General features: G+C 43.1%; 1 protein-coding gene and 1 long non-coding RNA gene across 10 annotated transcripts; one reads left to right on the top strand and one right to left on the bottom strand.

The window, feature by feature from the left end:
• Nucleotides 1–24,905: 24,905 nt before the first annotated feature.
• SCML4 (Scm polycomb group protein like 4) lies at nt 24,906–135,146 on the top strand. 9 transcript variants are annotated; one of them, XM_037894582.2, is made up of 9 exons: nt 24,907–25,138; nt 57,210–57,277; nt 71,064–71,275; nt 84,816–84,945; nt 88,498–88,698; nt 91,002–91,196; nt 112,065–112,331; nt 123,514–123,659; nt 127,133–135,146. In XM_037894582.2, the coding sequence occupies exons 3-9, from the start codon at nt 71,075–71,077 to the stop codon at nt 127,256–127,258; spliced, it is 1,266 nt and encodes a 421-aa protein (XP_037750510.1). In that variant the 5' UTR covers nt 24,907–25,138; nt 57,210–57,277; nt 71,064–71,074; the 3' UTR covers nt 127,259–135,146. The 9 variants fall into 9 exon arrangements, with proteins under 9 accessions (XP_043398688.1, XP_043398689.1, XP_037750510.1 ...); XM_037894580.2 differs by having other exon boundaries at nt 24,907–26,035; XM_037894581.2 differs by lacking the exon at nt 24,907–25,138 and adding an exon at nt 45,225–47,616.
• Nucleotides 26,010–46,512, bottom strand: LOC122465020. The gene is made up of 3 exons (XR_006289532.1): nt 46,415–46,512; nt 44,439–44,610; nt 26,010–26,726 (listed from the first exon to the last, which is right to left on the bottom strand). It is a non-coding gene; the product is annotated as an uncharacterized LOC122465020 (long non-coding RNA).
• Nucleotides 135,147–144,179: the final 9,033 nt, after the last annotated feature.

Genomic DNA, 144,179 nt, shown 5'->3' with positions numbered 1-144,179 from the left:
ATTTACTTACATCCAAAGCTCCAGTCATTACTGCACGTAAATCAAGTTAGATGAGATTAGGTTAAAAAGGATGAAAAATATGCACTGTCCATGGCAGGGTGGTGGCATGACATGAGATTTTAGGGCAAGCTATTGATCACTCGAGACATGCAACATGTTTCAAAATGAAAATCTGAAATTTGCCACTTTCTGCTTTTTGTTTTGCTTTGTCATTTTGGGTTGATTTGAAACTCAGATGCACGTGTGTGCACACAAATTCAAACAAAGCCCTAGAGATGAAATCCCCAGAGTTTTGCATTGCTCTGCTCGCGGTTTCCTAGAATGAAGTGATGGACTCTGCCTATGAGCAGGTTCCTGCCTACTATTTAAGTTGAGGGATCTTTTTTTACCCAATTACTTTCTCTTGAAACTCCATGTGGCTACTATATATATATTCCTGCTGCCCCCCAAGTTATAAAGGTTTACTTTTTGCAGTTAACTTTTACATAAGGTTTTCTCTTAGTTGTATGTTTTTATAGCTCCCTACAGAAGTTGATTTATTAGACATTCAATCTCTACTTTTTTTTTCTTTAGCAGGCTCAATAATGTCCAGATTGGGTTCACTAAAATGCTAGGAAGCTGCCCCCTGTATGTATATGTACACAGGCTCTGGATTCCCTGCCAATAACTACATTTAAAATCTGAAAATATCACCTAGCTTCCTAATACATTAAGGAGCATTAACATGGCAGCCAACAGATGATAAATACACCAGCAGCATATACCCATTCGATTCCACTTAAAATCCCTTTCCCTCTGCCCTCCGCAGAACTCCTACCATACAGGTGGGATTTACAGTGGGTCCTGGGTGTTAGAGCTCTGGCTATTTCAGAATCAGGTAGGGAGCTAAATCCAGAGCCCCTCCCAGAGAATGCTTTTGCTGCTGCCCCTTCTTTTTTATGACAGGTAGGGGTCAAGCTCAAGTCTCCCCGGCCTTAACTAGAGTAACGTGGCATGAGGAAAGGGGTGACCCCGCATGTGCCTGGTCTCTTAGAACAGCACTATTTCTATTACAGTAGCACCTAGAGGCTCCCAAGTAGGGATCAGGACCCTATTGTGCTAGGCCCTGCGTGCGTAAGTACACGCTCTCTCTCTTCCCCCTCTAAAAACACCGGTCTGACACCAAAGAGTTTACAATCAAGACATTGGATGAGACAACAGGTGGATAAAAGCAAATGAGCTGGAAAGGACAAATTAAACAATGAAACAATCCTGATTAGCATCTTAATAAGTGGAAGTGTCCGCACACTGACTGCCTAGCCACTGCTTATAGGTTAAAGCCTACACCCTAAAGCTCTATCCGGAGACCACTCAGCAGCATAAGCAACTTGGGCACTTACTGTTAAACGCTAATTGTAAAAAAATTAGAACCATATTATTCAAACCCTAGCACCTTTTAAGAGAGAAGCCTGGTCATCTGGTCGAGCATAGGACTGGGAGACTTGCAGGAATGATGGCAATTGATCTTTGTACTGCACTTTGAAGTGTTAGGTAAGTGCTAAGAATTAAATATTGCAATAGCTCCCAGCCTGAGTGTAACACCAGCCTTTGTAATACAGGTTTCAATGGGTTTAAGGTTATAGGCCAGGCAGTATTAAGATAATTCATAGACATGGGCAAAGCTCTTTAGGGTGCACTTCATGACAATTTACAAATGATGGAAATATAACAGCAGAGGGACATTGATACATGTCTATATTTAGGAAAAACCCTAAAATCGCTTGGCAAGAAATCACTCCCAGAGCTATAACAAAATTAAGCTAACTATAATATGAAATTTAAAATTCATTTTTGGGTGTTAGTCAACTAACTCAGATATTATAACAAAAGAAAAATTTCCTCTCTCTGTTACCAAGCATAGTTCACTTCTGGAGTTTGCAAAGTTTGAGAGTCTTGTTTTATAAGAGAATTTGACAAGCCGTTGCAGAGCTATACCTGGGTGAAGAACATGGGTAGTTTGTTGTATTCTTAATTGGATGCAACTTTGAAGTCCTTTGTTTTCAAGCCTGTGGGATTTAAAGCCCTGTTTTTATCCCAGATGTGAAGATAACCTCACAAGCTATTTGAAGGGTGAATTAGGGGGCTTTGCTGCATCTCCCTTTACTAATCTTTATTCTTTTGAAGGGAACACTGTCTAGTTGGAATCTAAGCAACTTTAAAATATGATTTTATAGTGGTTTCAGGCACTACACGGGCTCAGGAATACTCAGTCAATATTTGACAGGTTTCAGAGTAGCACCTGTGTTAGTCTGTAGTCGCAAAAAGAACAGGAGTACTTGTGGCACCTTAGAGACTAACAAATTTATTTGAGCATAAGCTTTCGTGAGCTACAGCTCACTTCATCGGATGCAACGTACTCCTTTTCTTTCAGTCAATATTTGTGGTTTTGTGCTCCCACTTTAGTTCCAGTTCTGACGCTGATGACTCCTGTGTCCATATACAAGTCTTTGGCGAGCTGAGTCAGTGGTTAATCTGTAAAATGAAATAATACATCCAAGGACCATTGCAATGATTATAAACTTTTGGAAAGTGCCTTGGGAAAGTGTTCTATAAATTCTAACTTATTGCTGCTTTCCTTAGAATAGCCATGAAAAGCTCTATGCGTGCAATAAACTTTAACATTAATATCTTATTTAAGATTTTTAAATAAGGAAAAACTAGGGCCACGGTTTAAAAACTAGAGCCTGTAGTTAGGTGCCTAAATCCCTCTAAATAAGTGACCTGATTTTCAAAAGTTGCTGCGTGCTGAGCAGCACCCACTAAAGTCAAGAGGTTGGGTACTCAGTGACTTCTGAAAATCAGGCAGCTTATTTAGGTGCTGACCTCCATATTAGACACCTAACGTTAGCCACTCATGGGCAAAATATTGAAAACCCAATTTAACGATTGTGTTGTATATGGGGGAAAAAACATTGAGTGCACTGCAGAAAAACAAAATGCCAACGCTAGCAATATACTGAAAGGGTAATAGTCTGATATTAAGCAAAGAAGATTATGGATCATGACTGGATTTGCTTCTAGACATATATGAAAAATAAAGACCACTTGTCCAATCAATTTTTCATTAGGTGTTGAAAAAGTGTCATTCTCAAAATCCATGTTTGTCTGGGTTTTCACTTTGCTGTGTGTATGAGTTCCAGCCCTCTTTATGCTACAGAGAGTTATTAATGGTCTTTTTCTTGATACTCCTAACCCAAGAAGCTTTAAAAGGAGAGTTGCCTCTGTTGATCTTCCTAAAGCTCCTGATCCAAATAAAAGGTCAAACACTGTTATAAATATTAAAGTTTTTGCACACGTGTGTCACTCTGGTACAGACCAGTTAATGTATCCTCTCTTTATACGATCAACTAGAAATAGAAACTATGACACCTGAAGTAGATCCTCTCCAGCAGCCAAGTCAGATTTGGTGGTACACACTTTGGCTGCTGGAGTTGTGTTTCAAATATTGTAACTGGATTTATTTCACTGTCCAGCTAATGGACAACAGACAACAGACACAAACATTGATATATTGGTTTAAATACAAATGATGCTACTAAAATATTTTCTTAAATAAAGGATGGCCAGACAATTTTCGTTTGCAGTGCTGTTATAACTGTGGTGATCCCAGGGCATGAGAGAGGCAAGAGCGATGAGGGAATATTTTTTTATTGGGCCAACTTCTGTTGGTGAAAGAGACAAGCTTTTGAGCTCCTCAGACCTGAAGAAAAGCTCTGTAGAGCTCCACGTGTCTCTTTCGCCAACCAGAGTTGGTCCAATAAAAAGTATTACCTCACAGACAATTTTTGTCTTTGTCTGTTGACTACAAAAATTTCCTATGATTGTACGTGAAAAAAAGCTAATGTTGTTTGGCCCAGGTTCTAAATAGTATTCTGTTTCACCGCTTTTTGAAATTAGTGAGATGGTGACTGAGAGAACTCAGATTTTGTAAATTACATGTAGCAATTTTTAGTTTGTCTAAAATCTAATGTTCACAAACACATCTGGTCTCTCGTTTAAGCAGCATTCAGCAGCTTGTGCTACACAGTCAGAAGCAGCTCTTAGATTTCAGCACAAAGTGGATTCATCCAGGTTTGACCATGCTGCTGTGGTTTATTTAAATGAGTCTTAGACCAGCTCTACTAGACATTGATTTTAATATATCCTGCAGATGTGCACTCAATTGCGATTCCACATTGGACAGCAAGCATTTTGTTAGTAATGTTTCTCATACTGCAAGGAGCGTCTCCCGTAGATGGGCAGAGATTTGCTAATGGAAAATGATGCAAAATATTAAGAGATGTTCTGCATCGTGCTGGTTTCCGTGGGACAGTCCCGGAAACTGAACGTTGGTGCTAAAAGACTTGGGGGTGAAATCCTAACTCCCCCTGAAGTCAATGACACAACTCTCACTGACTTCAGTGGACCCAGACTTTCACTCTTTGTGAGGAATAGAAAAAGGCTAGGGTGTGATCTGATGTAATTTTCACAAAGCATCTGAACCTGCGAGGATCTGAGCCCCAGCAACTCTTACTGATTTCACTGGGACTGTTGAGAGCTCAGTGCTTCTGAGTATCTGTCTATAAATGTTCAGGAGGGTTCGCGTAGGAGACCACACCAGTATAGTATGTTCATTCCAACCATACAATTGACTTTAAGACTTCTGGTCTTAAAAATCCATAAATCTGAGTGAAAGTGCCATTTTAATTGTTCTCTTAGGTCGTGACTATTATTCAAAAATCCCCTGTCCAGAGAGAGGGAGATAATTATAGTGAGTTTGGATAGCAACCGGCTTTTCTTTTTTTTTTATTGAGGGAAATACAGCAGGGAAATGATATGAAAACCCATTTGTATATATAATATTTTACTGCTGCAGTAACAACTGGGAAAAATCAAATCCCACTGGACTTGTACATCTTCAAATAGTTTTGTTTCAATAGTTTTCTCTGCTTGGGTATTGCTTGTTAGTGTTAGCTGGGCATGCTCCAAATGACTATATATAATATTCTTATTGCAGGATTTAGCAGATGGTGCTATTGCACACAGTTGTTCAAGGATTTTGTTTGTTTGTCTTAGTGTGTGAGCAAATGTTCAGTTTTTGGAAGATATGCTCTGTTTTGTTATGCAGTGGTTGCTGGAGAAAAGTGGTGGTAGATAGCAGTTTGCTCTCTGGTTTATTCTCTGTTTGGAGGCAATTCTTGGGACAGAGTAGCTTCATGAAAACCAGGCATTGGTGGATGGGATTTCTGGAAGATCAGTTTGTCTGCATGCTGTTTGACTGTTTGTGTTCCAGGACTAGTGCAAATAAAGCAAGTTGCATGTAGAAATTACCCAGACTTTGTTATTTCTCCTCCACTGGGAAGCTGATTTACAAATCCCTGGACATCTACTACCCCTTGACAGGGAGCCAAGAAATGGAACACCGGTGTCAGAAGAAGGGGCAACAGTATTAATGCCAAATATCCAAAACCAATATTTGTCCAAAGGCCATTTGGTCCTTCTCTCTGTGCTGCACTAACACAGCTAAGCTCAGCACAAGGTACTCAAGCTTTTGAACCCTCCCGCTAATGAACTGTCTTGTTTGGGCTGTGCTTTGTCTGTGAGGTGTGTTCTCAGAGCAACGTTTCAGGCTTTGCTATTCTGAAAGATGGTCCAGGAGTTAGGGCAATCTCCTGGGACTGAGGAGACCCAGCTCCAATTCCCTACTCCATTACATACTCTCTCTGTGTGACCTTGGGCAAGTCACTTAGTCTCCCTGTGCATCAGTTTCTTGCCTGTATGACAGGGATATTAGGTTAGTTCCCTACCTCAGAGGAGTGCTATAAGGATGAATACATTAAAGATTGTGAGGTGCCATATGCATACACAGACAGACACTGCTTTTCAATGACCTGGAGTTGGGCTCTGAGCATGGGGCTTTGAGTCCCCTGATTCCTTCTCTCCCACTATGGCATCTCTGCTACCCATACCCTAGCATGAATTACTGAAGCTCAAGGCTTTCTGGTGTGGGTCCTTGTTCCTGCAGCTTGCAAAAGCATGGAATTACACATCCCAAAATGCCTTGCAAGACATATCTTGAAAGAAGACATTTTGAGATGATATCCCAGACTCTCACAAGCTGCGGCTATTACTGGCAATTAACTTTGAATAGGTATTTGAAATGACTTCCCTGAAGCTGGTGTATGAGCTTCAGATGTCTCGCCAAAAAGGTCAGGAAGGATTATATTAAAACTTTTTTTAATTAAAAAGGAAAATAAATAATCAAAATATCAAACTCAGATGACTTAGATTAGTCAGGCATGACTTGCCCTTAGTGAATCCATGCTGACTGTTCCTGATCACTTTCCTCTCCTCTAAGTGCTTCAGAATTGATTCCTTGAGGACCTGCTTCATGATTTTTCCAGGGACTGAGGTGAGGCTAACTGGCCTGTAGTTCCCCGGATCCTCTTCCTTCCTTTTTTTAAAGATGGGGACTACCTTAGCCTTTTTCCAGTCGTCCGGGACCTCCCCCGATCGCCATGCGTTTTCAAAGATAATAGCCAATGGCTCTGCAATCACATCCGCCTACTCCTTTAGCACTCTCGGATGCAGCGCATCCGGCCCCATGGACTTGTGCTCGTCCAGCTTTTCTAAATAGTCCCGAACCACTTCTTTCTTCACAGAGGGCTGGTCTCCTCCTCCCCATGCTGTGCTGCCCAGTGCAGCAGTCTGGAAGCTGACCTTGTTCGTGAAGACAGAGGCAAAAAAAGCATTGAGTACATTAGCTTTTTCCACATCCTCTGTCATTAGGTTGCCTCCCTCATTCAGTAAGGGGCCCACACTTTCCTTGACTTTCTTCTTGTTGCTAACATACCTGAAGAAACCCTTCTTGTTACTCTTAACATCTCTTGCTAGCTGCAGCTCCAGGTGTGATTTGGCCTTCCTGATTTCACTCCTGCATGCCCGAGCAATATTTTTATACTCTTCCCTTGTCATATGTCCAACCTTCCACTTCTTGTAAGCCTCTTTTTTGTGTTCAAGATCAGCAAGGATTTCACTGTTAAGCCAAGCTGGTCACCTGCCATATTTACTATTCTTTCTACACATTGGGATGGTTTGTCCCTGTAACCTCAATAAGGATTCTTTAAAATACAGCCAGCTCTCCTGGACTCCTTTCCCCCTCATGTTATTCTCCCAAGGGATCCTGCCCATCAGTTCCCTGAGGTTGTCATAATCTGCTTTTCTGAAGTTCAGGGTCCGTATTCTGCTGCTCTCCTTTCTTCCCTGTGTCAGGATCCTGAACTCGACCATCTCATGGTCACTGCCTCCCAGGTTCCCATCCACTTTTGCTTCCCCTACTAATTCTTCCCGGTTTGTGAGCAGCAGGTCAAGAAGAGCTCTGCCCCTAGTTGGTTCCTCCAGTACTTGCACCAGGAAATTGTCCCCTACGCTTTCCAAAAACTTCCTGGATTGTCTGTGCACTGCTATATTGCTCTCCCAGCAGATATCAGGGTGATTGAAGTCTCCCATGAGAACCAGGGCCTGCGATCTAGTAACTTCCATTAGTTGCCAGAAGAAAGCCTCATCCCCCTGATCCGATGGTCTATAGCAGACTCCCACCACGACATCACCCTTGTTGCTCACACTTCTAAACTTAATCCAGAGACACTCAGGTTTTTCTGCGGTTTCATACCGGAGCTCTGAGCAGTCATACTGTTCTCTTACATACAATGCAACTCCCCCACCTTTTCTGCCATGCCTGTCCTCCCTGAACAGTTTATATCCATCCATGACAGTACTCCAGTCATGTGAGTTATCCCACCAAGTCTCTGTTATTCCAATCACACCATAATTCCTTGCCTGTGCCAGGACTTCCAGTTCTCCCTTGTTTCCCAGTCTTCTTGCATTTGTGTATAGGCACCTGAGATAACTTGCTGTTTGTCCTGCTTTCTTAGTATGAGGCAGGAGCCCTCCCCTTTCACGATCTCCTGCTCTTGCTTCCTCCCGGTATCCCACGTCCCCACTTACCTCAGGGCTTTGGTCTCCTTCCCCTGGTGAACCTAGTTTAAAGCCCTCCTCACTAGGTTAGCCAGCCTGCTTGCGAAGATGCTCTTCCCTCTCTTTGTTAGGTGGAGCCCATCTCTGCCTAGCACTCCTCCTTCTTGGAACACCGTCCTATGGTCAAAGAATCCAAAGCCTTCTCTCCGACACCACCTGCGTAGCCATTCGTTGACTTCCACGACTCGATGGTCTCTACCCAGGCCTTTTCCTTCCACGGGGAGGATGGATGAAAACACCACTTGCGCCTCAAACTCCTTTATCCTTCTTCCCAGAGCTACGTATTCCACAGTGATCCGCTCAAGGTCATTCTTGGCAGTATCATTGATGCCCACATGGAGAAACAGGAAGGGGTAGCAATCCGAGGGCTTGATGAGTCTCGGCAGTCTCTCCATCACATCGCGAATCCTAGCTCCTGGCAAGCAGCAGACTTCTTGGTTTTCCCGGTCGGGGCTGCAGATAGATGACTCAATCTGACCCAAGTCAGACAGTACCCTGGAAGGTCCAATCCCTGTCACTTTGCAGTATGGATGCAGGTCAATCCACAGACCTGAATCAGAAGGTCTGTGAAGTGCAGTACGGAAGTGTTAGCCTCGCTGAGACACCCAGGTCCGGGAATTGTAAGCCCAGGTTTACAATGCAGTGTGGACTCTCAAGCATGGGATTGGAAACACTGAGCCCCCAAACCCTGATCCCACAGACCAGGCTTAGCGTTCAATGCAAACATATCCAAAGTGACTAGGAGTCTGATCTCCTGCATTCTATTCCCATCTGACTTGTTGTCACCTTAGGTAAATCATTTAACTCCTGTGGCTGTTTTCCTATCTGTAAAACAGGGATAAACATGTTCCTTAGAAGTGTGTTGTAAGAATTAATCAGTGGTTTTGTATAGCACTGTGTTGTCTGAGTACTGAACATTAGTAGATTGAAACATCCTATGTTACTTTTCAAAATAGGGTTGGTGGACAAATCTCTACGCCTCAAAAATTTAGCCCTCAATTCAGGAGAGCACTTTAAGCACATGCTTATAGTTAAGACACTATTGAAGTGCCCTTCCTAAATAGGGATGCTTTCCTGAATCAGGGCCATCGTTTATTAAATGGTCCCTCCTGACAGACAATATACAGAAACTGCTCCAGGTCTTTCAAAATAAGTGATAACCCACAATTGAGAGGGAACAGGAAAACAAAATACCCACAGAAAGAAAGGGGAAAAAAAGGTGGTTTTCAGCTTGTCACCTGCAAGGAGCATATAAGTTACAACAAAAACAAAATGCTTGCTGCCAGTTTTTGTTTTGTCTGTGCTTTATATAAGTTTATTTAAAATATAAGAACATAATGTGTTGCTTGGTAGTTAAAATGTCAATATCTAGGATACTGAAAGAACTGTGCCTAAAGCACTTTTTTGGCTTTAGTTCAACAAAACACTTCAGCATGTGCTCAAGTGCTTTGATGATCTAGGATTCTAGGGCCTAAAGTCTTAGGGCACCATACTGCAAACACATAGGCAAGTGCTTAGCTTTATGCACCTAGTGCTACTGCTTCAGTGTTTGCAGGATCAGTGCCTTTGAGTAGTAAATAGCTAAAACACCGTGATGGTTTTTAACCACGCATTCTGAGTTTAAAACACCTGAGGGCTGGTCTACACTCCAAAGTTAGGTGGATGTAAGTGTGGCACTTCAAAGCAGCACCCTGGAACCCCCATATTCACCCACTCATATAATTGATATATTTCATACAAAGCATGCCACGTAAGATATCGTGTGAAAGGTCATGATCTGCTGAAACCCATTGTTCTGTCAAAATATGTATATCGTTAGTGTGTATGAAGTTATAAGATTTTGCTGTATGGTTGTTACTGAAATATGTAAGTTTGGAGAACTGGCAGTGGAGACTCTCAATGACAAAGAAGGAGACCCATTCCCAGGACTGTTTTAAATGATCAGTAATCAGCAGGGGAGTTGTAATCAAAGAATTTACAATGCTGTAAGAGGGCTGTGCAAGCATCACATACTGGGAATTGCTTAACTCTGACTCAGCAAAGCCCCTTAGGACGTGTCTGGGCTAGTGTTTTCCAGGCACATGGAGTGAAGATATAAAATAGAAGGATATAATAGAGGATATAAAATAAAAGGCATCATGCTTTTGCCTTTCTCCTCCCCTACCTACACTGGAAGCAACAAGAATGCTGGAAAGAGAAAGACCTGAACTGAGGTGACTGGTCCCAGGCTTGAAGGGAAAGCCTATGTATTAAGAACTATAACCTATCTGCAACATCCAGTGGGGTGAGAAAAACTGCTTGGTTTGATCCAAATATTGCCTAGTCTAGTAAGATTTAAGATTTAAACTGTGCACCTATCTCTGACCTTTTGTCCCTACCACTTATAATCACTTAAAATCTATCTTTCTGTAGTTAATAAATCTGTTTTATATTTCACCTAAAACGTGTGTGTTGGTTGAATTGCTTGAGAAATCTCAGCTCAGTTTACAAAGGCTAGTGTGTGTCCTTTCCACATCAAGGGAGGGGCAGACTGGGCAATAAACTTACACTAGTCAGGCTTCTGACCAGGACAACACTCTATATTTCGTGGGTTCAAGGCTGGGACTTGGGAGATTTGCTGGTGCCTTTCTCTGGGTGATTCGTTAGTGTCTCAGGGAACATTCATGCAAGTTAGCTAGGTGTGCTGCTCCACATGCTGAGTGATGACAGTGCCTCGAAGGGTTTGCTGCTTGTCAGTAGTAAAGCATTGTAAGAGACAGCCCAGGCTGGAGAGTTAAGGGGGCAAAGCGGTACCCCACTTCCAGGTTGTACCCCAGGGATCTCATCACAGTAAAGTTGAACTATTTGTGTACTTATGTTTGTCTCCAGCCTATGCAACATCTTGTTACAGTGGCACAGTAAAACCACCTCCCTGAATGGTGTTGAGCCCTCATCGACCTACTGAGGTTGACGCAGTGTGAGTGTAGACAGGGTTGACACAGGTGATGCAGTAACAGTTCTCCAGCAGCTGTACCACTATGCCCCATTCCCTGCAACAGTTACTGATCTGGTCACAATTATGAACTCCACTGCTCAAGGATCATAGAGACCAGAAGCCACCTCCTCCCCTATTAAAAACACCCCACACATTTTTTGAAATGCCTCTTTCTAATTGTCTACCTTGGCGAGTACACCTAGCAGCTCACCTTGTTGCACGCAACTGCTCAACCGCTCGTGCTGGCCTCATGTGCTTGACATACTCCTGCCTGGAGTAGACAGAAAGTATTGGATCTCCTGAGCCTGTGGGAAGAAGGGGCCATGCAGGCACTTCTCGCAACCATCCATAGAAATGTGGACTTCTACTAAAAGATTGCACAAGGGATGCAGGCGAAGGAAGACGATGGAATCAGTAGCAGTGCTGAATGACAGCAAAGAAACTGTGTCAGGCATGCCACAAGGCCAGCGATGTCCCCAATCTGGTGGTGAGTCACATCTGCATGCCATACTTGGCAGAGTCCTCCTCCAGCACCCCACAGACCACTGGGGATAGCTCACAGGAACCTGCAAAAGAAACCCTGGCCATGAACAGCAGGTGAGAGATGTAGCAAGGATGGTCCAGCCATGCCACAAGCCAGGACCTGTTTGAGACTGCACCACTGTCTAATCAATCCTTCCAACTGAGCATAGACAAACCTGATGAAGGGGAAGGGACCTGGGGTAAGGGTATGCATGCACTTTCCCCTGCAGTGTTTAAATTTGAAGATGGCGCCACTCCCATTGCCAAATTAACAAGACACAAGTATTGACTTTTCATTTTTTTATTTATACAAGAAGAGGTAGCGGTACAACAAACAGAGGTGGAGTTGGTATCTGCTTTTCATTCCCCTACAGGGCAGGTGGGGTTGGGGGAGAGATATGTGAAGCGGTTTATGCACTTCTGAATGTTCTTTGTATCCTCCGGAGATATCTTGATTAAACTTCCATGAAGATACTCTGTAGTCCTCTCCCTTCTCTCCTTTTTTACGGATGATTGCCTTATATCTTCCTCCCTTGTAGGACACTTTCCCACAACACTCTGCAATTTGACTGGCACCATTGCAGGAAACGGGCTAGGGACATATGGGTCTGCACTCCAACCTGTACCCCAGCCTGGTGAAAGTGAGCGAGGATGGGGGAGAGTGAGGGAGGGAGGGGGGATGGAGTGGGTGGGAGGTGGAGCCTCAGAAAAGGGGTGGGGCAGAAGGTGGGGCAAAGGTGTTCGGTTTTGTTCTATTAGAAAGCTGGCAACCCTAGTACAGCTTCCTAAACAAGGGCGGGGTCCCCCCAGAATGACTGTCATCATTTCCATAGGCACCGACTTCCCCTCTTTCCCATGGACGCTCGACACCACCTCTGTCCCCGGCCCTGCCCCCATCCACTTCTTTCATGAAGCCCCACCCTGCCCTGCCTCTCCCCCCCTGCCCCACCCCCATTCCAACCCCTTCCCCAAAGTCCCTGCCCCTATGCCAACTCCTTCCCCAAATCCCTGCCCCGGCCCTGTCTCTTCCCCACCTCCTCCCCTGAGCATGCCACGTTCCCACTCCCTCCCAGAGCATGCTAATGCTGCCAAACAGCTGTTTGGTGGTGGCCGGGCAGGAAGCGCTGGGAGATAGGTGGAGGAGGGGCATGTGGTGCATTCAGGGGAGGGGGTGGAGGGTGAGGGGAGCTTGGCTGCCGGGGGGTGCAGAGCACCCACAAATTTTTCCCTGTGAGTGCTCCAGCCCTGGAGCCCCCATGGAGTCAGAGTCTATTGTCATTTCTGTATTGCCAGTGCTAATCCACCGCGTGGGAAAGAATGTCCCTGCTTGCAGCATTCTGAACAGTCCTGTGTTCTTATAGATGTGAGCATCATGCATCCCCTGACCAGCCCATACTTATAACGGTGACCCATCAACACTTGCATAACTATAGAAAACCAGCCTTTCATATGGGTGCACTCTGCGGCAAGGTGGGCTGGCACTAAAATAGGGATGTGCGTGCCATCTATTGCTCCACTGCAGTTCAGGAATCCCATTGCCAGCAAGTTAAAGAAGTGTTGGCTGGATGAATGGACTATAAGGTGGATAGAAAGCTGGCTAGATCAACAGGTAGTGATCAATGGCTCCATATCTAGTTAGCAGCCGGTATCAAGCGGAGTGCCCCAAGGGTCAGTCTGGGGCCGGTTTTGTTCAATATCTTCATTAATGATCTGGAGGATGGCGTGGATTGCACCCTCAGCAAGTTTGCAGATGACACTAAACTGGGAGGAGTGATAGATACGCTGGAGGGTAGGGATAGGATACAGAGGGACCTAGACAAATAAGAGGATTGGGCCAAACGAAATTTGATGAGGTTCAACAAGGACAAGTGCAGAGTCCTGCACTTAGGAAGGAAGAATCCCATGCACTGCTACAGACTAGGGACCGAGCGGCTAGGCAGCAGTTCTGCAGAAAAGGACCTAGGGGTTCCAGTGGACAAGAAGCTAGATATGAGTCAACAGTGTGCCCTTGTTGCCAAGAAGGCTAACGGCATTTTGGGCTGTATAAGTAGGGGCATTGCCAGCAGATTGAGGGATGTGATCATTCCCCTCTATTTGACATTGGTGAGGCCTCATCTGGAGTACTGTGTCCAGTTTTGGGTCCCACACTACAAGAAGGATGTGGAAAAATTGGAAAGAGTCCAGCGGAGGGCAAGAAAAATGATTAGGGGGCTGGAGCACATGACTTATGAGGAGAGGCTGAGGGAACTGGGATTATTTAGTCTACAGAAGAGAAGACTGGCGGGGAGAGGGGGAGGCGGTTGATAGCTGTTTTCAACTACCTGAAAGGGGGTTCCAAAGAGGATGGATCTAGGCTGTTCTCAGTGGTAGCAGATGACAGAACAAGGAGCAGTGGTCTCAAGTTGCAGTGGGGGAGGTTTAGGTTGGATATTAGGAAAAACTTTTTCACTAGGAGGTGTGATGGGGCAAGGCCAGATGGCTATAGAAAAGTAGTGGGAGATAGATATATTAACTCCAGGCTAAACAAATCCCTGGTGCCAGGATAAGTGAAATGGCAGCTGCTCCAGGATAATTAAGACATCTGGGGCCAATTAAGAACTTTCCAGAAGGCAGGGAGAATGCTAGGTTGATTGGGACACCTGAAGCCAATCAGGGGCTGGCTGAAACTAGTTAAAAGCCTCCCAGTCAGTCAGGTGGGGGTGCATGTCAGGAGCTGTAAGAGGAAGTTGTGCTGTGGGAGAGACTGAGTAGTACACACCATATCAGGCACAAGGAAGGAGGCCCTGAGGTAAGGGTGAAGTGGAGCTTGAGGAAGTGAGGGCTGCTGTGAGGGAAGTAGCCCAGGGAATTGTACATGTCATGTTTCTAAAAGGACAGCTACCATAGCTGATACTGTTAGGGTCCCTGGGCTGGAGCCTGGAGTAGAGGGTGGGCCCGGGCTCCCCCCCCACTTTGCCCCCTGATTAATCACTGAGACTGGGAGACAACTGAGACTGTGCAAGGAAGGATAACTTCTCCTCACCTCCCTCACTGGCTTATGATTAAAATGGCTCAGTAGACTGTGACCCTTGTCTCTAGAGAGAAGGGTTACGTGGAGGGTCACAGTGAGCCGCTGAGGCTAGCGAAATCTGCCAGGAAACGCGGGACCCATGGAGGCAAGGACAGAGCTTTGTCACAGAAGGTGGTGAAGCACTGGAATGGGTTACCTAGGGAGGTGGTGGAATCTCCTTCCTTAGAGGTTTTTAAGGTCAGGCTTGACAAAGCCCTGACTGGGATGATTTAGTTGGGGATTGGTCCTGCTTTGAGCAGGGGGTTGGACTAGATAACCTCCTGAGGTCCCTTCCATCCCTGAGATTCTATGATTGCTGCAAATCAATCCACTGTGTCCTGCATGTTGCTGAGAGTCACAGTTCATCAGACAATTCATGGCCCTACTCATTTGCATGACAATAGCCCTCACAGTGGATTTTCTAACGCCAAAATGATTTCTCACTGACCAGTAGCAATCCGGCATTGCAGCCTTTCAGTTTACGATTGCCATTCCCTTTTCCACTGCCAGTGCAGCTCTCATTTGTGTGTCCCCCACACTGGAGGGCTGGGCTGAGCTTGGCACTCAGGCCCAGAGATGTGGCCTTTCACATTTGAAAGTTCTACAGCCATGGCTCATTGTCCCAAACCTGCATTTTGGTGCGATCCCACAAGCCAGGGCTTCTATCTTGAGCCCCAAAGCAGCATTCCACCATCTGCAGCTGCTCAGTGAATGCCACCACCAAGCTGGAATTGTTGTTTGCTATATCCCCTAGCAATCTGTCCTCAGCAGAATCGTCATGTCTCCCGTTGTTGAAGTACTTCCTGCGAATCTGCAAATATAGGAGGAGGCACATGCATCCTGTATTTGCAATGTTCATGAGAACCGCGCAGAGCTCCGAGGACTCCATGCTTCTACTCAAAGATGGCAGACACTGAAAAGTGCCATGTGGGTTTGTGGGATTTTTAAAAAAAAAGACACAAAAATTATGGGATATTGATGGCATTAGGGGACGGAGAAAGTTGCATGCTGAGAACTAGACCCCTAGCTCCCAGAGATTGCTGGGCGGCTAATTTCTACCCCACAACACATTGTGAAAATTTCCCCAAATGCTTTGCACCAGATGACAGCGGGTGATATCCTGGGATACCTACCGATGGCGCAGAGCATTTTGCATTGGTGCAAGCAATCCTGGTGTGTAAGTGCAGCACCAAGCATGCATGTGCAAGTGCGATATACTAAGTAACTATTCTAAAGTTTGTCGTGTAGACATGGCCTCAGCAAAAAGGATCCCAAAACTCTTTCTGCTGCATTCTACTGCTGGCAACTGTATTATATGTAATTAAATCCACTGCAAAGCCTGTCAGCAAAATGGATCCGCTAGTGTTCAAACCAATTTGATTTTCATAATGATAAAAACAATGTTTAACTATCAGAGATTCAGTGAGGAAATTTACATGAGCGTCTATAAAATACACACACAAAACTATGTAGAGGCGATCACCATCCTACGCAGCAAAAGAACTGAACACATGCACAGCCCTTTCCGTTTTGCAGAGTAGCCTATCGTATTGCCCCTTTCGGCTTCTGTAATTTTCAGAACCAGGACCTCCAGAACATTAATTTATTTCTAGTATTATTTGTATTCCAGCAGCCTCGAGAGGCCCCAGACAAAACACAGGGCCCCATTTTGCTAGGCACTAAAACAACATAGATGAAGAAACAGCCTCCACACCAATGAAAATATATGGTAGTTTTTAAACTCTTCTTCTTTCCAGGCAAAGAATGATGGGAGGGCCTGTGGGGGAGGAGGGGTGTCTTTCAGCCCAACCTTAGAAAATGCTGCTCTGGTCATTCAGTCATTCCATTCTGCATTTGATATTACTTCTGTGCTTTATTGTGCCCTTTTTGCCCTTATGTTAGCTTTATCTTTAATTTCTTTAGTGCCTGGGTACCTTGGGGCATGTGTACTAGAAATGCCTGGATGCATTGAACACCAGCCATTTGGGAACCATTGCTCAGATGGTGAATCTTTGTCATTACACTCTTGTCTGTATTTTTCCTTTTTAGATTCTAAGCTCTTCAAGGAAGGGACTATCTTCACCTATATATTCATATAGCTTCTAGGAGATTTTGGGCGCTACCCCATATAAATTACTACCAATACATATAGCATCATATATATTACTGTGTAGATAATGTTCAGGTTATCTTAAATTTGGGAGGTCGAGGCAAAGAAAACACTTCAGTGGAAATTGACTTGATGCCATTCTCATAATGTCATGATTCTACCACAGGCAGTCAGCAAGGTTTAAATGTAGGAATGTTATTTAGCACCAAAACACACAGACCTCTACTGCTTGAGTTAATGCAATAACTCCTCTAGCTGGCAGCAGTAGTGGGCTGTTTTCCTCTAGCCACTAGAAGGCTCACAGTACACACTTTACAAACACGCTGTACCTACACACTGCTTTGAAAATGTACAGGGTTAATTTGCTCATTTGCAAGCTATTACCCAGAAAGCTTTTTCCAGTTCCCAAGCTTCTTTTTTTAAACACCATTGATGTCTCTGCTCTGAGAAGGAGCCCTCAAAGTTTTGGACGTTTGTATGTGTACTGAGCTCGGTTTTGAATGATCTGTAGAACTGCCAGTGGTATATAATCACTTCTGTAAAAATCTTGAATAATCCCTGATTTGTTCCGTATGGCCCTAAATCCTGGACTGCAGGCCATATCATTTCCACTGCAGTATTCAATTGAACTGACCCACCCAACAAGCCTAGAAGGAGTTCTGGCTAAAGGAATGTGGTGGTAGCCATTACTGAAAGTGTTCACAATATGTGATAAAACCTGGAAGTATCAAAACCTCAGTCTGTATATACTGTCATTCTTACAAGGAGAAAGCTAATTTTTCAGCATGTTGCCTCACAAATAATTATTCTGGTGAGCGCTCAGTGGAGAGTTTCTGATTCAGCCTTTCAATACCTTATCCTTCTCATGCGGTTGTAATGTAGTTAGCAACAGAAAGTCATGCAAAAAATAATTCTGCCTGTTCCTTGATCTTTACGTGGAATGAAATGCAGTAATTGCCATTCGTTCTATAATTTCTGGAGCAATACTCTCTTCCCAATGTCTGCTGAATCTGTGCCAAACGCAAGCTAATGGAATATGCAATAATTTATTGTTGTGTATCCATCCTCCCGGGACAATTTCCAGGAATGCTAATTTGGGAGCCAGCATAATCTTGTTCAGTCATATTGAGAATATTATAGTGAAGGTTTCCAAATACTGAAGCCTAATAGCAGAGCAACTTCCAAGTTGCTCTATTTCTGCAGTATCTATTTCCATTGCTATTCTTTTTAAAAACTGCTTTCACTGGGGTAAAAATTAACTTTCAGCAAGACTTAGGTTCCCAAGTGCCTAAATCATGTTTGAAAATGGGTCTTAAGCTCCAAGTCAGGGTAAAAATGTCAAAATACCCGAAGTCTATAATACTGGGCAGTGAATGAGGCACAACGAAGAACTTGTATATTTATATTTAACGTAAATAGTTTGTTGGTTTGGTCATGGATTAGACATCCAGCTATTTCTGGGGTGGGGCTGGGGGGAGGGAAGGAAGGGAAAGAGCAGAGCTCAGTTTCCTTTTGCCACTAGGAACTTTTAGATACCATAATGCCTCTCCTAGAAACCTTGATACCACATCAGGCCAACATGAGTCCAGTATCTCAGCCTGCTTTTTGCAGGGGCTCTTGTTGATACGCCTCTCCCCATCCAACCTTGCCATAAGGAGACAGCATTGTGCAGGCATGTGCTGAAGTTCCTCCCTATTCAGGCCAATACATAAGTATGTGCTGAACTCCCATCAATTTCAGTTGTTAAGTATGTGCTGAAGTGCTGTCCTGACCAGGAAGCTTTCCTGACTCTCAGGCACTGCGGGCCTGGTCTAGACAAGGATTTAAAGTGGTTTGTTAGGATGTGTGTTCAAACACATTCCTTAGCCTGCACTATCTAACTCTAGTGTAGACAAGGGAGTGTATGTATTAACACATGCTACAGTGATCAAGTTAAGGGTCCCCTTTAAGTTTTAACTCAACCAGTTTGGCATGTGTTAACAGCCACGTGACTTGTATACTCTAGACTTTTCAAAGATGTGTGTTAGCGAATGCTTTCTAATAATAAATCCCAGCAGAGACAAGGTCAGACTCACTGTATGACTTTTGGCAACATCTCTATGTCCAAATTTCCTTTGCTGTAAAATCGATATAATGAAAATTATCTACCTGGCGTCAAGTGCTTTGAGATCTGCAGATGAGCTTCTCGGGGAAGGTAAAGGGGCTCCAGGTTCATCAGATCACTTAGGATTCAGGAAGAAAAAGGAGTTTGATCTGATGAGATGGAGGTTGGGCAACTGGGAGTTAAGACTGCTGGGTTCTGTTCCTGGCACTGCCACTGACTTACTGTGACAGGTTAGGTAAATCTCGTACCCTCAGTTTGCCCACCTGTAAAATTACCTACCTCCTTCCCTGGGGACCCAATTCAGCAAAACATTTATGCATGTGCTTACATTTAAACATGGGCTTAAGTCCATCCCTATTCAGCAAACCACTGAAGCACATCCGTAAGTCCCATTGATGTCAATCAGTTTTAAGAATGGGCCTCAAGTTACATATGAGTGTAAGTGATTTGCTGAAGAGGGACTGACTGAATTTGGGCCTGCATGTTGGAAGCCTTAATTAACTATCATCTGTAACATGCTTTGAAATCTTTGATTCAACCGCTATATATGTACAAAGTATGAGTTTGGGGGTTTATGGCTCTCCGTGATGTCTGGAGCTGGGTTCCCTCCTAGCCACTGCTGTTAAAGCCTCACAAACCTCTATGACTTAGCCAAAGATGCTCTCCCTAGGGAAATTGCTTTCTTGAAAGATGATATTGCTGTTGTAATTAAGGTAATTGTTTAAATTCATTCTCGTAAGCCAGATCTCTCCCCAGCCTAACCAATTATATCTATATCAACATAGGCGTCACATGACCATTTCAGTATCTGAATAGATTTACGGATACAAACCTAGTTAAACTGAAAAGTCTAATAATAAAAGACTCGGAGAAAATCAGATCAGCAGGACAGAATGGACTTATGGCCTCTCTTAAGTCCTGTTATCAATGCTGTGTCCACTGGCTACTTACTGAGCTAATGTAGGAATTGGAGTCCAACATTGTTCTATTCAAAAAGACAATTGAACAAATACCCCTACCCTGTAACACTAAACTTTCCAACTTGCTGGCCATATCTTAAGATCAAATAGGACACAGGACGTAGGCTGCTTTGGGATATTAATTTCCTTTTGACTTATCGCAGATGCTTTATAATTCCATTGAAATCTTAAGATAATTGAATGTAATTGTTTAAAGAATTATTTAAATCACAGTGTAATGTCTGAAATAAAATGACAATCTGCAGGAGTTCATTCATTTTGTTGCCTGGAATAGATACAAGTAAAGAACTTCATCTAATCAAAGTCCTATGCATGTTGTGTATATATAGTACATATGTGCAAGTAGTGTGCATGTAAGGTCCAATTCAACAAGGTGCAGCAGGCTTCTGCGGTTCTGCAGACAAATACAGGTAGGTGGCAAACATAGTGATAATCCTGTTTAATGTTACTGGTAAAAAATAATTGGCTTGGTGCAGGTGGGAGGTGGGAAGAAGAGGATTATTAGTGGTGGTGGAAATTTAAGATGCGGCAACGCAAGGGTTTGTAAGGTTTGATTCTAGTGCATGGAAAAAATACCCAAATGCTTTGAAGGGAGATAAACAAAACCATCCCAATCCATCTAGTCAGATGGTTTATGCCTCTTCCTAGCCCAGTGGTTTGGCTGTCGCTTGGAGGCAGGTGTGGTCTGGGATCTAGCCTGTGATCCAAGAACTCTTGAAGTCTAATCCTGGCTGTAGTACTAACCCCCTCTGCATCCTGGGGCAATTCACTTAGCCGTCCTTTGCCTCCATTTCCCCATCATTTGCTTTAAAAGTTCAGTTCACAAGTTCTTGGGTTCATTTCTGCTTGGAAGAGATTGTGAAGGAGAGCAGCAGCGGGGAGGCAGAAAAAAAATCAATACAAAATAATTGGTGCAAAGCAAATACAGAGGGACTGTGATAAATGGAATACCAGGGGGAGGGGGGCGGTGAGAGAAGGATCAATGCATCTGGTATATTTACTGCACAGAGTGACCATATGTGCCAGGCTTGGGTTTAGTTGGCTCACCGACCCTTGTGCTAATTCACTTGGGAAGAAGCTGGATTTTTAAAAGCTGAATTGCCCTGAGATGGAGAAGGTTTACATTTTAGGTAATAAAGCCCTTTGCCAATACAGGGTGTGATCTAAAGCTCACTGGAGTCAATAGAAAGCCTCCTGCCGAGTCGAATGGGCTGTGGATCAGGCCCATAGGGCGAGATTCACACAGCGACATAGGCTTGGTGCCACGTGGTGTCACCACGCCTCACTTCTAGGCACCTAGAAAATCCCTGGGGTTCTCAAAGCCCAAGTTAGGTGCCAAGGCTCCATGCGCCTCAGAATGGGAGTCACAGAAGCCAGCACACAAGGTGGCTCGTCACCTAAGTTAGCCGATGGGAGATGCCAAGCCAAAGGGTGTGTGCTGAACCCCACCCCCTCCGAGATGGCACCTAAATCCAGGCTGGAGGGAGATGCCCCCCCTCTATTTGGGATTCTCAACTGCAAACCTTCTCTTGGTGTTAGGTGCCTATGTCTGGAAGATGTGCCGGGGCGGTGGGGGAGACACCCATTACTTTAAGCCCAGTGGTTATGGTATGCACCTGGAATGTGGGAGACCTCCGATTCAAGTCCTCTCTCCACCTGAAGGAGAGAAGGGATTTGAACAGAGATCCACCACTTGTCTAGTGAGTGTCCTAACCAGTGGGCTATGGGATCTTCCCCCATGGGGGTCCCTCAGTCTCTCCTGGTGAAGCAGTTCCACTGTGCCTAAATAAAAAATGCTTTGGCACGGGGGGATTGGATCCTCCCAGGTGAGTGCTCTAACAGACTAACAAGCTCTTGAGTCCTTCCATGTGTGCTTTCTCTCCCCACCCCCATGCTGAAGCTGTTCTCCACTGTAGTTACATAATGAAAGCCTCATGAGGCATATGTGCGTGAGCCATGCATGCACAGGTCTGTGTATGTGCAAACATGTAACCAAATGTGTGTTCACATAAACACGTGAGAGCAAGCTGAACCTGACACTTTAAATGGCTGTAGGGCAACCTCTTTGAAAACATACTAGCCACACAGCACAGAACGGGAGGCAATGTGACCAGAGGTGATGTGGTAAAACAAAATGAGCAAAGAACACCCAGTTATTTAATGGACAGAACAGGCCTCTTTCCACTGTGAATAGAAGCTGACCATAAAAGACAGGATTGCAAAACTACAGTATCCTTCCCTTATGGAAAATCCTATGGAATGTCCTAGAACACGCTCTTTTGTACAGTGTTGCACGGACATTCGCTGCATTCATGCAGCTCCTAGTGCGTGCATTCAGCCCCAATACATTTGTGCAGAATAGAAATGTAACTACTTAACTAATGAAAATTAATGATGTGCCAGATTCTTAAACAAACCTGCTTTTTTTTTTAAAATGCATTCTCTCTGTAGGGAGGTTTGTTTACCTACTACTCACAAAAGTTCGGTTGTAAATTAGATTTGGCTCGAAACCAGAATGCTGGGTACAAACCCCCTCATCTTTGAAGGTGCATTAGGTTGAAATTCAAGTCTGAACTCTACAAATAGTCAATATCTTAATAATGGACCAACCCAGAACCCCACACCTGAATCAGGCCCCCATTTCAGTTCTGTGATGATCAAAATCTGGCCCTGCAAGTGAGTTCATCTATTTTTAACGCTTTGGCCATTTTCCCACAATATCTTACCCTCCTTTTTGTTTATAACTTATGTTGCCTTTCCTAATACCTATATGTTTTAAATTCCTAGGGCCACAGCCTCTCACTGGACCCTGAAGACATTAGCTGAGCAAATTCTGGGATCCTTCATCAAGCAAACCTTTCTCTGAAATCAATGAGAATTTTGCTCTATTTAAAGACTGCAACATTTGGCCCTAAATTAAAAAAATGAACAAACTTTTTTAGTGTTGGAAAATAGCAATTAAAAACAAACAAACAGTCCAGGCTGATGTCTTGGTTCTGAGCTGCTATGTCACCCGCTCATGTTAGATGGCATTGGTAACCTCATATGACAGGATTGACATAACTGGACATGATAAACCACAACAACATATTTGCTGAGGAAAATGTAAAAAGAGAGGGATGCCTGAGAATCATGCTCCAAAATTTTAACAGATTAGAAGAGAAGGAAGAGTCTTTAAAAAGACCCTGTCAAGATATTTTTTGATCACTAATAATTGTTATTGTTGAAACTATTGGAAACTTGAAATTGAAATCTGCATAGGTTATCAGTTTTCCTTGTTTTGTTTGTTTGTTTTTTAACTGTAGGGTTCCTCATGCGTGCTGGCCTGGTGGTACTGCTTTTGCTTTTGCTCTTTTTCAAATAGCAAAGAGAAAAAAGTAAATTTAGGACCTGATCCGCAGCCGCCATAAACCCTTAGCTGAGAGGCGCTTGCCTTTACTCTTGTTAAACACATATATACACACACACATGCCAATCACATGGGTTTCATAAACAAATATACGGGAGGGAGAAAGGTCGGTCAGATTTGTCTGATGATTTTCCTTACACGCGGAACTCCTGTTGACATCAGCAACATGGCCAAGACATGCGGCATTGCGCCGGTTGGGCTTAACAGCTTTGTCAATCCACAATCTCTTCCCCGCACCCTCACCCCTCACTTTTTTTTTTTTTTTTTTTTAGATACCAAGGTTTCTGGAAGTATATTTTTTAACAAATAAGGAAAAAATACCATAGTAATCACATTAATACTAATATCACACACATTCTTCATTAAGGGAATTAGTGGTGTGGATTGAAATGTGTCATCTTACCTGCAGATCGTTGATTAATAGCTGTATGTCAGATGAATGCAGTTCTAGCCAACTCTTTTTAAAAAGAGCCCTGTTTCGCTAACATGTCATGCCTGAACATCAAGCGTCAAGACTTAGAAACAAGAAAAATTCCACTCATACGAGTAAAAGCAGGAGGCCTTTTTCTCTTTCCATCTGCTGCTTCGTAAATATACTGGGTTCAGTTCTGATTTCAGTGTACGCAATTGTAAATCAGAAGTGACTTCACCGAAATCAGTGAAGTTACCCCAGAGTGAAACCAGTATAAGTGAGACCACAATCAAGCCCATCACAGGAACCCACAAAAGCATTCACGTGAATAGCCCGAATATTGGTAAGCAGTACATTTTGGCTTGTAATAAATACTTAGTAGCAATGTATGCAAGTATGTAAAGTGGACAGTAGGGAGCTTTGCAACACTTTTAAACAGCCCCTTTCCTAGTATAATGTTATCTAGACCAGACAAGGCAATGGAGCGTGATGGGATTATCATAATTATTTATTGTATTTATTATAGGGTTGTTTTTTTAGCATCACTGTGCTCAGCGCCATGCAAAATAAATGAGGACGCAGTTTCTTCTTGAAAGTGTTTACAATCCCAATGTCAGGAAAAGCAACTTCCTTAGCCTGACAAAGTACAATGTTATGCTGATCATAACCCAATATTTTCATGTACTGTGAATACAGTTTTCTGTGCATCTCTATAGTACTGTACAGCTATACTCCACACTCTAGATCTGAGTGAGTGAGTGTGTGTGTGTGTGTGTGTATGTGTGTGTGTGTATAAAGCTATTCCCATGCACGTAGCATCATTAACTGAAATATCTGCAGCAACAAATCATTGATCTCTATTTTAATTACCAAAAGTCAAACAACTCATCCTTCAGGTTTGTGGAATCGTGTAAGCTCAATATTGGGCCACATTGCCGCATGATCGGGACAAAGAGATGATGATACAGTCTGGTTTCTATGGCAACAGAGGAGGGGTAGTTAAAACAGAAATGTTGCAAACACCCGTTCTAATCATTATAATATCATTAATGTTATTGCCAGAGACATTACTCTTAAAAAAGTGAATGTGCCATTGCCTTTCGGTTTGTATGGATTTTAAATAAATAAATTAATTAAATGGCAATTTTTTTTCCCTTAGTTTAGCTGCTAAGCGAAAGGAAACAACACACAGGCCTCCTTTTCTGCGTGTAAAGTGTGTGTGTTCTTTAAAAGGCAGTGGTTGGCTGGTTTTCCGGACATGATGTGGTTGAAGCTGTCATCGTAATGGAAATTCATTGCTGTAGCTATGGTAAATCGAGTTTTCTGCCTGTGCTGAATGCATTAGTCTAATGAGCTGTTTGCAGCTGGAGAGCTGAGCTGCTGGAGACTTACAGTGTGCTAACAGACAGGGAGAAGATGGCTTTTGCAATAGTCTGTGTGCATGTGCTGAAAGTCATATGCCCGTTAGGTCGAAATACCTGGTCTCTGTAAGACACTGATCAGTGTTTTAACATAAGCAATAGGTAAGGGGAATGCATGCTTCTTCTGTGCCTTGTTTTTGTTGTTGAGCCCTGTTTTAAGCAGCTGTCATTCTGTTGTATGCACTGCTGTATGATAACTTTAGCAATCCTAAATTGCACACTGTATGTATGTGATACATGCATACAGTGACCGTGCTGTACAATTACTATGTACACTGAACCACACCTTAACTTAGTCATGCTACTAATATTGTGTTTTCAGGAACAGTTTAATAAAGAAAGGTGCAGGGTATCAGTGTATTCAGCAGGTTTTGTCTGTGTCTGCGTCTCTGCTAGTCCATGAGTGTAACTGCTTCTCTATTTAAACTATTTCTTTGAATACGTAGAGTGTCTTCATGCTTTTTTCAAATGTAAATCAAAGTGGTTTTCTTTCTTTTCCTTGCCAGGTGCATGTCTCTTCCATTTTTAAAAGCTCCTTACCTTGAAACGTGAATAGCGGGCAGCAGTATTTACAGCATGGATTTTGTTTTTTAATGTAGATCCTCGGGCAGTCAATCTAAAAAATGATCTTTTTAATTCCCCCAAATCATGTATTAAATTGGATTTAATCCTTAGGATCCTTAACTGACAATTGCCGGAGGCAGTATTTTTTTGTGCTGGTTTTACCTTTAAGGACAGGAGGCATCTAACTTACAAAGGACGCAGAGGAGGGCACTTTAGCTTAGTTGATTTGTCTTTTCAGATGTTTTAAAGATAGGCTTGATTATTGATACAACAGGCACAAATAATTTCTTGATTAAGAAGACACACATCACCTGGGTGGTGGGTGTGTGCAACTCCTGTTAGCCCTTCAAATGTGTCCCTTAACTTCACACGCCATCACACCGTCCAGTCTACAAAGAGCGAATCTTTTACAGAGGGTGCAGTCCCACCGGCTCAGTGAGTAATTTAACAATTGACATAGCTGGAAGTTGTTTCTCTCTCCAGAGCTCAAATGAAAGAGGCTATGAATGCCATTTGCTTTGCTTGGGGTTTATCTAAACCTGCTAATTTGTTAGAACGAAATAGCATTGGGATTTTCAGTATGGATGAGGCAAGTTCCAGGAATCCAAAGCCAGTGTAGAAAGCTGCAGAAGGAACACTTGCTAACTCGTCTGTTTGTGGGGGGGGGGACTTTGATTTTAATTCTGTATTTTATTTTAAGAATACTTTGGAGACATTTTGACCAAGTATAGACCATGGGTGTTTAAGGTTGCATAAAACAGAGAGTAATGAAAAATAGATTTAAAAAGGGGTTAGGTAGCAATATCTGGAAGATGCAGAATTGTTTGTGTCCACAGGACTGTACCCTAAAACTTTTACCTTTGTGTTCTGATAATACGTACAGCTTCTTCAGAAATGCTGTGCAGACACTCTTCAGTTCAGATGAAACATTTAGAGCCGGTCAACAGCTTGTGTAAATTGTCATAGCTCCATTGACTTCAAAAAACCTGTCTCCGTTTACACCAGCTGAGGATCTGCCTTTTAGTTCTGAATGCCCAGTTTTAGAGATCTTGTTTAGACTCAGGATCTTCCAGTCCTATCTAGCCACAGGTGACTTTTTGAAACTAAGATCTCATATTGATTTTTCCTGTACAATAAAAGACAGAAACACAGTTATTTAGTCAATGCAAGCCACACTTTGTGCCAGAAAGAATTCCACTGCTGGGTGCTGTTTAATTTATGCTTCTGGGGAACAATAACAAAACCCCTCACTTCCTGGGCTCGATCAAAAACTCTTGAGACAAACCCATTGTTAAAGTCTGTGGTGATGCAGTCTTGTCCAAAGGGGACTGCTGGATAGATTTGCTATTTTTTTCATAGACCTATTTGAAATGGTGTAACCAGAGCACTCTTAATACAATGGTGGACACTATGCAGAAAAGAATTAGTATAAATCGTTGATTTTTTAAGTTTGGCCACATCCTGAAATCCAACAGCAGCTGATAACGTATGAATGAATGAGGGACTACATTGCCTATAAAGAAGACACTGCAGAGCGATATTTTTCTCAGGCATCCCCTGAGCTCTGTGCTTGCCACAAAATGTACTTGTTTCTACTAAAAATGGACAATGCAGGGTTATAAAGTTACGGTATATTTCAGATGTGTCATCCCTAGAACTTTAAGAATATTCAATTTAATTTTGCCATGTATTTTTTTCTTTCTATAACGTAATGTAACGTACTATTCACCACCCCCCTCCCTGACTGATTCGAGTCCGTCTGAGGTGAAGTTAGAAAGTGGGGTGTTGAGTGGGGTGTGCCACGAACAACTTGTGTACACGGCATCTGAAAGCTCTGCTTACTGAAGCGCCCCTGCCACTCAGTGTGAAGAGGCGGTTCCTTGGTTCGCAGCTCTGGGACACTGAGAGCCTGCACTGTCCATCAGGCAGACTGACAGCTGTGTACGGGGCAGCGGTCGGGGGCTACCCTCGCAAGAGACTGCAGCTTAGCTCTCAAAAGAGCGTATTCACGACAAAATGAAACGAAGCATCTTCAAAGCACAACGGCTCGCGACTTATTCTGTAATCAAGGGCAAGATTTATTTTTTAACTTCATGTTCCGTAGTGGAGTCTTTGCTGCTGCAGTACAGCTTTGTTCTCCTCCGAGCTCACACCCTGACTCTGTGCCCCTGTCTCTTCGCTGCGCGTTTCAACAGGGAGACAGCAGGAGGACCGATGCGAGGGCAAGAGTATACTAGTGACAAGACTTCCAGCTGTTACAGTGTCTTGTTCTGTCACAGGCAATAATATCACAGTCTCGAGGCAGTGAAGAAAAGCAGGATGCCCCGATCTCATTCCGATCCTCTGTGCATTTGGGTCTTTTTGCAAACCTGAACCTGCGAACCTTTCCTTACCCCAGCCATCTCTTTGGGCTCAATGGTATCTTTAAGGTGCAGTCCTGTGTTGAGTTGCACCCCTCCAGGTGCCTCTCTGAGCCCCACAGCATGCCGCTTGAGTGCAGCTGCACTTGCATCCCTGCAGGGGGCACTGCAATATACACTTGCTCTGTGGACCACTGCAAATGGCGGAAATAGCCATGGTGCTGCCCTCCTGCCCTCCCCACATGCTTTGGGATGCGGTGTGCCTCTAGGAGACCATGGAGGGAGCAGTGCCTGTGTTCTCCTTGGCCTTTGTAGGCCGTACAAATGGGAGGGAAAGTTCCTTGGGACCTCCCCTGAAACGGCACTCTCACAGGCTGGCCTTTGGGCTCAGTGCTATTGTTCATATGTCTAAGGTACACCTACACTGCGGTTAGACACCTACAGTTGGTCTGGGCCAGCTGACGCGGGCTCGCAGGGCTGTTTCATTGCAGTGTAGCTGTTCTGGCTTGGGCTGGAGCCCGAGCTCTGGGACAACTCCCCCTCACAGGATCCTAGAGCCTGGGCTCCAGTTTGAGCCTGAACGTCTGCACCTCAATTAAACAGCCCCTTAGCCCAAGCCCCGCGAGTCTGAGTTAGCTGGCACGGGCCAGCTGCAGGTGTCTAACTGCAGTGTAGACATCTTCTAAGTCTCAATGTAGCATGGGGCCGCTGAAGGGAGAGGACTCAAGACTCCAACAGTAGAAAGAGAGAGAAATGCCCGATTACTTTACGTGATTATTTCTATTGTTTGTTCTTGTCCTTGCACAGAAGGCCAATGTCCGCCCAGTAAGGACTAAGCTGGAATTCTTCCCTGTTAAGGAAGGCCCTTACGCCGCTCCAGCTCACTAGCAGAGTTATTTTGTTATTCCCTATACATACAAAACATGTACATGGCATGTACAAACCAGAGAGGGAGACACATTCTCTGCCCCAAACTACTGGCAACGGAGATAAACGAGGCAAATAAAAACAAGCCCTACAGACACAGGCCAGGTCAGGCAGGAGGCTGGCGAGGTGTGTCAGGAAACTGTTTGGTGAGAACGAGAAAGTTTGGAAGAACCGGGTTACAAGGCAAAATTTGAAGAAGCAAAATCCTTAGGCTCGGTGGGCCTGATCCAAAGCCCACTGAAGTCAGTGAAGGTCTTTCCATTGGTTTCCATTAGACTAGGTGCTGTCCATACTGGTATTTTCAGCAGTATCACATCTTCAGAGTGTAACATTGTAAAAGGGAGGTGTTAGTAAGAAGAAATAGAGTTTTTCCCCTAGGGTCCTCTTCCGCCCCGCCCCAGCTGTATAGTGGGTGGAGGAAAGGGTTAGTACTAATCCCAATGTGAAGGAACTCTCAGATGGCTGGAAATCATCTTGCTGGCCATTAGAACTAGTGACCATATTTAGCAGGTGACTGCTACCATGGGTTTCACTGGACAGTGAAGGAACAATAATTAATAGTGTCTATTTGTACAATGGGAGACATGCCAATCTCACTTTGAATGAAAACGTATTTCTGGAATATATTATTTGTTTTAAGGTGTTGCCATATGAAGAACTGGCTTCCTGAAGAAGGGAAACAAAATTCTCTTTCCTTTTTGCTATGTTCTTAAAAGCTCATTCACGTCTGTGTCAGGGAGATTACACATTGTTCTATGCACACGTGCAAGAGAATTACAGTTGATGTGTGTTAAAGAGGCTAATTAATTTGTTATTGACATATATATATATATTTAAATACAGTCTAAACTAGCCTCTTTGCACCAAGTTTTTCGACTGACGAGGGTGAAGGATTTGGCAGAAGAGGTGAGGGTGTGGTTAAATTTTCCTAACTAATCATTTAAATGCCTAATGTTGTGAGGGGTGGGGGGTTAATTGCCTTAAAACATCATGAAAACTAGAGGTTGTTGACTAAGATTGCGTGCTACCTGAAGGAAATAGTGTAAAATTGGACAGAACAAACACTGGATGGGTAGTTACGTTACACGGAAGGATGGATAATTCTTCTTGTACTGGACGGTTTGCTCTTGTTCTGAGTCCACCTTTCCGCACTCCCACTGATTTTCATCACACAGGATACTCTGAACTACAGTCCAAGCCTTTTGCTCTCCACATGTTTTCACTTGTTGTTCTTTTTGCTGGTGGGAAGGAAAAAGTTTCCTATTCAGCCATCCCTTTCCCGACCCCAACCTCTTTGTGATGCACCAGAGCACCCCAAAGCCCTATCTCTACTGAGCAACAGTTTTCTTCTGAAAACCCTTCCTGCTCCTTTATGCAGATGTCTGTCTGTGTAGCTCTCCGTCAAAAGGTAGCTGGCGAAAAGGAGCCATTAGCACTTTACCAAATAAATATCTGGATCATAATGAATATTAATTAGTAACTGGAAAATATATGGCAGCCATAAGAATTCCAGGTAACTAGGCAATCCCTTCTGAAAACTTCTTAATTGCAATTAGGTGGTCTTGTCTGCAATTTGCAAGGCTGGAACCCAACAGGAGCTGAAGGAAACTCTGAAAGAAGCCTGGTATTCTTTATATTAGAGATTGCCTAAACATCAGAGGCCAGAGCCTCAGCTGTGCTGACGGTGAATTTGGCCCAGCTCAGGGGAGTTTGGACTAGGGAGGGGAAAGTGCCTCTAAGCCACTTTTCCATGCCAGTGATCCTGGGCTGGTGTAACTTAGAGCATCTGAAATTAGGGCTGCTTGAAATGACATCAGCTGCCATGGTTCTAGGGGGACTGCGATGCTGACTGAGGATCAAATGGAGTAACATGTTTTTCACCTTGTCCCATTCCCACACAACCCTATGTGGAGGGTGTAGGAGCAGATTATTTCCTTCTCTCAGGGGAAATCCTCCCCTCACCTGCTTGGGCAACTTTTCAACCACTTCAAGGTGCTGGGGCAGAACAACACTGCCAGGGCTGGGGCCAAGAACCTTGTCTCTCCAGCATTTTAGATGACCCATGGAACATTAGTCTGTCTGCTTAATGAATGATTTAGGGAGATCCACATTTTGGTTCTGATCCTGCAAACACATACACACATCCTTACCTCTACTCACACAAGTACTCCCAGTGGTGTTTCATTGATTTCAGTGGGACTACTCACATGAATAAAATGAAGCCTACAGGGTCAGAACTTGAAATGATTTTAAATCCTAGTGTTGAATTTATCCTCTGCAGAGGTTACACACATACCCACATATGTACATTTACATATGTTGTATGTGTGCTGGTCAACAGGCTCTTCTCAACCTGTTGCATCATGTGCACGCTTTCTCGGCGTATCCTTCTTGGTATTGATGCTATACTGAAGGTTGAGCAGGTGTCTATGTAAAACAAGTACGTCTGAGCATGATCTACACAGATGGCTAAGGCAACTGTGACAGAAGTGTTGATTTCTTAAACACAAGGGGTTAATTTAAGATACACTGAGATGCAGCACAAGAAGTAGCATGTCACCTTAGTGTGACATAACACTAGTATGACCTCATTTGTGATCTCAAGCAAGACAAGTTGTTTGTAAAAATCAGCTACTTTCCTCTTTGAATTGCTCCTCAGGTGTGAAGTGTGTGTTGGGGGGGGGGGGGGGGGGGTGGTACTTTCTGCTGAGGGAAAGCCTGTAACTCTAAGTGATAGAGATGCTCTATTTGTGCATTGTGCGCACACATTTTCCTGGCACTTGCCTGATTCTCTGCGTTTTGGCCTGTACATCAGTGCACTGAGCAGAGCAGCGCAGAATGTAACCGGTGAGGTGAGGGCAGTGTACAATAAACTTCCCACTTTTTTCCACAATAGATATTTCTGTTCAACTCCCTCTGTTTTTAATAGATTAGCTTGTCATTAACATATTTATTTTCACAATTGCACTGGGTAAGATGTCCAAAGGTGGTTTGATAATTAACTGAGAGCTGAACCTCTGCACCAGAGATGAAGGAAGGTCTTGGGCAAGCTCAGGCCGTAACCAGGGCTTTTAATTCTGCATATTAAGGTTTCATTCTAGCAATGCAATTTGTTAATGAGGACATTGTCCTGATACTTCAGGTGTGGTGCAGTTGATAAAAGAGAGAGAAAAACACAGGCTTTGCCAGAGCACGTGACTGTTCCATCAGAATCCCACTTGCAGCAGTGGCTGGTACCTGATGCCGCAGGGAGAGGCAAGTCTCTAACAATGCATCCCAGAGAGCATTCTACAGTGTTTCCAAATAGCTCCAGGAAAGACTAGACTGATTGAACCTCCCCTGCAGAGATAGGCGAGGAAGAGCTCCCTTGTGCTGTAGCATATATTTCTTTTAGCTTTTGAAAAGAGGAAGTGTTTTAGCAAGACAGGTCCCTGGATAGAAATGCCTCTCTCATATGTCCATTTAAAAGATCAGGTTGGCTTGGCAACAACAGTTTTCAAGAGGGGCTTTATGCTGCACTCCCACTCCCCCCGCCTTCCCCCTTCATCCCACTCTACGTAATGAGAGAGACAACTTCCAACAATGAGGGGGAAATCCCTGGGGATATGAAGTCCTTGAAAGACCATCCCACCTCAAATAACCCCATTATATCATTCTTCAAACAGGGCAAGCAACTCCCCTAAGATATGTGAGATTCCAGGCCACGGACCCTGTGTAATTCCACAGTTGGATTTATTATTAATAGTTATTAATAGATGTCTGGAGGCTCCCACCAAGATTAGGGACCCATTTTGCTAGGCCATAGTTTGAATGAGGAACTCTCTCCAATAACTTACAGCATAAAGAGACAAGAAACCATGTGCTGTTGTTCCCATTTTATAGCTGGGGAGGGAGACAGATTGTGACTTGCCCAAGCTCCCTCAGGATGGCTGTAGCAGAGCTGGGAATGAAGCCGAGCTGGGAATGAAGCCAAGCTGTCCTTAGTGGTGCCTTAACCTCAAGACAGACCCCCTGGCCTCCTTGATATGAAATCTCCCTTTCCTCTCTGAAATTACCTCAGTAATTAGATATGGGATGTAATTCAATTGCAGTCTCACCAGAGTCTGTCACAGCCTGAGTTTTGAGAGGCTAAGAGGATAGGGCAGAACATTGTAGAAATTTCTATATACACTGGCATTTTTCTGAAAGAGTTTTGGTTTGATTCATATACCTGTATAAACGTAAAGCTGGGCTAACCACTGAGAAATCCACATGTTCACAGGCAGCATCCATACCCACTTTTCCTGACCTACCTGTGCCACTGATGGAACCACTGAGTCTGTGTTCCACTCCCAGAGAGGCCACCTCCCAACCAACCTGCTAGTGTCCTCAGAAGCACATTTTCTCCACTCTGACTAATGTATTCATACTGCACCCAACGCCTTAGTAGCTAAGCATCTTTCAGGAGGGGAAGAAAGAAGCCAAAGGATGACAGAAATGTTATAAAGCAACTGGGGTTTTTTGGATGTTTTGTATAAAATGGCTTCATTTATGAAATGTAAACATAAGTTTACAAATGCTGGTGCACTTAGGAGAGGCACTGGGAACATATGTGTAGAAATAAAAAAGATAGAAACAGGAGAGAGAGAGAGAGAGAGAAAGAAATCCTGGATGAGGGTTCCTCCAATTTCACCAGAAATAATACTTGGGCCTAATAATAAAGTGGATTTTTTTTTGTTTTTTGTTTTAAATGGGAAGCAGTGGTCAAAGGAGGGAAAGGGGGCCTGGGACTGATAACTAGGAAGAAATTGCAGGGGCATGTAGCATGATGGAATTATAGTTTGGAGACTGAGCATATTTTCTTCTTTGCTGATGATCTCCATTTGTATCTGAGCAAATTAGGACTGAATTGTTGAATATTAAGTCTTCATTCCTGAGTATGCTGGACTGGGTTTCTGGTTTAGTTAAGCACCAAACAAAAAAAGCATGTGTCGCCTGTAAAGTTCTTGGAGAACCGCCACTGAAAAAAGGCTTGAGCAGGTGGAAAGTGTGATTATTTAGTTCTTCTCCTAGGCCCTCTCTCCCCTGTTTATACATGCAGACTGAGCTCGAACATCCCTGGAAGGAGTTCAGAGTCTCCCCACAAGTTTGAGAATTTAACAGGGATGAAAGCAGTGGGGTTCTAGAGAATGTAATAAATAATGAGATCCTTGTTATAGATTTCTTTGAACCATCCTACTGAATTTGGTAGCAGGGATATCATTCTCTTTTGAAATTCCTAGGGTGGGTTAAAAAACCCTGACCCTAAACCTGTGGAAAAGTTGTTATTTAGGACTTTTCCTTAACAGAGAGGAACATAGCAAAGAGTAAACCAACAAACTAAGTACAAATGTAATGGGACATGTTGGTGTGAAAGGGAAATAAAGAACAGCTCAGTGCCCTTTGGAGGATACACCTCAGTGCAAGGCATCTTTCAGTCACACCTATTGCCTGAGTGACTTGAGGGGTTTAAGGAGATGGGTTAATACACTGTCCAATACATTTGAAAAGTTTCCTCGGTGCAAAAATTGGTTTTCTTCTGCTATGCAGCACCATTGACTTTGTTCTGACATCTCCCATTTGTGCCCTGTCAAACAATCCTGGGAGAAAAATGTAAGAGTGAGTTAGTTTTTTTATTGTCTTTTCCCTCCCTTTCTCCAAAGGCCATTATCGAATACACTTGGCTTTTGGTGTCGGGAAACCAAAAGGTTAAAGAGGGGTGACCCATCTTTCCAAGGCAGGTCCACTTCGTTCATGCAAGTTGGGAAGCTGCCAAGTTACCAATGAGACCCTGAATGAGTAACCTGTTAAAATTACAGAGCATTAGTCTACTGCCCAGGGGGTGAGTGGGAGGGAGCCCAGTTTAACCAAGACAGAATGGCAATGCAAGAAACAAGGATTTGGAGGTGGGTGCCCAGCACACAAAAAATGAACTAAACAGAAGACAGAGCATCTGAGAGAAGCTCTGTTTATTATCATTATTTATGTACACGCAGAGACTCTATGTCCTTTCCCCCACTGCAACAGAAAAAATATATTCATAACATTTATCTCCTGATTTCATCTGTCAGCCTCCATCTATTTCCCTATAAACGATGAATGAGAGATGTGCCTGGTAACTATCTCTTATGGCTCAGAAAATATTTGAATGTATTTGCATATTAAGTTAGCCACATTTACACTGCGCTTGCTAAATGCAGCAACACGAAATCCTACACAAAGGGGGCTCGTCGGCCATTAATGTGTCTGGGATTTATGTGAACAGCTTCCCTTAATGGTAATGGGAGTTACCTGCACAAATTGCCTGTGCTCCAAGAGGGGCTAGTGCATGTAAATACGTATCACTCGGTATGGTTTATTTAAAAAAACCAGCACCCTGGCACACTAAGATATTGCCACGTTCCTGATATTTGCCTAGTTTTTCTCTTCCACGGTGGCGTGATGCCTGGTTATTGACTATGTGGCACTCTTCTCTTTTAGGGCCCAGTCCTGCAAACACTTACATGCATGTGCAGTCCCACTGATGTCAGTGGGGCCTACTTGCAGGAGTAAAAGGTTGCCAGGAGCAAGACCTTACTGAACCAAAGTCTCAATATGGTGTTAGGGCAGCAAGAGGGAGGGTGTTAATTCCAGCCTGCTTGTCTGCTGGCCAAACTTACACTGTTTCTACCTACTGTAAATTCCCCCTCCTTTTTCAGCTGGGTAAGGGATTCTTCACCTCTGGTCCTAAACTGGCATGTAGTCTTGCTGTGCACTGTTCAGCACCTGCCACTTTCCGCCCCTGGCATGTCTGCATTTCGGTGTCCGTGCTGTGACTCTTTTGCTTATACAGGGCCTGATTCTCCTGTCATTTACTCTGATGTCAGTGAGGAGTAAATCCAGTGCATTCAATGGAGTACCATGGTTGTGTCACCCAGCAGCAAATTCTCAATGACCAGTCCGTGGACCTGCACCAGTCCCTGAGATCTCCTTGGCACAGTTTAGGAAGGCAGCAAGCCCGTCCCTGGTATCAAAACGGTTGAGAAACATGGCTCTAGCCTTTGTAAAAACAAGAGGACACCCCTATAATGAGCTATCCCTGAGAGGAGAATACAGGGCTGCCTTGTGACAATCCATTTCCCTCTGGCTGTTGCCAGACTCTTCCCTACGTTGCCCCACTTTCCATTAGTACCCTATGTACTCTATTTATGCAGTGCTCTCTTTGAATACAGCCCTATTCAAAGCACTTCACAAGACAAGGCCCCTGCCCCTTGTCTGGCTCAGGTGAATAGTATACGTAATAACTGCTCAACGGCAAGAAGGCAGAGAGCCCATGGACCTTATTCCCTTTTATACTAATGCCTCTCTATGCTGGCTGAGTGGTGTAAAGAGGCCTTAGTGTATAAGGCACCATGTCTCTGCAGAGCTTAGAAAGACTCCAGGCCTGACTACTGTAAAACACAGTGTAAATCCGACCCTTTTGCAAAAGCCTTCCCTAAATACCAAGAGAAAGAATTGGAAGGAAGTAAAGAAGAAAAAGCACCTGCAGCTGGGAGTAGCCAAGGGCAAGGGCCACAAAGGACAAACCAATGTAAGTCTGAATGGTCTTGGTGTCTGTTGGCCTCTTTGTGAAAAACCTACACTAGGTAGATTGTAATAGAAGATCATCATGAAAGGTGATTTTGGGGGAGGGTTATGGGGCCTGGGAAGTGGGAAGCGGGTCTAAGGGTAATAGCGGTGTGGTGAGAACTTGTGTGTGTCAGAGAAGCCAGGAGATATGTGGATCCCAGCCTATCCAGACAAGGAGGATTTGCTAAGTATATTCAAGTGGTTCAGCACATCTTTCCTGCAGATCACCTGGGTTTTCACTGCCTGCCATCCCCTCTTGAGCGTCTCCTGCTTTTCCAATCACAATCAAAGCCACGGGTTTGGTTTCACAGAGCCTCAATGCACCTCAGGCCCATGAATACTTTTCAGTACTGAAGCTGGGTGTGTGTTTCCTTTTAGAGAGGGCACACAGGGAAGGCCTGTTCCCAAGTTTCCTGTTAGCCTAGTACTTCGTGCTGTAGTGAAACAATGCATTGTATATGCAAATGATATTGATGGCCTGCAAGATTTGGCCAGGCCACAGGAAATCTTTTATGGTTCCTCCATGATGGAATTGCTCCATTAATCATTTCATTCAGAGGTGTGCACAGATTTGCACCAGATTCTCTGCTGAAGGCTGCCCTTGTATTGGTTTTGGTTAGAACATGCCAGTTGGGAGTGTGTTTCTTGTAGGGGAGCAGTTGTTGAGAGAGGATTCTCGTGCTTGCCAGAATTTGTCATGCTTTTGATCAGAGTGGTTTTTACTTGTCAGTCTTGTTTGTGTCTTCCCTCTGGCTGAATTAATCCTGTGTCTTGTGGTGTTGGCAACGTTTTCATTATTTGGGGTATTTTTGCTAGCTGCCAGATCGTGTGTTTTATCCTCATGTTAGTGAGATACACTCTATCACCAGGGATGCAGTGTCATTTAGTGCAGGGGTTCTCAAACTTTTGTACTGGTGACCCCTTTCACACAGAAAGCCACTCAGTGCGACCCCTCCTTATCAATTAAAAACACGTTTTTATATGTTTAACTCCATTATAAATGCTGGAGGCGACGTGGGGTTTGGGGTGGAGGCTGACAGCTCATGACCCCCCCATGTAATAGCCTCACGGCTCCCTGTTTGATAACCCCTGATTTAGTGGATAGAGCACTGGACTGGGACTCCGCAGACCTGGCTTCCATTCCCAGCTCTGTCACTGACCTGCTGGGTGACCTTGAGCTAGTCACTTCACTACTGTGCCTCATTTTCTCCTCCAACCCTCTGTCTGTCTTGTCTACTTTGAGGGTGAGCTCTTCAGGGCAAGGACTGACTTACTCCATGTTTGCACAGAGTCTGGCACAATGGGCCCTGATCTCAGTTAAGGCCCAAGGTGCTAACTGTTATAATGATTAGTTATTATAGTAAGTAGCTGGACACATTATGCTATGGCTGACACAGTCAGGTGCAGGTTTAGTTTAGGAGTTTGAAGGGGATTGTGCAGAGATTTTTACTCTTATGGCAAAAAGTTTGGGTTCCCCCTCCCCCCCCACAGTCCTTTTGGATGGGTTAAGATTTGCACTTATATACATCATAGACCATGCTTATAGCTGCAATTCTGTGGCTTTTTTTTTTTTTTTGCATTACTTGTGTGTTTGTGGGGAGTCTAGATTTAATTTTGTGGTGATAATTTGCCCAGACATTACAGTGCAGGTTATTCCTTGTCTTACCTACACTCAGCCCAGCCCAGCCCATTTAATTTGGAGGCCACTTCCTTCTCTGTGGGGATATCCATCTGCAGTCTTGCTACTTCAAGCATCAGCTGGCAAGCAGCGCTCACGCAGCAAGCAGCTTTCAACCTTCCTCCAAGCCAGCCTTAGCAAAGTGCTTCAACAACTCAGCTGAGCTGCCCCAGCCAGGGGAATGAGGAAGACACAGAAGCCAAGATTTTTCAAACAAGGCTAAGAGAGTTAGGCACCCACTTCCCACTCAGTTGGATTTGAGTGCCTAAATCCCGTAAGCACCTTTGAAAACCACAGCCAGAGAGACACCTTCCGTACTGCGGAATGCAGTGCTGCTACTGAGCCAGTCCGTGTTGTTTTTCAAGCGAAATGCTGAACACTTTTCATTAGAGCTATGCAATGAAAGCTGAAGCTGCGTGCAATCTGTCTGGCTTGAGGAGGGATTCTGATGAACCTCTAGCTCAGACCATCCAACTGTTTGCTAAACTTTAATCTAAAATTGCCCTTTCTGCGTATCTCTGGGGCCTGGTCCCACTCCCAGCGAGTTCCGTGGTGAAACTCCCATGGACATAGATGGAAACTGGGCCCAAGCTCATTGTTTGTTGTCATGGGTGTTTGAAATTGGTACCCACGCTGGCTGATCTATCTATTTGGTATCTATATGGCTCGCATTATCTTAGCATCCGAGCACCCACAGTCATTAATGTATTTATCCTCCCAACACTGGTAGGAGGTAGGGAAATACTGTTATCCCTATTTTACAGAGACAGAGTCACCAAACCTGGGTGATTTGCCCAAGATCACCCAGGATATTCTGTTCTCCAGAAACCTGAGTTTCTCCAAGTCCCAGGCTCATGATCTAACCACCAGGCCACCCTTCTTCTCCATCCAGTGTCCCCTGCCACAATATATTCATGTGTTTTTAAGAAGACTATGTCCTTCTAATAATATATAACATGATTACTAATCAAGGAAGACCAGTTTTGGTAGGGATCTATTAATAAAAGGCCTTATGACTAGAGAAACCCACCATAAGAAATACAGCTCCGAGGGAACGGAAAGCTAAACGGTGTGGCATACATGGTGTACCCTACACCCAGGTGTGTTGTCAGCAGCTGCTACACATTCCAGGATGTTATTTGTTGCCTGTCTTTTTATTGGATCGAATTTGCCCACTGCAGAGTAAAAAACCCCAAGAGCATGCAAAGCTCCTTCTTTGTGGCACTTCCTGGGGCTCTAAGCAGCACTCTGGCATGAGCCTGCGCCAAACGCTGTTCTCTTGTGGGAATTACGGAAAGAGAAGAAATAATTTTTTCAAATAGACTAGCTGAAGATAACTCTGTGTTAAACTGAAAATCAAGTCATTAGGCTAATGGGGTTGATCACAATGTTATTGTTTCGGTCTGTCTTAAGAACTCAGATGGCAATTAATTAGTGAAAGGACCACAAGTTGCTGAATTTCAGCACCCTGAGAAAGGAGCAGTTCCTGGCAATAGCAGGAGCAGCATTAGCAGCAATCTAGTCATTTTACAGTAACTGCAGTGGAAGATAATGGCAGTGTTTTTGTTAACCTAATTCACACGTCTATGAATCATATCAAGGTAAGAACCCAGTTGGAACAGAGGCTTTTAAGGGGAGTTCTCGTCCCTCGTTAGGTCTGCACATGAGTGGCTGTGCTTTGTTTCACCCTGTGTTTTCCAAATAGCCATGGTGATCACTTTAAATCACTTTCTAATTCTAAAATGAGCTTATTACACGGAATTATGTTAATGAACACGGTGACATTGACATTATAATGGAGCACGCGCTGGCTGACACAGCAGTCTGTCGGTTCATGTGGGGAAGCTTGAAATACTAGCACAAACCATGTGGAATAACAACCCCATCATTTTTAGTGACGGCCTTGACCCGTCTTCTTTAACGGGAGATACTATACAATAGTTATGCCTGGCCTGTTGCTTCTCTGCAGAGCTGGCCTCTTGCTCACCGTGCCTGGTGGGCTTGTGGTTTGCGTGCTGTGCCCTGCTTTTCTGCTCACCTCTGCAGATCTGAAAGTGACGTCCATGACCTGGGTGTGTTTCTGCATGAAAAGACCAGGATTAAAGAGAGAATGTGGGGCAAGTGAGAGGAAACGAGTGTACAATTAATTTGAGATGGAGTATGTATCTTAATGTCCACGATCCACCCCCAATCCTGGTTTTAAACAAGTAGTGACAAAGATTGTGCAAAGAAATGGTCTGAGCAGTAGCCTGAGAGCCAGGAACTCCAGAGTCTCAATTCAGCATTAATTCTGATTCTCTCCAAGGCCTTGGGAAAGTCACTTATGCCTAAATTTTGAACACTCAATATAAGATATCTGAGGCCAGATTTTCAAACATGCTGATCACCCACATCTCCTGCTGAAAGCAATGAACGCTGCTGATACCCAGGCCTTGTCGACACAAGAAAATTGTAACAATTTAAGTCCTTTTTGAAATTGACCTAGTTAAATCAGCCTTTGGACTGTGTATGGACACTCTCTTGTTTCAGTTTGAGCATTGATATCGATTTTAGCTTAATCTTGTTCCTTAATGATATAACAATTTGTCAGTGGAAAGATTCAAAATGAAAATGGTCATTTCAAATCAAATCAATTTTGAGGGGGAAGGAAGGGGTTTGTTCTTGCCCTTCCTTTCCCTTTTTTCCTTTTCTCTTCCCACTTTTTTTCACCAGAAAAGGAGGGGAGGGAAAGGAGCAAAAGGGAAGAAAAAACCTGAAGCCCCCAAATTTGGTTTTGTTTCAAATCATTTTTGTCAAAAAACCTGGAAAACATCCAAACAAACATTTTCATCTTGTTTAATTTTGTTTTTTGTTTTTCAGAAAAAAATTCCCATTTTTAACCTGCCCTAATGAAAGCTCTATCTAAATGCCAGTTATTACTATTACATGCAGTGTTTTAGTCGTATCGGTCCCACGATATTAGAGAGACAAGGTGGGTGAGGTAATAGCTTTTATTGGACCGACTTCTGTTGGTGAGATATGGAAACATTTCTGGAAAACATTTAAAATATTCATTTGATCATTTCTGACCTTCTGTATTGTAATTTGGTTTGAATACAAATTATGACCACATGTGCTCCTGACATTTATGGGAATTACATACAAAAAGGAAAGGAATGTCTCCCCTTATAATTTACTAATCCGTATAGATGCATTTCACTTACAGTTTAACCTGTTTTAAGCCTGTCAGCAAAAATGGTTTGCATAAAAGAAGTGGTTATTTAATAAGGCTTGGGCAGAGCTGCACTAGGATTGTATAGAATAACTTTTGGGGGTGAGGTATAGTCTGCCAGGATAGGAAATCACCCAAGGAAGGTGATTTCTTGTACAAGCTTCACTATATTCTCCATTCCCTCAATTCCCAATCTCTATGTGGGGGAAATAGTCTTGTAGTTAATGCTTTGCGCTGGGATGTGAGTTCAATTCCTGGCTCAGCCACAAAATTCCTCTGTGATGTTGGGCAAGTCACTTGAGCTAGGTCTACACAAAAGCTTTTTGCCAGCATAGCTGTGTCCATCAGGGGTGTGATGAGCCATGATCCCTAACCAACAGCTGGGCTGGTAAAAGACTCTCTGGTGTAGACACAGTGAAATCAGCAAAATTGTAGTTTTGTAGTGTAGACCTGGCCTCAGTTCCCAATATGATAAATCTTCCCTCCCTCACAAGGATGCTATGAGGATAACATTAACGTTTGTCAGCATTCAGATACTACCGTGACATAGATAAGTAAGTAGCATTAACTGGTGTCCATGCATTTATCCCTCCCAAGATAGACATAGGAGAAAATGGCACTGACCAAACGTGTATATTTATATATGATTTACATATTTATGTAAACACTTAGGTCCCAGTAATCAGACACAAGCACAACTAGACTGACTTCCACGAAGTCTGGTCTGCTTATGCGAGCTGTGAATTTGGCCCTTTGAATGGGTTACTTTCTTACTGAACAGATCCCCAAGCTGTCTGTGCTGAGTTGTCCTCACAGTGGTGGCCACTGACTCAGTGTTACAAGTCTTTAACAGGTGTCTTAATAGACATTTTTATTAACAGGAGTATTAGAGGCAGTAACATTAGTGTGATGTCAGGTGTTTCAGGTAATGCTACGTTTACCTGCCGCATTTCCACATTAACTGATTTCTAATTAACTGAGGTTATTAAATTGGGAGAAAATATTGCAACGAACAATTGATCTCTTAGCCTTAACCATAATTTTCACACAATTAGCAGTGGCAGTCTCCGTTGATGAGACACCAGTACAGAGCTAGCAAGACAACTAAATTACTTGCGATTGTTAAAAAGAAGATCCATTCGGCTGTGGTTCCATTTGTCCTAAGATAGCAGGCCTTTGACCCTTGAAACATTTTAGAATCCCAACGTCCTTCAGAAAAGGAATTCCGTTTTTTTCTTTTGTTTATTTATATCGGTATGTTGGAGAGCCTTTACTGTGGTTAGTCAGAAAAGTGACTGTGAAAATGTCCCATCAGGGTTCTTTATTTTTTCTCTTTCCACCTGCATAAAACTTGCTCACTTTTCAAGTCAAAAAGATTTTCATGTGTCTGTCAGCATTGCAAACTCAGCCTGAAATCTGAAAATCAAACTATCTCCTTTCTGCCTCGTACATGATTCATCACCAGTAATAAAGATTGCGGAGTCAGAACTCGGCCAACAGTTTTGTTGATGGGTGAGCTAGAAGAGAATCTGGCTCACTCTCTCATAGCTGTGTTGGATGTGTGGGGCTGTAACTTTTTATGTCGCAAACAAACAGAGGGCAAGAATGTTATGTTGGGTGGGAAGGTACCATTTTCATAGAGGGGCTGATCCACACCTCACTGGAGTTAGTGGAAAAACTCCCATTGATTTCCTTGGACTTTGGATCATTCTTTACTGATAGGTCTATAGTTATGTTTTAGACAAAAGAACATTCACTTTTGCAGACCCTCGAGGCATACACTGCGTATGCTTGTGCCAATAGGGCCCCCATCATGAGGGAGGGCACAGGCAGTGAAATTGCCACCCTGCCTTGGGTCTTTCAGTGCATCCTCCAGCATCCCTGGCCATCCCCTCCTGTCAGTCAGCTTTGCCCACTTTTAGACAAAGAGGATCCACTCTGCTCAGCCACAGTCTCCCCCCAGTCAGGGTCTCCATTTATGGGGGACTGTGCCAAGATCTACTCTGGCTTCTCCCAGGATCCACTCCAGGCTGCACCTTGCCCAAGGACTTTTGCCAAACTTCTTTGGCTTTTTCTGCTGTGCTGTAGAAAAGTCCCAACTCACTTTATATGCTTTGTTCAGTATCCTCTGCGGGCCCAGGCCTGACATCAGACAAGCCGGTGCCTATTGCTACAGCACATCTTTTAAAATGATGTGCTGCGTTCGTGCCGGTTTGCACAGTAGTGGATTTGACAAGCTGCTGAGCAATGTGCTCCCACCTATCTGAGATCACAGTCAGGCACGGTGTCTTTATGATGGGAATAAACTGATTTCTCTCCACAATGAACCAGTTGGCGGTGTAATAAATGCAATGTCGCATAGATGTTTCATCAAGGGCTCTGTAGATTACATCTCCTGAATATATCCTCATCACATCTGTTCCTGGGCAACCTTGCAAAATAAGCAAGGAGCCATTCTAGTAACCCATCTAGCAGCCATTGTTTTCATTAGCTCCTTTCCCCCCTGGTGGCTATGACAGTGCTTAACTTCCACATTTTATTCAGAAAGCTGATTTCACTTTGTTTATAATTAAAAGATGGCAAGTTGTAGTAAGAGTTACTGTCATCTACCACCATAATCCAAATGCCTGGTGGAGCATGAAACATTACACATTTCAAGGAGGATTGGAGATTAAGAGGGTCTTGGTGAGGAGTAAGTCCTCCAGGAGGCAGAGAAAGGCCATATTGCCTGTACTTATGAGATGCAGTTTGCTGGGACACACTTCCTGAAGGGTAGAAACAAAGCAGCCCAGGACAGGGCTGTCACAGGCTGCAGCTGCACCAAGCAGTAAGAAGAATTGTTACCTCATTTCTGTACATAGTTCTGTTCATTATAAAGGGTTTATCTTGGCACTGGTCTCTGCACACCAGTGAGATACTACCTGGTACCAGGAGCGGGAGGGGGTAGAGCATGCTGGGAGACCTAGAGAGAGGGTAACATTGCAATGGCTGCCAGAGCAGAGCCTGTGCAACTGAAAGTAACTCCAACTCCCTTACCTGAATCAGAGGAAATGCTGAATACATCTGGAAAGAAGTTCAAACAGCAATGTGAGCTGGATATAAAAGCCACAGCAGCAAATAAACTGGAGGATGAGCAAAAGATTGTTCTGCTGTTAACAGTGGGGGGTACAGAAGCCCTGGATGTACACAATCCACTCCATACAGATGGCTGTTGAGAGGGAGAGAGGAAAGTTTTGCAGAAATAATCAAAATGTTTCAGGATCATTATGTTCCTTAAAAAAAGTGTTCTTTCTGAGAAAGATGTTCAGGATAAGAACACAGGATGAAGGGGAAACAATAGAGGAGTTTGTCACAGACATACAACTAAGAAGTGAGTCCTGTGAATATGGAACATTAAAAGACTCTCTCATTAAACATCAGATTGTCCTGGGATGCAACAATGAGAAAATATGTGACTGGTTCCTAAGGAAGATGGATCTAATACTAGAAAGGGCGATAGGTATAGATGAAGCAGCAGAATAAACAGAAACACAAATGAAAATCCTAGAGAAAGGAAGAAAGCTCATGACTTCAAGTGCTACAGCTCAACCAGCAAGTGAAAAGTTCACAGAAATTAAATTAACCAATTACAGAAACATAGAAAACAGGAACCAATGCCAATAATGTAGCAACCAGGAAACAATGCCAGCATGAGTACAAGAAATGCCCAGCACCCAGGCAAATATGTAGGAACATTAATAAATGCAACAATTAAGCTAAAATGTGCAGCAAAAACAGGAAAGTGCATATATTAAGGGCAGACAGGAATTCCTTCAATGAAGAGGAAGAGCTATTTTAAGGCCAATGATAGAAGAGGCTGAAAACTCAAAATATTGGCTAATTAAAATGTGCACAAATGGCACATATGTGATAATGCAAGATAGACAATGGGGTTCAAGTAAATGTAATAATGGAAACTGAAACAGAGAGATATAAGGAGTCCTTAAAAGTGGAAGAGTCAAAAGTGTCTGTGAAAGACTATAATGGAGGAACAATTCCAGTGTTGGGAGAATACACACTGACACTTAACTACAAAGGGAAAATAACAAAACAAGAGTTTGTGGTCGCATACAGATGCAATCAACCAGGCTTGGACCTACATGCATGTGAGTGCTTGGTCTCTTTAAGAGGTTGTATAGCATAAAGAAGACAGGAAGACGATCAGCTATGAAAATATTAATAGCATCACAGGAAGATATATTCACAGGAAACGGATGCCTCCCAGCAAGATACAGTTAAGAGAAGATGTAGACCCTGTGGTACATGCTACATGAAAAGAAAGAGGCAAGAACTGCAAAACATGACAGCAAATGGTACTAGAAGAACCAACAAATGGAGTTCATATCTTCGTAACGGTAGAGAAAAAATAAGAAGGATTCTGGGTTGTGTATGGACCCTAAGGAGCTGAACAAAAATATAAAACACCCACTTCCACTTGCTCACAAGAAGTGAACTGTTGTCTGAGATGGCAGGAGCCATATTTTTCAGCACCATAGCTGCATCAGCAGGATTTTGGCAGATCCCCATGGACAGCGAGGTCTCCAAGATCTGCACATTCAACACACCATATGGCAGATACTGCTTCCTCAGACTGCCTTTCAGAGTATGTTTGACTCCGGAAGCATTTCACTGTACAATGAGCCAGATGCTAGAGGGTCTAGCAGGCATGAAAGTGGACATTGATGACTTAATATTTTGGGGCAGCACTGCCATTGAACATCAGGAATGACTGAGGAGAGTACTGGAAATTGCAAGAGCTCATAACCTTAAAGTGAGTAAAATCAAACGTCAATTTCAAACAACACACTTGGGAGAGAGATTGACCTCCAAAGGAATCTTGCCTGACAAATCAGAAAGATTCAAGCAATACTGAACATACTGAGATATGAAAATAAAAGGGCATTCAAAGGCTGCCAAGCATGTTGAATTATGTCAGCAAGTTCATACTCAACTACAGAGCTCTCACAACTCACCTAATACGTCTCCTCCTGAAGGTCACGGAATGGGCATGGATGCCAGAGCATGAAAGGGAGTTCAATAATGTAAAACACATTCTGTCAATCAGTTCCAGTGCTTCAATTTTTTGACTCATCAAACTCTCCACAAATGCCTCAAAAGGAGGGCTGGGAGCAGAGTTATCGCATCATGGATCTGATTGGTTGCCAGTCTCATATGCATCTAGGGCTATGCAGTCGCAGAGATGACACACACACACACACATTGAAAAAGAGTCACTAGGTCTGACATACAGATATACAAGATTTTATCGCTTTTTCTCAACAGTTTCAAAGCAGAAACTGATCACAAACCTCTGATTGCAATACACCAAAAGGGGCTTGGAGAAGCACCACCAAGGACACAGTGACTACTTTGGTTAATACAGAAGTATGATGTGACTTGGTGTTCCAACCTGGATACTGCTTAATAATGGCAGACACACTCTCAGGATTGTCTCCATCTGACAATACACAGGCTGATGATCTGGAGCAAGCCTTAAACATACAGCATGTGATGCTTTTTATCATGTTCACAGGTATCTCCAGGCATATTGGATGAACTGGAGACAGAAACAACTAAAGATTAAATGCTGCAAGAAGTGATATGAACTATAAGTAAAGGAGGGGAAAAAACCAACACTTCCTTACCTGCATATTCCCACTATAAAAATAAGCTTCCAGTGCGCTCAGGAGTGGTTTTCAAGAGATGATGAGAAGGAAAATATTGGGATGAATACATGACGGGCACCTGGGAATGACCAAATCAAAAAGGGCAGCTAGAGAAGGTGTATTCTGGACATAGGTGTATAGTGACATCAAAGAAATGGTGGCAGTTGTGTTAAAGACTCGGTGAGAATTTGGCAAGATGGGCACTGGCCAGTCAGAACTACAGTGATCAAAGGGGAATCACCTCGCCGTATTCAGTGAACACAAGCTTCACAGCTGAAGGCAAAAATCTTACCAAGAAATCATAAGCAACTGCTCAAGATACTTGACAACTTGGCTGAGACAAGCAAAGTAAGAGCAGACACACAAGTTGAAAACAATTCACAAGTTGACCCTGTTACTGACCATGAGACTAAACAATCTGTGACAGACAAGGATTCGACTAAAGAGGGTTTGCAATACAGCAGATCAGGAAGATTGCTGAAACAGCCTACGAGACCGATCAAGACATGGTAGGGTTGTGTTTAAGTAACGCGAAGAGTTGTTAGTTATTGTATTGGCAATAATATGATAGTTTAATAAAGTTTTAGTTAAGGCAGGACATTTTTAAAAAGGGAAGAAGTGCTATAGCATAAGTCCTCCAGGAAATGGAGGAATGCCACAATTCCTGTTCACACTGGATGCAGTCATTAGTTTCCTGGGACACACTTCCTACTAGGGCAGAAACAAAGAAGCCCAGGATAGGGCAGTCACAAGCTTCAGCTAGACAAAGTAGTAGGACATTTTTGTTACCCTATTTCTGTAAATAGCTCCTGTTCATAGTAATAGCTAGTTCATAGTAATAGTTCATAGTAATAGCTCCTGTTCATATCTTGAAATCGAGCTGCTCATCAGTAAGTTACTGCAGGTGTGAAACACTAAAGACCATTAGCAATTCTTTACGGCTGAGTTATATTGAGCCACACAAATGGTGTACAAAATACAGGCCTCATGTGCCATTTTGTTACTTCAGTTTTCTGTCAGTGTTATGCCATTGGTTTTACTGGAGTGAAGCAATGGTGGATTATGCCCCACATATGCATGTTTCATTACTCAGTGCCGTTGGAGAAAATAAATGCTTTCCTAAAGGTGTGTAACATAGCCCAGTATTCTCAAACCATTTGTTATAGAATTGTACCTGCTGAAATGCCCAGGCACAAGTGAGAATTTGCTGAGTCTCTTGGGTTTATTTATGAAGACAAATAAAACCCAACAACCTTTAAAAAGCCAGTACACTTTTCTTTGGGCTGTGGGCAAAGACACCTCATGCTGTGGTCTAGGGAAGTAGTAATCCATCTCTATAGAGCACTGGTATTGGTGATACTTTACCCCTGTGTGGAGGGGCCTAGGCACCACTTAAGTGCCATTTTTGCCTCTGTCCAGGGGCGAATATTACTCTTGGACTCTATTTATGATCGTTTTGTGTTAATTTTCTACAAACATCCAGCTGAGGAGAGCTGTGCGTATAACCAATATTTCAGTTCAGTGGATGAATCCAAAAAAAAAAAAAAAATCAAATTTTTCAGCAAAATGAAAAAGTTAAAAAAAAAAGTTGTAGGCTGCATGAAACATTTTGTTTCATTTGACTTTTTAAGCCTTTTTTAAGTAAAATAAAATTGAGGTAAAATTTTAAAATGAAGTGAATAAAAAAAATGAAAAATTTCATTTAGAAAATGCCAAAACAAAATATTTTTGATTTTTTGGTTTGTTTAGGGTTTTTTTTGTTTGTTTTTTACAAAAAAAAACCCTGACAAATTTGCAAATGTTTCAGTTAACCTGAATCTGCATTTTTCTGGCAAAAAAAGGTTTCAACTGAAAAATTTTGCCCACCTCTAGGGCTTTTTCTGTTCACAAGAACCTTCCTGGGAAGAGGTTTCAGAGTAGTAGCCGTGTTAGTCTGTATCAGCAAAAAGAACGAGGAGGATTTGTGGCACCTTAGAGACTAACACATTTATTTGAGCATAAGCTTTCATGGGCTAAAATGATGAAGCGGGTTTTAGCCCACGAAAGCTTATGCTCAGATAAATTTGTTAGTCTCTAAAATGCCACACGTACTCCTCGTTCTTTTTGAGGAAGAAAAATTCTCAGATATTTGTGAATTTTTTTTTACAGTACGCAGCTCTTCTAAAGCTTCCATATTGTAGCACCAATCACCTCAACCATCCTGTCCACCTCAGCGTGCACACGGGGCCAGATTCCACCTAGTGTAAATCATCATAGCTTCATTCACATCAGTAGAGCTCCACTGATTCACCTGCTCTGAGGATCAGGTCCATTGTATTTCTTTAGGAGGATAAGAACTAATGTAGAAGTGCAGTAGATCCTCTTTCAGTTTCCAGACTAAAAAAAGTATAGTCGATGTACAATCTGCAAGAAGGCAAGAGCAGAATAATCCCCCCCATTCCTGAAGAAGGAAAACACCTGCAAAATGAGAGGAGAAGGGCTAAGGGTTGTGGTTGCTGATTTATTGTAATTAATTTGGAATTGTTCTTAAACTCATTAATATTCCTCTCTGCAGGAACAGAGATTTTATATTTAGCAATACACACTAGGGAGTCAGTGACACACAGGAACCATTTGTCCTTCTTGGGCAAAATCTATAGACAGTGTGAGCAGCCAGGGAAGGAAGGCTGTGAGACACCAATTTCTTCTCTCTTCTCTGTCTGCGCTGGCCATAAGACTCAGCTTTTAACAAAAGGGAGGTAGCTCCGAGGTCAGCTGCCACATCATCCATCTCAGCTCAGCCTCGTTGTCCCTCAGAGTTTCAGCAAAGACTTCATAGGAGAGTGTTCCCCGAGGAGACTGAAATGTAAGGGCTAGCTTGGAATACCCTCGCTCACGCTGGACAGTTCTTTCATGGACTTCAATGAGGCCGCTCGTGGAGTACCGTGCTGATATTGCAGAGCCCTCACTCACAAGGGTGAGCAGTTTCTGATGTGAGCAGTCCCTCTGTATAGATGCACAGCTTTTCAGCCCAGATTAACCTCTAAAATGATGAAGCAGAAACACATCTCGTGCCAGAGATTAATTGAAGCTAAGCGGAGAGAGCTTTATTTGTGTTTTCAGGCTGCATAGTCCACAATGTGATGTATACATCAGAATCTATGCCCATAAAGTAATCTCCTAGGTAGATCCTGAGGGAAAGTGGCCCTTTGGGTTGAACTGTTAAACCAACCACCCTGTTGGTGAGGAAAGCCAGCAGGCCAAACAAAGAGTGATCAGTTTGAAGGGTACAGAACATGCACTGTAGACCTAACAAATCTATATGCTTTATGAGGTTTCAAACTAACAGTTTTTTTCCTGAACTTCATGGGAGATTAAAGAAACATTTGATATTTCAGTCCAAAGGCAGAATAAAAGTGTGTTCCTCTTGAGTTATTTCTATCAACTGGGCCAGCATGTGGCCAAGCTGATTACCATAAAGGTGGAACGTTATGTCTGGCAAAGAATAAAGAAGCAGCTGTCCTCTGGGTTACTATATTATCAAAGGTTGATTTAAGTGCCTCAGTTCCAGCCCTGTTTCTTCAGAGTATTGTGCTTGCAGATTAAATTAAACACTTAATCTTGTTTTCAAGGTCAAGCAGGGTTTGATTAAGTTTCCTGGCACAGGTCTATGAGATTAAAGCCCCCGCACCCAGGAAAGCATTAGCTATTTCCCCAAACAGGATGGGGTTACCCTGGTGGACAGTATTCCTCTCAATGAAAAGCTTCCCTTGGGCTTTCAAATATTCCTTTAAAAAAAAAAGAAAGGAAAAAAAAGACACTGCAGTGATTTTTTGTTCTTGGACATATTTAAAATCCCAGTTTTTGTTTTTTTACACTCCTCTTTTCAAGATCTATTTGGGTTTGTCATTTTTGATCTTCTTTCTTTAACCAAATTTCTCTCTCTTCATTTACGCACCTGGTTAGTTCATCATTGATTGCTCCGAGGCTGACGGGTGTTTGTATTTTACCAGCTAAATGAAAATCCTAAGGAATAAGGTCTGTTGGAAGTGACTGATCATGTTGTATGCTCACCCCTGCATCTCCAGCTGCGAACAGAGCTTTATTTATTGCTAGGTGAAGAAGTGCAGTAGAACGGTAGTTCAGGGGTATTTTGTGTTTATTATTATTAAATCTGGAATGGCGTAAGTGATTTTTTTTTCTATCATAACCTCCTTCCCCCAACTGAAGAGTGACATTTGCTTACAGTGATCATCACTATCAGGTTGTGTGTGTTAATTTGGGGGCAGTAAAAAGCTTGACATGGTTATCTTTCTAGCTGGTGCCTGTTAGAAAAGGCAGAGCTCCCTGGTATGTGTGTGGAGGTTACAGAATCAGGGGGAAAAGTGGTGCAACCTGAGAGGACAGCAAGGAACGCTAAGTCAGGGCAATCTATGAGGGAGTTCAAAATAAAGGAAAGTTACAGGAATCAATTCTGGAAAATGAAATTAGTAAAGTATGAAATCAGTCCAGATATTCCCGAGGCTCCATTCATTATGTACTGTAGATGGCACCGAGCCACGGACCCTTGCAGACTCTCTGCAATCATGGAGGATATGTCCGAATGAGGTATGAGAATCTGATTACAAACTTCTCTTCTTGGGGGATGAAAAAGGAGCCAAGAAATCTTGAGAAAAGTGATAAACTGTGTGGGGGAAAAAAATAGCTTGAGCCAAGCAATTTGGGGCATAAAGATGACATTGATTGCATTGGTCCCCATATGAAATACAGTGCAGTACAGTAAATATTCCTTTGGGATTCAAGATGATACAAGAAGTGCATATAGCAGGGAACCTCTTTTGTCTGATTATGGGCATCCTGAATGTGTCCTATCCAATCCCATTTCAATATAGCTTAGGCTTTTGTAGAGCATTTTTAAATCTCCTATAGAAACATAATGGCTATTTCAATCTATGATCATTGTTGTTTTTCTTCTGGTAGCACACGGAGGCCTCTATTGGGGATTAAGACCCAGTTGTGCCAGGCACTATACACAAGTCCCTGCCCCAAAGATCTTATAATATAGCCATGTGATGAGTCAGTGAGAGACCAATAAATGAGGGGGGAGGACAAGGTAAACTGTGAAATTATCCTGAATAGCTGAATAAGTAGAAACATCATTACCACCTACTGCCTAGCTGCTATTGAGTGAATTGTAGGCATCAGAGCTAAGGTGATACGTAGAAATATTTTATCTGTGTAATAATCATCTTCCTTTTCATTGGTGGGGGAACAATGTTAATATTGAAACATTCCATTAAATACTTTTTGAAATTATTCAGGAGAGGATAGGAATATGACTTGAAACCAAAGAAGTTTCTGGACACTTTCAAGTATAAAATTGGAAGGTTTAGCACATTTAGAGCAGAACACACCACACTCATCACCTGGGCGTAGCAGGGCATAAAAAGAGGTGTTAAATGTTTTAGGCTGAGCAAATGCAGAGTTTGGCAGGGGAAAGAAGCCTAAAAGAGAGCTCTTTTCCAGAGAAGATTCACACTCCATTTGTCCTCTCTGAGAGCTCATATACCAGTAAACCCTCAAAAGTCAATAGGGGATTCAAGCTATAGGTCAATGAACATTCCTTGATGTAGTGGATGAGAAGCTTAATCTGACAATCGTGTTAATCAGTGGAATCATAATAGGATGTTGTGCTAAGTAAAACAACGTAGCTGGTGACTTAATGATTTTGGCTTTTGAGGTCTCTCCCTTTGCATTGCTGTGTTCTCTCTTCTCCAGATGCATTTTCTTTGTGCCTTTCATTTTCGTCTTACCCTTCTTCTGCTGATTTAGCTGATGGAATGTCTGTACCCATGCAGTTTACAAAGGTGTCCCTAAGTGGAAGACATTCCAAGTATGTTTGCTGTAGGAGGGAATGTGTATTGTCAGCTTGGATCTAGACACAGGAAAAATGAAAATGCTGAAGATCTCAAGCAGCAATTGGTTACCAGCTCTGTGCATCATGGAAAAAATTCACTCCTTTCAGAGGGCCAGCATGAGATCCTAATCACCACTTAAGTCCCACGTAAGCTTGTTTTGAAGGGTTAAGTTGGATTTAACTATTCTATAGGCCATTTGCTAGCTCTCCATACACAGGGTTACCGTACATCCTGGTTTTTCCAGACACTGCCTCTTTTTGGGCCTCTGTCCTGGCGAATTTTTCAAACAGGAAATGTCCTGGATTTTTGCAGAGCAGATGCTGTAGCTCAGAAAGAGTCCCAGTTGGTCCTTTCCCCTGCAGCCAGAGCTGCTGGATCCCGCCCACCCAGGCCCAACTCCCAGCCCTGAGGAGGGTCTCACAGGGTGGTGCTGACTGATGGTTGTTGCTGCGTCCCGGGGTTGTGTCAGCCACCCTGCCCCAGTGACAGGGAGCGATACTGTCCCCAACCTCCAGTGAGTACCCTCACCACAGGTACCCCTCCAGTGCCCCCCAACTGTACCCTCCCTCCAGCTTCCCATCCCCCAGCTCTGCCCCACCAACACCCACAGGATCCTCTTTTTGGGAACCTGAAATAGGATAACCCTATCCATAGAGGAGTGAAATTCACCCCAGGGGAGCACTGTTGCAGTTATACTGGGCTGAGCTTTGTGACTACTAGCTAGTCTCCATATAGAGTCTGAAAGCTCTCAGCTACCTGGTTCTTGTGAATTCTAACTAGTCTATGAGATTACTGAGAAGTGGTTTTTCTACTAGCTGCCAATTGGAAAGGTAAAAAATACACCATTCAGCAATAATTTTGATGTATGGTTTTTAAAAGAAGGTCAAAACTGTGAAAGCCGATATTTAATAAGCAAAATCCTATAAAATATATTGCTCAGGATGTATATGCTGTAGTGTACAAGCCAACCGGGCGTGGGTTTGGTGGTGGTTATTTTTTTAGTGTAGGGTTTCTAGATGAACAAAACGGTTGTCATCAAGCTACCTGTAAAGTAAAAATGCCTTACAAAACAGGAAATAGTGGTTGGCGGTGGTGGTTGGGAGGGAAAGTATCATAACAGTTCTGAAAAGTGAAAGTAGTATATCTGCTTAGAAAATTAATTCAAGCTACAACTGGATTGTCTGACTGTAGTAAACATGAGCATCAGGTGACCTGTAGTATATTGTATGGCGTTTGTTTGACTAACTATTCATAGTATGTATCCACTGTTTTGTGTTAGCCTTAATATGTTTCTCAGTTTGTTAATGCAATGGGTGGTTTTCCTGTGCTTAAGTTGTAGTAGTTTGAGCAGGGTCCTGAAAATCAATATTCCAAGGTTCTAATCCCTTTCTTTGCTCGCTGGTTTACTGAATGAGTGTGAGCAAATCACTTCGCTTCTCTTTGCCCAGGTTTACCCAACTGGAAAATGCTTCACAACAGGCCTGCGGGGTAGTTGCATTTAGTTAATATTTGTAAAAAGTTTTGAGATCTTCTAATGAAAGGCTCTAAACACTCTGAATGAAATCCTGGTCTACATGAAGTCAATGGGAGTGTTGTCATTGACTTCAATGGAGCCAGGATTTCATCTTCTTACTGCAGAGGTGGGCAAACTACAGTCCGTGGGACCGTCCTCCCCAGCCCTTGAGCTCCCGGCCAGGGAGGCTCGCCCCCCAGCCCTTCCCCAACTGTCCCCCCTCCCCCATAGCCACGCTGCCAGCACTCTGGGTGGCAGGGCTGCGCTCTCCTGCAGGGCAGCGCAGCTCCAGACATAGAATCATAGAATATCAGGGTTGGAAGGGACCTCAGGAGGTCATCTAGTCCAACCCTCTGCTCAAAGCAGGACCAATCCCCAATTTTTGCCCCAGATCCCTAAATGGCCCCCTCAAGGATTGAACTCACAACCCTGGGTTTAGCAGGCCAATGCTCAAACCACTGAGCTATCCCTCCCCCCCATGCTGCTCTGAGCGGCATGGTAAGGGGGCTGGGGTTGGGGTGAGGGGTCCTGGGGGGCAGTCAGGGGACAGGGAGTGGGGGGGGGGGGTTGGATAGGTATGGGAGTCCTGGGGGGCCTGTCAGGGGGTGGTTGGATGGGGCGGAGGTTCGGGGGGGGGGTCAGGGGATGGGGAAGTTTGGGATTAGATAGGCTTGCGAGTCCCAGGGGACCTGTCAGGGGGTGGGGGTGTGGATTGGGGTAGGGGCAGTGAGGGGACGGGGGGTTCAATAGGGGGTGGGGTTCCGGGGGCGGTGGTTAGGGGCAGGGGGTCCCAGGAGGGGGCACTCAGCGGACAAGGAGCATGGGGGGTTGGATGGGTGAGGGGTTCTGAGGGGGGCAGTCAGGGGGTGGGAGGGGGCGGATAGGGGGCGGGAACCAGGCTTTTGGGGCTTTTTCCCTACCCGGCCCTCCATACAGTTTTGCAACCCCAATGTGGCCCTCGGGCCAAAAAGTTTGCCCACCCCCGTCTTACTGCAACATAGCAGTGGTATTATGGTCTGTTATGGTACCATGTAATCCTTTATAGCAAAATGTACTTTAGCAATATATAAAGGACATATATTTTTCTTGTTTTAGGATTTAATTAATAAATTATCTTTCTATTGGTTATATCACTGTTTTAATTATAAAACATGATTTTAAATATGATTTAAATCATGGTTATAATAACTAATATATATATAGCCTGAACATGAAGATAAAATCTCCATGTATCTTCAGTATATCTGAAGTAGAGTACCTGTTTTCTGTAAATGTAGAAATACAACAATCTACACCAGCTCAGAATCTCTTCCTTAGTAATTCTTACTTTTCCAAAATGTAAAAGTACTGCTGGTTCCTAACAGGAATGCTATTTATTAATTAATTAATCCTTTACTATTTTCTCTTTGAATCCAACACAATAAGCCCCCAATTTAAAGCTGTATTATAAGACGTTATAGTGAAATAGCAGGCATGGGATTGCCAGCTGTAGGCAGCTGTCATTCCATGTTTCTAAGATTAATGGTAAGAAACAGAGAGGCTGATCTCATCTCAGGTTGTAAATTGGGAGGAACTCCTCTGAAATCATTGGAGTTACACTAGTGTAAAACCAGCATACTGGCAGAATTAGGCCAACAGTGTATGTGCATGTATAGTCTATGGGGGAAGTGCCCAATCCTCTTCCCACTACAGTCAATGGAAGTATTGCACTCTGTTATTACTATTTATTACATGTATAGTGCTAAAACTGTGCTAGGTGCATAGACTTTAACATGATAGGATTGGGCCCCAAATATACATACCCATTAACCATTGCCATTTGTTTGAGTAGACCTACATTTCAGAGGGCAAGGGTCACTGGAGTTGTATTCCATTTCGTGGGCTCATGTAACGCAGGGTCAAGTGGGAGTTGTACATCGAACTAGGGCAGGCTGGTGTTAAGAATTTATTGACTCAGTAAAGTAGTTTCACATTATATTATGTAAGCAATCAGGGAATGCTTAGAATAGTACACAAGGCAGTAAATGTTGTCTGAAATGACAGCACAAGAACATCCTGGCTGCAGTGTGCTGAGCAGCACAAAAATTGTTCTTCTCTGCTCTCTTTAGGATGCTGTGCTCTCTTATTCCCTATCAAACCAGAGGGAAAACTGCTGAAACAGGGCTGGGAAAAATTATTCAGCATTGCTCCAGTGTTTTGTTTTCTTTCTTGCTTTCTTTTAATGACTCTCTTGCTGCTAATTGCAAATCAACTGGACTATCGATTGGTTGGTGTTTTATTGGCTGATAGTTTGCCATGCTTCATGAAAGAAATATTACAATCCCTTAAATGAAGTTAGATAGCCAGAACCACTTTTTAAATATCTAAGGGCCAAAGTGGAATCCGTTGCTCACAATGGGGAGCAGTTACAGGAGTATTCTCACTAACTTCAATTAGCCTGCTCCTTTGAGCAACTGTTTATCAGTGTGAGCAAGGCGTTCCCAATCTGCCCCTTAGTGAATCCGAGAATGGGGGGGAGGGGTGCGCGCACACACACAAAAAGCTATGTTAAAGGAATGTCTAGGTTGCAAAGTGAAGTGCTCAAAAGTTAGGAAATGCCAGAATTAAGGTTGCCACCTTAATTCAGCCCCCTTTGTGCATATCCATAATGATGCAGTCTTTTAATTACATGATCACATTTTATTTTTTCCAGGCTTACTTCATTAAGGTTTATATACTCCTTTATGATCTTTGAAGTGAAGGTGTTACAGAAACGCTAATGTGAGTATCACTAGAGTTTATATAGGCCTAGAGATGAGCTTATCAAATATAACCAAGCTAAATTATTGCCAGTCCCCTCAAACCTGAATTTCAATCTGGATCAGTTTGGTTATGTTAGTCCTCAATTGTCTATTTCTACTTTATCTAGTCTCCAGCCTCTCCCATTACCGGACCTTCCCTGTGAGAAGCAACTTTCCCCCGCAAAATCCTCTCCTCCTAGCTACTGCACTAAACCCCTCCTCATCTGGTCTTGTGACAATTGCACCCCCAAGAAGGAATGCAGGTGGAAGTGGGAAAGGAGAACGTAGGGGAGAAAAGTTCAGATAATTATCCAAACTCTTGAATTCTTATCTGAAAAGAACTAATGGACCTTCTGAGGCTTGTCCATCACTGTTGTGTATCATTTGAAGACATCTTCATAATGAATACGTTATTGAAAAATAAAATAAAACAATAAAACAGAAAAGGCCAGATCAGTGCCAGACAAGCCATAATGGAAAAGCTATGAGTATCCGCCAATGATTTAGTTAGGGACTAAAACAAAAGATATTACCTCACTCACCTTGTGTCTCATTTATAAATGAGGTAATATCTTTTATTGGACCAACTTCTGTTTGAGAGAGACATGAAGCTGGTCCAATAAAAGACATTACCTGGCCCACCTTTTCTCTTTAACATTCTGGGACCAACATGGGTACAACAACACTGCACACAATATACAAATGTGCGTATACGTATACACACACACACATACACACACACTAATCTATGTAAAAAGAAAAGGAGGACTTTTGGCACCTTAGAGACTAACCAATTTATTTGAGCATAAGCTTTCGTGAGCTACAGCTCACTTCATCACGAAAGCTTATGCTCAAATAAATTGGTTAGTCTCTAAGGTGCCACAAGTCCTCCTTTTCTTTTTGCGGATACAGACTACCATGGCTGCTACTCTGAAACTAATCTATGTGTGTGTGTGTGTGTCGTTTATTCACTTCTGCCAAGTCTTTGTCCTTAAAAAAATTTCTCAGACCACCTATTAAAGGCAGAAGAAACCTTTGCATTATCGGTTTAATGAAAACATCACACCTTTATGTGATACACTGAAGATGAGAAAGAAAGTAACTACATTTTAAAGAGAAGTTGGTGCTTTGCTGAGCTGCAAGTTGCAGATAAATATAAGAGTGCTTCTTTCAGATGTCTTTTGTTCAAGGAGGACTAGCTGGTTAAACCATGTGAGTTTCAAAATATATTTATAGAAAGTTCTCTAGTAACAAGCTAATGGCAGAATGATGCTCCTAGAAGGTAACCTGTAAATTATACTGGCAACAGGGTATGATTGGTAATAAAGTAATTTGAACTAGCAATTGCTTGGCTGAATTTGTGAAACAGGACCTGTTAAAATACCAAATCCCAATTTAATTGTAATTGCTTCTGGAACAGAATCAATCCAATCTAAGTTTTGAAGGTTAGGGCCCCATCAAGCCATATACCCAAATATCTACGATGAGACTTTTGTTTCAGTGTTGTCTGACTAACAGCGGATATCTTGGCAACATAAATATCTAGTGTCAGATTCACTCCAGCAGGGGAAACCCAGGCTCTGGGTATGTGGTGGTGGAAAATCTGCTTGGAGTAGCAGGGAGAAGACAATGATGTAAAGTGCTTGGAGCCCTCACCCTGCTGGGCTGTATGCAACTGGCAGGTGCAGCTGAAACAGTGGGCAGAGCCAGGCAAGGGGTGGATGGGGATAGAATGCTCGGGAGATCTGTTGATAGACTCCCAGCAGGAATGGAAAGCTGCTTACCATGGCAACCCCCCTGGTGGCAGTAGCACCGCCCACCCTCCTTCAGGTATAAATGCCTCCAGGAGTGCAGAGAAGGGCTGTGATGGGTTGTACTTGCCTCACACTGAGTCAGGTAGGGAAGGACATAACACTTTGCCAAGGGAACAGGGGAAAGGACCTATCCTGCTCCAGAAAAGCTTCTCAGCTTGTCAATTAGGATGGGGGAATTCCCACTTGGGCTAATTAGGGCAGGAAGCTAAAGAAGAGACAGTGGTAGACTGACAGAGTAAGGCTCTCCCCCTTCTCAAAGAGAGAAATCATCTCTTGATTGCCAGTCCACTGAGGAAACAAAGGAAGTCAGGAGGCTCTGAGAATAGAAACATTGCAGAGACCATGAAAGAAAGGGGAAACTGGAGCTCTTGGCTTCCCTTGCAGGGCTCTGCTGGCTGCCAAGTTACTGGCAGACACTGAGTTAGACTGCTTCTCCGGGGACTGGGTGAAGAGAGCCCATCCTGTAGTGTGGTTGCTAGCTGGGATTTGGCTGAAGGAAGCCATGACTGAACCACTCTTACTTTGAGACTCCGCAGAACGAATCCTGGCCCTGATCTCATTACTTCAGGCCAGAACTGAGGAAGGCTCTGCTCAGGCATGTGAGCATCAGAAAGCAGCAGGGCTGTCCATTTTCTGCCACTCTGGAATACAGCTAGGGACATGCACGCACACCAAGTGCACCCCCAGAGGGGCAAATCCAGCCCTAAACATATCATCCCTGCTCAAAACCAGGAAATGAAGGCAGCAGAACAAGATTTCCTGTTTGAAATGCACTGAGTCTGGATTTAATTTCGCAATCAAAACTTCACAGTTGATTTTAGATGGAGGTGTGCAATAGATGGCCCTCCGAAGCGCCACATTTAAGAGGGACATTGGGGTAGACATCGAACACTTTACAGCTAGCCATGAGCACCTTGTTCTCTGCCTGCTAACCTTGGGAAGGGGACTTGGGAAATGGACTGCTCCTCCAGGCCAATCAGCATTCTCCTTTTACCACGCTCAAGGATTTAGGCATGCTGAATTTGAGATGCTCCTTTTAGCAAATTGGGATGGCCCCCTCCTCCTCACAGGCCTCTAGGATGGAGACTTCTTCTGAGCTTGTTGGTGGGGGAGCGGAGGGGCCACTCATTCTGCTTAGGATTAAGGCAGAGCTTGTCTTGTAAATCATAAACCACATTCCGAGGCACAGATCCACAACAAGATCTGCCACCTCGCATACTTTATGGCCTTTATAGGGTGAGTCTAGACACCAGCTTCCTTCTCTTTTCTCAACAATATCACAAATGGCAGTACTAGTGTTTCTGTAGCACTCACCAAAAAACCACAAAACCTTTAAAAAAAGAGAGGGGGAGAGAGGGAGAAAGCAAATTGCCTTTGTTTTCACCATTCAGTCTGAGCACGTTTTGCACACATTTGGTTTGACTGTCACGGCAGAACAGCCCTGCCACTCATGTGACCTTGTCAGATCAATTGTTCACATATTTCCTTTTTTGCTCTGCCTGTATTCTTTTTCTCCATAAAGCCTCATCCCACCAATTCACTACCACAGGCTACTAGTCTGCAACAAAAACGTCAGACCAAATCAAGAAAGGTAAGATCAAAGAAGAAGTTCGCCACTGCTACTCCTATGGGTCCCATTCTCACAAGGTTTTCAGATTCTTCTGGCTCATTTACCAAACCTAAGTTAGAGGGGCATGCAGCTACTGCTTTCCCAGTGTCACTGGGGTACTATCCTTCAAAAGAATAGCTCCCGAAGGACAGCAAAGTGTCACTACTGGTGAATTCAACTTCAAAAAATCATGCTGCGGGATGATACCAGGACCCATTTTCTCCCACTCTTTGTTCCTAGTAGCGAGGATAGAAGCAGACATTTTTTTCCAGGTCCCGATTGACACTGTGTGATTTCTTATCAGTTACCTACTCCAGCTTTGAGACATAATCCCTGAAAGTAAGAACCCCCATCCCCATTATTGTGGAACACCAGTTTCTTCCACAGCCCAAGTGTATCCAGGATCGTTGACAATCCATGACGTTGGGACCATGGATAAGCAAGTACAGAACAAACGATCCATTTGCACAGACTTAAAGTAAGATCACTGCAGAGCCAATTTGTGAATTGATAGTCATTGGGATTTCCAATAAGTAAATACTTCATAAGGTGAAGCGGTTGACAAAGGCACATATAATTGAAAAGTTGCTTAGGGCCTGTTATCTGCTGTGACTTGGCTGTGCATAAACGGTTTTGAACCTTTACAAAATAAAGGTAAATGTAAGAGTTAAAAAAGATTTTTCCACTTGAGAAAGTTTGCCTTTGCTTTTTCAGTGAATTATTCATAAATGGCTTGGCTACACCTGATTCCTCTTGCCATGTTTTTTGTTGCATATTCTACAGTTGTATAAAGTTATGTGCACTCAGGGAAACAGGTTGAAGCCAGCTGTACGGCCAGTTGTGTTTCCATAGATGTGTGAGTTATGTGTGAGAAGTCAAACAATAGTTTGCAACCATCAGAAGCATCCTATTCATCAATGTTTCAGGCTGCCCTCTGTACCCATTCCAGCTCCTGCAAACCAGATGTCCTCCAGAAACATGCAGCAGTAAAAAAACCCAACCCAAACCCAAGACTCTTCTATGCTCGCTGTGTAGCAGAACCTGACTTGCCACACTGATGAATATCTCTCCTGTGCCACAATTACCAGCATTGCTACCTCTGCCGCTCATCTTTCTGCCCTGGAATTATTGTATTAGACAATGTGGGCAAACTGTGTCTGTGCAGCAAAGGATGTATGTGTACTCTGTTTTGGACACTATTACTACTTAGAATTCTATCAAGGAGAGTTAAATCTCCAGTATGCTGCAGTAAGGAAACAATATATGGCCACCCGCTGCAGCAGGAGATTAGAGTGCCACGTTCTCCGTGCCCGTGAACACCATGAAAGAAAAGGCCTTTCATTCCTAGCTCTATTCCTCACTCATCACTGTAGTATCCAGATAGTTTACAAACTGTTTATCCATTTAACAGATATTAGCCTGGAGAGTAGAGCTGGTTGAAAGATGCAGGACGTTTTTCCCCCCAAACTTTTTGTGACAGCTTTTAATTGGAGTTTTGAATCTATGAAAAATTTCACCCCGCTATAAAATGGTCAAAAAACTGCAAATATTTTTAATGCAAAAATGTCCACCTAAGTATCCGCATGTTTTGCCATTGTTACTAATCAGCATGGTCCAGTGGACAGGGGACTAGACTAGGAGGCATGAGCTCCATTGCTGACTCTGCCACTGGCCTGTGTGGGACTTTGAGCAAATCACTTCCCCTTTCTGTGCCTGTGTCTGTCTTGTCTACTTAGATTGCATGGTTTTATGGGCAATGACTGTTTCTTATTCTGTGTCTACAGAGTATGTAAGACAAAGGAGCTCTGATCTTTTTTGGGACATCTAGGCAGTACCGTAATACTAATGCCCAGGTTACACACAAGGAAACTGAGACACCGAGAGATTTAGTGTGTGACTTGTCACAGGGCACACAGGAAGCTGTTGGGAATAAAACACAGACTTTCAGTCCTATGCTTTAGTGACTAGACCATGCTTCTTCCTTGAGGAAGGGCTCTATTAGAGGGATCCCATGCAACTAAATCTCAGCCCATTCCTATCCATGATGTGTGAGTTTCAATTTCATAACGTACATTCTAAGAGGGCAATGCATCATGTTGCAATGCAACACAGTCTTGTATTAACTCAGCCTCATAACACGATCATGACCTGGCAGTGTAAGGTCTAAAAGTCATAACCATACAGCTAAGGGTAGCCTATTAACTCTTATTAACTCTGTTTTCTCCTAGAGCTCCAGGAAGAAATCACAGCCAGTGTGGTACAGGCTGTCCAGCACCGTCTGTGATTTGGGGGGGCGTCATAACCATCCAGCTAAGGGTAGCCCAGAATTCCTCCTTACCTGTAAGGGGTTAAGAAGCTCAAATAACCTGGTTGGCACCTGACCAAAAGGACGAATGGGGAAAGAAGATACTTTCAAATCTTGGGGCGGGGGGAGGGGGGGCGGAGGCTTTGTTTGTGCTCTTTGTTTTTGTGTTCTCTTGGGAAGCGGAGAAGCACCAGGTCAGAAAACTCCTTCTCCTATAAACCATCCTAAAGTGAGTCTCAATATTGCAAAAAGAGTAAGTAAATAAGGCAGGGCACGTTAGATTACCTTTTGTTTTCAACTTGTGAATTTTCCCTGTGCTAAGAGGGAGGTTTATCCCTGTTTTTTGTAACTTTAAAGTTTTGCTTAGAGGGGAATCCTCTGTGTTTTGAATCTGATTACCCTATAAAGTTACCTTCCATCCTGCTTTTACAGAGGTGCTTCTTTTACTTTTTTTTTCTTTATAATAAAGTTCTGTTTTTTAAGAATCTGGTTTACCTATTTGGTTGGTATGTTATTCTCAAGCCTTCCCAGGAAGGGGGTGTAGGGCTTGGGGGGATATTTTTGGGGAATAGGAATTCCAAGTGATCCTTTCCCTGATTCTTGTCTAAATCACTTGGTGGTGGCAGCGTACCGTACAAGGACAAAGGATTTGTGCCTTGGGGAAGTTTTTAACCTAAGCTGGTAGAAATCAGCTTAGGGGGCTTTCATGCGGGTCCCCACATCTGTACCCTAGAGTTCAGAGTAGGGAGGGAACCCTGACAAAAACGAATACAAGACTCTAATTATCCCAAATGCTAAACTTGTGATACTCAGGATTGGCTCATGTATATAGGCTGGATGGCAACCTTGTGTCTACAGCTAATGCAGGTATGTAAAGACAGCCCTGGAAGTGTCTGACTTGTGAGTAAGAACCTCACACCTATTAATAAAATGTCTTCCCCATCAATTGGCACTATAGAGTGCCATAAAATAATCATATTTTCAAGCTGCACTGAAATCTGTGAGAGATGATGTATCTATATGTGATGATGATATGTGCGGCATTCATGTAATTTATTTAAATGTATCCTTCCACTTGGCTCATGTTGCACATACAGCCCAGAATCTCTTATCAAGGGTCAAAGAAAAAGGAGACTTTCCAGAACAAACAATCCCCTCTAACCTTAACTCCTGATATCCGAAAAAGAGATGAGCTATGAAATGTGCCTTAGCAGGTAACCATTTCAATAGACCGTTGCATGGCATGACATTCTCATCAACCCTTCTCCCTGTGTGTTGGGAGAGATGGTCATCTTATGACTATGGTCACAGTCAAAAGACACATTCTGAGAGCCGAAAAGGAGGGGAAATTTGTCAAATTACTTGCTGCAAAGTGTTTGCTCGGCTACATTTTTAATATGCATATATTGTGTTCTTTACAATTTGATGGTTGAAAGAAACGAGCAAGAATCACAAGCCCATTATCCCTTATTTGCAAACAAAGGTCAAGGACTACCCAGAGCTGAGGGTGAGAAGAACTGCAGCAGGTTTCAACAGCTGGAGATTTCTGGGACTCCAAGGTTCTGCGACTCGAAACATATGAAAATGGGAAGAGTCAATACACAGGTAGACTGAGGCCCCAATCCTGCAAAGGAAACCACCTGCATAGATCTTCATGTCTGGGCAAATAACACTGAAGTCATCAGAGCTCAGCACAGGCATGTGGATCTTTTTGCAGGACTGGGGCCTGAGAGTGTATTGAAAAACTAAAGCATTCTTCTTAAGAAACTGGGAAGTGGACACAAACTGCCCCGTTTTGTGTCTGTGTGGTGTGATTTAGCTCCAGAGAATTAATAGTCCATCCTTTCCTGAGATTGAGTCTGGAATTACTAAAACTTTCCATGTGTCAATCAGGGTAGGCTGGTATCTGCACAAGACCTGGTATAGTCCACCAGGGCTAGACTGTTGTCATCTTGGTTTATCCAGGGGTTATTTGCACCTCCAACTCTTGCCATTATTGGAGTCCAGGTTTAAAAAGCTGCATTTATTCTAGAGATGTGCTTTTATTACTAAAGGGTCTTTGTGGTCTATCAGAAAATACTAAACCTGGGGGAAACAGATTACAGATCTACTTACCTATCAGATCTACAGTAACTCATGGTGCTGGCTAGAGAGGGAGAAGTAAGTTAGATTATACTAACTCATCACCCTGGCCAAGCAGAGTGCAGATGGTATCCAGTAAGATTCCTCCCGTAACTTGCCAATGCCTATTGACAGTATTTTCCTATTCCCATCCTTGGCCTTCCCCAAGCTGAGAATGCCAGTAATGCGAAGATCTGTGAGTGAAATCTGCTTCCGTTGGTCAAATCCACGTCCAATGGCAAAACTCCTCTTGACTTAAGTGGGGCCAAGCAAGGTTTCTCCCTGCGTGCAGTGGTTTGGGGAGGTGGGTGGTGATAGCCTGGTAGCGGTTTGGCTATGGAGAGGGAGTTCTGAATTCTAGTGAAGGAGCAGCATCTCACTAGGCCCAAAGGAATGATTTGGGAGGCAGAGGTTGAATGAAAGATGCCCAGTGCCCAGTATTTAAAAGGTGCTTAAGGAAAAGGAGACATGCAGTGCCTCAGACCTACTCTGAATGCAGAGAAGCACCAGCCCTTCCCGCTGTACAGACACTGACTTCTGCTTTTGTGTCCCTCGGCTCCCATCAGCTGTACTTGGACTTTCTAGGTGCCATGGCATCCTCTTCTTAAGTAGCTCTAGCCTTACAGCTGACTGAGAGGGTGTGTTTTACCACAGCAACAACATGCTTCGGAGCCTCCTCCCAGCACAGATGAATACATACTCTCCCTATCCCACTCCAGGCTCTCCATCTTAGACAAGGGGAGGCTTTAATGTGCTTTGCCCCTGACTGACTCAGAAGGGAGTAAGATCCTTCTTTAAAAAACCAATAAGCAATCATGTTTGCTGGTACCTCTTGCAAATTACAAATGAAATCACAGACATGGGCAACTGGGGCGGAGGGGAGAACTTGCTAGTGCATTTCCTAGCAGGAAGTTCATCCCTGCTGAGCTCTTCCTGCAGGGTCAAAGGCATCTATAAAGCCTCCCAGGCTAGCATGCAGCTGCTCTAACAAGCATGAGTCAGCACCTGATCTCCAGCAGATCAAGTTTCTGACTCTCCACAGGAACTTTTAACTCTGGAAGAATAACACAGGAAAAAACCATGCCAGGAGGCTGCATTTGAATGGCATTTCCTTCTCCCTTACTGGCTTTGATCATAGAATATGTTACAGAGTGCTAGGCCTGTGTTTGGATCTAGTGGACGGACTTTAGAAAGGAAGGGGAGCTGGTCCCTCCATCACAGGGACGATGATCTACTGAAGACCATGAAAACAGATCGCTAGTTCAACGTTTGCATTGTCTTGTGTGGGCTTCCAACTTGTGGAAGCCAAGCAAGGGTTTGATCAAATCAAAGAGAAGAAAAAGAAAACTACCGGTGATAAAAGATAAGCTGTTGTAGGCATTGCATGGTCAGGGTGAAACTCCAGCGCGACGGACATCAATGACCAAACTTTCACAGACTTCAGTGGGCCTGTATCTTTTCATATTAGAGAGAGCTATTTTCTTTTCTGTAATTGGAGATCCCTGGTTTATCAATGCCTTCGTCAGCTCCCATAGGACAAAGAAGGCCTTTTTTTTTTCCTCACAGAACAGAGAATACAAATAAAGCTCAACAGAAGCATTGGGCCTGATTCTGATTTCATATACACCAGGGACTCTCAGGAATAGTTCCGTTGATCTCAGTGGAGTCACACTGGTGTAAAACTGGAATAAAGTGAGATCAGAAGTGGGCCATGTACATATTGTTTTAATTTTAAGATTTTCAATTTAAAAAAAAACCCCATAAAATTGTTGAGCTGGAATTGTCTAAAAGATAAGAAAATGTGCCATGACAAAGGAACAAAGTACCTTTAAAATCTCAAAGCAAAACTTCAGCATTATATTAAAGGCATTTGCTGCATTTAATTGGAATAATTTGTATCTGATTATTTTTGCAGCTGGTTGGTGTGATTGTAAATCTAATGAACTGTTAAGATGTCTAGAGCTTTTCATATGGGCTTTTTAAAAATATTGCTATTTAAATTTAAATACATTAAATAATACAGGGAAGAAAAAGGACCTGATTCTTCTGTAACACCAGTTTTACATCATTGTAAGACAACTGACTTCAGTAGAGATGCTCTTGATTTACACTAATGTAAATGAGAGAGGAATCAGGTTGTTGGTCATCTTTGCAATTAAATGTAGTAATTACAATATATTTATACAGTAGATGAGTTTTTGGTTTTGGTGCATCAGTTCAAATACAAGACCGTGGTATGCAGAGTCAAATGGGTTAGCCGGGAAGCCAGTACAGACATCAAAAATCTTGATTTTTTTAAAAAGTTCTGGCAGATTCAAGAGATCACTAGTTCATAGTCTCCTGGGCAGAGGACAAAAACTTTATTGCCAACATTTGATGTGCTTCTCGGGCATAAGATAATTGACACTGTAGTAATTACACAAGAACTATGCACAAGGAATCTAGAACAGAAGAAATATTATAGCAAGTATGTCAGAGTTATTGCCATTGCACGTGGATGAGAATCTTAGAATTCAAAGAGAAAGAAGCTGGCAATTTTCCCAAGAAACAGTTATATCATCCACACCAAGGGCTTATGACATAGCTGCCTTTGTGGGTCACTCCCACAGAAGGAATAGAAATCACTAAACAAAACCAAAGAAGACACTGTTTCCCTGTTTCCTGAGGACATTCAGAATTCTATTTACAATGCTTGGATCATGAGGAAGTGACAGGCGCCCACCCAGACACTGACAAAGTAAAACACACAGAGCAGCAGACACAGGTTCCATGAGGCACGTTCCCCTCAGGCCATTGCAAGAGGCACTTTTTTGAGAACAGGAAGTGGCTTTGTGATAAGAAAGCCTCTGAGGTTCACAGACAGTAGTCACGTCATCTGTCCAGCGGTTTCAGCTCATCTGTCCTAACCACCTTCCTACGTGTATGTTGTTTTCATTGGCAGTTTTAGCATGTGTGGTTGGTTTTGGTTTATTATGCTTTTGGTGTTTGAAAATCAAACATTGGAAACAAAGTCAGTCTCAGACTAGCACACTTTTAGTATGTTCATTACCCTAGCAGCACACTCCCTCCCCCCCCATCTTTTCTCCACTTGCCAGTTCCTAGGCCTGTGCTCAGAGAACTTTATGCTTCATAAAACTAACTTCAATAAAATAGACTCTTGATGTGATAGTGTAATACTATCCCAGGGGATGGCTTAGAGCAACTGTATTTTCAGTTGTTGTTAAGGCATTTGTGATCTGAACATTGAAGAGAGAGGGAGTTCTATCAACACCTGGGCTTTAGAGTGAAGCTCTTGGTGATGGACTTCATGCCAATGCACCAGGGGCAGGCACGTGTACATACTGTACAAGAACATACAAAGTGGTGTTGTCAAGATGACACACTTGTATAATTGCATACCCTGCCATTTGGTTATGCCTTGTGTGGAACACCCTATAGCTTCTATTGTACTTTACTGCTTGGGTCCCAGAAAAAACAGTGCTAGGAGCATTAGAAATGCCTAAGGTAGTTGGATAAATACAGAAAAAGTTCAATAGTGAGGATCCTTTGGCTTACAAAGTCAATTTGTTCTCTGAATGTACTCAATATAGTCAAGAAGAGAGGGTTCTTTGAATCATATTGACTGTACTGGCTTATTACGTGAATCCATTCACATGTTTTTTCTCACTTAAGAGGTTTATTCCTTTAAAATGTCAGATCATCATTTGCATTCACTCCAGGTGATACATACATGGACTGTAACTTCATTGAACAGGTTATTCCTGTATCAGATGTCCACTGAACAGCATTTTGTATTCAAATATAAGACATGCAAAGGTTGGAGTGGGGATGTAAGGGCTAATCCAAAGCCCGGTGAAGTCAAAGGAAAGACTATGGGCATCTTTCCATTGGCTCATGGAGTCTCCCCATTGACTTCAGTGGGTTTTGGATCAGGCCCTTATTCCCTGTCATTTTGTCCTTTCTCATAAATGAACAAATACATATGCAAAGTACAAACCCATGCTACTTTAGGTTTCTGACTGCCTGAGAGTCTCCTCTGTGAAGTATTATTTTTTCAGTCCTTATAAAAAGCAAACTAAAAAGAAAAAAACTAACTTTTTTGTGCCAAACTTTGATGTCTGTGTCTGTGAGTCACACCCAGGATGTTGATATGCTTCATCTTCTGTTTCTTTTCCTTGGAAACCACCTGATTCTAAGATGATCTGAAATCTCAAGAAGAATTTTTGTTTTGGGTGGCAGTAGAGGATCCGAAGGCATCATTCAGAAAGTATCACAGTAAAAAAACCATGCACTGTATAAGAAGGAAGGAAAGAAGCTGCGGTGCTCAAGATACAGAGAACCTTTCCATTTGACTCACGCTTGTTCAACCTGCTGCTTTTAACCCGGCCTCTGTGCAAGAACAACCTGCATAGACAGAGGAGATTTTGACTTTGTGTGAAGATAAGATTTACACAGTGGGTTTCCACATAGTTCCTGAGTTAGTGTTGTTCATCTAGGGAGCCTAACTGCACCACCCCTGGCCACTCTGTTAATTTAGACACTCTATATTTATCCTACAGCATTTGCTTTGCTCTGGTGTACGGCATCTACCATTTGCTTGAGAGTGTTGTGCGGCTGGTGTTAAGCACTAATGATTTGTTAACTGGTCTGTAAATCTTACAGTACGTCATGGGTCTGTTCACGCCGAGCAAGTCCCCATCATTTTATTAAAAGACTGTCGTTAACATGTTAAAAGTAAATCTATTTTTGTGGGGTGTTGGGGGCTTTTTGTTTTTCTGATCCAGTAATAAACAGCAACCAAAAAAAAAAAGGACAAATAAATGCAGAAATGGGAGTCTTGTTTGTCAATCATGTACTCGAAATTTATTTTCAACCTTTTGATTAGGCAAAATATTTTTGAACCTCCATGATATGTTGAGCCCTACTCTTGCAAACACTTATTACCAGGCATACTGCTCACTCTTGTAAATAATCCAATTGAAGTAAGTGGGTCTACAGTACTATATTGTCAGCCGTAAGCATTCAAATCACAAACCAGGTCCCCAGAATCATGAGATTTTTAAAAATAATTTGGAAGGGGTTCTTTTTAATTGCCTTCTGCTTTCTTAGCCATGCACTTGGAGCATATTTTCAGGCTTTTCTCTACTACCATGAGGGCTAGAAATGTATTTTTAACAATGAAAGCTGGGATTCTCATTTTATCACTTGCCTCAGGGAGTGGGGTTTTAAGAAAACCACCAGATATTATGAGAATCATGGTAAAATCACACTAGTTGGCAACACTGCATTACTAACCAGTAATGGGAGGAATGGGACCTGGATTTGTAGTCCAGAAGAACAAATGGCTGGACAGACAAATATATGAAAATTCAGTTTTTTCTTTGGGTTTTCACATCTTTCGTTGGTGTTTTTTTTTTTTTTTTGCCAGAAGCTGTGAAGAATCTTTTTTATTCCCTCAATATTTTGCATATGTTTGTACACTTACTTTGTTTATTAAAAGCTGAATGCGAGAAAATGGGCTAGATTCTGCTCCATTAAAGCTGCTCAACTCCATCGGCTTCACGGAGTTGTGGGGGAATGACAGAACATGGTGACAAAAACCTGCTTATTGTAGTTCAGTAACAGATGCTAGAAAAATTGTAGAGAGTAAATATTTAACCATAATAGTGGAAAATTGCCTTTCTTTAACATACTTCCCTTGGTCCCAGTCTTTCACCCTTTGCTCCTGGGAGTAGTTCTTGCACATCAGGTAGTCCCATTTGAAATCAGTGGCACAACTTGTTTGAGTAAGGGTTGCAGTAAGACAAAATAATAAAGTGAAAAAATTGCCTTGACTTTTGCAGGGTTTGAAAAATTATTTTCAATGTAAACAACAAAAAATGCTTGGTGTTTTTTGTTGTTGTTTGTTGATTTGTAGCTCCTCTGCATATGAGTCACTTGTCCTCGCTGCCTCCAAGACTGGATACTGTTGACATGCAGTCTCCAAGAATACCTGGTAGAAAACGAGGAAGACCCCCACTCCATTCTACTCCGATGAAAATGGCTGTTCACAATCTCTATTCAGCGCCATCTGGTTCCTTGCCAGTAGTGAAGATCCCAAAGAAGAGAGGAAGAAAACCCGGGTACAAGGTACATATACTCAACCCTGCCACTCCCCAGGTTCCTCTGCCATTAATGATTGTGTCTGTTGCTTTAGGATATAGTACAATAGACATGAAATTTGAAATATAAGATAAATGCATCAAAGGCCTTTGTGGTGCAATGCAATAATAGAACAAGAATGAAGCTTCTCTTCAAGTAATTCATCAAACTGATAAAAAATGGGGGGAAATTGCAAAATTGTTGAAAATGTTTTCATTTGGAAGTATCTGAAAATAACTTATTTTTCAAAAAAAAAAATTGGGAAATTTTATTCACATTTTTTGGTGTTCTGATTTTTTTCTTCCCTCACCCACTCTTATTTTTCTTTTTCAACGAGAAACGAGGAAAGAAACGGGAAATTGGGTGGAAAAAATAGAAGTTTTCATTAAAATTACTTGAAATTTGGGGAAAATGGATTTTTAAAAAAGAAATGTGTATTTTTGGAGAAAAGGCCATTTTTCAATGACATTTTTTGGTTTGAAAAATTGTGACCGGCTCTCAGTGTAATGCATTACAGCTAGGGTTCCAGGGGAGTGCACTGACAGCTCTCAGAGACTTTGGAGTTTAGAGTGTCCCCAGACTGAGACTCCTGAAGACGGAACGTGTCTCTGTCCATGAGACGATATCAGCACAGGCAGGAGCAGTGCCAGCTTCCCCAGGCTTCAAACCTGACCTGGAGGAACCTCTTCTAGGAATAGAAGGATAGTTCACTTCCAGTCGCCATGCCTTCAGCTCTCTGCTGAGGCTGCCAGCTGGGCTGCTAGTTCGTGTCATGGGGACACTTGCCAGGTCGCAATTGGACTGAGCCCACAGACTTCATTTAAACTAGGTGAGGAGAGAAGATTTAAAACCTGTCGCTGATAGTGAACTGGAACTTTATGCCTTAAGGGTATGTCTACCCTAGAATCGTAAATTGACCTATATTAGGTAATTACAGCCACCACAGTAATTACTGCAGTGGTGCATGTCCGCACTAACCTCTTTGGGTCTGTGGTGTGTGTCCCCACCAGGAGCACTTCCACCGACCTAAGAGGAGCAGTGTGGGGAGCTGAGAGCCCGGGCTCTCAGCTCTGCTGGCAGCTAAGCCTGGCTGCCTCACAGGCTCCCGGCGGGCGGGCCACCCTCCGCTCCCTGTTCCCCACCAGGAGGAAGCTGCCTGGGGCTTCTTGCTCCAACTCCCAGCTGGGAGCGGGGTCTAGCCGCCCAGCTTTCTTGTCAATTTCATGGCTCCAATGTAAGTAACGCAGAGTCTATACAGATGCTGCCTCACCCTAACTAACCAACATAAGCCCTATGCCTCTCGTGGAGGTGGAGTTATTATGTCGCTGTAGTGGGGCACTTACATTGGCGGGAGCAAGGCTGACACTGACATAATTAGGTCAACGTAAGCTACCTTATGTCAACCTAACTATGTAGTGTAGACCAGGCCCTAGTGAGGACAGCCTCATCTTTAGTTCTTGCTATGAAGACAGTAAACCAAATTCTGCTCTGAATTTGGGGGGAGGGGATTTGGGCTGCTGGAGATTACCAAATGTAGGTCTTTATCACTTCTCCTGCCAAGGAAGACGCTGCGTGTTTGGAGCTAGCCACCAAGCTGTGCCGTGGGAAGAGCATGAATAAGGAGAATGTGTTCGGAAGTGTAAACAAGCTAGTTAGTTAGGTGGGTGTTGTTGGCAGCAGATTGCTCTGTTGTTTTCTCAGTGCATTTTTGAAGGCAGGGAGATGTATAATGCATGTTTGTTACTCGTGTTACTTTATTTCACCCGGAAAATTATAGACACGCAGGCTGCTTCTGAAAGATGGCAAATTGCCAAAAGTTAGAAAATAATAAACTGCTAAAGATCCTAAACAGAAACTCCAGTGACTCCTGTGAACAGATAGTGCCTTTTCCAATCTTCCTTAAAGAAAAGCCCAAACACTGGTTAATTCTCTTCCTGGGAAACTCTTCTTGCGCCATCCTCTTCTGGGATTTTGTCATAACAAATACATTTACAATAACGTAAGGTTCACCTCAAGCTTTCTTTCCAGGTCTGGCTGCTTCTCAAGCTCCCACTTCAGGGCTGCTCACCCTCGACTTACATTCTCTCTGCTCAAGCTGCTCCTGCTTCTCTTATATCCAGGTGGGATAGCGAGCCACTTGGCTCTGTGAGTCAGGAGAACCCACTCAGTCCTTTCCGAGCTCAGCCAACAAATGATAACAGGACCAGGTAACATTGCTAGCCTGTTACACCTACGCACTAAAGATCCCACCTACAGTCGGAAATCCTTTGTCTTCTAAGGCTTCCTGAATAATGTTATTCAACCTCTCATTACATGTGCCTCTTCTGTTATTTAACACTGAGAGACCTCAAGCAAGCTGGGGCCCCATTGTGTCCCATGACAATCCCTGCTCTGAAATGCTTACAGTCTAAGGCACCAAGGATATGAGCCATACCCCACTGGAAGGATTCCTGTTGACTTCAGAGCCCAGTTCAGAAAGGACTTAAGTATGTGCCTAACATTGAATTCAGTGGTACAACTCATGTGCTTAAAGTTAGACACATGCTTAAGTGTGTTACTGAATCAGAACCAGAATCAGAAAAGGGGGAAGGGAAAGATCTGGAAGAGCTGTATCCTCTGCTACTGCTTGCCTACTGCCTTCTGTCAGACCTCGCCAATGCTTGATGTGAGGGGTTGAGGGCACTGTGGTGTATTGGCTCCTCCGAGGGTCCCCTTCTAGCCAGAGGTTCCCAGCCAGTAGTAATCAGCCATGTGCTGTGCTGTCTGCTGCTCAGACCCAATGCTGCAGGAGGCTGCCCTCAAACCACAGGGCCTGGCAAAAATCCTGCCTTAATCTGAAACTGCCTGGTTTTAGCCCCTCCCCCCCATCCCTTTGATGGTCCCTCTTATCCAGTCTCCTCCCTCTCTGCCATGCTCTACCTTGTTCCTGCGACTATGACTATGAGTGGCTAGATGATATTTAAAAACAACGAGGAATCCGGTGGCACCTTAAAGACTAACAGATTTATTTGGGCATAAGCTATAAATCTGTTAGTCTTTAAGGTGCCACTGGACTCCTCGTTGTTTTTGTGGATACAGACTAACACGGCTACCCCCCTGATACTAGATAATACTTAGTCCTGCCATGAGTGCAGGGGACTGGACTAGATGACCTCTCAAGGTCCCTTCCAGTCTTCTGATTTTATGATTCTATGACACCTTCCTCATCCTCCCCATCCATCCATCTTGCCCTCCCTTGCCAGACTTTGCCTTACTAGGGGTGAAGAATTTTCTCCTTCATCCCATACTAATCTTACCATAGCACCTTGCACCATCTCCAGTGCCTCTCTCTCCGCCCACTGGTACTTTCTCCTTCCTTTGCTGTCTTCTCCCTGCCCTCACCACTCATCCAGCACCTGGTTTTTCACTGTCCCCTCATGCGATTGATTCAGATTTTTAAGTGGCCATCCAGAGGTCCGGGTGCTGTGCATGCACACACACTAAAAACAGATTCACCAATGGCTAGAGAACATCTCCCAAGTCCTTTACCCAGTTCCCATAAAAAAATGTTCCCATTCACCTTTTAAGATTTCACATTAGTAACATACTTGTGAATAATGTAAGCGAATGACAAAGTAGCATTAAACACACATCCAGTTCAATTACAGACTTTGGTGTCCGCTATGGAAATAATGAAGGATTCTATAGTAACTGTTCAAAATACTGTAGAAACATTATTACAAGTAGTGGTGTTTTGAACAATTACTGTAGGATGTTGTGGTTTATTTATTTTAATACGGGATAACTAGCTATTTTCCGGTACACTATTTATTGTTTTATTTAAGAGTTATTATTTATGTGGTGCCAAAAGGGTGCATAATAAATACCAGCGTATTATGTCAGTACACTGGAACTGGAACTTTTTGATTGTTTACACTAAGTATTTATTAGTAGCAACATTTGCACCCTTGCGGTATGTTTATACCAAAAAATCTCCAAATGCTCTCCAGTGCTTGGATAATACTAACTCTGCTTTACAGATGGGGAAACAGAGTCACAAGCTGATTAAATTATTTGCCCGAGCATCACAACAAGTTCGTGTGTAGAGTTGGAAACAGAACCCAGGTCTCCTGCTGCTACCACTACACTAGCTGGCTCCCATTTTTTAGTAGGGTAGCACTGCATTTCAACTTTAATCTGAAAACATTCTGGCGAATTTATTTCTTCATCCCAGTCCTCCCCTCCTCGGACTGCAGTTTTACCAAATACAGAAGACTTTCAGCAAAGAGAAGGAAACAATAACAGGATCTGAAACAATGGAACTGCAAAGTGAGTAGCAGGGCACTGCAGTTATGAAATATATAATGTAGCCAATCCAAATGTTTAAAAAATTGGATCTTCAATGCCTCCAACCCTGTTGAAGAGAGAGTTTTGTCCCCAAGAGACGTAAAGCACTGCTGCAGCCAAAAGAAATCAAATAGACTTGTTTCAAATCGTCTTTATGAACTGATTCTCCAAGGCGTTGAGCACTCTATTATACGTATTTGTCTGGCTTGTATCACTGCAGTAAATGTGCACCACCCCATCTTTAATGTATTTATCCCCACAACACTGCTGTGAAGTAGGGAAGTGCCAATATGCCCATTTCACAGATGGGAAGCGGAGGCACAGAGAGGCTAAGTGACTTGTCCACGATCACACAGACAGCCTCTGGTGGAGCAGGGAATTGCACCTGGGTTTCCCAGGTTCTAGACTAGTGCCTTAACATTCCTTTATTTCTTCTTCCAGTCTCCATTCCCTTGAGTGGGAGTTGAGGAGTCTCATTACTTTGTTCAAGTCCTCAGCACTTTCCATGCAGTGACACCTTCAGGGACAGAGCCTTAGCTGTATACATGATCATAGGTCCATAGATCTGCTCCTCCATTCTGACTGAGCATCAATAAGAGTTTTACATAATTAGCGGAGGATGGTCTGGCAAAAAACATTCCCTCTCCTGGGTCTCAGTGGCTCCACATTTCTTGGCAGCATTAGGAGAAGAAAGAAAAGCAATGAATTGGAGATCATTCATTATTTATGGGATCTGCTTTAACGCAATCATTTCTGGCCTCCAGTGTGTGTGAATGGCATCTGTAGGGGCAATGCTATTTCTTGATGCAGGAAGGACAGAAATAAGACATCTTTTCTAGCTGCTGGCTTAAGTTTCTGAAGTTGACATTCACAGTCTGTAACGTTCAACACATCTGGCCTCATGCTATTTATTTGCTTTATAGGATTTGCACACCAAAGCAATGTTTCTGCTAAGACTCTATGTATACGGTGTCCTCTGCTGAAGTGCACAGCTCTCAATAAAAACACACTCTGAGCGCCAGTCAAAGATTACATCTTGTGATGCGTAGCTCTCACTTGATTTAATTAGCTCACAAATTGTATGACTTTCTGATACCATGAGACTTCTATGCATTTTTAAAAGCGACTCCATGCCCAAATGGCAGACAACCAACTTCGATATAGCAACCAGCGAGCTGCATTATTACAGAACAGATGGACAAATGTTTTCTGAATTTTAGCAAACTATGACTTTACAGCCTGGATTTAAATTTATTTTTGACTGAGATTTGAACAACAAAGACATTTTATCATACACAATGTAGAATCTAATGACCCATGGACTTTTTTTACATAGACAGCTATTTGCTTTTAGTGTCAACGTGCTTCAAAAGTCCCATACCTCATGTCAACATGCCCCATCATCCAGTGAAATTTTCTCCCTGAGACACTGCTCATTCAGCATCGCTCTTGTTCTAAGATTTCATCAGATGTTTTCCTCCTGTTGTAAATGCTTTTCCTTTCTGATTGTGATGACTGTTGCCGTAAATTCTTATCTCAAGTAATTTATAGGGTTAAACAGATTCTGATATGTCTCACTTTTTTTGCCCTTGACATATTGCTCTTTCACTTAACTGGAACAAGTATCCTGTTGGGTGTAGTCTCTTTGTACTGCTGTCCTAGTCACTGTATAAACATATCAGAAGTGATGTCTAAGCGACATTAAATCTCTATCCTTAGAGTTTTTTAAGGCCCGGCTTGACAAAGCCCTGGCTGGGATGATTTAGTTGGGGTTGGTCCTGCTTTGAGCAGGGGGTTGGACTAGATGACCTCCTGAGGTCCCTACCAACCCTGATATTCTATGATTCTATGATTAAAGCTGCGATGCAAATCATGACAAATGATGGAGTGAAGTGTTAATGCTGACACTTGACCCATAACTCATTCCATGTCCATGGGGTGTTACCACAGTATATGGTAGAGTATGTTTCCAGTAGGGCTGAGTGAATGACTGATTTTTTTAGGAGGGTTGGGGGGAGGAGTCACAGACCTAACCAAAAAATTCAATTGAAAAATTTGGTTCACTTTGAATTGAAACTGACTTTTTCCTGTTTTTCTTGCTGAAACGATAAAAAAAAATCATTTCAGGTTGAATGAAATATTTTGTTTGACCTGAAACAAATGTTTTTCAGGTTTTTGCTTGATGTCCTTTTGGGGGTATTTTTTATCCTTTTTATTTGCTTGTTTGTTTTAAAGAAAGTAGTTAAATTTCAAAATGAAACATTTTGAAACAAAAAGTCAAACTGTTGTGTTTCAAAATGGCTGAAAAAAACTGTTTTGACTTTAAAAAAAAATCTTTTTTCCTCCGTACAATATTATTCACCGGATTCAATCCCAACTTTGCAAATAGTTTTGGCGTCTGAAAAAAACCCTTTTTATCTAATTTACTATTTGCTGAAAAAAAATTCTCCCAGCTCTAGTTTTCATTACCTTCTGGTTGGAGACCTCTGGCAATATCTCTAGTTTGTGTAACAAGCATGGGCCCTGATCCCACAGTCAGATTTACAAAGGTGCACCCTTGAACCTACTTAGCCAGTGAGCCCCATTGACTTCAGTATGCCTCCACATGGTGCCACTTTGGGGAACCGGTTGCAGGATTACAACCTGAAAGCCCAGTTCTGCAACATTTCGTGATGCTGAGTAGCACTTATTCATCTGTGTGATCTCATTGAAACCACCATGACACCTCATGAGTATAAGTACTACTCAATGGGAGGCAAAGCTGCAGAAACAGGCTCTTACTATTACTTAGAAGGGGGTATTAATTTGCTTCCCTTGTTCTTCAAAGAGTAGGAATTCCTAGAGGAAAAATGTGTCCCAGAAGTGTCCAAAGTGAATGCCGGAAGTGTAGAGCGGATGGTCCCTCAGTAAGGGTTCTGGACTGAGACTCAGGAGACCCAGGTTTAATTCTCTGCTATGCCACAGCCTTCCTGTGTGACCTTGGGCAAGTCACTTAGGGTAACACTTTCAAAGGTACCAAAGTGACTTAGGAGCCTACGTTCCATTTTCAGAAGCCACTTAGGAGCTGAAGTCTCACTGAAAGGCAATGGAACATAGGGTATGGTTACACTGCAATGACAAACCTATGATTGGCCCACGCCAGCTGGCTCGGGCTGAGGGGCTGTTTAATTGTAGTGTAAACATTTGGGCTCAGGCTGGAACCTTGGCTCTAGGACTCCGCGAGGTGGGAGGGTCCTAGAGCTCCGGCTGCAGCCTGAGTCCACAGATCTACATTGCAATTAAACAGCCCCTCAGCCCGAGTCCGAATCAGGTCAACCACAGCAGTCTAATTGCAGTGTAGACATGTTTCTAATTGCCTAGATCACTTTTGAAAATGGCACTTAGACTCTTAAGTCATTTAGGCATTTTTTTAAATGTTACCCTTAGTCTCTCTGTGCCTCAGTTTCCCACCTGTAAAATAGGGATAATAGCACTTCCCTACCTCAGAGGGGAGTTGCAAGGATAACATGTTAAGGATTGTGAGGTGCTCAGATACCATGGCTCGGAGGGCATATAAGTACCTAAGACAGATAGACAGACTGTTGACAAAATAGACTGCATGCTTTTGTACGTGTAGACTTATTAGGTGAAATCCTGGCCCCAGTGAAGTCAATGATAAAACTCCCCCTCATTTCCATGGGGCAGCATTTCATCCTTTGTGTACAAAGGCCCCAGTCCTATAAAGATTACTCAAGCTAAATGTCCATTGGTTTCAACTGGTCAAATCCTGGCCTCGTTAAGACAAATGGCAAAACATTCGCTCAATCCCCTGGCAAAGCTTTTGAAAATGTGTTCCTATGTGCTGAACATTAGTAACAATACATATTTGGGGCCAGATCCTCAGCTATGTCTCTGTTGTGCTTGCACACGTGAGTGGACCAGAGGAGGGGAGCATACTGCAAGAGGCTTTCTGTCAGCAGTGCAAGCTGGAGAAGTCTGAAGACTGCTCTAATCTGTATTGGCTGGATGGGCTCAGGATCCATTGCAGCATTATACATTGTGACAGAGAATCTGCATAGAAAAATAAGAATGCCTTCCCTCTCTTTCGGTCTTAATTCTCAGCATATGGTGGCATAAGTAATGGGTTAGCTATATTAATAAAACACCCCGTGACTCAACCCAGTGCCTTTCTTTAAACCTAAATGTACTGTACCACTTATGTAAAATGCTCACTGACATCAATGACACTTATGCGTGAGTAAGAAATATACGATCAGGGCATGGATCTAATTTACATACTGTATCATCCATTGGATTGGTTTAACTACTGAACGTTCTGCCCTCGAATCATTTGCTCTGACATTTCCACGAACCTGTAGTCATAGTGGTTGGGGCATGGCTAGATATAGTCCCACGAATCATTCATGAGCTTTCATTTTGACTCTCTGCATAAAATATATTTGAATGATTTACAGGGAGGATTTTCCATATATTCTACACCATTTCAACACATTTGCTCTGACTGTCTGGCTCTCTCTGTTTTTCATTTTTCTTCTACATCTGCCCTATTTTCTTCATAAACTCACGGTCTGTCATGGGTTTGGTTAGATTTCCAAAAGAACAGAGTCAGCCCAAGAAAAGAAGAGTGTTAGTATTAAATATTCAGAGACTCATGGACAGCAATAAGTCAGACTGAGATACTCAGTCTCCAAAGGCATTTAAGCTTCAGCAGCACTGTTACTATATCATCTCCTGTAATCCTGCCATTACTTTATTATGGTCTAAGTATAAAATTCCCCCCTTCCTTCCCCCTAGAAGTGGCATTTATTTGTACCTCGATGCTTTAGTGCAAATTCAGTTTTAATTAGATTTGCAGAAAACTGTTCACTAAAACTGAAAGAAAGAGGCCTCCAAACTAGTGAGCTCACAGTGGTTTAGTACCCTGTTTATTTCCTCTTAAGCACCAGCCTGAATGCACCGACTACGATGAAGATGCAGAAGAAAACGTTAAAGATGCATAAGCTGACAGATCTGCAGCGCTCACCTCACAAAGGGCTCCTATTAAAGTGATTCAGGAGGCTTGAGCTCTTGGGAGTTGGGGGGACTAGCGTGTGTGAGTCAAGTTTGAGGCCAGCCTGCTGTGAGTCACTAAGAAGGACAAACAGCCAAACCACAAATAAAATACCACTTTTGGGTACCCCATCTCCAAAACAAAAACAAACAAACCAAATCAGACGGAGTAGGGTTGCTAACCCTCCCGGATTGGCTGGGAGTCTCCTGGAATCGGAATCAATCTCCTGGTAGCTACTGAAACCACTCCAGATTTTAATAGCCACTACAAGTCAGTTCTGCGACACAGCGGGGCTAAGGGAGCCTCCCTGCCTGCCCTGGCTCCATGCAGCTCCCAGAAGCAACTGGCATGTCCCTCTGGCTCCTAGGTGCAGAGGCGGCCAAGGGGTCTCTGCACACTTCCCCCACCCCGAGCACTGACTCCGCAGCTCCCATTGGCTGGGATCCACAGCCAATAGGAGCTGTGGGGGTGGTGCCTTCAGGCAGGGGCAGCACATAGAGCTGCCTGGCCTCCCCTGAGCCTAGGAGCCGGACAGCTGGCCACTTCCAGGAGCCACGCGAGGTAAGCACCACCTGGAGCCTACACCTCTCACCCCCTCCCACACCCCAACTTCCTGCCCCAGCCAGGTGAAAGTGAGTGAGGGTGGGGGAGAGCAAGATGGAGGGCGGGGGGATGGAGCGAGTGGGGAGCGGGGCCTTGGGGAAGTGCAGGGCCTTAGGGCAGGGGCATGGCAGGGGAGGGACAAGGGTGTTTGGGTTTGTGCAATTAGACAGCTGGCAACCCTAACTGAGAGAAGGAGCACAGAACTCCAGCATGAGGGACACTATAAGTTTTGTAGCATCAACCCACACTACCATGGATAAAGTAACAATTTCACTTTCTGCCTTACCACATTCTGAAAATCCCAAACCAGCTCCAGTTTAAGACTTTCCAATGCTTATCCTCCTCCTCCCCACCACCATTGATTTTAATGGTTTAAAAATCACCAGTGGCTCTGAGCAAACTTTCTCAATTCTAATTTTAACATCCAAAGGTTTTCTAAGTGTTGAACTAAGCATAATGCTGCTAGAGAATGGACCAGAATGAATCACCTGACCTGCCTAGCTCCCTGCAGGCCTGACCTGTGCATTGACTTAAATCAGGAGCAGCCATGTTTTATAACCTGATATCACAGCAAATTTAAAACTGGTGAAGTAAATGCTTTTTAAAGCAATGAACAATTAGCCTGTGGAGCTCATTGCCACAAGATCTTATCAGGACCAAGAGCTTAGCATGCTTCAGAAAAGGATTGAACAATTAGGCCCTGATTCAGCAAAGCACTTAACCAATTCTTAACTTTTAGCACATGTTTAAACCCCCTCTTCCTCCATCGACTTAAGTGGCATTGATCATCTTACTTGTTTATAAAACACCAGGCACCCCTCTAGTCCTATATATGGATCATTATTTATCGTAATGAATAATGACACAACTAACATCACAGTAGCCCATTTAATCAACGAGCTACGTGAGCCACTGTATAAAATGCTAATATACAATATTTCATGCCCACACGTGTGCATCCTGCTGCCCCAGGAACCTGGCCAAAAAAAAGTAGGCAATAGTAACTCTGCAATCATCTCATAAATATTTCAGCTCCTTTGAATGTGCTAGTCAGTCCCATGGTTTTGATTTTGCACCAAGGGCTACTAAGTATACCAAACGCAGGGGCTTTTGCTTTGTGTCTTCACAGTAAGGCTGAATGAAAAGTAATCGCAGTAGTATTATTGTTCTCTAGTACCACAAATGAGCTTGTCTCTTTCCAGCTAGCAAGGAGATGAAGTCCCTGCCTTAAAGAGCTCACAATCTAATCAGACAACGGAGGGGGCTGGGGTACCAGAAAGAGCACAGTGATGAAGTTTAGATTTGATTTTATTAGGTATATATCGTATCAAGCATTCTGGAGCAAGACTAGGTTTTAGAAACCTCATGAAGAAGTGTGTTTTAAGGAGGGGTGATTGGCTGTATGGCAGGCTGGGTCAGGTAGATAGTTCCAACAGAAATTGCTCCAACTGCAACAGGAAGTTGTTTTTTTTTATTGAGAACAAAAGTATTTGCTTCTAGGGGAGGTGGTGTGGCCTAGTGGATAAATCCCTGGCCTGGGATTCAGGAGACATGGGTTCAACGTAGCTCTGCTGCTGGGTGACTGTGGGCCAGTTGCTTCCCTTTTCTGTGCCTCGGTTTTCTCAGCTGTAACAACAGCCATCCTAGGGCTGACTGCTGGTCCATCTAGCCCAGTAAATTGTCGTCTGCAGTGGCCAATGCCAGGTGCTTCAGAGGGAATGCACAGAACAGGGCAATTATCAAGTGATCCACTCCTTGTAATCCAGTCCCAGCTGCTAGCAGTCAGAGGGACACCCAGAGCATGGGGTTGCATCCCTAGCCATCTTGGCTAATAGCCATTGATGCAACTATCCTCCATGAAGTGATCTAATTCTTTTTTGAACCCAGCTATACTTTTGGCTTTCACAACATCCCTGGCAACGAGTTCCACAGGATGGTTGTATGCTGTGTGAGGAAGTAATGAGAATAATACAGATCTCTTCTGTAAAGTGCTTTGAGACCTACTGACGAAAAGCGCACTAGAAGAGCTAGATGATGGTATTATTACACAACTGAGCTCAAGAGATGCTGAAGCAATAATTGGAATGAGTCTGTATTTGGGGCATGATCCAAAGTCCATGAAATACAATGGAAAGACTCTTATCGAATTCCGTGGATTTCGGATCAGACTTCTGATCCAGCTGTTTTTACCACCGTGATGAAACAAAGTGGTGGCTGTTTTAAGCATTTGTAACCATTGGGAGATACCTGTCTTACCAATAAATTGTTGGACAAAACAAGTTTTTATCAAAGAGTGTCTGTCTGTCTCTCCACAAGATCTTGGTCATGGTTTGGGGTTGCAGCTAATGGTACCGACTTCCGTAGAGCCTAAAGGACGCTTTGCACACCTTCGCTGGTTTGGGTGAAGGTTCATAGGCAGCGACATCCCTTATAATGAGTATGGACGTTAAAGCTGTTTAATTTTCCCCAAACCATTGTTCTCTAGCATTCTGCAGTTTGTCCATTAAAAACAAAGAAAAATCAGTTGTAAGAAGAAGATCTTGAACTGGCAGATGTAGAATGTGGAATTCACCGTTTCGTGTGCTGGAGAATAGCCAATATTCAGTCATGTGCTCTTGAAGCTTATCACTATACCAAAAGAAAAAATGAGGGTGATGGTTTCAGGGCCCATATATCATCATGCCAGTACTCTTTAATTACAAGGTAACCAGCCATCATTTGATTGGATCGTCATTGGCAGGGTAATCGCACCATATTATTACACGGTAAATACTCACAGAGCTTATGGGTATGTCTACACAGCAAAAACCCCCTCTCCCCTTGCCAGTCTTCAGAGCCCAGGCTCCAGTCCAAGCCTGACCATCTACACTGCTACATTTAGCCCTGTAGTGTGAGACCTGTGAGCCAGAGTCAGTTGATCTGGGCTCTGAGACTCACTGCGGCAGTTCTTGTTTTGCTGTGTAGATGAACTCTTTGTCTCAAAATCATACCACAAGTTAGCAGGATTACTAAGTGTAACTACATAGCAACTGACATTTACTAGATAGTAAAAACATGATACTAACCCGTAAACCATGTTAAGAGTCAAATCCCATTTTCATTAGCCCCACTTGAGTCTTGAGTTTTGCACCAGATTTACACTTGTGTAACTGAGAGCAAAACTTGACCCTAATTTACTATGTAGAAAAAGAGCCCGATTCTCTGCTGCTTTGAGCCTCGGCTAGTTATTTAAACCTGAGTAGAGTGTGTGTAAAATGCCCCATTGCAATGTGTTTGATTTTATACCCACTTTGCTCAAGTGTAAATAAGTACACAGTGGGGGTATAATACTGTATCCTGCTACTTAAAGTGTTACTGCTCATTGCAAATCAATGTCAGTTTCTTTTAGTCCATTATCTTTCAAAGAGTGAAAGGAGTCTCTTGGCTGGAAGTAAAATGATGCGAGAACAAATTGCTAATAAGTGGGAGTTCAGTGGAAGTGAAATGTGAGGGATAAAAATAAAATGCACTGTATATATTTTCATTACCCAAATTGGTTATGTCTTGCAGCTGAAGTCGCGTGTTCTGATGACTCCTTTAGCAATCTCTCCTCCAAGAAGCACACCAGAACCTGATATTAGTTCAATCCCTCAGGATGCAGCTACAATACCCAATTCAGCTGCCCCACAAGCTCTCACTGGTATGTTGAATCAAATGCCGCATTGCAAAGCAGTGGGAAGGTATAGTAGTTTGATAGCCAGATATTTGTCCTTTCTAAAACAAACTTAATCCCTGAAAAATGCAGACTGAAGGATTTAGTACATTTGCCAACTAAACTGATTGCTAAACACACAGAGCAGAGATGGAGCACGTTGCCTTGTGAGCTGTAACTTTTTATAAGACTGTACATTCAGGAGTGCTGGAACAATTTGTGCAGTGGGGGTGCTGAGAGCCACTGAAACAAACTGTAAACACTGTGTTTGATGAAAACCACTTCAAGCCGGGGGGGAGGCACCCTTAGTTCCAGCACCTACGTGTACATTTTGACTGAGTAGTTTGAGGGTTGGCTAAGAGAGTCAGTGGGCCTGATTCTCCTTTGCACTGCACCTTGTATAGTCATTTCCATCTGTGCAAAGTTCAGGTAAAACAATATCATTCTGATTTTGTAGCATTTTATACACCCTTTGAATAGGTGTGAATACTTATACAAGGTACAGAGAAGTAGAGACTCAGGCCCATGTATAGAAGTCCTGCTTCTGTGTTTTTAATCCAGGTTTGGAACAGATCTCAAATCTATTCCCCATGAATAAATTTATCAGCCTCTCCCGTGCACTTGCATTTCTAATATCAAAGTTGCACTGGCATTGATGAAGAAATAACCGGAATCAATGGTGTAGTGTGAACTTAATTTTGGGAAAAGAAGAAACTTACATTTATTGGAGAGGGAGGAATGTGATCTAAGGACTCTGGGTGAGATTCTCAGCTGGTGTAAATCAGCATTGGTCCATCAAAGTCACTTACGCGGACTTATACCAGCTGAGGGTCTGGCCCTTTCTATCTGACAAGGTTTAATGATCTATGGAAAATAAGGGCCTGATTCTCTTCCCACTGACGTTCGAGTTACCAGAAGTAACCATTTAAGTCATATAAGTGAGAGGAGAATCAGCCCATAATTTGGAGGAGGGTGGATTTATCCTGAGACTTCGATACAGAAACAGGTTTGATAATGCTAGATATAAACAAAACCCAAAATCCTCCTTAGCTCAGGCATGCAAAGGAAAAATCTCCCTTCTCCTTTGGTAGCATTCTAATAAGAATATAATATTTTGCACTTATTTAATTCCTTACATTCTGGATCACAAAGTGCTTTACATATATTAAATAACAGAGCTTCACAATACCCTGGTGAGATAGATATTGCTATTCCTAATTTACAGGAGGCTAAGGTGAGGCCCAACGGTGAAGTGATTTCTTCAAGTCTGTGGCATTGCTGGGAACAGAGTTCATGAAACTTGAGCTCCTAAATGATTTAGGCCCTTTTGAAAAATTCCCTCTAAGTCTCTTGAATGTTAGGAGACTAAATGTTATCCAGGAGACGCCTCCTGCCACCAGATCCTTCTTATTCATTCTTATGACCAAGAATTGGGTGCTGCAAATGACCAAATCTAATTTTAGACAAATGAAACAGATCCCAGAGTCAAATTCAGAAACACAAACACAGATAGAAATCGAGTCTTGATATTCTGTTCTATCAGAGGTTCCCCAGTGGTGGATGAACGTTTTGTGGGGGGTACGGCGGGGCCTGGGCCAGCCCCCATGGAGGGTGGAGAGGGAGTGCCACCCAGTCCTGCTCTTCTGCTAGCTCTGCTCTGGCTCCACCCCCAGCTGCGGCCCCAGCTCCAGGCCCTACCCCAGCCTCAGCTCTCAACCATGGCCCAGCCACAGCTCCACATACGGCCACGGCCCCGCTCCTGGCCCCACCCCCAGCCTCGACCCCTGGCCAGGGCTCTGTTCCCAACCCTGGCCCCACCTCCAGCCTCAGCCCTGGCCACGGACCCCTTATCCCTCTCTGTGGGCCCCCCTCCTCCCAGGAGCCACAGCCCTGCGCCCAGCCCCAGCTCCAGAGGGGGCATGCACAGGGTTAAAGTGGGGCACGACCCTGAAAAGTTTGGGGACCACTGTATTATATCTTATGTTGTATTTGATTAGTAAATCTATAGTCTAAGAGCTCTCCATAGCTCATACACCCTGCTTATATTTTTAACTATATTGCATCTTTCTATGTACAGCACTGTGAAGATATAAAGCACTATGTAGTGTTAAGTATTATTGCTATTATATTCATATTTGCCCAGGATTTATTGCTGGAGTCCTTCCTGTTGTTCAGTACGAGTGGCTATATCATAACCGTTAGAGTGCACTGTGACATTAGCACTAGATTTTCATTAGGGTGATGCAAACTGTACATTCCTTCCAACATTACACAGCTGTCACCATGTCCTCCGCTATGTTTGATATTTGTTGTCACAGACCCGATTTCTGTCAGACGATGATGTTATATTGCCTGGAAGATCAGAACTCCAGCACACTCAGTCAGCTATTACAATATATCTTACTTTAGACTTACCCAGGCCTGGTCTTACTCACCACGGGCTCATCGATAGTCACCCGGAAACTGAGATAACCTCCCACATGCTTAAACAAGGTTCCTGCTAGCCAGCTGCTAACAAGGATTACCTTGGTATAGCTGGGGCCCCCAACTACATTATAAACCATTTTACAAAACGGTGCTGCAGGACGCTTCAATGTGTGGCTGCCTACACACAGGTTTAGTCCCAGCAGCGCCCTCTGTTGGGGAGCTACCCGTCCCATTACTGTTATCCTTATTCTCTACTTCTCTATTCAAAACGTTTACAATATAGGGGCAAACTTTCGCCCTCGCTTCTCTGAAGGCTTGGGATGGGGGCAGCTGAGTGTGTGGAGTGAACTATTCTGCCTTTGCAGGGTATGATGGCTCCTGAGGAGCTTGGAGGCAGCCCAGTCCGCAGGTCTCTTCACTTCTGCTTCGGAAAGGCTCAACACGTAAATCTCCCAGATAGTGCCTGTTGCAGGATAGCAATTTGTGCGCACAGTCCTGGGGCCTAGTTGGCCCCGCACTCTGCCCAGAAATCGCCCCTAGCAACCACCTTTCTGAGGCTTGCATGCAGGACCCCTGAGGTGTACAGATCACATTTCTAGCTTGCCCTCACCCTCTTTCCCATACACAGCCCCACTGCAGATCTTAAAATGGTGCAGAGGGCCTTCCTGTGGGGCTTCTAAACTCCAGGCTTAATTTCACTCCAAGTGAGAAACTTTTCACAGTGTCGTTGGTCATATGACACAATCAGGTAGAAGCAGAAGGAGTCAGCTCAGGAGTCTGTGACAGTCCCTGTGAGCTGGCACAAAGACAGAACTTGGCACAGCATGATGGTTTTAGTATCGCACATGACTCAGCCGTTTTTCAGGAACTTCCTTAATTGCAGGTGACTTGTCATCACTTATCCAAATATATACAGGGCCAATTTCTGCTTGCTTTACTCATCCAATGGGAGTAAAACCAGCAGCATTTAGTCATTTGTGTCACTGCGCATCATGATATTTCACACTGGAAAGGGCTCTTAATTAAATATCATGAAATATACAAAACCAGAAAACAGGGTTGGTTGTGATGTGAATGTCTTTTAACAACTGTGTTGGGATTTTGTGTCTACAGTGTGCATTTACGTCAACAAACAGGCAAACATGGGGCCATACCTCGACAGGAAAAAAGTGCAACAGCTTCCAGATCACTTTGGGCCTGAAAGACCTTCCATGGTCCTCCAGCAAGCAGTGCAGGCATGCATTGACTGCGCACATCAGCAAAAGACTGTCTTCTCGCTTGTCAAGCAGGGCTATGGAGGCGAGATGGTGTCAGGTAAAACATTTTAAAAAGGCTTTGCAATAAATCTGAAAGTGCTATAAAATCATAACCTTTCTTTTAAATCTCAAGGTCATATCAGCGTTATTCAGATCATTGGGCCAGCCTCATTTCCATCCATAGACGTTAGGAGTAACTCTACTGAAGTCAATGGAATTGTACAGACTTGAGATTAGAATTAGGCCCCAGGCATACAGTATATTGGCACAAGAGACTACAGGATCTGTTTTTGGAATGCTGTGAAGTGATGGTCTCAAGTTGCAGTGGGGGAGGTTTACGTTGGATATTAGGAAAAACTTTTTCACTAGGAGGGTGGTGAAACACTGGAATGGGTTACCTAGGGAGGTGGTGGCATCTCCTTCCTTTGAGGTTTTTAAGGTCAGGCTTGACAAAGCCCTGGCTGGGATGATTTAGTTGGGGATTGGTCCTGCTTTGAGCAGGGGGTTGGACTAGATGACCTCCTGAGGTCCCTTCCAACACTGATATTCTATGATTACACAGTCTAGTTCTTGATATTGACAGAACACATCATGTGTTTGAAAATGTCACTTGTTTGGCCCAACAAAGCAGCCAGTAAAAATCAAATATCAAAAGCACTTCAATTTCCTATCTCATTTTAAATTAGTTTCCTTTTGTCTTCTCACTTTTTTCCTGGTTCAAGAGGTTTTTTTTAATCAAACAGTGGGAAAAGAAGCAGTACAGGGGAAACAAAAGGATTGGACTAACATGGGCTGTGTAATAAAATTTAATTGTACAGTGACACACAGCATTATCCATTTGCTTAAGCTATATGCGTTATGGGTGGGTCAAATACTACTCCTAGGTAAAACACCCATTGACTTCAATGGTACAAGATTGCCCTCTGTGTACAATCGATGGGCCAGATCTGCTCTCAGCTACACCCAATGAAGAATAGAGAATAGAATTTGGGCCCATGTCTGGGGCAGCTAAGAGTGGAGATCACTGTGAACTGAAGGCTTAGCATGAATATTTTTTATATAGCAGGAGGTTTGGGTTGCAGCTTTGGAACAATGGAATAAAATAAAAATAATAATTTTCAAATGAGCTTCTGAAGATAGAGAGCTGCAAGCAAGCAGTAAGGTTGAAATCACTCAGGATCCAGTCCAACCTGCATAGCAAGGACCACCCCAGCTTTGCCCTATCACTGAGACTCTCCCTCCGCTTTTTGACCTAGAGCTCTGTCCTGATGGGCAGCACTTAATGATTCCTCTCTACTCCTTTTGTTTCCGCTTGGACACTCTAACTCCAGCTACAGCTTTCTTGAGAGACACCAGATACACTCAGAAAATTATTCTAACTCCTTCCTGAAAACATGCAAATCAGCAGTGAGCCGTGCAGTGTAGTGTGAGGTTTCTACTGTTCATTTATTCTTCTCTCCTTGCGTGAGCACGATTCTCATTAACATTACTGAGGGGAATCGCCCCGTGGGCCAGGACTGCAAAATTCGTTGGACTCAGGTCTTCTGATTAGAATCAAACTCAAGTACCAAAGCTGAAAACCTTATTCCGATTTTTTTTCTCTTCCTTCCCTCCCAGCAGCAACAGACAAGGGACAGGAGTGACCATCAGGACTGACCATCAGCTGTTTCTACTCTTAAAAAATGGTATTGGTTCAGAAGTTCAGCTGATATAAATTGACACAACTCCATTGAAGTCCATGGAGCTATGTTGATTTACATCAGCAGAGGATCTGGCCCATAATCTCCCACTCCCAGTAAGAAGCATCGAGGAACACGAATCCTTCCAGCAGGAAGCAGAGTGGGAACCTTCTCCCTTTGCTTGGAGTCATCTCAGCAGATGAACTTCCTGGATCTAGGAGACTTGAAGCCCTTATCCAGGAAGTAGCTCCTCATTCGCTCACCACCCACTTGCCTCCTTCTGACAGGAAGTTGAGTGAGGCTTCCAACACAATTTCAGGCTGTAGACTTCACCTCCTTCCAGCCTAACTCCTTTACATAAATATTTTCTTCAAATGCTTCCCAGTCACACACCCCACTTTCCACTACTTGAGCCACAAAGTTTTGTCTTCAGATCCGATCTTCATCAAAGTCCTGGCAGGACTAGTGTTTGAGGTTAGATCGTTACAGAGGTCAGGGTCAGCTGCAAAATGTGGATCTGGATCTAGGGTTGTGGTTCAGATCCCTCTCTATGGAAAATATTCTATGCAACCAAAACAAACATTGCCTGGAACCATTTTCATATGCCATTAAAAAGACCTCTCAAACTGTTTTGCTCCCATGCATCGTTGAGTGTACTGAATTGTCCTCACTTGCTTTTCAGTTTCTGCTTCGTTTGATGGGAAGCAGCACCTCCTGAGCCTGCCAGTAGTGAACAGCATTGGCTATGTCCTGCGCTTCCTCAAGAAGCTCTGCCGCAGCCTACTGTGTGACAATCTCTTCAGTAATCAGCCTTTCCCACAGTATAGCAGCACCTCTGGAAACCCAGCGCAGTATGAGAATGGAAGACTGGAGTCAGGTGGGTTTCGATTCAACTACTGTTAAAGATGTGAGGAGGACCAGTGAAAATGAAGCTGTCCTCCTGGAGCCCTGGGTTTGCTAATGGACTTCTGATTCTCGTCTAGAGGCCATTTCTCCAGCAAAGGAAGCAGCTCGCTATACAGCAAAGCTTCTGATAGTCAGACCACTAGCTCATTTCTAGTATAGCCAGTGCTCTCATGACACCTATGGGAAACTCCCAGCTGATAATGGCTTGGTTGATGGGCAGTAGGGACTACAGTAATCTATCTTATGTGTTCACTTTTCACCTCAGTGACCTGACACTAGCTACCATGTGCTTGCTATCCCCGTTCAACCTCAGACTCCCTGCCCTCTGATTGTTTGTTATACCTGTCTGTTGCTTCTTGTCTTCATTTAAAGCTTAAACTCTTTAATGGTCTCTTATTATGTGTTTGTGCATTATCGATCCTGACTTGGGCCCCTAGGTGTTACCGCAATGCAAATAAGAAATAACAACCATAATTAATAATGTACACTCTGGAATATCATGTTTCAGCAATTAGCTATGTGAGTGTTTCTTCTTAAAACTACTTTGTTTTGCAATTGATTCTTGAAAGAATGTGGCCTACCCAGCACTACATGCAAGGCAGCAATATGTTTTGTGGGGCCGTGCAAAGGATCTGTGCTTCAGACTTGTCTAGACCACGATTTTTTAAACCCATAATACCCAGTGAGTGCAGCTTCACAGATGGAAGCAAGGGTGAAGGCTGCAGTGTAGACAGGGCTTAGATGCAGTGTAACTGCTCCAGAGTGTCACCTGTTGGGAGTTACAGGTCCAGAAATCCCAGCGTCCTCACAGCCAATGCGTGGTATTCTGACCCTGTTGAAATCAATGGGAATTTTTCCATGAATTTACATAAGACCAGGATTTCACCCAGTATGTCCATAGGCTTGTGCTTAGAGAGAGTTTTTATTTTAGAATAAGGAACTTTATACCTCCTGTGGAATGAAAGGTGGGCTTTTCAGTGCTAAGCCAGAAGATAACGCGCATAGATTCCAAGCCCAGAAAGGACCATTGTGATAATCTAGTCTGCTCCTGTAGAACACAGGCCGTAGAACTCCCCCAAACTAATCCCTACGGCAGATCTTTTATGAAAACATTCAATCTTGATTTAAAAATTGCCAGTGATGGAGAATCCACCACAGCCCTTGGTAAATTGCTCCAATAGTTAGTTACCCCTCACTCAGACCAGGAAAGAAAGCTATTCTGTATGTAGCTTGTGGCAGTTTGTAAGCAATCCAACACGTTGGGCCAGGTTCCTATTAGTTACCCGACTATAACTCCAGAGTAATGCCATTACCTTAGCAGAACTATTCTGGATTTACATAGTGGTAAACTGAGATCAGAATCAGGCTCCAACTTCTCTCACTTTTACATCTACCCAATGAGTATAAATCTAGATTGGATTTGTGATTCTTTAAAAGATTTGGTTTATTATGTGCCGAGCACAGGCAATGCGCTCAGTGCTGTACAAACAGAAAAAGGAAGGTCTCTGCACCTTACAATCTAAAGCAGATATAGACCAAACAAACCATGCATTGAAAGCCAAAACATCAAGCAATGCACTTTTCACACACACACACACACACACACACACACACACACACACACACACACACAAAATGCTTGATGATTTAATGTTGCTAGGTCTTGCAGATGCTGTGTGTTTTAAGGGAGCTGTTATGTTTCACAGCCTACAAAGAGAGAAATTAAATAAAAACATAGGATACTCCTGCTGGAAGGTTGCAACCTAACACTACTTTATTCCTTACAATTCAGAACAGACAAGAAACCCAAAACAGAGAAATAAAACCTGCTGCTCCCTAAAACAAAAAGGCACAACTTGCTTTAAGCTGTCTCTTTTCAAACTGACTCTGATCACACCCACTATGCTACAGAGTCCCCTAGGCTGCAAGCATGACTGAGGAACACCCCATCCCCTCTGTCTTAAAGCAATAGCTTGGAATTCTAGCACAGTCCTCAATACATCACAGATTTTGAAAATTTGAAAGATTTGAAAGAGGAGGAGTGGCTGATTGGTATCACAGGAGAGAAAGGGCATTACATTTGTAAGCAGCAGCCTTCAGGAAGATGGAAAGACCAGGCTTTGAATCTACAGTTCATCTGAATCCTTTTTCATGGCATAGATTATTTTCCTTTCCTTTTATTAACAAGAACATTATTGGTTTGGGAGCACATTCTCCTGTTGATGGTGTACATTTCATGGGAGTTACTTGTCTGCAATTGTGAGGAGAATGCTATAGTGGCCAAAGTTATGATCCCCAAATCACTCATTCATCCGGAAGACCCTAACCCTGCCTTCTTTACACACCATGCTAGTGGGAGTTTGGGGTGCACAATCCATGCAGGAGCAGACTTTTCTGGAAAACTGATCCAGCTGTCATCTCACTCTGAAGCCACATGTTATGGGGGAAGAGAATTAGGAAACCAAACATTGAAAAGTTGTATTGTCCTGCTCAGAATAAGGCATTTCCAGCACCCCTAATGTATCTGTGAAGCCTGGACATTTGTATAGTAGTTGAGGGCATGCGCCTGGACACTTTGTGTGGAAAGTCTGTTTCTGATGGAAGGCTACAGTTCGTTAGATGGGACTATTTTGTACTCTCTGCATCTCCTTTACAATGTCATTGTGTAGCCGCTATTTCGGAATACACTGGCTGCATTAGATACAGGGTTCAGTCACAGCTTTGCCACAAGGCCAGAGTAAGGGGCAGCATGCTGTTACATTGCTTCAGGAGCAGCCTGGGAGGAAACCTGTGACTGAGAGAATTATGCTCTCCCTCTGGATCCACTCCCTCTGGAGGGAGAGAATAAACTGCAAGGTCTATACAGCGTGCCACGTGCATTCAACAGCACAGCTACGCCCTCCCCATTCCATTCCCCCTCCCACCTGCATGGGGCCGGGGACGTAGTGGCTTTACAGAGCCTGCTTCCCTTTGTCTTTACCTGCACTAGCGAAGTTCCTCTCATCCTTCCCAAAGTCAGCTCTGCAAAGTCTCCTCTGATGTCCCATGTGAACCAGTACCTGTGGCCAATCTGAGCATAGCTATGAGCACCAAATTCAGACCAGCTGTAAACAGGTGCAACTCCCACAGAAGGTTCTGAGCCAAATTTAGTGGTGGTATAACTGACACATCAGACATAGTGGGTGCAGGAAACAAGTGCAAGTAGTAAAGGAATGTAAATGCATCAAGTCAGTGGGTGTGTCAAATGAGTGTCATTTACACACCAAAGGGGCATAGCAGGAAAAGCAACATACAGAGAAGTGTAAGCTACAATGATGAGAGCCGGGTAGGTGGGAAATCATGGGAACTGGAGGGCTCAGCTCCTCTGAACATGAGGCCACTTTTAATCATGCGCCTAAATGTGGATTCAGGAGCCAAAGGTTAGGCATCCAGTTTGGGATGTTTGGCCTGTAATGGTAGAGAATCTCTCATTCTAAATGACTGACAAAACACCTTGACCATAATCTGCCATCACTGAAGGGTTATTTGTAGTGCCATTTTTCACCCTGAACTCGTGTTGGCCTTGGTGCTCAATTGGCAGTCAATGAAGAGTGTCACTTCAGAAGCTGGCTGCACATTCTGACTGCGGAGTAGATCATGAGGCTGTTCTGAGTGAATAGCCCCAAGAGGGGAAAGAATTTCTTTTTCATAAGGTTAACAGAAATAAAATGAGACAGAACTTACACTTATGATTAAATTGAGTGTCAATTACAGGCTGATTCTCCTGTACCTCACCTTGTGCAAATGTCATAACATGTCAAAAGGCAGCATAGAAAATCCCCTGGAAGCCACAATTCCAAGCCTCAGTTTGTTCAAAAGTATTTTCCTAACACGACTATCAACATCAGTGAATTTTACAATGGGAATGCCATAGTGATCTCATATCACCTCCTGTCATGATCTGTTAGACCAGGGATCGGCAACCTTTGGCATGCGGTCCATCAGGGAAATCTGCTGGCGGACCAGGACAGTTTGTTTACCTACAGCGTCCACAGGTTCAGCCGATGGCAGCTCCCACTGGCCGCGGTTCACTGTTCCAGGCCAATGGGGGCTGCGGGAAGCGGTGCGGCTGAGGGATGTGTTGGCCGCCACTTCCCGCAGCCCCCATTGGCCTGGAACAGGGAACCCCAGCCAGTGGGAGCTGCAATCAGCCGAACCTGCAGACCCTGCAGGTAAACAAACCATCCTGGCCTGCCAGCGGCTTTCCCTGACGGGCCGCGTGCCAAAGGTTGCCAATCCGTGTGATAGACTATTGGGGGCAGTCATTGCTCTGTCACCGACATGATTTTTCCTTTCATTTTTAAAGTGCAATTAATGCTTATGAAAGATGCCAGGTGAACAGAACTGGGAAGCGAACGCTTATCGTTAGCTACCAAACTGGCGGGGCAGCAGCAGTGTGAGGTTCCCCACAGTGACCCATCCAATCACTTCTTCTGGCTTGGAGGCACCAATTCAAAGGGAGAGAATCTCACGTCCATGCAGTCCTTAGCCTCTCTGCTTATGCTATCACTAAGGGGGTCTGATTGTGATGCTGGTTTTTGTAATGTGGAGATCTGCCTACTGGGAACTGGACTGAGTCAGCCCTCTCATTTCACGAGGAAGAGACACCAGGTGGTAACAAGTCTCTGTCACTAACAGCCTGGTTTGGATTGGAACAAGTGAACTAGAGGTGAAAGGTTCTATAACCAATGACTATTCCACTACCTTCATTTTTCATCTGAAGTCACATTAAGTCAGGTGCTTGCCATGCGACACGCGAATCTGACAGAGCATAGCACTATTATACATCAACCTGGTGCTATTAGTTTGGAATGGCTAATATCAGCTTCACATCAATCACTTTCAGCCTTTTAGGAGTGAGCAACTTATAAGAAACATCATCTGCTCCCCACCCCACTCCCCCACCCCGCCTGCCTACAGTATTTGCACTGCAGATGTGACGAGTGGCAATGTAGCTTTGAATCCAGCGTTATAAGAATGATTGATTATCACATGTAGTTTTGTTTCTCAAATATTTTTTTCTTAGGCATTCAGGATAATGTTTTGGTTTTTAGCCAGCCACCACCAGGGCAGGGGGTTGTTTATGTAGTGTGGCCATGGTTTCTGCCAGTGCCGGTGCTAGCCTATGGGGGCCCTAAGTCGGAATATTTTTGCCTTCCCCCCACCCCCACATACACAACACATACTAATAATTAATAGGGGGTCCCCTTGAGCTGCTCGGGGCCCTAAGCCATTGCTTAGTCTGCTTATGCCTAGCACTGGCTCTGTTCTGACTGATGAACTATGAGCCAGATTCTGCCATCCTTACTCAAGTTGAATAGCAGCTTACTGGGCTACTGGTCCCATTCATTTCCTGGTACTACTCAGCCTGAGTGCGAATGGCAGAATCTATTCCAGCCATGCTACTCCCTTTGCAAATGCCATCATTGTAGATCAGGCTCTGTTCTGTGTGGGGTAAGTGGACAATGATGAGCCACTGAAGGGATTATTTTGGCGCTTCATAGCATGAGGAATCCATATAGTGCCAGCATGTTATGTCATTGTTATAAGTGAAAAGATTACTTTCCTATGGAACTGCAATGCAGCCCAATCCCATTCAGCCATATGCTCCAGGAAATACAGTGAAAGCTTGGCACACACAGGATTTTGGTGAAACCGGGAAATCGATGCATGGTACATGTTGCTGTTCTTGTGCTTCTGTTAAGTCGGCATTTTGATGGAATGAGGTGGCACATACTGTACTCTATAAATACCTTAGTGTATATATCCTTGCTACAGTCAGTTATTATTGGTTTTGGAAACTCATTTACAAGATTATTGTCCAGGATCAGAAAATACATAAAAGCATTTAATGAGAAATTGACTTTACCCACATAAAGCCTATGAAGTGTAGGAGGGACGCTGGGTGTGATGAAGACTACCCTGTCAACCCTTAGCCAGCGAATGGAGCTGAAATGCAGCTGCTACTCCAGTCTGTGAACTGGATAAGTGACCTCAGCCCCTTCATGCCACATCGACAAATAGGGTGACCAGATAGCAAATGTGAAAAATCGGGACAGGGGGTGGGGGGTAATAGGAGCCTATATAAGTAAAAGCCCCAAATATCAGGACTGTCCGTATAAAATCGGGACATCTGGTCATGCTACCTACAAAGAGCCAATTGACCAACTACTACTCCCACTTACAGCAGTGTGAATCCTCAATCACTCCGTTGCCATCAATGGAATAACTCCAAATTTACGCTGGTGTAAGTAGGAGCAAAGCTTGGCCTGCTGAATTTGTGTACTCCTGTGTCTTATGAACCTTCCTCTGACCAGCTACTAACCCCTCCTTCTGCATCTATGCAGCAGGGTCAGTACAGAGACCCCGCTCTGTTATGTGCAATGCAGAGACCAATCCCTCTCCCCACCTCCGTGGCTACTTCTGCTGTTGCTCCCCTTGAACTCATCATAAGAATTCCTCATACTTAGTGAAGAGGGATTGTGCAAGGCCCTGTACACCTGGGTGAATTTCACATTGAAGGTGAAATTCCCATAATAAAACACCATAGGACATCGTGCAAAGCAGCAATGCTTTTCATGGTTTCTGTTCTCCAGTTTGGAATCTAGATGGTCTTTATTTTAAAACTGCGTGTGCCTTTTAGCCTCTGTGTGCCAATGAATGTAACCCATGTGGTGACTTGAGGGCAGTTATTCTTGACTTACCCCGACAGAAGAGAGAGGAGACTCTGCTATTGCGTCTAGTCATATTAATCCACTGACATCATGCAGTTGTCACCTTTCAGTCCTGCCCTTGAGGTATTATTCACTTGTGCCCACAGTCAGCTGCCAAATGTTAATGGCTACATAAAGGCCTGGTGGGAATTGCTGATATATTTATTTAAGCCTATATCATGTACAATGTTTTAAATGTCTGAGAACCCAGAACCATGAGGCCCTATTCATAGCTAGCCCCTGTGCCTATTCTTAGCATTGCTACCCTCATCTTCCCTTCTTCATAACCCATACTGTTTGTTACAACCATTTGTTGCCTCATGAATTAGACTGTGAGGCGTTGGGGCAGAGATCATGTCTTCCTGCGTGTACAAGGCCTAGCACAACGGGGCCCTGCTCCTTCTTGGGGCACTATCACAGCCAGAGTGTGAGCACTCAGACTGAGTGGATGGAGTTGGAGTCAGGGGCCCAGAACCAGAGCTGAGGGTCAGAACCAGAGCCCAGGAACCAGAGCCAAGCACCAGACCGGAGCTGGAACCAAAGGCCAGGAATCAGAAACAAGGCAAAGGAGCAGAGTCTGTCACAGCCTCTGGCTGGGGATCCACCCAGCTGCACAGACAACTTCCTGGTGTCCCCGCCAGGTTTAATTAGTACGCCTGGACCAATCAAGGACCCCAGGACCACTGCCAGTCAGGTCCTTTATGGGTAGCCTGTCCTATAGTTCTTGGGCCCACAAGGCTCACAGCCTGTCTATCACTGCACTGCCAGAGTTATCAAGGGGTGGCTTGAATGCAGCAGTTGCCAAAGGACTAGCAAACCCAGGTTCTAGCCCTCTCGAGCCTCACAGGTGCCACCGCATTAGTACTACTACTAAGTCCCACAGCCACATCACTCTGTGTTCTGATTGCATTAGGTTTCACATGTGAAGTGAGCGTAGGCTTAAGTAAATACTTGAACGAGTGATCGCCAAAGAACTCCCAGGTGTACTGGAGGAAGTTGTGCTGGTGAAACAGAAGGTGTCAATTTCCCCCCTGAGTCAATCTTGACCCAATACCCCGTGCAATGTTAAGCGGCATTGGCCTTCTGGAGATACCATGTTTTGGATGAAGTTCTGACCACATGTGGTCATTGATATTCCAAAGGCACCTTTAATAAAATCTGGAGCGTTAACCCCAGTAGCCACTTTCAAACCTGCCAGCTGTGTTTGGCTTCCTGAAATTCCCCCTCCACTTTCAACTGCATATTTAATTTGTTTACTCTTGTTGTCTTATGTTGTATTGTGCTATCAAACGACTGCTGTGTTCCACCCCGGGGTGGCTGCATTTAAATGAGGGGCAAGAGACAATTCCTCACTTCACCCAATGGCTGGAGTGGCCGCTGCCGATCTTTCTCCTCCCCAGTGAAGGAATAGGAGGATCTGTGAACAGTGAATCTTCCAGATTTAAAGTCATAGAATCATAGGACTGGAAGGGACCATGAGAGGTCATCTAGTCCAGTCCCCTGCACTCATGGCAGGACTAAGTATTATCTAGACCATCCCTGACAAGTGTTTGTCTAACCTGCTCTTAAAAATCTCCAATGATGGAGAGTCCACAACCTCCCTAGGCAATTTATTCCAGTGCTTAACCACCCTGACAGTTAGGAAGTTTTTCCTAATGTCCAACCTAAACCTCCCTTGCTGCAATTTAAGCCCATTGCTTCTTGTCCTATCCTCAGATGTTAAGAAAAACATTTTTTCTCCCTCCTCCTTGTAACAACCTTTTATGTATTTGAAAACTGTTATCATGTCCTCCCTTAGTCTTCTCTTCTCCAGACTAAATAAACCCAATTTTTTCAATCTTCCCTCATAGGTCGTGTTTTCTTTAATCATTTTTGTCGCTCTTCTCTGGACTTTCTCCAATTTGTCCACATCCTTCCTGAAATGTGGTGCCCAGAACTGGACAAAATACTCCAGTTGAGGCCTAATCAGCGCAGAGTAAAGTGGAAGAATTACTTCTCATGTCTTGCTTACAACACTCCTGCTAATACATCCCAGAATGATGTTCACTTTTTTTGCAACAGCGTTACACTGTTGACTCATATATCTAACTTGTGGTCCACTGTGACCCCCAGATCTATTTCCGTAGTACTCCTTCCTAAGCAGTCATTTCCCATTTTGTATGTGTGCAACTGACTGTTCCTTCCTAAATGGAGTACTTTGCATTTGTTCTTATTGAATTTGCCCTTACACTTTCCCAGTCCTGGCCATGCCAATGCTCTGGAAAAATATCTATGGAGCGGAGATCTGTACTGTGCAAGGGATGTTCGCATCCTGTATTGTGCTGCCTATATCAGGCACTAGCAAAACAATACCAGTTCCCCTGCAAAAGGCCTCTCACTGGCTGCAAAGGAGGAGGAGGGATTGCTCCTCTCTTTGTAAACACGTTGTGAGCCTTGCACAGAACATGGTATAGCAATCAAAGTAGTTGTCTGGTCCAGTGGAAAGGGCACTGGAGTGGGAGTTGGGAGACAGGATTCTATCCCTGGCTCTGCCATTGGCCTGCTGGCTGACTGGGGGCAAGTTTCTTCATGTCTCTGGGCCTCTGTCCTCATCTGTCAAATGAGGATAATGATTCTCACCTTCCTTTGAAAAGCCCTTTGAGCATTGTAGATGAAGAACACTGTATAAGAGCTAAGGAATATTATTGCTATCTAAATTATTATGGAAATCTTGTCCTCAAAGTGACACAGGAGATACTGAATAAACAGAAGCACAGAAATTTCAAACCCTCAAAGGGCACGAAAAACACAGTGTTTTCTCTTTCTAGTGTTGTGGCTTGTTAAATCTTGTCCTGTCATGCACTAGGAACAGTGCTCATGGTTTTAGCGTATGCTCAAAATAAATGGCTTTTATGGTTATCAGTAGCTTCAGCTTGGCTTCAGTGTTTAATTACCTGCAAAGGCCATTTATTGCCTCATATATTCCTCTACCATGAACATTATCCCTTAAATGCTAAATAAAATATTACATTCACATTCAAAGGGGGAATGAAGGCACTGTGCAAGCCACCCAACCACAGCCAAATCTAATGTAAAACATTTGCTTAATCTTTAAGTTGTTTGGGTTTGGTTTTTTTTTTTTTTGGGTGGGTGGGGGGGCGGATTGACCACAGTGCTTGAATTGGGGCAGAGAGGGAAAGTATTTGTATTCTCAGGCTCTTTTCTTTCTTTTCACAACCAGCAGCTCTGAAAAGAGGGGGTGTGACATTACCCGCCGCACAACCTCCCTCCCCTTTCAAGAACCGATTGACTGAATTTCAGTGAGGGGGTGTTATGTTACAATGATAAGTCATTTGTAACCCTTCATTCTGATGGAATAGAAATTGACCTTTATACACAGTCTTGCTTTCTGGACATAAAATTTAAGATGGTGACTCGGTGAAAGAGCAGCAAGAGCTGCAAATTTTGAGTAATTTGTTACTTGTGAACTTGTCTCTCAAAAATGCCAAGGAGGGAGAGGAATGCTTGAGGGTGGTACCTGGGGATAAAGTAGGAGTAATAGGTGAAGTTAAGTAACAGAAAATTAAAATACAGTATCAAGAGAAGTTTCCCTATAGAGTGATCTGTTAGGTTGTTGATAGTCTCCCATTGCAGGCAGTAGAAGTCCCATTGTTTGCAACCTTTAAAACTAAACTGGACAAAACCCTAGTAAAGGTATAACAGGGAATAAATCCATCTTTGGCAGGGAGAGGGAGAGGGTGATCCAGTAGGTTAAATTCACCCCTGGTGTAGATCCACTGAAAACTACGGGTTTCAGAGTAACAGCCGTGTTAGTCTGTATTCGCAAAAAGAAAAGGAGTACTTGTGGCACCTTAGAGACTAACCACTACCTTCCGATGAAGTGAACTGAAAACTATGTAGTTCCACCGAGGAGGAACTTGACCCAGAAGATATTTTTGATCTCTAACATCTATGATTGTATGTTTGGTAACTCAGTGATGGATTGAGAAGGCGTCCGAAAATTCTGCTATGATGTTATCAGTATTCAGACATGAATAAATGGCTTCTCTTACTTAACTCAGGAATGACCAACACTTTGAGCTATATTTGAAATTGAAACTCATGTGCATGCCCAGTAATGGAGTTGCTCCCACTTCCTTGGAACTCTGTGTCAAATGATGTGAACAAACCTCCCTCCAGCAGTCAACCCAAGAAGAAACATTTCTCATTCTCCTCTGGATTACTGCATCCATGCTCACTCTGAAAACAAACCACCCCCTATGAATAAGACCCGTCACACGTTGAAGGCTGGAGCCTTGTTGATCTCTCTCCTTCTACCAAGTGCCACTAAAAACAACTGAGAGGGAACATGAGTGACTTGCATTATTGAACAAACAGTTCTTTCAGAGCAATGGCTTGCAGTGACCTGGTTCCAGTGCAAGACGATTTACAGCAGAATCAAAATGTTGCTGATGTTGAGATTAGGGCAAAGGAGCCAAATATGGAATGGGGCTTTCAAAAGGAATCTAGATAAAGCTGTTTTTGATAACACATAATTCAAAGTGTGTCAACAAAGAATTTGGATGAAATGATTAGAGTAAGTGCCCACAGTGTGATGGATGAGATAGCATCCACTATGAACAAAAATACGCATGAGACAAGCATTTTAATTCATGTCTTACATGTCCAGACGTGCAGAATGAGGGTAAAATATACCTAGAGTTCTAGTAAGATGTAGAATATCATGCTTATGGTTATATTTGTTTTAACTTGCTAGGATTTTTAAGATTTTCTTGGAATTTTTTTTCATTCTTTTGAAGCAGTTTGAATGTAAAATATCAGCAAGTGCTTTATTTTCAAATGAGTTAAATGAAAGTTAAATATGAATCTCCTATTCCTAAAACAGTGTGTAAAATATTTCATGTTGGTTAACAATGTGATACAAAATGCCCGTATTGCAAGATGTCAGATCAACAGATGTGCTTAAAAATCCCACAGGCAACAGTCCACCATTATCACAAATATCATTTACCCAAGTGACATTTACATTAGTCAGTAACTTATAAAATTATTCATGGCCAACAGGGGAAGAAGGTCTTCTCAAACTTTTACCTCATGCCAGTTTGTGCCATGCTATATAGGGTTATTAATGTGTTGTGTGCAGTGTGATCGTGAACTTAGTGATACTGTGGAGAAAGGCTATGAAATTAAATTAAATGCACTTAGTGATACTATGGAGAAAGGCTATGAAATTGAATTTTCCATTGTTCATGTACAGGAAGCCCACGTATGCCCACAAGTGTAATACCAACAGACTCCGGTCGTCGGCAGGCAGGATCAAACCTGGGGCTTCCGGAGTTTAGTGCATGAGCCTCTACTGCATGAGCTAAAAGCCATACGGCTGTTAAGCAGACTCATTAATCTCTCTCTCTTTAAATTATCTCGGCGCCACTAGATGGGTCAGAACATCACACCCAGGAGGTGTGTGGGTTACACACGCATTATGTGAATTTGATGCGTATGAAAGGAAAAGACTAATAGAACTGACTAGAGTGAAGTACAGTGCATAATGGCACTGTGCAAACTCCTCCTCACAGCTATACCTATGTAACTCGGCACTCAGGTGAAACACTTCTGCTATTCTAGTTTTGAACCTTTTCTGATCAGAGACTAGTCAGGTGCACTGAATGTTGTGGTTTGGTGATAAGGACCAAGAACATGGGAGCATTCAATGGAATTGAAAGGTAGCAAATATAATATTGGAAAGAGGAAATACTTTTTCACTCATCATGTTATTAGACTGCAGAACTCATTGCCACAGGACACTGTTGAGGCCAAGATTTTTTGGGGGTGGGGGGGAAGGAATTGGGCATTTATCTGGAAGAAGGCTATCAAGAGTTATAATAGTGAATGCTTTAAAAAAAGTTTTGGGTAGAAAATAAAAACTCATGATTCAGGCTTTAAATCAATGTCTAACTATTAGAATCATAGAATATCAGGGTTGGAAGGGACCTCAGGAGGTCATCTAGTCGAATCCCCTGCTCAAAGCAGGACCAATCCCCAACTAAATCATCCCAGCTAGGGCTTTGTCAAGCCTGACCTTAAAAACCTCTAAGGAAGGAGATTCTACCACCACCCTAGGTAACCCATTCCAGTGCTTCACCACCCTCCTAGTGAAAAAGTTTTCCCTAATAGCCAACCTAAACCTCCCCCACTGCAACTTGAGACCATTACTCCTTGTTCTGTCATCTGCCACTACTGAAAACAGTCTAGATCCATCCTCTTTGGAACCCCCTTTCAGGTAGTTGAAAGCAGCTATCAAATCCCCCCTCACCCTTCTCTTCTGCAGACTAAATAATCCCAGTTCCCTCAGCCTCTCCTCATAAGTCATGTGCTCCAGCCCCCTAATCATTTTTGTTGCCCTTCGCTGGACTCTTTCTAATTAGGTATTAGGGTGAGACCTTCATAGGGGTAAGATTATCCCACATCTTCCTACTGTGGGGTTCTTGAACCTTTCTTAGACATTTGAAGACATTTCTCAGATTATTGAAGACAGGATACTAGACTAGATGACCCTTGGGTCTGATCATTTGGCAGCTCCTATGTTCCTAAGAGCAGATTTCCATTAAGGCAGAATTTGAACTTGTGAAAGGTGGAGGAATTGCCCAAAAAATGTTTAAAGATGAAAGGTCATTTTCATTGCCCAGGTTCCCAAAAGGAATGATATTTGTTTATGCAAAATTCTTCATGAATAACATGTTTACAGTTTTTCCTCCCCCCACTGTTTTGCCCTTTTTTTTATCTCCGTCCCCTGCTTTTTCAATTCTTTTCTGTTTCCATTTGCCTCTTACAAAAGACAGGGGGAAAGGGGAAGGAAAACCAAAAAAGAAAACACTGCTACATTTCCATTTACCAGTTACTGCAAAATAAACAGATCATTTTTTTAAGAAGCCATTTTTCCACAAAATTTTTTTAAGAAGCCATTTTTCCACAAAATTTTCAACCAGCTGTAGTGCAAGGTGAGTGCTTTAACCCATGCTGCTACCCAGACTCTGGGTAGTATACATTTATTAGTAGCCATTATTTTATATCACCCAAAAGTTTGCTACGTGCTCATATGGATGTCATAGAAACACAGAGCCTGCCTCAATTAGACTAAATACAGGAGAAATCATTCTTTAGCAGTTCGTCTCTACAGCAGTGCCATGATTTCAATATGCATAATAAATATAGGCACAAATGGATGGGGTTTAATTATATTTCCCTGGTCCTGCCTATGGTTTGATTGTTTTAAAATGAGTCTGATCACATATTCCTGTTGATGACGCAACAATTGCCATCCCATCATTAGAAAAATTCAGATGTGGCTGCGATGAAATGCTGTCATCATGTGCCACATTCTTGCTGCTCACTGGCTGTTTGTGGTTGCCTCAGTGATGCTTTGACTCCTTAGGGAAGCATCTCTGTGTCCCTCTCTTCCGGTAGTAGTGAGTTGCTTAGCTCTGCTGCCATAAAGCAGATGTGGCTCCTTTAAAGGTTTTATTGCCTGACTAAGCCAAGACAGCCACGGCATGGTGTGGAAAAGGTACTGTAATGTTAAATTGCTTCTTTTGATCTGGCTTGTGTTGGATTGTTGAGGGATATTGGAGTAACTTGTGAGCGGATGCTTTGTTTATAACCAGAGTCACAGATGGTGCTGCTGCCCGCAAGACTAGCACTTTACTGTAAAGAGCACCTCTACATATTGGTACTGGAGATAAGGGCATGACAGTTATTTCTTGACAAGCAGTGCCTAGTGTATATATGTGCGTAATACGATGGTGTTGAGACTCTGGAAATGCCTCTGAGTGGGTGACATCATATTTTCATGGAGTTGTATGTCTGGAGTGGGGATGGAGCTAAAAGGAGTGGTGGTGGTGTCATCATGATGTAAATCAGATAATTCAGAGCTGAAAACCCCCAATTCATTATCCTCCTCAGCTAATCGTATCAAATATTAAACTACTGCGGAGACAAGGTATAAAGAAGTATTTTGACCAGACAGAAATGTGTGAGACTGTGTTTGATAGACACAGAAAATGTTCTTTTCTGATCCTTTTGGAGTCCAGGTTAAAATGATGGTTGTCAGCTCACAGCTAATGCATGCCTGGTTGGTAAATATTAGTTAAATCTTCCTCTGTCTCTTTTTTTCAACAGGTTAGATTAGAATGAAATGATGGTATATAAAAGTGGACCTTACTGCACCTCTTTATTTGATCTTCCTGTACTCCCCTATTCTCTTTTTTTGCATGTAAAGTTTGAGAGGCAGTGTCTTCATTCCTTGTTAATTGGAACTCATCGGATGAAAATGCAACATGTTTTCACAGTGATACCCTATGTTGTACAGAAAGCTTCCAGTTAGTTAATACAGATGTCACTGTTTCCACATCCATTCCATCTCCCCAATGCATGAACACAATATGGGAGTTTCCTGGGGAAACAGTGCTTAAAGATCCAGCATAGTGGATCTCCTCTCTCTTGCCAAGCCTTATAACCCTAATGTGAGAAAGAAACAAGCAGTGGCTGTTATGGGAAAGCTGTATAGATTAGGTTCCGTTTTGGCTAGGCAGCACCTCTTACGATTTCAATTAAAAAAAAAAAAAAGAGAGAGGAAGAGAGAGAGAGAGAGAATGCATTCCCAGCAATGAACAGAGCATTTAGCTAGCTAGAGACTATCCACATTAAACACAGGAATCAGGAATTTTCTGGGTCAGATCTTGAGTCTCTTTAGTTTCCTTCTGAAAGTTAGTGAGGAAACTCTGGCTCTGCAAACAGGATGGCAGGGTTTGTTCCAAGTTTTGTTGCTTCTCCTCTGGACTTTATTCATGAATACTAAGGACCAAATTCAGCCTTGGCGTAAGCAGGGGCAACTCAGTTGATGACTTCGTTGATATTACAGTCACTTAGGCTGAATTACATACGAAGTGCTTTCCTAATGTATTGAAATATCAAATACCAGGCTTCCACCAGTGTAATATGTGACCTTGGCAATGGACAGTCCACTCAGAGGGAACTGTGGCAGTGCACAGTAACCACAACCCCTGCTCGGATAGGAGGCCTGTAAGCAGATAGCCTAGCCCCAGAAGTGGGTGATGCTGGCTGGGGAAGGGGTGTGGCCAGGAATCTGATTCAACAAATCCCCTACGTTGCCTCCAGCCCTTTCACAGAATCCCAACTGCAAGTTAAAGGTGCTGTCCCCAGCCAATCAAGCTGGGGAGGGTGGTGATGTAGACACCCCTTGCCATTCAACAGGGTGAATCCATTTCTGCTATAGGGGCTGAATCAAGCCCAGTGAGTATAAAATACAAAGGAATTAAGCTGCTTAGGGAGCCTTTGAAAGAGACCTTGAGACTCTGGTTGGCTCCTCTCAAAATGTCTGGCAATGAGAAAAGCCTAGTAGATTAACCAAAGTCATGGCTAGGAAAGGAGCGGACAGGACTGAGGAAGACATGATATCATGCGGCTTAAAATAGTGAGTTCACATCTGGTCAACCCATTATAAGAAAAAATATTGTAGCACTTTAAAAGGTACAGGAAAGGGCCATAGGGTTGAGCCCACGACTAAATGATATGAGCAATGGGAGACAGGCTAAAAAGAGTGAGAGAGAGAGAGAGAGAAAGAAATCTATATTAGCTAGAAAAAATGTTAATGGGGAATTTAATGGGAGGAAATAAAATGACAAACCAGTATAGACGGTGGAACAAGAGGTTATGAAGAGACAGTAAAGAAAATCAGAGTCAGAACAGAAGTTACAGAACAGTTTTCCATACGGAGATAAAAACAAACAAACACCAGACCCTGACAGTTGTTGTCCTGGGAAGTTCCCAGTGTGTTGAAGAGGAAGTCTCTTGTTTAGGGAACTAGTATCTATGTCACCAATTAGCCTCTATGGGGATTTTCTCTAATTATCCTCTGTCCTATGTGCACATGCGATACAGCATGAAACGTACCAGACTGAAGGCCCTGGAGCTCTTTGGCAGGCAGGAACTTATTGTGTAGCCTATAACACTGACAGGGGTGGGGGGCTTCCTTTTGAGATGCTGTCTTGGGAATTTTTGGCAGATGTTCCTATATGGGGCGAGGCAATTTGTAGCTGAATAACTGGCGTTGTGGCAACAGAGAGGCAGCTCGAGATATACTAGTCTAGACACAACTCATTACATCGAGTGCAAGGTAGTTGTCAGATTTGCTTGCTGTGGTCTCTTTGCTGAAGGATGTGTCTTTTGCATAATGTCTGCAGCATATAATCCAGAGCTATGACAGTTGTGTTTTGTTGACCGGAGTGGAGGGCTTTCTGAGCTGTGCTACAGGGATGGGGATTCATTATTATCAATAATAGTTTAAAAAATGGTACCAGGCAATAAATGTAGGTAGCATGTTAGAAATATATGTCCTGATCCTTCAGACTGATCCATGCAGATGGACCCCCTGACACAGCACAGAGCCCTGCTGATGTCAGCAGGGATCTGCCTGCGTGACACAGTTGTCTGCCTGCGTGGATCAGGACATTAGATTAAGACGCTGTTGTGATGCGTGACATATAAATGTACACACGGGGAAGTAAATAGATCCCTTCCCCCTTATAGGAATTTATAATCTAAGGCCTCAATCCTGCAAACAGGCTCAAGATGAACTTTATACATGTGAGTCATCCCAGCATGGAAATATTCCTAGGAGTGAGTTTAAGCATGTACATTTTCAGGATCCGGACCTTAAATAGACAAGACAAAGAAAGGCACAAAAGTTCAGGAAAGGGAGAGTGCAGAGAGATTTACAGGTGAGAAGAATAAAATAGGAAAGCTTCTGGGAGGAAATGTGGTTTAAGGGGGATTTGCAGGAGGAGAGAAAGGGCACTTGGCAGGAAAGAAGAGGGAGATTGTTCCAGGCATAGGAAGGCAGCATTAAAGACCGTACAAAGTCGAGATGAGGGAAAGAGGTGAAGGAAGCAGTAAGAAGAGGTGATAAAGGGGAGCCTAGGGAGAGAGATGGGGGAAGAGGATATAAGGCCAGGGATTTATAGATATAGATAGTTATGGAGGACTTGAGTTTTAGGACAAACCAATGTGGTAAGAGAGAAAAGCCATGGAAGGATTTAAGGAGGGAGGTGATGTGGGTGGAGTAGTAGGAGAAAAAGATGACTTAAGGAGGTTTTGAACAGTCTGCAATGGGCAGAAGCAGGCAGGCTGCAGAGGATAACGTTTGAGTAATAAGGAGAGGGGAAGCAAGGTGTGGACAAGGGGCAGGAGGGACGAAAGTGCAGTTTTTGATTAAACTAAAAAAAGAAGAAATAGGAAACGGATCTGCCTGGAGGAGAAGGGCTGTCCATCCTGTATGTTCTCTGTTCATGCTTTGCTTGTTAAATGTGTAGTTTAATGAGGGGGTTCAGCTGAACCTGAACGGAATTTCGGGGCAGAAAAGAAAAGGCCCTTGTCTATTCTAAGGGCTTTCTCTCTGACACATTTAAAGGCTTGCTCCAAACCATGGAGGTGGTAGCACTTCCTGAATAAAAGTTCTAAGAATCTTGTATAATAGAAAGTGTTAAGCAACCTACGTTTAAGGGGTTGCTACCAGCTCCCCCTATATACACTGTACACACAGTACCATCCATCCTATGTATTCAGGCCACTGTCCTTCCCAAACCAAACCCCTACTACTCCATCCCCTCCAACCTCTCCCTGTCGCGGTCTTGTCTCTTCCCCACGTCTGGCTAGTTGTCCCAGTCCTATTCTCCACTCCTCAGGCTTCTTATCCCAGTTTCCTTGCCCAGCAAGTCCTAATCTTTCCCCTTCAGGTTCCCAGTCCAAGTCTCAGTCTCCCCGCACTCTCCATCTCCTTGCCAGCCAGTCCCAGTACCCCTTCCTGGCTCCTTCTCGGATCTGCCTCTCCCCTTTCCACAGCTTTCAGTCATCCTCCCCCACCCTTGTTTCTCCCGGTCCCAGTTTTCCTCCCTGGTCTTCTCAGCTAATCTCAGTCTCTGTTCCCCACTACTCCGTCCATGGCTCCTTGTCACAGTCCCTTAGCCCAGCTGGTCCCAGTACTGCTCCTGCTCCCTGGTTCCTCATCAGATCTGCCTTGCCTCTCTCCCCATGCTGGTTCCCTGTCTTCTTGTGCAATCAGTAACAGTTTCCCAGTTTCCCCCTCCCTCATCTGACCTCAGTGTCCCCCCTGCCAACTGGCTCTCAGTCTTCCCCCATTTCCCTCCCTACCTCTCAGTTCCACCCTTCCCTTCACTTGCTCCCAGTCTCCAGTTCCTTGCCCAACCAGTCCCATTTCCTCCCTGGCCCTCCGGTTCCCAGTCACAGCTTCACTCTCCCCAGTGCCAGTCCCAGCAATCTCCTTATTGCAATCTCCTCCTCTCTTCCCATCTGGCTCTTGTGCCTTCCTCCCCTTTGGTGCCTGGGCCTAGCAAGGGGGTCACTGAGAGAGACAGGTTCCCTTCTCTCATTTCCAGTGCTTGGGCCCATCCTGTGGATGGACCATGCTCAATCACTCCATGGGGATGGCGCACTCACGGTCTGGTCATACAGACAAGCTGCAAGCAGCTGGAGCATGCTCAGTATGCATGGAATCTTTGGTGATCTTAGCTACAAATCTCTAAGTCTCTACTGAGTGTTTGTGCACTGTGATTTTTTCAAACGCTTTATAATTTAGCCAATGCAGGGAGATTTTCATAGGAACAGCAAAAGGCACATCCCTAACATGAAGTTCACTCCCTTGACAAATTTCAAGTCCATGCTCCAAAGCATGGGAGACACAGATAAAAGTTTGCCAGAATGTTTTCAATATTGAAATACAATGTATTTTTCTCTAGCCTTGTTCTTGGAAGTAGCTGTACTGGTTTGACTGAAACTTTCCAAGCTATTTCAGTCTGAGGCAGACACATGGCATGGAAAATTTCAACCCAAACAGTTTAACTTTGGCAATGTTATAAGTAACTGAAAACAGGGCCTTATAATGGAAATTGTCAGGCAACCTTTACAATAGATGGTGGTATCGGTCTTGCCTATCGTATATGCAAAGTGCCATGCACACCTATAGGACTACATAGATAATAATATAAACTGATGGCTACATGGTAAGAGGAAAGGACATTCTGTTTGGGTTTGGATAGTTATTATTTCAGAAAGCAACAACTGTACAAAACTGGGAAGGGACGCAACAGGGCAAAAACTTGTAAGTGGTTATGTTGCCTGTATTCATGTTTGCACCTGAAATGTATTTGGAAAGTTCAATTATCTCTCTCTGTTGGTAATCAAACTTGGGAGTGCTCATGAATTATCTAGTTTTTCTTTCCCTTGGGGAATATCAGGCCTGATGTCTGTCTGAAGCCGATTATATTTCCTGATTAATTTTTGTAATTGCAGCCAGAACATTTTGGTTTATTATCTTTACTCTTTCTCATTGGCTGACAGGAGTTTTTACCCAATAAATTGCATGCCCATTTGTCTTCCTTTTCCTTCTGACCTTCATGCTTTAAGTGCAAGGGAATAAGAGAATGATGGATGCATAACCCGCATACTCTGTTATTCATGTAGCACCATTAGGCAAATGAGACCTGTGCCTCATCCCGTCAGGACCATGCTTCCCCCACCCTCCTTTCAAATTTAACAGTAAATGCCCCCTGATTCTGAAGAAATAATTACTCCAAAACAAAACTAACACAGCTGAATCAGACTGAGCCACACTCAACCCTGCTGTAACTCCAATGACTTAGGTGGAGTTACACCTGTTGTTGTTATTTAGTACCGGAGGTATGAATTTGTCTTATTACCCATTGTCACTTCTTAAAACACAAAGGATGCAGTCAGTTGTCTGTACGGCTGTTGCAGCAGCAATTACTTTTGAAGTTCCCAACAGCATAACTGTTACTCTGCCCATGCTGCAGTTCAGCACAGGCATCCCATTGAGGGCTCTGGCCGGTGGATTCCAGTTGGCTATGTGTGATATTGCAAAGAGAGTTAAACTAATTGTACAAAACAACTTTTTAAACAAGATGTTCAATGGCTGACCAGAAATGATCTACATTTCATTGATCTATATTTCTCTTCACTGGCTTCCCGCCAAGCAGAAACTATCGTACCTGAAGATTACCTGGTTGACCCTATGAACATGAAGCGCTACAGTGTTGATCCTTCTGATTCTGCCTTTAATTGCATGAGCTCCCTGTATACCATGAGACAAAGCTCTGGAGATGGACGTCTCGCTGGAGGCTCCCCTTCCTCTTGCAGCCACCGTTCCGGTCCAATGTCCTCCGGGGGACCATCATCTACTGGTTTGAGGCATCAGACATCCAGCCCAACTAGAAATGGAACCTATCTTGAAGGAAACAGAAGTGGTAACATAATATATCTATATGATTCCATCTTGATATTAACCATGTGTGTTATTTTGTTCTCCTGTGGCTCCATCGCACAGTCCTTACTCACCGCAAACCCTGTTCGATGTTAGGTGAGTTTCATGTAAGAGCTACAGAATAATAACCCCAGTGGTCAAATCATAAACACTGTGAGTTAGAGAAAGCAATAGCAAACTATGGAGAAGGAGAAATAAATGATGAAAACGTTGTCCAGTAGAAAACATGAATGTTTTCTGGTACTCTTACTATTCAATTTAAATCTGTTATATGTAGTGCATATGACAGAACTGGAGTAATTGGTTTTATGGCTGTAAATATTTATCTGAATATCAAATTATTCATTCCCCAAATTCGACACAGTTCATTATTTATATAGCTCCATAAGTGTACATGGTGCTGTGCAATGCAGATCCCAACAGCCAGCTGGCAAAATAAAGGCATGATTCTTATAATTAATTATCTCAACAAAAGGGATTATTTCCTAGCTGTACTTCATAGCCCACTATCACTCTTCACCTACGACTTATGTCAAATTTCATCACAAAAAGTTTGTTGAGAAACATGTAATCTTTATAAACCCAGGCTGCTTACTGCTCATTGCTCCATTATCCTTTAAGGGCTCGCTTCTGCTCCCATTAAAGTTAATAAGAGTTTTTCTACTGAATTCAATAGATGTTGGTTGGGCCCTATGTATTTAATGATTTTTCCCCTTCTAATTTTTTGTTCCAGTATTTTACATGGGCTTAATCTTATATAGCCTGATCCTTGGCCCCATTAACACTGCTTTGTACTGCTCTGGTTATACAAAAGAGCCTTTAAAACAGTTCAGATGGCAATTGGAGTATTCTCTCAGTGAAGAATTCTCTGACTGCATAGGGCCAAGGTCGGGGTATGGATGGGTTAAAGAGGCAGCCAGCCTGGAGTAAAGTAGAGGAGCCCTGTGGGACCAGATAGAGACCTATCCAGAAGCCAGATGGCCACAGAATCAGGGGAGAATGGAGGAAGGAGTCACAAAAATGGCTTACTGCTACCTTTCAATACATCCCTTCTGAGCTGTGCTGATTGCAGGGTAGGATCTCAGTCATGGTGCAGTAATTACTAGAATTGTTCTTCTTTCCTTTTTTTGGAAATCAGAATTAATTTACTTTTTCCCAGCCTTTTAGTATCCATGATTTTTCAAAAATAATTGTCAATGTTTCATTGTTAACTAATTCTCTTACTCTAGAATCCATGTCTTTGTTCACTTTTTCCAAGTATTCTGTTAGCTTCTCTTTATCGTTAGAGTGATTTTAACAGTGTCTTCCTTCCTTTCTAATTATTCAAACTCCATTTATATATTTTTCATCTAAAAGACAGATTTAACAAAGGAATTCAGTGTCTCAGCCATTTTAAGTCATTAATTCCTTTCCCTTCCTCCTTTATTAATGGGACCTTCTGTCATTCTAGTATTTCTTTTCCCCTTGATATATTTGCAGAAGCCTTTCTTATTTCTCTTCAAATCCCTGCCCTTGTCTAGCATTAACTTATGACAGCAAAAAAAGCATATTTCCCTTGTGTCATAAATATAAAGGGAAGGGTAACCACCTTTCTGTATACAGTGCTATAAAATCCCTCCTGGCCAGAGGCAAAACCTTTTCACCTGTAAAGGGTTAAGAAGCTACGGTAACCTCCCTGGCACCTGACCCAAATGACCAATGAGAGGACAAGATACTTTCAAATCTGGAGTGGCGGGGAAACAAAGGGTTTGTCTGTCTGTGTGATGCTTTTGCCGGGAACAGATCAGGAAGGCAGCCTCAGAACTTCTGTTAAGTTAGTAAGTAATCTAGCTAGAAATACATTAGATTTCCTTTTGTTTAATGGCTGGTAAAATAAGCTGTGCTGGATGGAATGTATATTCCTGTTTTTGTGTCTTTTTGTAACTTAAGGTTTTGCCTAGAGAGATTCTCTATGTTTTGAATCTGATTACCCTGTAAGGTATTTAGCATCCTGATTTTACAGAGGTGATTCTTTTACCTTTTCTTTAATTAAAATTCTTCTTTTAAGAACCTGATTGCTTTTTCATTGTTCTTAAGATCCAAGGGTTTGAGTCTGTGTTCACCTGTACAAATTGGTGAGGATTCTTATCAAGCCTTCTCCAGGAAAGGGGGTGTAGGGTTTGGGGGGATATTTTGGGGGAAGACGTCTCCAAGTGGGCTCTTTCCCTGTTCTTTGTTTAAAACGCTTGGTGGTGGCAGCATATGGTTCAAGGACAAGGCAAAGTTTGTACCTTGAGGAAGTTTTTAACATAAGCTGGTAAGAATAAGTTTAGGGTGTCTTTCATGCAGGTCCCCACATCTGTACCCCAGGGTTCAGAGTGGAGAAGGAACCGTGACACCTTACAAGCCTTAACTGGCTATGAGCATTGCTGTGTGGTTGCCTCCCCAATTACAGTTTTCAGTAAAATATTATATTAACATCAGATCTTTGAATAATCCTTCATGAATCCACACTGATCTTTAACGCATTTCCTGCATTTTGCACACTGAATTGCATTGAACTGTAGGCCATTCCTCTTAACTGTAGTGTCTTTTTGGATTTAACAGTCACCTTTCAAAATGGCGCTGTGACAGACTGACAACCTTCTGTAATATCCCGAACAAACCTTATGGAATTAAGATAAACTTTATTGAATTAAGTGAACTCTTATTGAATGAAGGTTAATACCTTTGGGGTACATTAAAAGTGCAGTTGTGTATGTGGTGTTGTGGCTTTGTATGTACGTTCTCTAGTAGGGAGAGGAGCTGCTACTGTATTTGCTCCGTTATCAAACCTTTGAAGCCCCCTCGTCCCCCAGAGAGGTATGCATGCACTACATGTGTGCAGTCTCTTTTATTGTTTTTCATGTGTTTTCTCTGTAGTGCTTTCCTCTTCAGAATATAATAGGCTTGCATAGAAAGAACTGTGTGGTACTTATAACTGTAGCAATCACCCTGGTTAACCATCCCTGAAGAGAAAGCAAGCAGGTGTCCTCAGGCAGCCTCTCCCTGTTGGGAATAACACAGTGAAGGCAGGGAGCTGTGCAGCCTGGAAATACCCTGGTCAGAAGGGAGAGAGATGTGGGTTTCCACCCAGAGAGGCAATGGCTGGGGAGCTGGAAGCCTGATACCAGGTGCCATTGCTGGACCAATGACGGGAAATACAGCTGCAGTTGCCCTGAACTGTGACAGGTGCTTTTTCAAATGTCCTTGTATTTCACCTCCACATCTCTTTAAGCCTTGACCCTGGTCTTCTCATAGGCTATGTCTACACTGCAACTGGCCTGCAATCGAAGGTGTGGTTGCAGCTTAGGTAGGTATACCCACACTAGCTTTAATCTGGTTAGCAGCCCTCACTTCAGCACAGGCTAGCAACATGAATATGTACCCAGGATTCGCACCTTGCTGAAGCCCATGCCACTGTGTCTTCATTGTTATTTTAGCTGTGCTAGCTAAATGAAAGCGAGTACGGGTATGCCTAATGGGGCTTCCCGTTCCGTTCAGTGGCAGTGTAGACATAGACGCAAACGCTATCATGTTCTGCAATATTGTTTCAAAAACGACTGTGTCACTGTCGCATTCTGGTCAATCAGGGTCCACTCGAGTACCCATTTAAGTGAACCTCTCCATTGACTTCAATTGGTGTCAGAATGTTTTTTTCTGTAGTATCTTTGCCATTCAGAGACTCTCTTCTCAAACGCCTAAAGTTCTCTTGCGCCCAGCCCAAGTTTATGCACCTAAAGTGTCTTTCCAGCATCCCATCTGTTCCCATTGGGTTCTATCTAGCTGCATTTTGTCCAGGATCTGAACAACACCAGTGACTGCCCAGGAAGCAGTTTATTACAATTTTCACAAAACCGATTGCCTTTGAAACTTCCTAGACATTTCCCAAGACTTAGAGTCAGCTCTTCTGTAGCAGGTTAGGAAACAAAGCTGGGGAGGGGAGAGGAGAAATGTTTTAAAAGGTAGCTTGGGCCCAGGCACTAGAGCCATTTGGCTGTTTTTGAGGTGAGTTGGCAGAACTTCAGGCTGCCACACAAAACACAAGGCGATAATGAGTCTCTGCCAAAACCGTTTAATACTTTTTCATGTGACTCATGCACACGAGACCAGCAAGACCTGGCCAGCCAGGTGTTCTAGCCAAAAAAGGAAAGGATGAGAGTTCCATGTCGCTGATATTTGTTATTTGTACGTGAAGCTGAAAATTGGCAGATTAATCCGCAACATAACATTGATATGCTAGGTATTGTCTACACACACAAGAAGACAAAGACCTTGCCCCAAACAGCTTACAGTCTACAACAAAATCAATATTGGTTTCCACACACATCTCAGATACTCTAACATGCTGGACTATTGCAATGAACTGGCTAGTGTGCATATGTACCAATGCCACCTATTTAATCAGAACTGCTCAGCTGTGTGTCAGAGGCTCTGTACTGCTAGCTGAGATTCTCCTTTAGCCAAGGTTAGAAGCTGGTGCTTTCTGGAGTGGAGATGTGAATTCTACTACACGGTGTCACTGTGAAGTTGTGAGTGGCCTATGTGCTGCACAGTGATACCCGCAAAGTCACAGATGGTCATGGTTTTATTACAATATAGCACACAGATTCAGGGAAACAGTTACATTCCCATTCACCATTTGGTTTCATTTTTCCTCTAGATATTTGTGACCGTATCAGTTCTGAAGTACTTCTCCACAATAACGCTGAAGTTCTTACCATAGTTTTTACAAAGTATTGTGCATGTTTTCTTAAACCTTGTGTATGTCTTCACACTGATCATATGTTTCAGCTAACTTGCTGCATTCACCTTCAGTGGTTTTGCTAGACTTTGTTAATAACAGATTTTTGTGAACTGGTTGCAGTGCAGCAGACATGTAGTTTATTTATTGCCTTCACAACACACTCAGCTGCAAAGGTTTCAGAAATCTGCAATCTCACTAGGATGCTTCTTTGTGTTTTTCTTCTCCCTAGAACTAGTTTACATGCTGCTCAATCATAAGAAAACAGAGATGAGCAATTGGAATCTGCATGTATCCATCTCTGTTTGCATACTAACAAGGCAGTGACAAGAAGGGCTCATTAAACTGAGGTGGCATTAAAAGGGGAACAAATTTAGGACTTTTTTTTTGAAGCCTCAAACCAAATCTTCTTTATTCACTGGTATTTTTGTAAAAGATCATGTATTATTTACTGTAAAGGACACTTTTAAAAAAACCCACATAATTCAGGCTATAAAATATATACTTATGCATAGCAGAACCCATTTTTAAAGTGCAATGCATAGGTTTTAACCTCAAAGTTCCCATGATGGAGTCAGGTGAATGGGAGGCTGGTGGCCAATTCCCCACAATTACATGAAAAACATCTCCAGATTATGGCTTTAAGGAGGTGCCTCCACATTGCCACCTGCTGTGGCTTCTGCCTCATTTTAGGTCATTGTATACAGACAATCTGCTAGGGATGTGGAATTATTCTGCTGTAACCCACATAGCCTTGGAAATCCTCCTGCTTTCTCGAGCTTTAAGAGTTTGGAGAAAACTGCCAGTTTCCCTCTTCACCAGGCTTTCTAATGTCAGTAGTTCTCTCTCTCTCTCTCTCTGACACCCTTCCAGATTCTCTAAATCAACATCTTCAAATGCTGACTGCATGCCACTCACATGCTCTCTAACAAGCTTGGGCTGCTCTTGTATTTAAGGAGCACATTATTTATCTTCTCTTCTTTTGCTATTTTTATCTCAGTTTCTGCATTATGTTTCTTTACTATGTTTTGACACCAGTTTAGTTGTTGGGCTTTACACCACTTCATCATCCTCTTCGGTGTGGTTCCAGGCCTGGAAGGAAGGCCTAAAGACTAGAGTCAAAGAAAAGGACAAATGGGGCAGAGAGCCCTTGAGCTTGGTCGCCCTAAGGTGGTGCATATGGGCCTGATCCAAAGCTCACTGAAGTCAGCAGGAGTCTTTCCAGTGACTTCAGTAGGCGTTAGATATTGTCTATGAGTCTCAGAATTCTTGCTGAAAGCCTCCTTGGCACGTACTGTTCTGCTTCTCTTCTGCCGCAACTATGCCCTGTTTCTGATGTATTTTTGCCATGGACTTTCCAAAAATTGGTTCATAGAATCATAGAATATGAGGGTTGGAAGGGACCTCAGGGGGCCATCTAGTCCAACCCCCTGCTCAAAGCAGGACCAATCCCCAACTAAATCATCTTAGCCAGGGCTTTGTCAAGCCTGACCTTAAAAACGTCTGAGGAAGGAGATTCCACCACCTCCCTAGGTAACCCACTCCAATGCTTCACCACCCTCCTAGTGAAAAAGTTTTTCCTAATATCCAACCTAAACCTCCCCCACTGCAACTTGAGACCATTGCTCCTTGCTCTGTCATCTGCTACCACTGAGAACAGTCTAGATCCATCCTCTTTGGAACCCCCTTTCAGGTAGCTGAAAGCAGCTATCAAATCCCCCCTCATTCATAGATTCATAGATATTTAGGTCAGAAGGGACCATTATGATCATCTAGTCTGACCATCTGCACAACGCAGGCCACAGAATTTCACCCACCACTCCTGCAAAAAACCTCTCACCTATGTCTGAGCTATTGAAGTCCTCAAATCGTGGTTTAAAGACTTCAAGGAGCAGAGAATCCTCCAGCAAGTGACCCGTGCCCCATGCTACAGAGGAAGGCGAAAAACCTCCAGGGCCTCTTCCAATCTACCCTGGAGGAAAATTCCTTCCCGACCCCAAATATGGTGATCAGCTAAACCCTGAGCATATGGGCAAGATTCATCAGCCAGATACTACAGAAAATTCTTTCCTGGGTAACTCAGATCCCACCCCATCTAATATCCCATCACCTATTCACCATGAATATTTAATTACCAAAACCATGTTATCCCATCATATCATCTCCTCCATAAACTTATCGAGTTTAATCTTAAAGCCAGATAGATCTTTTGCCCCCACTGCTTCCCTTGGAAGGCTATTCCAAAACTTCACTCCTCTGATGGTTAGAAACCTTCATCTAATTTCTAGTCTAAATTTCCTGGTGGCCAGTTTATATCCATTTGTTCTTGTCTCCACATTGGTACTGAGCTTAAATAATTCCTCTCCCTCTCCGGTATTTATCCCTCTGATATATTTATAGAGAGCATTCTTCTCTTCTGCAGACTAAACAATCCCAGTTCCCTCAGCCTCTCCTTATAAGTCATGTGCTCCAGCCCCCTAATAATTTTTGTTGCCCTCCGCTGGACGCTTTCCAATTTTTTCACATCCTTCTTGTAATGTGGGGCCCAAAACTGGACACAGTACTCCAGATGAGGCCTCACCAATGTCGAATAGAGGGGAACGATCACATCCCTTGAACTGCTGGCAATGCCCCTACTTATACAGCCCCAAATGCCATTAGTCTTCTTGGCAACAAGGGCACACTGTTGACTCATATCCAGCTTCTCATCCACTGTAACCCCTAGGTCCTTTTCTGCAGAACTGCTGCCTTGTCCCGCTCGGTCCCTTGTCTCTAGCTGTGCATGGGATTCTTCCGTCCTAAGTGCAGGACTCTGCACTTGTCCTTGTTGAACCTCATCAGATTTCTTTTGGCCCAATCCTTTTGTCTAGGTCCCTCTGTATCCTATACCTACCCTCCAGTGTATCTACCTCTCCTCCCAGTTTAGTGTGGATTAAATAGGATCTATTCCTCTTCTTCCACATCATCTGGTTTTAGGAAGAATGGAGAAGTGCTTTCTTCTCCCTCCCTTTCATTGCCTAGCTTTCCACATCCCATTCCATTAATTTGGTAATTTTTTGCCACCTGTCAAAAACGGGGAAATTGGATTTGACCTAGATTATGATCTCTAAAAATAATTATTCGTACTGAACATTCATATCTCTTTGTAATCTGAGTATTCATTAACATCTTGATTAATTCTGATGACAGGATAGCATAAAATACCCATGAGAGATGAGACTTTTTCATTTATCTAAACCCTGTGTTAATTGCAAGTACCTTCAGACACAAGAAAGTACAGTATTTATCATACAACCATCAAACAATTTTGTTTATAATGTAGGATTCTTCCAGCAAAATGATGTTACCAAATCACCTTGTATAACATGTAATAAAGTCCTATTGAAATTAAGTTTTTGTAAATGAAGAAGTTTATGGGGCTTTTTTTTAAGTTCCCAGATCAATAGACTATATGGCCAGAGTGAAAAGCTTGAAAAATGTTCTAAAACATATGGAAAACAGATCTTCCTGTACTTGCTTACCAATACCCGAGTTCTGGATTTTGTGTGCAAATTAATGGTATGCCAGTTTCAACTAGGCCCTGTTACTTTAATGCTTACTCATATGAGGTGGTGGTACTGCTGTGATAAACCCCGTAAAATAAATAGGGGTAAATTGGCTCTAAAACAGGACAGATAATGTCAGCAAATAATCTGTTGTAGGTGCTTGTGATGTCATTAACTAATGTCAGAGAAGCACAGAACCCTGAATTCAGAGAAGTAGCAGAGAAGTGCCGGGGGAAATGGATTTCAGATATTAATATTTGGGGGAAAAAACAGTTAATGGTTTTCAAATCAGTGCTCTGTTACTGATTTGGAATTTGAAAGAGTGATTTTAAATTTCTGGGGCTTTTCAGATATCCTTGAAGAGTTCTACCAATATGGTCTGCTTAAAAGGGTCGTTCATATTTTATCTTAAAAACCTTAGCTTCAACTTATTGATTGTTTCATTGTCAGGGGTGAATTGAATTCTCTTGTCATTTCAACCTTCTCTTTTCTCCACCCTCCCCCTTCTTTTTATTAGAGAAATGGCTAATACTGTTAAAGACTTCCTGCTGTTCCCAGTGGGCCATCTGTTCTCCTCTGCCCTTCCATGGCATTTCTGGAAGCAATGCACATCAGACAAGAGTCACTGGGCCATACTCTGCCCTCACGTACACTGGTGTAGATGCACTGGGGTTGCTTTATATTGACACTGATGTAATCAGAAGCAGAGCTTTGCCTGACGTTTTCATTTTCATGCTCATTCAGCACAATGGAGGCTAGATCACCTAGCAGGAGCAGTATCAAGGTCATAGTCTTCTACAGTTTATAGTGTCAGGGTAGAAACTTCCTCTCAAATTCACTAGGTGCATCTGACTCACTGCGCCACTACCTCACCACCCTTTTCGGAGTGAAAACCTAAAGTCTGCCGTGGCCACTGACAGCCTTCCATTTGAACGGCCAACTGGCAGTTTTCTAGGTAGCTCCACACACATGCCTATATCTGGATTAGACTGAAAGCAAGGCTCCACCTTGATCAAGAGGGATAGAACTTGGTGCTTTTTTCAGCTAAGATAATGAGAACCTATTTCTGTCTAGCTGAAATTCTGCCTTCGAGATGCATCCTGTTTCTTTCGCTCGTCCCTGACAACGTATTCTACGTTACTGATCATCCGATGGTTGGCAGAGATGGTACCATTCGTTTGGCGTGCTTTGTCTTCACAGCTTCATGCCAAAGATCCCAGATGTGCACTGCATTTATTCTGCTAGTGAAGCCCAGAGTTGCGTGATTCCATATGAGCATGAACACTAGCAGTCTACTTAGAGGACCTGCAGCTACTCCTTGTCCTGTATATCCAAAAGAGTGACCTAGTAAATGAGAGTATAATTATCACGATATTTACATCAAATCCCAGTACGAAGCCCCATCAGTCAGATTTGCACATCCATAGTATTGCTGCTTATTGGAGTCCATCTTTCATAATTGCAAAAATATACCGAATTATGTTACACTGTGAGATATTTTGGATGGCAAAAAAGTACCAGTATGCACAGTCTGGACATTAGGCAGGGATCCTGCTTGTAGGGGCAGATTCTCCGATGGTGCAAATCAGCCGAGCTCCATTGAAGTCCATGGGATACCAATTTACATGAGCCGCTGATCCAGCCCATTCCATTTGCTCACATGTATTATAGTGCTCTCACTGGTCTGTGGGATTCTTACAGAGTTTATACATTTTTCCAAGCTCAGTGTTTCTTTGGCCGTCTCAGATCTTCTCTAATCAGCCACTTTGAGCCTCTCTGATTCCCCTATTGACTACTCTGGGCTTCTCTGGCCTCCAGTTTTTCAACTCGTCAGGTATTTCTGATCTCCCCCTGCCTGCTCTGTTCTTTTTCTGTTGTGCCTGGTCTCTTACTGTTCATATCTACTCATTAAAAATTCTGCTCTAACAAAGAGAGACGAGGCGGTTTTGGCTACTAAGGTGTTATGAGTCTATACGCTGCCTCCAGTTAATGTGAAGTTTGCTTTGTGTAGACAAATGTAAACAGCTTTCCTGTAATCTAATGTCATCACATAGCACTGGAAATAGTGCAGCAGCATGAAGGAGGGGCGGGGGGCAGGTTGCATACACGTGGTGACTGAGATTTATAATTCTGCAGAGACTAGGAATAAAAACATAAATGCACTTTCATTCCAATGTGCCTTTATTGCCTTGATTTAAGGCTGGAACAGGCTGAAGTGACCTTAAATCATCCTGGGCTTATACCATTAAAAAGTCACATGTGCAACGTTCATCTTCGCACATTTTAGTAGCTCTCCAAATAGGCAATCACTGGGGACCTTCAACTTCGTGAGAGCCCGAGATTAGGAGGATATCAAATGGAAATGCTCTTTTAAGCTGCAGGATAAGTCAAAATATCTGAACGCTAAGAGCAAACAATTTGCTAAATCCCCATTTCATCCTCCAGCCTTTGCACTGGATGGCTAATTCCTTTGTTTAGCGCTGTGGTGTTTTATCTCCAGGTGGGAGAGCAGTGCCTTCTTGAGCCAATATTCCTGCTGCCTGCAGATCAGACAGCAGTGGCTGCTCTGTTACGAGCATGGCAGCTGGTACGTTTTTTTCCTTTCCCAGCAAGAGACTGAGCATTTCATCGTTTTTAACACAATTCACCAGCTGGGACCAAGTCTCCTAATAAGCAGTCAAATACCTTCTCTTCTCCCTTCTCCCTTCTACCTGCCCCCCCCCCGACCCCACACCCACACCAGCCCGAACACTAACACCGTAGCAACCACGTAAGGCTGCCCTACTCCAAAGTACTCTCAAAACACATTAACTGGTATTAAGTTGTAACATGCTGTTATGGGCTTTTTCTATCCTTAGCCTCAAGTCCTTCGCCGGAAAGGCAAGATGCAGCTCGGCCGTCAAGCAAGAACCCTTCGACCTGGACTGTCGATGATGTGGTTTGGTTTGTGAAGGATGCAGATCCTCACGCGTTAGGTCCACACGTGGAGCTTTTCAGAAAACATGTACGTAGGAGGTGGTCCATAGTGTAACCCAGCTATTTGGGCTCAGTTTACAGGTCATTGACTTTACCAAGTGAGAGTCTTATCTTGTGAGGCAAGGATCATCCCCAACGCTGGCTGGCTGCAGGGGGAATTGCTTGCACTCAGCGGTTTATAAGACACAGCTGATGTTAACATCCAAGTGTTGGAGTTTAACTCTACATTAAAAGAACTTCTAGGTCCAACCAGGTGATTCGTGTCAGCAGAGGCTGAGAGTAATGTGTGGAGGAATTGCTCTCTCAACCCCTGGAGGGAAGCAATGCCTTATGTCATTCTATAGCTAATCCCCTGGGCTGGGTGCTTAAGGCCATATCTTAATTAGCTCCAGCACTGTGTTTAAATGAAGTCGAGGCCAGTAAGGAGCTAACTTAGTTTCCTTGACCATTACAAACACCGTATGGCTTTCCTATAAACCGTTTGACAAAAGCATGGTATAAACCAGCAATGTAGACAACATAGTTTAGCCATCTGCAGTTGAACGAAAGTTGCCTTGCTGGAAGGTTTTGAGACTGGGGCGGGGAGATGTAAATCAGGGGAAGCGGGTGTGAATGTGAGGGAGGATCCCAGAAACATGTGCAGACTTTCCCTGCTATTCCTCGCCCTGTCCCAGAAAGAAGAACGTTTAGGAAGTGACAAGTCTGCCTAGTACAAAAGCATCAGGGCGGGTTTTGTTTTGTTATTGCATATGTAGCAGATTCTGACATTATATTGTCTTATGCAGCATGGAGCCTGGTGCGCTGACACAACAGCCTCTAGGTGAGCTATGCTGTAGGATTTTATGTGGTGCCATAGTCCTACAGTATTTGTGACAAAAGAGACCCAGCTAAATGGGCACTAAAATTTGCCACATCTTCCATTGTGAAGTACCCAGCACCTGTTGTATATACTTAGAGTCAGTTTCACTGTAAAATATGCAATAGGTCTGAGAGCTTGGGTGAGGCTACTGCACAACTCAATTCAATTAGGCCTTTGAAATATATATATCCCTGCAATTTTTCAACCTTCAAATCTAAGCTGGATTAGCATGGAGACCCCAGAGGGGAGAGGCAAGTGATTAGTCCATTAACCTTAGCCATATCTTCCTGTGTGTTAAATCTTTCTGTGAAGCGTAATTTACTTTGAAGCACTTAATGTCATTGACAGGCCCAACAAGCACCTGAAATCATTGCTTTAGCAATCAACTAATCTTAGCCGTGACACCACCGTTGTAGCAGGGTGGTACAATGAAGAGAAAGTGGGAAAAGGAAAAGCAAATAAGGACAGTGCTATCTCTTGCCCTCTTATATTTAAAGTGACCATCAGGGATTGGGGATTGACTTATACTTACTGTGCCAAATTCACCTAAACAGCTGTAGGGAGAGATAATCCACCTGAGCGCTGACCTAATCCCCTATCTCCACAACAGGGAGGGCAGCGAGTGGTACCATCACAGCCCTCCCTTGTGTTTCTCCCATGTAGGAAGGCAGCTCTTGCTTGCGGCCAAGATTCTGCAGTAACTCTGTCAAAAGTGGCTTCTGGGGGTGTGCACTGGATCCGCGAATCCCCCAACCTCCTGGGCTGTTTTCTGCACTGCAGCCTCTCCCAGGGAGAGTTTCTGCATCTGGAGCCACTGCAACAGGGTCCAGGCTCAGAGGAGTCTAGCCCATAAGTGATAGGGTCACTGAAGGGCGCAGAACTGGTGTGAGACCATCAGCTGCACACCTCTCTTGCAGTAGCATTTCTGGCAATGAGTGTGTGCGGTTTTGCAATGACCTCTCAGCAAGAAGAAAGCAGCAAAAGTGATACCCAGCCGGGGGAGAAGGGAAGGAGAGAGAGAGAGAGTTTGCAGAGGATAGTACATGAGGGAGGAATACATGGAGAATTAACAAGTAGCAAAATCAAACTAAAAGGGAGCAAAGCAATGCAACGCTCTGATAGTTTAATTATGGTCAGTAATTGGCAAATGCATATGTGAAGGAGACTAAAATCTTTATGTTTAAGGTAATTAAACCTGTTCATTCAGAATTATAACCTGCCTCTTCCAGTGATGGGTATTGTAATTGTGAGCACATATAGTTTTCTCGACCTTCTTCATATTGATTATTTTAGCTTTGTTCCAGTTAGCTTACCACTCGACAGTATTGCTTGGAGAGGGTGACCTTACTGAGAGGGGAAGCCTACATTTCCAGCCTCTGAAGTGGGACCAAGAAGTGGGAGGCGCAGTCTCATTTTGCTGTTTTAATCCTTTTATTCACTAGCAGCCTGATCCTGCAAACACTTATTACTGAGTATAGCGCTAGCTATTCCAAATAGTTCTAGTGAATCAACCCCACAGGGTTAGTGCCCCTTTAGGGATTACTCATCATGCTGAGAAATATGCTCGGGAATAAGTGTCTGCAGAAACAAGCCTTAATGCTTTCCTATTGCAGCTGGAAGCTGCTCGCTATTTCCAAATGCTACTGCAGTCTTGCAGGCTGTACTTGAGAAACCTGTGTCACTTCTTGCTCCCAATCCCTTATAAAAACACTCCAGTAGTCTACAATACTGGTCCAAATTACTGTGGGCCAGACCTCAACTAGTGTAAGTAAACCTGACTCCCTTGGCTTCAGTGAGTTATACCAGCTAAGGATCTGGTCCTGCATCTTCTAATAGTGCTATTGCAGAGTTTTAGATCACTAATGACATAGTATTAATAAAGAGAAATCAAGCAAACATACTTTTTCATCAGAGGAACATAGCTATTGCAGGATATTTAATAAAATATGAATGCTCCCTCTGGCACACTCTTGTCATGTAATTTAATTCTAACCCTTACATACTAATAATGTTAAAGGGAAAAAACATTTTGAAAAAGCCGGATTCACTCTAATCACTCGATAGTATTTTATTTTACTTCATTCTAAACTCCAGAAGTTTGTTTTTCTTTATGCTATGCACATGTTGGTTGTATCCATATTTGAATGCAACATTGATTCTTCCTTTATCTTACCTTCCGAAAATGATAGGAAGAAGCGATAAGGAGAAAGTGGTTTCCAATGTGGTGTGTGGGGGCAGGAGGAGTGGAAATTGACCATCAACTGCTGATTGAGTGAATCATAAAGTGATCTTACTGTGGATCAGCACTAAGCACAATAATGGTCCGTGCACATTAAGCTTGATAGTAATGCTTCATTAGTACAACTTGGATCACACAGACAAGCTCTGACCATCAAACAGAAACGATGCAATGTATGGAAGTCATGCTAATACTTAGCACTGATATGGCACGTTTTAACGTCAAGGTGCTTTGATGAAACTTTAAAATTGACAAAATTTCAGCCAGCTCTACTCTGAATGAAGCCATTAGAAGATGCAGCTGGAAGATGTCTTAGCTGCAATGGAATGCTTGCTCTCTTACTTTTTCAGCACTGGTCACATGTTATAAATCTTGATTTTTCTCTCTCTTTTTTTTAAAACAGGAGATTGATGGCAATGCTTTATTGTTACTGAAAAGTGACATGATCATGAAATACTTGGGGCTGAAATTAGGACCAGCATTGAAACTTTGTTACCACATCGATAAACTCAAGCAAGCAAAGTTCTGACATTTCCTTCAACAGTGGCCCAACATAATCCGAGATAGCAGACAAAAGGTAACATGTTGCCTTATAGAAATACATCAACTTGTGAATTGTTTTTCCCTCTTTTTTAACAAAGACTTTCTTTTTTAATACTTGTGCATCTTCAACTTTTTTTAATCCAATGGGGTCTTTTAGCTGTTCTGTGTTAATAATTTTCCAAAAAGTATATAATTACAATAATTATTTTATATCATTAATATTGTTATTATGATTATAGTAAGTCCTATTTTTGTAATCAGAAGTGGGAAATCGGAAACAAATACAGCTTTGACACATGCTGAGGACTGATGAGAGACTATAGAAGAGTCACTCATTAGCCACCTGTCAGCCTCTGGGGCATAATTAGTAACTTGCCAACGTCTGGGGTGTGGTTATAATGCAGATCCAAGAACAACAGCATTATGAGATAAAAGGCCTGGAAAAGGTCAGATTAATGCCCTTTGTTTGGTCAGCTATTGTTGTCTTATGGGCACTACCCCACGTCTTGCACTATCTGGAAAACTTGAAATTCTTTAGTTTAAAAAAAAAAAATTCTGAAGACTGAAGTACCTTGTTTTCCCACTAGAGGGACAAATCCTAATAAACTCCAGGCTTCAGCTGCTGATGACATGGTGGCTTTCTATAGGGTGTGATTGAGCCACCTTGATTTTACGTCTAGTATACACACAAATTAGGAACTGCAGCTCCTAGCGTGATCGACCCTTCACTGCTCACCGACAACTAGTTCACCGTTTAGAAAAACCAAAACGCAGAAAGCGTTCCTGGTAGGATGCCACAACACACTGCATCTCGTTAAGTCAAAAAGTGGTTGGATAGCTCCCAGAGCATCTGGCATTCTCAGCAGTCTGCCTCCTTCCTTGAGCCATGCCTGTGTGCCATATATTTTGTGGCACTCTTTAAAAAAGCAAAAGAGTACAGTGGAAATGTTCTCCAAAAAAAAGTTGAAAATACAACGCACACTGTACATTTGCAAATGTGTTGGATCTAAAAGGGAGATTTTCTAGATTAATTTCCTTACTGAAGCTGCCATTGTGGGTAATCTTGTTAACGTTCAGCACATATGCAGAGGTGTTGAGCATTAGGATTTAAGTGGATTCAAAATGTCCTTCTGCACCATAAAAGAACCAAAAAAAAAAAAAAAAAAAAAGACGATTGTCCACATCCTATATAGCCATGCCAGGACGAGTATATTTTTTAAAAAATAATAGATTACTTATGGGTTGAATATGCTCTTATTTTCTTCTTTAAAAATGAGATTTATCAAAAGGATACCTCCACCCGTTCAGCTTAAACAGCATTCTCTTTAAATGAGTGTCCAGATTTTTTAGCAACTCTTTGAGATATTAGGGCTGTGTGATAGCCAGACTCAACCTGTCTCAGAGAATGGATTCCTGAACCTCTACATGGCAGTGATCAGATGGTACCATCCAATTCTGTTCATGTAGAATAAAATGTTACCAAAAATGTCATGCAGAACAAAACTCATTTTTATGTGCAACATTAGAATAAACCTGCTACAAAAAGATACAAATTCAGGGCCTGATCCTGAAAACACATATGAATGTGAATAACTTTAATCCCATGAGTAGTTTAATAGAACTCACTGGGGTTATTCACATGAGTAAAGTTACTTATGCCCTTATATGTTTGCAGCATTGGCTCCGCAAATGACTGACCAGTTTTCAACAAGTCCTGTATGCACACTGAAATGCCTTTGAAATGAACACCTGAATAAATGTGTTAAATGAAATTCCTATAATACTAAGTATAAAATATACTAATATCTAAACATATGGACGATTAGAACTTTAAACTGAGCTGCACTGCTTTATGTCCGTGTTGCACAGAATGAAAATCTGCTCAGCCAGATGTGTGCTAGGGACATAAATGTGTTCACACCAACAAGACGGTTATACAGTTAATTGTTCACTGTTGCATTTTCAAAAGTTAAATCTTTTACTTACAATAATGCTACTTATTTGACCTGCTTTTAAAGTCAGCCCAAAAGAGTGTAAAGACCTTGATATATCTGTAATGTCATACTCAGCAAATCCTAGGACAATCTAGTTTTCTTACATGTTCTGCAATGTAGCCCATCTTTCTTATTTTTAAAAAAACTTCTGATTTTAGTTCCTTCCATCCAAAAACTCACTTCACTGTAACATAGCTAACTCCAAAAGAGAGCAGGTCAAACATTTTCCAGTGGGATGTTTTTTCCATTGCAAAATGCTGTTTCCTCAAAATCTAAACTTTCCAAGGGAACCTGCTGATTTTGAGAAAATTTTGTTTTGGAAACCTCCCTGACACAAACATTTCACTATTATTGAAACACTTCTCTTTTGACATTCTTGGGAGGAATATTTTGGGGGTTTTGTTTTCAAAACAACGTTGTCATTTGAAAATGTTTTTGATTGTATATTATGTAGAAGGTCAAATTTGAATGAAATGTTTCAATTGACCCAAACCATTTTTTAAAAAATTCATTTTGTATAAAATTTCTAAATTCAGTGTTTTGCTCTGATTTGGAAGAAACCCAAATTTCAAATTCTGGAATTTCCCACAGAACAGAAGTTCTGGTTCCTCACAGCTCTACTCCTAACATACTTTCTTTCCTCTCTCTGCCCCTCTTTTAGCCATTAAAACTGAATAGTAATCAGAAGGCAGAGACAATATTAACAACATATATAAATTAGTTAGCAACAATGATATTTTTACATCCAGTGTGCTGGAAGAATTTTCATACACCATTGTATGAATCTTGTATATACAGTCAGTGGTGCTATTTTTTTTATATTAAACTTTTAAATATGACAGACTGTTGAAGTCAGGATGTTTAATGTTTTGTCTTTGGTGTTTTGTTTTCATTGATTGTATTGCATAGAAGTACAATATATAGCAAAAAAACCCTCCTTTTTGTGTGTTTTGAAATTAAAGGCAATTAGGGGGCAAGCATTATTGAAGCAATATTGCAATTATAACTAACTTTCCCCCTCACAAGTCTTGTCAAAGATGGTAGTTAAATAGCTCTGCTGTGTAAAACTGGTCAGGCCACTTCCTCTGAACAAGCACTAAAGAGTCAGAACATACATGTCATTCATTTCCAAATTAGATGCATTTTTAAACATAGTTGGTACAAATTACTTTGCTTCTTGTTCCGTTCATGGCTTTCACTTCAGACTGTAGCCAATCAAGTTCTACTTTTGAACCATCCTGAGAGGTGTGTGTGTATGTATGTATCCTCAAAAGCAACTATGTGGGTCTGTTTTCTACTTCAAAAGAATCATAGCTGGATCAAAAGACATTTGCTACAAGCAATTTCAACATTTTATGAGTATTCCCTTTTGTTTACAAATGTAGGCATAGTCTAAGAATTTGGGGGAAAGTTGTGAGTGAGTTCTTTAGCTACTGTAGCTAAAACAGCCTATCCCCCAAATATACCTGCTGCTGACCTTTTTTTAAAATGGCTGACCAATTCGACCTATTCTGTTCACACAGCTCATTCATTTTTCCTTCTCACTGACCACTGCTGCTGTCATGGCATCTTCTCCCTCACTGACAAATGCGTCCCTCCAGAGCAAGGGCTGGATTAGCTCCATAATTGTCCCCTGGCAATCCAGTGCTGTCAGCCTGCACTTGGGCTGAACCTACTTTTGAACCTGGGCCCCTCTTGTGTGGCAGCAAGGGGAGCTGCTGCTTCTGCAGAACTATCAGTCTTGCTCAGCATGATCAATGCATAAAGGTACCCTTGAAACAGGCTGTGGCAAAAGCATTGCTGAGAGCCATATACTGCCCCCAAACCATATACTGAATTCCCATGGGAGTGAGCTGTCTTAAAAAGATGCTGTCTTTTTTTTTTTTTTTAAAAGTGGGGGGGGAACGACATGGGAGGAAAAAACAAATAGAACATTAGTAGTAGTAAAAGACTGGGGAAAATACTGACTGGACTTCTGTCTTAGAAAGATTGTTTGCAGTAACAAACGCAATAATCCAGCTCAGTTAGCACCATTACCAAATGGGAGGTTGAAAGTGGCTTGAGAAAAGAGAGTTTGGGCTTTAGATTGAAAAGTTTGAGTGCTAGGGCCTGATTCTCATTGGCGTAAACACTCCTTTAAAGCTCTCTGGCCTAACCTGCTATAAGCTCCCTTTGTGCTGCTAGAACAATGTAAATTGGCCTGGTTGTAAATGAGAATTGCTTCCCCCACCCTCGCCCCATAACCATGCTTGTATCTTTAGTTGTTCTGATCTGAAAGACAGAGATGTACCTGCCAGTGGTCGAGCAGCAATATTTGCATTGAAGTAGGAGGGGGGATGTCATTTCCCTCTCTAGACTGGGATACACAATCCCTGTCGTGGGGGAAGGTTGATCCTTAGCTCACAAAGATATGTCCGGAGAGGAATTTGATTTGGCCTTTGGAATGCTCCTGCTCAGCTGCAAGGGGGGAGCAGTGAGTGGAGAGGCAGTGAGGTTAACTGCAGAGCAAGTGCCCCAGCGACCCCCAGTAGGTGGTGGAGCTACTGCAGGTCATCCCTGCAGCCCAGCTGGTTGTGTGAGGATTCAGCTGGGTTGCCAAATGGGTGAGAGGGATATCAGAGGTGTGAGTGCAAGCCGAATGGGTGACACCCGGCAGCCCTGTTCTCTGCTCACACTACTTCTGATCAAGAGCCCACTGATGTCATTAGAAAAGAGTCCCATTGGCTTCAATGGGCTTTACTGCAGCCCTAAATCAGGTGAGAGTCTATTAAGTCAATAGTTATACTGGTGTGAAACTAGTGGAACAGAGAGGAGACTCATGCCTCTAGTGTTCCAGTCCAGAGGATTACTGTGTATTATTTGTAAGCCACAGTGAAATGTTCAGTTCTGTACACTGAGTCTGTTTCTACACATGGGGTTTTCTCCCCTTTGGAGTTAGTTATAAGAATGCTCTGTTGGCACATGCTTCTTCTGTATCAAAGGACTTGGGACTATTAGAAAAATAACTCACAATAAGCCTTTTGAGGGAAATGTGGAGGAGAATTGTGTCCTTTTCCAAAAGCAAACCTTAGTGCAAGGGTTCCAGAATGCAGCACACGAACACATATTGTGTCACACTTTTTATAATATTGCAGTAGCTCAAACAGGGTTGCAGAAATGGGAAAATCCATACCCACAAAATATGGTTCTAAATCTGTACAGCTTTGCCAGAAAATGCTAGCAAATCACAGCCACACTACCTTTGAGTGCTTGCAATAGTTACATGCTGCTTCCAAATCCACACTCCCTTCATGGACAATTGGAAATGGTTTCTTTTGGAAATCTAAAATTGTACTTGAAAAAGAATCACTTTTATTCATTGCCCTGAGTTCAATATTATGGAAACATGTCTGCTAACCATTTGCTTTGTGTAATTTGTACTAATGCTAATAAGAAACAGCTGTGATGCTTCCTGTTGTAAATTCTTTTGTGGTGGCAGTGGTATTATCGCATATACTTCCCCAATGTGATAGACTCTAGTAAGATAGAGCTCTTATTCTGACACTATGCAGCTTGAGCAAATTCCATCAACTCAAAATTAGAACTATGCAAAACTTAATTGAGAGGATGTCTCTCCTTCTTCCCAGTCTCTGAACTACCAGGTGCCTGGCTCTGAACTGATGGGTGAGTTCACATGATGCACTGGAGATAAGTCACTGCGTGTGTAGTGTTCTCAACACTACTGGATTCAGCATAAGTGTAAGTGGCAGGTTAGGTTACTTGCAGTTTAAGCAACGGGCTTTCAGTCTGAGGTTAAGCAGTAGAGGAAGGCAGTTTATTTTTAAAAGAAATGTTCTAGTAAAATATGTTGGCACTTTAAGACTCAGACTGAAACACAGACGGCTTTTCTCAGCGGCAGTCCCAAGTAAAATGTTTCCCTTATCCATGGCTAAATAAAGAATCTTGATCCTACTGAGGCCAATGTAAGTTTTACTATTGACTTCAGTGGGACCAGAGCTTGGCCCAGAAAGCAGGGTGAGCTTCAGCCAAGTTCTAAAGTAAGCAGAACCTAACAAGACCTATTTCATCCTCCCTTGATCTACTAAGAAATAACAAAAGCTCACCAACCTACTCCAGTCCCTCTCCCATACAACTCCTTCCCTGCTGGTTTATATACTCTGCTGCCCAGGGAATCACTTCCTGTTGCTAATGAAGCCTATTAGTATTCCAATAGGGAGCTTTGCTAATATACCCATTTTTGTCAGCAAAGTGCAGGTTGGGTGGCAATGTGAGAGGAGGAGGTGTTAACCCCCTGCCTACCAGAATCTGTGTAGGATCCTTTCAGCCGTGTGCCGGAAGGAAACATTCCATAAGGCTGTTACATACACATGGATGTTTGATGAGTTCTCAGTTTTGAAAGGCAAATTAAATTAATAGAATATCAGGGTTGGAAGGGACCTCAGGAGGTCATCTAGTCCAACCCCCTGCTCAAAGCAGGGCCAATCCCCAATTTTTGCCCCAGATCCCTAAGTGGCCCCCTCAAGGATTGACCTCACAACTCTGGGTTTAGCAGGCCAATGCTCAAACCACTGAGCTATCCCACCCCCCTAATTCTACATACAGAGCTTCTAAATATTGAACCAAGCAAAATCTCCCATTGATTTATACATGACTCCACTGAGAGTTTTCCCAGCATAAGCACTTTGGGATCAGACCCTTAGTGAAATTTAAAAACAAAATTGTTTAAAACCAATCTAAGTGGCCCATTACGTTCAGCCACTTTAATAGTAATGGCACTTGATAGTGCTTCAAATGCATCAGTCTCTTGGATGGTGTCATACTAAAATAATAAGGCCAGATAGGACAATAGGAAAGAGTCCACCTGCTACTGAAGTCTTTTTCTTTGGTTTCTGGAGAGCTGCCAAAAACAATGCTTGAGACTGGGCAGGAGAAGGATGATGGGCATGTGTGTGGCTTAGCTAGGCTGGCCTGGTTTTGTAGGCAGGCGGTGAAGTGAGTAAAATAAAAGCAGGGCTCAGAAGCTGAGAAGAGCAGGTTTCAAAGAGGAGGAAGTCCTGTGTTTTCCTGGTGTCCCCTTGTCGTCTGTGGCCTACTTCCAGACTTGTATAGAATCTTTCCTGAACATATCTATGTTTCTTTATAGCCCATTGTTATTGTTAAGGGCAGAGATCATGGTGCCCTTCTCTTTTAAAGATAAAAATACTGGCCACCAGTTCCCCATTATAAGTACTTTATAAAAGAACAGGAATCAGTAAAGGGCTACAGACAAAGGGAAATAATAGTAAGGACATTTTAGAATGTAATTGCTATGCAACTGTCACTGTCTTTGCACTCAGAAGTAAGGCAGGGTGAGAGAGAGAACTTCTGAACTTGGGTGAATCTAAACCAGCGAAAGATTGATGTTTAATTGTATTCCTTACTTTGATGGTTGCCTGATCCATAATGTGTTTTCTGACTATGCGTATTTGCTGCAATGGCAGTACTGAGAATTGATCAACACACCTGAGTTTCAGTGGAATAAAATGACTATCTGTCAAATCTAATCTCTCCTCTCCATGGCATTTCTAACGTGCTGTAGTATTTTGGAGTGTCCTTACTAACTTGATCCCAGTTTGTGTTGTACTTAAGGAAGAAGCGCTCTTCTTTTCTTATGGCACAGTAATGCAAAAAGTTCAAAGAGCAGATGCTGCCGGATGCTGTAGGCCAGATTCTCAGCTGGTATACATTGGCATCACTCCATTCACTTCATTGGAATTACACTAGTTTACACCAGCTGAGGTTCTGGCCCTGTACATTACATGTACAGTAGAACCTCAGAGTTATGAACACGTTGGGAATAGAGGTTGTTCATCTGAAATATCCATAACTCTGAACAAAACATTATGGTTGTTCTTTCAAAAGTTTACAGCTGAACACTGACTTCATACAGCTTTACTGTGCAGAAGGAAAATGCTGCCTTTAACCATCTTAATTTAAATGAAACAAGCACAGAAACAATTTCCTTATCTTGTCAAATCTTTTTTTTAACTTTCCCTTTATTTTTTTAGTAGTTTACATTTAACACAATGCTGTGCTGTATCTGCCTTTTCTTTTCTTTTCTTTTCTTTTCTTTTCTTTTCTTTTCTTTTCTTTTCTTTTCGTCTCTTCTGCTGCCTGATTGTGTACTTCCGGTTCCAAATGAGGTGTGTGGCTGACTGGTCAATTCGTAACTCTGTGGTTCTACTGTAAAATATGACTGGCAGAAGTTAGGAATCTAGAGTCTGTGAGGGGGAACCTGTGTGCATTTTTTATACCACAGAGCAGAAAATCAAGATCCAAACCATTAGTCCACTATTCCTCTATCTCACACAACCCACTGCCTGATTCATCTATGCACTTTGGAATCCTAGAAGTGAAGGGCAGAAAAGAGCTATTTGCTCATCCAGTCCGTGTCCCCATAAGAAGCCAGACCAGATTCCAATCTTTCAGTTCCACTGCTGTAAATTCAGTGGAGTTACTCCACATTTACACCAGTATAACTGAGAGCAGAAGCTGACCCTCCATCCCTTGGTGCTAATGAGGTTCAAACCCAAGATCTCTTGTTTACATTTGTTCACAAAATGACATCCTCCATGCACATTCGGGGGCTGGACAGAATTGTCCCATGGATGTAGCTGATCAAGAGGTCATAGTCATGGCTTTCATAGCGTACAATGCATGTGTTGCCTACATAGACGGCACATCACTGATTCAGGGTGCTAGTGGTGTGAGAGGGAGGTCGAGAAGTCAAGAAGAGAGACAGTGTTCAATAGCACATAAAGTATCCTGTAAATATCAAGCTTGTTACTTTCATTACAATATTTGCATGGTCCTCATTTCATCCTGAAACGTGCAGACAGATTTGAACTCAGTTACACCAGTGTGAATTCAGAGTGACTCCTTGGCACTTCTCCAGCTTTATCCCAGTGTTACTGAAATCAGAATTTGGCTCCATATCTCGTTTCAACCAGTGGGAGGGACATGTGCAGGAGAGTTTTTATCCAGCTGTGGAAGGTGGCAATTCTACACCAGGCCTCAAAATAGCACAAATCCTGCTTACACTTTTTAATATTGCACTGAGTTCCCTTCCAAATCCCCAGCATTAGATCCCACAGCCAGTGAAGTGTGGATTATGTAGGGAGGGAGGGGGTTATTTGCTAATTGGGCTCAGAGTGTGTTAGCTTTGATTTTTAATGTGCTGTAATTTGATAACTAAGCCTCAGATTCTGCAGTGACTGGATAAGAAGGGTTGCTTTCATCACATTCTGCAGATATTTTACAATCTCAGACTGTTTTAAAAATATAATATATATTAACCTTGACCTCATCAAACCGTGAATTGCATCTTCTCCTTCTCCTTACTCTAGATCCCTAGAAATAGCTATTTTGCAAGGGACTTTACATATCAAGTGAGTTTGTAGATACTTTTCATGTATATACAGTATCCAGCGGAAAACTGAATAGAAGACAGTGAAATCCTATTCAAATTCTCAGACTCATGCTGTCTTCAATTCAGTTTGCCCCAATTTGTTATCATCTAAACAATTTACTACTGATAAATAAAAGACCACTGCATCATAGATTATTAAGAGCGAATACCTGCATTACTGGTCTGGTTCAAAACTCATCAAAATCAGTGGTGCCTTCCCATTGACTTCCAGGGGCTTTCAATCAGTCTCCATGTATCTCGTCTCCAAATGGATAAATTAGCTTAGATATATTAACTTACCAGGACTCTTCAATAGCAATTTGTATATTGCAAAATAGCTTGTAAATAAATGAGATTTCCTTTTTATTAGACTTGTGTTATCATGGTGCAATTATGGGATTGAATGACGTTGACTGAAATATTAGGTCTTGTAACTAAATGTAAGGTGTGTACATAAGCCTCTTTCATTTTGAAACTCTTTGACTCAAGAGAGCTCTGATTACTTTCATGTTTCTGCTTCATTATTTCACCTTCATACTGCCATATTGGACTGACCAGGCTTGCTACGAGCAGCCTACCTGTGAAAGGCAGCTTGGTGCATTTCCCCAGCAGGATTGTTTCAGTATAAAACTATTATCATGGCATACAGTGTAAGTCGATGGCAATGGCTCAATTCAAACCTTTTCCTCATCTTGCTAAGAAAGACCCAGGATCAACCTCTTTCCCAGTGCATCATCCACCAGTAGCTGTAGATTCTGTTTCCTTTCGTGCTCTTATTGGCTTTTTTGCATCACAGGCCAGTTTACCAGCGTGTCTGATTCATGCGTTAGCTTTTAAAACTTTCAAAACCTGATTCTTCTCTCACCTTGGTATAAACTGGGAGCAACTCCATTGACTGGAGAGGAGAATTGGACTCACATTTTTCTTGTTTGGCCTTGGCACTGGGTTTTTTCCTTCAATGAGAGAGAAATCATCGTGGTCTGGGAGTTCATTAAGGCCCTGATTCAGCAAAGTACTTACGCACAGGCTTAAACTCCATTGACTTTAATGGGACTAAGGCATGTGCTTAGAATTCAATCCCTGCTTAAGTGCTTTGCTGAATCTGGGCCGAAGCTATGCAGTTTCTGACTCTGTGAAGCCTGATCGTATGCAATAGGCAATTCTTTCATGTACGTGGGGTTTATTCTGCAGCTCTTTTGGTTCAGTCAGTGCAATATTTTAGCATTACTTTATTTTTTAAATATTTTCTGGGGATTCCCAATAAGTTTGTGGGTTACAGAGACAATTTAGAGGCCTGTGATTTTTTAAAAAAGTTTATTTTACTATTATTATTATTATTATTTTATTTGATTATTACTATTAATAATAATTAATAATGCAAGTGCTCTCCTATTTCAAACCAATCATACTTACTAAAGATGACTCTACAGTATATTGTTAATTATGCCAGTGTTATAGTATGGTACTAACATCAGGGAAAAGATGTCTTATTCATATTTCTGTTTCTTGGAAATGCGATGCTGCCTCTTTAACACTTTAATGTTTTCTCAAATGGCAAAACGTCTCAAACATTCCTGTTTAACAATAACCATTTCATACAAATGACCACTGTATTATATGAAATAGTTTTGTATTCATTTTGCGAATATGCAAACAACAGAGACCTAGCAGTAAAGACAAATGTGGAACTTATACAATGGGTGAGAATAATTAAGAGATAAGAAGCCCGGAGTTCTAGGAATGGCATGATTATGACAAAGAACATATTAGTATTATCGGCCTCAGAATTAAAGAGATTTGGCTTCAATTTGTATGCTGTGTGCGCACATATATTGTATTATAGATGCAACCCACACCCCTGGATACATACACACATGCAAACAAAACAAAGACTTTCAATTTAGTATGTTCTGTATGGGTGGATCTAATGTATTCATTCTTACTATGTACAGTGTTTTCATACATTTATTATCATGTAACAAACATTGTGTCAAACTGTGCTTTTTTATTTTTCATATCAATTTTTTTTTATTATTTGTAACTTATTCCTTCAAGTGGATTCTCTATCACTATTAGAGGCATGTTTTAATGTATAGTTGTATACTGACTATTCTGTGTGCTGTATTCTACTGTTTGCATCTTAATTAAGCTGGTTATTACTGGCCTTAATGTTTTACAGTTGTTTAAAAACTAAATTTGTCTGGGTTTCAATATTTGATGCAGTATGTTTAAGATGCAGTAAATTGGAGGACCAGCTGTGATTAAACAGACAGGTCCCAAACCTTCAAATTTATGTTTAATGAGCAATGCCAGTACTTTCTTTTACTATTGCAAAATTATTTCTGTATTTTTAATAAAGAATTGCATTTACTTGGTTCTATGTATGTTTTATCTAATAAACTGTATTTTTTAAATAACTGTCTGATCTCGATAATATATCTTTATGCATGCATGTATATACACACACACACATAGCATTTTTACTAGCACAACGCAGCTAGCTTGAAAAATTCCCTATGGTATTACACACTTCATGAGCCTGCAGTGTTGTTAATAGTAGAATTGCCACCTAGCCTGTCCTGTGCAGAGCTAGGCTCATATTTTTAGTCTGACTCCTTTGGTACACAAGCAAGGGATGGATACTGCAGTGTCAGCCTATTGATAAATCTCCACTGCAGCACATTAGCATCAATGATTAGTTGCAGGAAAGGCAGTTTCTCCGGTTTCTGCACTGAATCAGTGGTGTTGAAGCCGCTACAAACGCTGTCAGATTCCTAAAAAAAACCAGGAGTACCTGTGGCACCTTAGAGACTCACAAATTTATTAGAGCATAAGCTTTTGTGGGCTACAGCCCACTTCATCGGATGCATAGAATGGAACATATAGTAAGAAGATATATGTACACACACACATACAGAGAAGGTGGAAGTTGCCATACAAACTGTAAGAGGCTAATTAGTTAAGATGAGCTACTATCAGCAGGAGAAAAAAACTTTTGTAGTGATAATCAAGATGGCCCATGAAGACAGTTGACAAGAAGGTGAGAGGATACTTAACATGGGGAAATAGATTCAATGTGTGTAATGACCTCGCCACTCCCAGTCTCTACTCAAACCCAAGTTAATGGTATCTAGTTTGCACATTAATTCAAGCTCAGCAGTTTCTCATTGGAGTCTGTTTCTGAAGCTTTTCTGTTGCAAAATTGCCACCCTTAAATCTTTTACTGAGTGGCCAGAGAGGTTGAAGTGTTCTCCTACCAGTTTTTGAATGTTATGATTCCTGATGTCAGATTTGTGTCCATTTATTCTTTTGCGTAGAGACTGTCCGGTTTGGCCAATGTACATGGCAGAGGTGCATTGCTGGCACATGATGGCATATATCACATTGGTAGATGTGAAGGTGAACGAACCCCTGATGGCATGGCTAATGTGATTAGGTGCTATGGTGGTGTCAATTGAATAAATATGTGGACAGAGTTGGCATCGGGCTTTGTTGCAAGGACAGGTTCCTGGATTAGTGTTTTTGTTGTGTGGTGTGTGGTTGCTGGAGAGTATTTGCTTCAGGTTGGGGGGCTGTCTGTAAGCAAGGACTGGTCTGTCTCCCAAGATCTGTGAGAGTGAGGGATCATTTTTTAGGAGAGGTTATAAATCGTTGATGATGCGCTGGAGAGATTTTAGTTGGGGGCTGAAGGTGATGGCTAGTGGCGTTCTGTTATTTTCTTTGTTGGGCCTGTCCTGTAGTAGGTGACTTCTGGGTACTCTTCTGGCTCTGTCAATCTGTTTTTTCACTTCAGCAGGTGAGCAAGTATTGTAGTTTTAAGAATGCTTGATAGAGATCTTGTAGGTGTTTGTCTCTGTCTGTGGGATTGGAGCAAATGCGGTTGTATCATAGAGCTTGGCTGTAGACAATGGATCGTATGGTGTGGTCTGGATGAAAGCTGGAGGCATGTAGGTAGGCATAGCGGTCAGTAGGTGTCTGATATAGGGTGGTGTTTATGTGACCATCGCTTATTAGCACAGAAGTGTCCAGAAAATGGACCGCTTGTGTGGATTGGTCTAGGCTGAGATTGATGGTGGGATGGAAATTGTTGAAATCATGGTGGAATTCCTCAAGGGCTTCTTTTCCATGGGTCCAGATGATGAAGATGTCATCAATATAGCGCAAGTAGAGTAGGGGCATTAGGGGACGAGAGCTAAGGAAGCGTTGTTCTAAGTCAGTCATAAAAATGTTGGCATACTGTGGGGACATGCAGGTACCCATAGCAGTGCTGCTGATTTGAAGGTATATATTGTCCCCAAATGTGAAATAGTTGTGGGTGAGGACAAAGTCACAAAGGTCAGCCACCCAGATTTGCTGTGACATTATCGGGGATACTGTTCCTGACGGCTTGTAGTCTTTGTGTGGAATGTTGGTGTAGAGGGCTTCTACATCCATCGTGGCCAGGAGGGTGTTTTGTGGAAGATCACCGATGGATTGTAGTTTCCTCAGGAAGTCAGTGGTGTCTCAAAGATAGCTGGGAGTGCTGGTAGTATAGGGCCTGAGGAGAGAGTCCACATAGCCAGACAATCCTGCTTATAGGGTGCCAATGCCTGAGATGATGGGGCGTCCAGGATTTCCAGGTTTATGGGGCTTGGGTAGCAGATATGCCTAGAACCCCGACCAGGGGTATTCTCTGTCTGCACAGATCTGTTCCTGTGCTTTTTTAGGGAGTTTCTTGAGCAGATGGTGCAGTTTCTTTTGGTAATCCTCAGTGGGATCAGAGGATAATGGCATGGCAAACCTGGTGGTTGACCTTTGTGACTTTGTCCTCACCCACAACTATTTCACATTCTGACCCTGCCCACATGGCAACTTCCACCTTCTCTGTACGTGTGTATATATATACACATATATTCTTACTATATATTCCATTCTATGCATCCGATGAAGTGGGCTATAGCCCATGAAAGCTTATGCTCTAATAAATTTGCTAGTCTCCAAGGTGCCACAAGTCCTCCTGTTCTTTTTGCGGATACAGACTAACACAGCTGCTACTCTGAAACCTGTCAGATTCCTTATGCTGTAGGCTGTAATCATAGGGCTAAATTGTGGTGTTGGTTAATCTGGAATAACACCACTGAAGACATAACTCCAGTGAAGGTAGACATGCCAGTCTCTAGGCAGACATGCCAGTCGGACCCTGCCCAGCTAACTGACTAAGGACAGTTAGAGTAACCCAGCAATGCATTAATAAAGGGCCTGATGAAGCTCAAAAAACCTAGCCAAATGCCGTAAGAAATGCTGTTCCTAGAAAATTAGCAACAGTTACACTGTCGCATATTATGGCACCTGGCTGCTTCCACTATACCCATGCATTAAATAAACCGCGTCTCCTCGTCTGTCTCCCTCATTGTAGTTCCACCTCTAGAATACTACCAACCCTAAGGCATGTTGTTACTTCCATGGCAGTCAATTTGCCATTTACTTCAATGGAAGCAGGCAATTAATAATTCCCAGGTCAGAACGGCTTCTATTTCGCTATGTCACGTGACTGGAATCCTCAAAAAGTGTTACAACAAGACAGATTCACGTTTATCAAAATACCTTGAATTCATATTTCTTCTGGCCTCTTTCTGGGGATCCTGACTTTAAAGTCAATCTTTTAAAAAAATATGTTTTTGTTTTTCTGCTGTTCTTTTCCATGGCCAGGCCAAGAGTAAAACCCTATAAGAGCCAATCCTCCTAGCTGCAGCTGCTTGGATGCTCTCCTTGTCCCAGCTGCCACGGGCTGGGATGTGGACTGGTCGCAGGGTGGTGAGAAGCTGCAGTGCGCAGAACACTCCCCATATCCCAGTCAGGCTGGCTGAGCAGGGAGCGTGGAGGTAAAGCAGCCTTATAGAAATGCTGAGCAGAGAGGCGCCCTAGTCAAGGTCAGCACACAGGGTCTGCTCCAAAGCTCACTGATGGCAGCAGGAGTCTTTCCATCGACTGTGGTAGAAGCTGGATTGGAGCCCAAATTCCCTGCCACTGCCACCCATTGACGGTCGCTCTGGGGCCCATGCCAGGGTTGCAGAGCTGGCATCTTTCACAAACCCTGACTTCACAGCCACTAACTGCTCTAGTGGAAAAAGAAAAGCTGCCTCGGATGCTAGTTGCTCCACCTCAGAGATGGTCCTGCACTCAGCTGCTGTGGTGGAAAATGGAGTCCCACGCGAAGGCTGCAGCCCCTGTCGTGTCTGAATAATGCCTGACACTACATGGGGTTCCTCCCCTGCCCTATTTCACGACAGCTAACCCAGCCCTCTGCCTGCCATGACACTGTAGAAACATCCCCGTGGGGGTGGCTGCTCTGCTAGAAGTTTCTAACCACATTTGGACCCCGTCCAAAAATCCAGTGTGAGCTGTCTTGTACTTGCTGGGTGATCCCAGCCCACAGTGTGCAGCGTTTTTACTGCTCCAGCTGTGGAGAACTGGCCTCTCCCCCGAGACAGTGCTTTCACCCTCAGGCGTCAAAGCTGATGGGAAGGGACACCTCTAACAGTACATATGCAGTTGCAATCTGAAGTCACTGAGGGGCCAGATTTCTCAGAGGGCGTTGTGCAGCTTCTTACAGTGTCCGGTCTGTGTATCTATAAAATGCCCAGTCACTGTGAGCTGAGGGGGCTCAGGATAACAGCTTGGCTGTACAAACCTAGGAAGCCACCTTCTTCAGAGTACTAGACGTCTAGCGGCTAGCGCACAGGATTGAGCCACGAGATTGGCACAGTGCTTGGGGAAAAGGCTATGTATTATTTTTAATTGCTACTTCTGCTGCAGTAGGGTCTAAGGACCCCAGTCAGGGATCCGGGCCACATTCTACTCACCTTTCTATGGGCATATGACACAAAGACAATCCCTGCCTTGGAAAGCTCACACTAGGATTTAGCCACCATGCAGCAGCTGAAAAACCAGTCAGGGCCTGGGTAACAGTAGAGGCAGCTGCATTTCGATGTGCACTTCTATGTACGAGTTGCTATATAATTATTGGGGGTGATCGGTTTCCTTGTACAAGTTACTGGGAGTGAGAGTTTTATTGTAGGCAAAGCTGGTACACCACCTGTAGTTATAGTTGCCTGACACTTCCCAGTATAAGGCTATGTCTACATTAGCACTTTTGTCGCTAATATTTATGTCGCTTGGGGATTTGAAAAAACACACCCTGACCAACATACATTACACCGGCAGAAGAGCCAGTGGGCACAGCGCTATGTCGGCAGGTGATGCTCTCCCACTGCCATAGCTACTGCTGCTCGTTGGGGGTGGTTTAATTATGCCAGCAGGAGAGCTCTCTCCCATCAGCAGAGAGCAGCTACATGGGAGATCTTACAGTAGTGCAGCTGCATTGGTACAGCTGTGCCGCTGTAAGCTCTCTAGTGTAGACAGAGCCTAAGATTCTATTTTCAGTCGCTTAACAGTTTGCAAAATTCCAGCTATTTAGGCTGAAATTT

Source organism: Chelonia mydas, chromosome 3, assembly GCF_015237465.2.
Source record: "Chelonia mydas isolate rCheMyd1 chromosome 3, rCheMyd1.pri.v2, whole genome shotgun sequence".
NCBI classification, from domain to species: Eukaryota; Metazoa; Chordata; order Testudines; family Cheloniidae; genus Chelonia; species Chelonia mydas.
Note: the sequence above shows the minus strand (reverse complement) of the source record. Positions and strands in the feature narration are given on the sequence as shown.

Coding starts and splice junctions, on each gene's coding strand:
- SCML4 (XM_027819900.3), top strand. CDS start 71,075: ATGAGTCACTTGTCCTCGCTGCCTCCAAGACTGGATACTGTTGACATG. Junction 84,946..88,497: donor TGCCCCACAAGCTCTCACTG/GTATGTTGAATC, acceptor TTGTGTCTACAG/TGTGCATTTACGTCAACAAA. Junction 112,332..123,513: donor TCTTGAAGGAAACAGAAGTG/GTAACATAATAT, acceptor TTCTATCCTTAG/CCTCAAGTCCTTCGCCGGAA.